The 144,179-nt window shown below is 43.8% G+C and overlaps 1 protein-coding gene across 1 annotated transcript; it reads left to right on the top strand.

The window, feature by feature from the left end:
- Nucleotides 1-83,010: 83,010 nt before the first annotated feature.
- TIPE3 (TNF alpha induced protein 8 like 3) lies at nucleotides 83,011-143,515 on the top strand. Its single transcript, XM_075897241.2, has 2 exons — nucleotides 83,011-83,187; nucleotides 139,056-143,515. Exons 1-2 carry the CDS (start codon nucleotides 83,136-83,138, stop codon nucleotides 139,616-139,618), a joined length of 615 nt encoding a protein of 204 aa, XP_075753356.1. The 5' UTR covers nucleotides 83,011-83,135; the 3' UTR covers nucleotides 139,619-143,515.
- The last annotated feature ends 664 nt before the right edge of the window (nucleotides 143,516-144,179 follow it).

The following is a 144,179-nucleotide window of genomic DNA, read 5'->3' as shown; positions in this document are numbered from 1 at the left end:
TGGGTCAAATTCTGTTAATTCCAATGGGATTTGATTAAGTGCAGAATTTGACCCAAAATTCTTATTCAGTTTTTGGCTTCTGATGATACTGCCAAAGAGGATGCTGCAATAACACTGGGGAAGAAAAAATATTCCAATTAGCTTGGTGGTTTCTGTGATATGGACATGTATCCAACAATAGCTGAAGCAAGCTCACTAGCCTTCTGATCAAGCATGAGATGGCCTTTCATCCACTACCACCACAGGCTGGATTTGAACTAGAGGTGAGAGGAACTAGAATCCCATTACTTGCCTCTCTAAGCAATTAAGCCCTTAGCAGTCTAAAGAAATATTTCTGATCCTACAAATTGTGGGCAAGTCCCATTTGGCCATCCCAACAGACAATAATGCCTGCATGAAACTTATTTACAGTCTATATTAGAAATTAATTCCACAATCTGTTAACTCAATTATCAGCCCAGGATACCTTATTTAATATCTAGCTAGCCTGTCCCCAATTGTTATTTGCTTTTCAAATTGAAAATCCTGAAATGTTAACAATGTGCACATTTGTCCCAATAATTACTGCTAGCTCTAGAGTGTCTGTGCACAGAGTACAAATAAAATGGAGCTAAAAAAAAAATCTTTGTAGCAATTATTTTACTCTAGTTTTTTAAAATTTTCAGTGTCCTGTCAGGGTGCAACAAGATGAACAAAGTGAGCAATACCAAAACAATAAGACATATCTATCAAGGCACAAACCCCTTTAAATTGCATGCAGAGACTAACACATTCCTAGTTTCAGGAAAGTCATGTTGAATGCCCTGTGAATGGCAGAAATTAAAAAAATCATTGGAATTAATGTACAGTCAAGAAAAATAAAACAAATCATAACAAACTAACAGATAACTTGAAGATTACAGCAGACATTTTATTGCTTTAGGGATGAGACCAATTTCCAATAGAATGTACTACCAGCTATGATTTTTTTTTTAAATTTAGATAAAGGTTCATGATTCACTGAAGGAAAGAAGTTATTAAATATTCTGAATTAAGTTAGTTTAAATTATTCAGTTATAAGGTGTGAGCTTAATATTAGTTAAACAGGAATAGTTAAGTATCAGAGGGGTAGCCGTGTTAGTCTGAATCTGAAAAAGCGGCGAGGACTCCTGTGGCACCTTATAGACTAACAGAAGTGTTGGAGCATAAGCTTTCATGGGCAAGAACCCACTTCATCAGTATGTCACAAATATTGCATACATTTATTTATGTACAATGAACTAGTGCTAAGCTGGGAGAAATTTTCAAACATTAGATATGTTCAGAACCAGATTTAAATCCAAATTCTGTTATTCTTAATTCTATTTTGGGCTACACTATAATCCCAGATCAGAACACCCTCAAACTTCAGGAAAGTTGCACTCAGATCCTTAAATGCCGGTTGGGCCCACTTCTTATATACAAAGTCCACTAGAATTTCCAGAGAACTTCAAACACTTGTATGCTGCAATCCTATCTGTGTCAATTATTTTCTCATTGGGATTTGTGAATTTGGGATTAGTGACACGTAAATCTCAAAAGGTCATAGAACATTCCAAAGCATGGAATTTTGGGAGGAAATACAAGGAAGAGGGTGCAACAGGAGAGGTCTCCTGCTTCATACTAAGAAAGTAGAACAATTGACTAGTTATCTTAGGCACCGTGTACATAAATGCAAGAAGACTGGGAAACAAACTTGAAGAATTTGAAGTCCTGACACAGTCAAGGAATAACAAAGACTTGGTGGGATAACTCACATGACTACAGCTCTCTCATGGATGGTTCTAAACTGTTCAGGGAGGACAGGCAGGGGAGAAAAGTCAGACAATGTAAGAGAGCAGTACGATAGTTCAGAGCTCCAGTATGAAACTGCAGAAAATCCTCTTGAGAGTCTGCTACAGACGACCAGACCAGGAGTATGAGGCTTACTTTGGACAACTAATAGAAGTCTCCAGATCACAGGCCTTGATTCTCAATCATCCTGACATCTGCAGGGAGAGCAATACAGCAGTGCACAGATAAACCAGGACGTTTTTAGAGAGGGTTGAGAACAATTTCCTGGTTCAAGAGCTGGAGGAACCAACTAAGGGCCATGCTCCTCTTGACCTGCTGCTCACAAATAGGGAAGAATTGTTAGGGGAAGTAGAAGTGAGCAATCTGGACAGTAGTGACCATGAGATGGGTAGTTCAGGTTCCAGACAAAAGGAAAGCAGCAGAACACAACCTGGATTTCAGAAAAGCAGACTTTGACTCCCTTAAGGCTAATGTGAGAAGGAAAGAATTTTAAAGAAGCTTTGAGGGCACAGGAACAAACCATCCCAATGTGCAGAAAGAATAGCAAATGTGGCAGACTACCAGTGTTCCGTGGAAGCTGAGAGCTTGGACAGACACCCAGGACAGATTCAAATGCCACCCAGCTGATAAGCAGAGAGCCCAAAACAGCAACATGTGGTGGTGCACATCCACACATACTTTGGTGTACAAAAATAATTATTCCTTACTGTGACGGCATGTCGGGGTTCCTCCCGATGCTACAGCCCCATAGCAGCAAGAACAGACTCTGCCAGCCAGTAGAATAGAGGGGGTTTATTACTCCTCCAGGATACAGCACAGCATAGATGTGATGTGGTTACAGGAGTCAGGGCCCGGATGCCTCAGATCCCTTGGGTTAAGGGGTCCATTGCCCCCCTCAGCACCCAGCTTAGTCTGTTACCTTCATGTTTTCTAGCCAGAAACTGCCTCGCTCCCAGACCCTGCCCCCCAGCCAGGTGTTTGTCTCCGTCTCCCTTCCTTTGTCTCTCCCCCTGGGAAGAGACTTGTTATCTGCTCAAGCTGGGACTAGGTGTCTTGGCCAATACATATGTGGGTGAGTCAGTGGAAATCACACATCACAGCTCAGGGGAACCCCTGCTTACAGAGCAGACAGCACCCCTACTATGTCTCACTTACACAGGTGGGAAGAATTGAGGGAATACTAAAGGCAACCAGCTTGGCTTAACATAAAAAAGAAAGCTTACAAGAAGTATAAACTTGGACAGATGACTAGGGAGGAGTGTAAAAATGCAGGGAGGTAATCAAGAAGGCCAAAGCACCATTTGAGTTGCAGGTTTATAAAGTGTAACAAGAAGAGTTTCTACAGGTATTTTAGCAACAAGAAACTGAAATTTTTATTTGTTTGTTTATTAATTTATTTATTGCTTTGGTCTTCACAGACAAGGTCAGTTCACAGACTGCTGCACAGGGCAGCACAGTAGGGGGACCAGGTGAGCAGTGTTGAAGGAAAAGGTTAAGAACTATTTAGAAAAGCACAAGTCCATGGGGCCAGATCTAATGCATCCGAGGGTGCTGAGAGAGTTCACTGGCAATTATCTTTGAAAACTTGTGGAGATGGGGGGAGGTTCTGGCCAATTAGAAAAAGGCAAATGTAGTGTTCATCTTTTTTAAAAAAGGGAAGAAGGAGAATCCAGTGAACTACAGACTGGTCAGCCTCACCTAATTCCTTGGAAAAATCATGAAGTAGGTGCTCAAGGAATCCATTTGAAAGGACTTGGAGGAGGAGAAGGCGGCGATCAGGAACTGTCAACATGGGCTCACCAAGGGCAAGGCACGTCTGACTTCCATGATGATTGCTTGATTGTTTTCCATGATGAGCTAACTGGCTCTGTGGATACGGGGAAAGTGGTGAAGATGATATGCCTTGACTTTAATTACAAGCAATTAGAAACACTATCACAGAGGACACCACTGCCAATCTGATAGCAGACCTATGTAATTTTGTTCTCACCCACAATTATTTCCAGTTTGAGAACAACTTATACCTCCAGATCAGCGGCACAGCCATGGGTACACACATGGATCCACAGTATGCTAACATCTTTATGGCTGACCTAGAACAACGGTTCCTCAACTCCCGTTCCCTTTTACCTCTTCTCTACTTACGCTACATCGATGACATCTTTATGATCTGGACACATGGCCAAGAAACACTGGAGACATTCCACAGAGATTTTAACAACCTATTCCCCACCATCAATCTCAGCCTGGACCATTCTACATGAGAGATCCATTTCCTGGACACGACAGTACAAATCAGCAATATAAAATTAGACACCACTCTCTACAGAAAACCCACTGACTCATATAGTTACTTACATGCTTCCAGCTCCCATCCAGAACACACCATATGATCCATCACCTATAGCCAAGCCCTTCGATACAACCGCATCTGCTCTAATCGCACTGACAGAGACCAGAAGCTTCAGGATCTCTACCAAGCATTTATAAACCTCAACTACCCACCCAGAGAAATAAAAAAGCAAATTGAAAGAGCCAGACGAATACCTAGAAACCAACTACTTCAAGACAGACCCAAGAAAAACAACAATAGAACACCACTTGTCATCACCTACAGCCCCCAACTTACACCTGTCCAACACATTATCAATAAACTACAGCCTATACTGGAACAGGATACCATACTCCAAGAGGCTCTGGGAGACAGACCCATAGTCTCCTATAGACAACCACCTAGCCTCAAGATGATTCTTACCAACAACCACAGGACATACCACACTAATACCAACCCTGGTACCTTCCCTTGCAACAAACCCCGTTGCCAGCTTTGTCCACATATTCACTCTGCTGATACCATTATTGGACCCAACCAAGCGAGTTATAAGATCAAGAACACATATTCCTGCGCATCCAGAAATATAATTTATGCAGTCATGTGCCGAAAGTGTCCGTCTGCTATGTACATTGGACAAACGTCTCAGACACTTTGCCAAAGGATCAATGCCCACAAAACAGATATTAGACAGGATCACAGAGAAAAAACAGTTTCTTGCCATTTCAACCAGAAGGGACATTGTCTCAACGACTTGATTACCTGCATCCTGCTTCAAAGACCTTTTCAGACTTCACTTCAAAGAAAATCCTCTGAACTGTCATTGATGCTTAAATTCAACACTTTACACTCAAGTTTGAATAAAAACGCTAATTATCTTACCCATTACAAAGATAGTTTCCCAATTATCACCTCTAATATCATTAGCTCACAGACATTTACCTCCCCTCCTCCCCCACTCCATCCCCCTTCTGTTCTGAAATTTGATTTGTCCTTTTCATGTGTGCTTTTTTTTTTTTTTATTTGTATCCTTTGGTATATATGGTTGAATTTTCTTCCACTATTTGATCTGAGGAAGCGGGTCTGGCCCATGAAAGCTCATCACCTATTAAACCATCTTGTTAGTCTTTAAAGTGCTACACAGTCCTGTTTTTTGTTTCAGCTGCACCAGACTAACACAGCTACATTTCTACCAGTATTCTTGCTGGTAGGGTAAAGAAGTATGGACTATTAGGTGGATAGGAAGCTAGCATGCTCAACGTGTCATGCTCAAAGTGTAGTGATCAATGGCTTGATGCCTAGTTGGCAGCCAGTATTAAGCCAAGGGGTCAGTCCTGGGGCCAGTTTTGTTCAACATCATCATTAATGACGCAGATGATGGAATGAATTGCACCCTCAGTACCTTTCTGGACGACACCAAAATGGGAGGGAGAAGTAGATATTCTGGAGGGCAGGGATAGGGTCCAGAGTGACCTAGACAAATTGGAAGTTTGGTCCAAAAGAAATCTGATGAGGTTTAAAAAGGACAAGTGCAGAGTCCAGCATTTAGGATGAATGAATCCCATGCACTGCTACAGGCTGGAGACATTCTGGAGAGTGGCAGTTCTGTAGAAAAACACAGGGGGTTACAGAGGATGAGAAGCTGGATATGAGTCAATAGTGTGCCCTTGCAGCTACAAAGGCTAATGGTATATTGGGCTGCATCAGTAGGAGCACTGCCAGCAGATCGAGGGAAGCAATTATTCCCCTGTATTTGCCATTTGTCAGGCCACATCTGGAATATTGTACATAGTTTTGTCCCTCCCCGTCCCCCCCATACACACTACAGAAAGGATGCAGATAACTTGCAGAGAGTACAGCTGAGAGCAACAATAATGATTGGGGGCTGGAGCACATGACTTATGAGGAGAGGCTGAGGGAAGAGTCTGCAGAAGAGAGGACGGAGGGAGGATTTGATAGCAACTTTCAACTATGGGAAGGGAAGTTCCAAAGAGAATGGGGCTAGGTGGCGCTTAGGGGTGGCAGATGATAGAGTAAGGAGCAGTGGTTTTAAGTGGCAGTGGGGGAGCTCTAGGTTTGATATTAGAAAACCCCCTTTTGCTAAGGCCTTAAAAAGAGCAACTCTAAGCAAGTATTTCGGAAACAGTTATATGGCCTTTCAAGTATACTCAGCCCCCATTGCAATGCCTTTTAGCTATGGCATGGCAGCAAATACAGAAATGAAAATGTATTAATTGTGTAGAGTACAAAGGGCATGATTCCCTGTCAACTTTAAGACCTGGCACCCATCCACAGCTGTATCTAAGCAGCACATCTGTAATGAAGAATTTCACAGTATTAAAGCCACAAGTTTTCCAACAGAACCCATATCCAGCTATTGATCTGGAGTTGAAGGATGTCCCAATGCATAATGAAAGTGGCTTGTGCAAGTGGGGATTATAAACCAAACACTACTCCAACCCATTTGATTGGATTTGGGATATCATCCCAGGAAAATTCAGTGGAAGAAAATAGTTGAGAAGAAAAGAATGGAAAATAGTTGAGAAGAAAAGAATGGAAAGAAGTCAATCCATGTACTGTATTATGCCTCCTGAGCTCAAATTCATTTAAGATTTTGAGAGAACCATTTTGTGACATATCTTCATTTATATAGAGATCCAGCAGGGGACTCTGGCTGGAACATTCAAGGGGACTAGTAAGTTAGGGAATCAACTACTTAAGTCCCAGCCTATTTAATTCAGTCTGTAAAGCTTATTTTGAATTAGAGAGACAATTTAAGAGAACAGACAAGTGGTTGCTAACTGTTCTCAGTTAATTCTTCTGTATTAATAGCTTATTTTTTAGCTTAGTAGGTGCAATACTCTGTGCTAAGAACAATGACTCATTTAAGATACAATAATTATTTTTAGGCAGACTGATTCTTGTATACAATTTATATAGCTGACAAGAAGCAGCACCATGGTTGCCAAAGACAACTCTGTTATCAAACCATGGTGTGCGGGTGTCTTTTTATTTTGGCATTTTTGTTTTTTAAGTCAAAAGTGAATTAACATATTCCTTAGGCATCCGTACTACACCCACTGAAGTTAATGACAAAATACCAATCAACTTCAGCAGGAGCAAGACTGAAAATTTATACTGAAAATATAAGTGACTAGAAAACATTGTGACAGCATATTTAAAATACTTAATTCCAGCTTTGGGCTGATTCTCAGCTGCTGAAAACTGGTGTAGCTTCAGTGACTTTATGGAAGGATCTAGCCCTATGTATCCTACAGGGATTTGTTCTATACAGTATATGCCAACTTACACCATTGAGGATCTGGCCCTATATGTCCTATAGACGCTATAGGGCTAGATCTCCAAAAGGTGTAAATTAGCACATCAGACATCTTTGGTTTAAAAAAATATTCATACTGAATAAAGAAATGTCTTTCTACCAAAGCTTTCCTCAGATCCGTCCATTGTCTGATAACCAGTAGCTTTAGTTTTCACTTATTTGAGAAAAAACTCCAGCCTCATAACTCAGACACCCACTTGAATAATTTAAAATAGAAACTGCTGCTCCATGTTGGAGGTGGTGAAAAACTGTCTCCGTGCAGTAGAATATGGTACGAATATTTATCTATTTGTTAAAAAGAAAATGTGCTGTTCACTAGTGCTACAAAGGGGTGTGAGACTAGTTCTCTCTTCTCCTGACTCCCTGACATGGGCAAGATCCAAGTCCCATCTAGTCTTGAACCATCAGTAGCATGATTTTATATTGTTACTGTCAGAATTATTTTTAAAAAAATCACTGCTCTGCCCCAAGCCCTTTTTAATGGGCTAATCCTTCTTGCTTCAGTTTTCCCTCAAGTACTACTACCACAGAAGTTAATGGGCTAAATCCTGAAGTATTTTATTGATTTTAATGGGACTTTCACCTGAGTAAGGACAGAAGAAACCCAAGTAAGGTCAGAAAAGCACCAAATTTCAAAATAATGCACTATTTCGAGCCATCCCTTAACCCTCGTGGAACAATTTACTGGGATGCCAAAATAGCTCACTCATTATTTTGAAAAATATTTCGAAATAATGGGCAGCTTGTGTAGACACGGGGTAGCAATTTCAGGATACCACCAGAATCCCAAAATAATTGTGCAGTGTAGATATACCCAAAGAGGTTTGGTTATTAGTTGTTTTTTTTTTAAATAAATGCAGCTGATATAGAAAAGCTTTATGCAAGACTGCACAGGTCAGCAGTATTATTACATAGATAACTGAGACAATTAGGAAAATTTAGGGTACGTCTACATGCAGCTAGGAGGAGTGATTCCCAGTATGGGTAGATAGAGCTGTCCTATCTTGAATTGTCCTCAAGCTAGCCTGCTAAATATAGCAGTGTGGCAGAAAGGGCAATAGCTGACAGAGTTTTGCCTACCCATCCCCTGGATCTGAAATTGGGCAGTTAGTGTGAGATACCACCAGCACCTCAACCTCCACCCAGCTCTTTTTAATATTCTAGCTCAGGCTGAGCTAGTGCAAGTCTGTCAACCTGTGCTAGAAATCATACCTCCCAGCTGCCATGTAGACATACCTTAGAAGAGGAATTCCAAGTGGATACACTACTCAATAAAAGCAAATGCAGCATTGCTATTATTGTAAGGAAAATGCTTAAAGATATGCAATTACCGCATGAAACTCCCTACGGTTAATCTTGACAGTAATGAAACTTGGTTCTTATTACAATCACTTTATCAGGGCCTTTGGTTCCTTTCCATGCCACAATGAGGAAACACACCAGTGATCCCTTTCCTTGACCAACAGCAGTCTGGAATTCAAGAGTTAAAGGTTTGTTTGGCAATTTGACAGTGTAAAGGGCCATGTAAGAGCTAAGTATAATCAGTCATCATTATTATTGTATTGTATTTGACTACAGCATTTCAGATATCAAGTTAATGAGTTTGTGGATTCAGTCAAGTACAAAAAAAGGCACGGATATTTCACGGGAAATACCCTGGAGCAAAACAAACTAGGTATGTAGTTACTGAAAAATAATCAGTCACATGATGGCTGACAAAAGCTACCACGCTTAGTAGTTTGGGATGAAACTAAACTAGTCAGATATTATTGAGAAACAACTAACTTTGTTGTTCTTCACTGATTAAGTTATTCAGTGATTCAGTTGTTGAGCTGTTTGGCCAGCTTCAGAGGTGAAAGTAAGGGGGTGCACCCAGGTGCACAGCTCTGGCAAGAGCCAGCAGAGAGCTATTTAAAGAGCTGGCAGGGACCCAGGTTGTGATAGTACAGTACCTGTAGGAAATGCAAGTTACTTTCACCCCATGCCAGGTCTCTTGTGTATGGTTGCTCTGTTATTTTACTCCTATTCCTAGGCCTCTTCTTTCCCTCCTTGAGATGCATCATTTCTTGCCCTCTCATTTGATTGTCTTGATCTCATGGTCTTCCAATCTTGTAACGTTTTCCAGCCCATCTCTCTGGAGGTGTGTCTACACGACAGCACTAATTTGAACTAACGCATCCAGACTAAAAAACTAGTTCTAATTATCGTTTTGCTAATTCGAACTAGCATGTCCACACAGAGTGGACCCTGAACCGGGGTTAAGGATGGCCGGAAGCAGTGCCGGCAGGGCATCAGATGAGGACTTAGAACGTGGAGCTGCTGTCTCAGGCTAGCCGAGGGCTGTGCTTAAAGGGACCCAACCCCCACCCCGGACAGACAATTCTCAGGGGTGCCCCGCTTGCAAAGCAGTCCTGGCTTGGATTTCCCAGAGTACCCACACTGGGCACATCACAGCACTCGGCCATCAGACCGGCTGCACTTGCTGCAGGCTGCCATCTGGGGAGAGGAGGCAATTGGGGGGGCTACAGGAGAGCTTCCACCCCCAGAAGCCCGCAGAGCCAGCCCAGTCCTCCCCATCGGGGGCTCGTACCCCATTCCTCCCTCACCTCCTTCCACTTACCCTTCCCTAGCCCCTCTTCCTCATGTACAAAATAAAGGACAATTATGTTCAAAAATAGAATCTCTCTTTATTGAACAAAACTGGGGAAGACTGGGAAAAGGAGGGGGGAGAGAGGAAGAGAGAGGGTGGGAGGGGGGAGGGCAACTACAATGATGAGGGGTTTGGAACAGGTCCCATATGAAGAGAGGCTAAAGAGACTGGGACTTTTCAGCTTAGAAAAGAGGAGATGGAGGGGGGATATGATAGAGGTCTATAAAAGCACGAGTGGGGTGGAGAGGGTGCATACAGAAAAGTTCTTCATTAGTTCCCATAATAGAAGGACTAGAGGACACCAAAGGAAAGGAACGGGTAGCAGGCTTCAAACTAGTAACAGAAAGTTGTTCTTCACTAAGCAAAGAGTCAACCTGTGGAACTCCTTGCTGCAGGAGGCTGTGAAGGCTACAACTAGAACAGAGTTTAAAGAGAAGTGAGATAAAGTGATGGAGGTTGGGTCCATGGAGTGGTATTAGCCAGGGGGTAGGAGTGGTGTCCCTGCCCAAAGTTTGTGGAAGGCTGGAGAGGGATGGCACAAGACAAATGGCTTGGTCACTGTCTTCGGTCCATCCCCTCCAGGGTCCCTAGGGTTGGCCGCTGTGGGCAGACAGGCTACTGGGATAGATGGACCTTTGGTCTGACCCAGGACGGCCATTGTAAGCTCAGGGCTCAGGGTCGGGGGTCTCAGTGGACCACCTTGATTTTCATGCACACCTGCTCCTGGGTGGTCAGGCTGGCAGCTCTCGTGTCCTAGACGGCCACTTTCCTGTGCCTAGTGCAGAGGTCGTGGACGAGGTCCACGATGTCCACACTAGACCAGGCGGGTGCCTGCTGTTTGCGGTCCCGGGCAAGCTCCCAGGAGCTGCCAGACTGGTCCCAGGAAGAGGGGGAGGGCTGGGTGGCAGCGGGTGGCTGGCTCGAGCCGTGCCAGGTGCAGGGTCTGCTGGCTGGGTGCTGGCAGGCTTGCACCTGGCACGGGCACTGTAGCCAGCCCGTGCCCCTTTAAGGGATCCGGGGCCGGGAGGGGGGCCGGGAGGGGGGGCATACGAGTTTCCCTGGTGTTGGCCAGAGTGGCCACCAGGGAAAGCTGGGGAGGGCTAGCCTCCCACTACTTCGACTTAAGGGGCTACACAACCCTTAATTCGAACTAGTAAGTTCGAACTAGGCTTAGTCCTCGTAGAATGAGGTTTACCTAGTTTGAACTAAGTGCTCTGCTAGTTCGAATTAAGTTCGAACTAGCGGGACGCTTGTGTAGCACCTATCAAAGTTAATTCGAACTAACGTCCGTTAGTTCGAATTAACATTGTAGTGTAGACATACCCTGTTTGTTTTCCCAACAGGAATTCAACTTCTCTCATTCCCTCCCAGTCCTTCTCTTGCAACTTCCATCTCCGCCTCTTTCCAATGTGCCCAGTTCTCTTTCTTTTCCTATTCATCCTCTCCTACTTTCCTGTAGCCTTTCTTTCCCCACCTCATCCTTTGGGGCATTCACACTCTGCCCTTCTCCCACAGTCTCTTCAGCTCTCACCTTGCAATGCTTTTTGGCCAGTACAACTTGAACTTTTCAAGGCTGTACAGCATGAGCAGAGCAGATTCTGCTGAGCTCAAGACTGCCTTTTGTGTCTGTGCTGTGGTCCAAAATGCAGCAGAAATGCCAAAGGTAGAATTTATGGCCAGGTGAACATGGAAGTGGAGGACAAGCACCAAAGCACTGCTAGGCTATGACCACGCTGGCAGATTCTTGCACAAGAATGGCCATTCTTGTGCAAGAACCCACAGTGTCCACACTTCCCGCCTGCTCTTGTGCAAGAAGATTTACAGTACGGCGTCAGAAGACAGGGCTTCTTGCACAAGAGCTATGCTCTTTTCTAGCAAGTGTAAGCACTCTTGCACAAGAGCTATGCTCTTTTCTAGCAAGTGTAAGCACTCTTGCACAAGAGCTTTTTGGCTTTGTTTTCCAGACCAGGCTCCTGTGAGGAGCCAACGTGAAGAGAAAGAAGCAAGAAGCAAAAGAAATTGCAAAGATAATTCTATGAGACAGGCTCAGAGATTGTTGTGACCTGTGTGTAAGGAGGCTGATTCAGCAAAAAGTGTTTGGCTTCTGCACTGTGGTTTGTGCTGAATGAAGTCCTGCATTTTATAAGTTAAATCTCTAGACCAGCTCATTTAAATTTTCAATTCAAACATGCATTATATATGGTCAGGGAGAAAGTGACAGTTCTCACCTGTGAAAATTAATTGAGCCATACATCAATAGAAGTGTTAAACTGAGAACAGGCCAAGTCTCAGTCTTTAATTAAGGCCCAGTGCTGCTACTTTTATAATCAATGCAAGTTCTACGTAGCCAGCTGGCAGAGCTGTCTTTACCCATGCACAGAATACGCAGTTACATAGGGCACCTGGAAATGTGTGGCACAACTAGGTCTTTATGTTCACCCATCTGCCTTTTCCTATCCCTGTTCTGTGGCTCAACTAGATCCCTTTGGGAGGAAGCAAACTTAAAAATGAAAAAGCCTGAGTATGTACAACCTGTGAAAGAGCATTCAACTGGTAATGAAGTCTTTAAGAGGCATTTGCCAACCCAAGGTATATACTGTCCGTTTTTTTTAATTTAACTGTTAGTCTACAGGACCTGAGTTTAAAATTTGCATTAAAAATAATTAGTGTGTTGCTAAAGGTGATAAAATCACAGCTCTAAAAAATTGCTGTCAGCCGTGGGCAGAGGTGCACCAGTTTAATAGTACTGTGTAGGGCCCCATAAACCTTAAGGACAGCCCTGCCTTCAGGATTAGCCTAATATTATTATTAACCTGTTCTGACACACATTAGCCAAGTGCCAGTCCTGTTAGATGTAAGACACTGGAAATAAGAGAAAGTAATCTCAAGGTAGAGATTAAGTTGTTACGTGTAGAGTGAAATTCACCCTGGCACAGAGTGCAAGCACTCAGTCTGTGCGCCACTTAAAATCTGAGCTCTTTAAATAAAACCACTTTAGCTCTTGGCACAGGGATGAATTTCATCTTAAAAGGATATAATGCATTGATACACCAGAGATACAGCAGAGTTTAGGTTAATGCTAGATTATGTAGATCAGCCTAAAAAACAGGTGCTGGAGGCCAGGCAAGAATAAACCACTTGGGCTAAAGTTAGTCTAATTTCATGTGTCAACTCTCTCCCTCCAACTTAAATCATTCCTCGCCAAAGATCAGTAAAATCCCCTGTTTATTAGCACATGCAGTGGATAGTTGTTTTCTATCCACTTTTCCCTTGGATATTTCTCTTCAGTCAGACAAATAAGACACACGTATAATTTTCCTGAAGTCCCAACAACAAGGGTTATTGGTGTTTCACAGACACCGGAGCACACGCTATCTTACAATGACCAGCAAAGTACATCAGAGAATAACAAACTTCAAATAATTTCAAGATTTCATAAAACAGACAAATTTGGCTTTCCTCAGCTTGCATATCTGTTTAACTGGGATCACCCAAAAATGCAAACCCACATATAGCATTTGCCAAGGCCTTAGAGCTCATGCTAAGAACATTTGTGGAAACACTCATCTGCTAAACCTCAAACTTTCTAATGAGCTTCTAACAGCTAACAAAGGACATTGGAAAGCTTTTCACCTGCTAAACACTCTTACAAAAATCTTGAGTGACATTCAGAATTAAGTATCAGAGGGGTAGCCGTGTTAGTCTGAATCTGCAAAAGCGACGAAGAGTCCTGTGGCACCTTATAGACTAACTGAAGTGTAGGAGCATAAGCTTTCGTGGGCAAAGACCCACTTCGTCAGATGCATTACATGCATCTGACGAAGTGGGTCTTTGCCCACGAAAGCTTATGCTCCTACACTTCATTCAGAATTAGTTGCATCTACATGCAAACAACATTTAAGAGGCAGCAACTGAGTTTGATTTGAATCTATGCTCTCTGTACATTTTTTCCTTTAACTAATTCAGCTAAAACAGCCTATTATTCACAATTAGCTGGTATAACCTCATTAGATTTGAGATCTGTTCCATTACTACAATCAATGGGCTTGGTCTCAGACTCTTAACAGAAGCAAGACTCTAGCTAAAGGGCTAGGCTCCACATAATTTCTTATTGTAGCTATACCTGTATCTTAGTGATCCCTATCTCATTTTAATGTTTTAACAGTTATTTTAATTTGATATTTTTCTGACAAAACTCCCCCTACCTTGAGCACTTTGCTAAGACTTTCAAATACAGAACATTTGCTTCATCTAAAGCTCTCAATGTCACAGCTGGTCTGTACAGCAGGTGTTGGAAATCAGCTATAATCAAAACTGAGTGGTCTGAATGGTTGATAAATATCCCTCTGATATCTTCAAAATATTACCACCTCCCAAAGTACTACTGGTATCTCAATACACCAGGGCTATGTCTACACTGGAGGCTTCTTGCACAAGAAAGCATCTAAACTGCCATGTGCTAACTAACAACATAAGAAAGTTTAGGCCACCGAAGAAAGGGTCTCCTTTAGGAGCTGCCAAAGCCAGAAACTGCATTAGTAATGAGTTCGTTACTCTCTTGCAGTTTTGTTGGATTATAACTATCAGCTTAGCCAATGAGTCTAATACGAGCCATCTTGCTTCCAACTATTCACAGAGAATTCAGAGGGTTGAATGGCCACATATTGCATGCATGTTAAATGCTCTGAAATTGTTGTTGTGTGTATCCAAGTGTGGTTTTTTTATCTCTATTTCATTTTCAGCCCATAATATTTAACCCTTGATCCAGATTCATTGTCCTTCTTATTCTATCCATGAGCCATCTTCTGGAAAACCATTTTGTAGTCTGCTGAAAGTAATCTGATAACCTACAGAGTCATCATCTTATACAGATGCATTGCACTAAATATATATTTCCTGGGGATTTACAGATGGAACTGCTGTACTCCACTAATTTAGTTCAATCCAGGGGTGTATACCCCAATGCCTGCTTTCATACATGTTCCTTTGGGAGTGAAAGTTAACTCGCTACCCTTTCAAAAATCACCTCTCATAATATCTTGCAACAAGCTCTTACAACAATATACTATTACTGCATATTATTAAACTCTAGGTCTTGACTCTCCACTTCTACTTGCTCATCTTTATGCCCGCCTGAAAAGTTACTCTTGCAGGACTGTAGGGCCTGATTCTACCCTCACAATTTTCACACACTTTTAATTCCATCGAGATCAGAATCAGACCCAAGTCTGTAAATACTTGGGTAATAATCTAAGGCAGTACACAGCAGCTGTTCTCAGAAGAAGATGTGCTCTGGAAATTGCCTGCTGCATTATCCTTTACACTTTTGTTATTTTTATAACAACTCAGTACTGGCATGTAAACAATGCCAGAAAATAATTTTCTTTATAAATATCTTTAATTGAAAACAGCTTTCCTAAACCAAAGCAAATTGTATGCAGAAGAGCTGGTTCAGGATCATTAACAAAGGTTTCTTCAGGCCTAAATAGAAATGTAGAAAATATGTTTCTTTGTTCTTTTTCCTGATTTCTTCAAATTCAACTGTTAACAGATACATGTCTTTCTATTAATCCAAAGCAAATAGACAGTGTCACCAACGTTCACAATTTTATCCTAATTTTCATAATATTGGGAGGGGGAAAAAGTCTTTAAGCCCCATAGGATCAAAAACCTGAAGGGAAATGAAACCATCCAAAATCCTTTTTTAAAATCTCATGGTTTTGTGGTCCTGATATGCAATTTTTGGATGTTCAGGTAGGTGATATTGACCTTAGTCTCTGAGGACTTGTCCAACAAGCAAATAAGTAAAGCACTTTGTGGAACTTTTAGTGCCCGGTGGCTGCTAGGGTGTTTTGACCTACTGCTGTTGGACAAAGCCCTTAGGGTGTGTCTAGACCACACAGTTTTTTTAAAAAAAGTTGCCTTTAAAAAAAAAAACTTCACCCGCGTATACACTGCCGCCGCGTTCTTTCGAAAGGAAATCAAAAGAACACGGCAGTTTTGTCAACAGCGGTAAACCTAGCTTTACGAGGAAGAATGCCTTTTCCGACAGATCTGTCGAAAAAAGGCGTGTGCGGACGCAGGGGGGGGTGGGAGGGGAGGGTTTGAAAAAACAGATCTCCAGGGAAAATCTCTGGTGGACACTCCATCTTCAGGAAAAACCTCCATTGTTCCGGTCTGAAGCCATGTCTTAAAGGCACAAGCACCCTGGGCAGCCATTGTGGCAGGAAGGTAGCCAGAGGAAGCCACTGACCACACGGCTCTCTGCCAAGGAAGCATGGCACAAGCCCAAGCCCCACGAGGTCCCCAAGGACTTTTCAGGGAGCCACCCCATGACCCATCCAGGGGGCCAAAGAGGCGAGCTCAAGCCTGGTCAGGACCTGAGGTCCTGACATTATTGGAACTTTGGGGAGAGGAGGAATCCCTGCAGGCTCTGCATTCCCAATGCCGCAATGCGGAAATTTACGGCTGCATGGCCAAGGGGCTCGCAAAAAAAGGCCATCACCCCTGAAACTTGGACCAAGTGCAGGCCAAGGTGAAAGAACTGAGGCAGGGCTATGCCAGGACCCATGAGCGCAGCCCCACCTCCAGTGAAGTGTCTCACCATTGCGCTTACTTCCAGGAGCCGGACAGAATCCTGGGTGGTGGGGAACCCCTCTCTGCACTGGATCTTGAACAGACTGGGTTGTTTCTCCATCAGGCCATTATACAGGCCCTGCAGTCTGGGGGTCTGTTTGGCTAGCGCTCCCCTTGCCTTGCCTTGCCTTGCCTTGCCTTGCCTTGCCTTGCCTCCCGAGCCCTGCTCTAGCTCCAGGGACCCTCCTGCTTCCCCAGGAGCCAGGCCCTCACTGACCTTCCTCCTGGGAGCCGCCGCCCAGGTTATTATATAGCCCCCAGCTGGGCCCTCATCCCCTAATACAGCCCCAGCTGGGGCTAAACTCCCCAGCCCTGCTTCAGGCTGGGGTTTGCCCTTAAAGGGCCAGTGCAGGGTGAACGCCCTGTCACACACCCTCCCCCTTAAGTATCTCTCACGGGGGGGGGGGGGGCGCCTTTAGTCACCGGTTGCAACTGCACCGTCAGTCTTTATAGGGGTTCTCCGAGGTGGAGGGGGACCTGGGCCCTCCCACTCTCCAGGTCCCAGCCCAGGACCCTAAGGGTAGGCGTCCTAGACGCACTGCCCGACCGGGGGGGCCACGGCCGCAACTCGTCGGTCCCCAGGTCTCCCTGACTCTGTCCTGGGCTGTCTTTGTCCATCTTCCCCCAGGGCGGGGAAGGGAGAAGGGGGAGCTCACCTCTCCTAGCCGGGTTGCTCCACTCCCCTGTCGGTGCCTCCGCTGCTCCGTCCGTCCTGGTCCCGGTCTCAGACGTCTCTGGCCGCGTTCAGTCCTCCGCGCCCCCGCCTCCAGCACGGGCCCTCTTTTAAAGCTGGTGCCCCTTCCCGGGGATGCCGGCGCCTGCACGCTGAGCCATCGGCTCCCCCGCCTCCGGGCAGCTTGCTCGGGGGCCGACTGCGCCTGCGCCAGCAGCCGCTGCCAAACAGGCGTGGCAGCGCCACTCAGTCTCTCCGGTGGCTGCGCTGCCTGGCACGTCTGTGCGGGGCACGGGGTAGCGTCCGCGGCCCCGGCTGCCCCGTCACACACACACACGCCCCCCCTTAGGTTTCTTGCCTTTTTCCCTTCTGTGATGCTTTCTGGCTCGTCCGATCTTGAAAAAAAGTCCACGTTGTTGTGTCTCCGTCTGGTGCGTCACCTCAAACCTGTAGGGTTGTAAGGCCAGATACCATCTTCTTATTCGGGGGTTTGTCTCTTTCATCCACTGCAGCCATTTTAGTGGGGCATGGTCCGTTATTAGCTTGAAAAGGTTTCCTAGTAAGTAATATCGGAGGACCTCGATCACCCATTTCACCGCCAGTGCCTCTTTTTCTATCGTGGCATATGCCTTTTCCCTGGGGAACAGTTTCCGACTCATGTATAAGATTGGGTGTTCCTCCCTGTCTATCTCCTGAGCTAAGACGGCCCCTAATCCTACCGCCGAGGCATCTGTCTGCACTATAAATTCCCTTAAGAAGTCCAGTTGCCTTAGCACCGGGGCTCGCATCAATGCCGTCTTTAACTCGTTAAAGGCCCGTTTGGCCTCCCCCGAGGGTGTCACCCTTTTTGGTTGTTCTGCTTTCGTCAGATCCATGAGGGGGGCTGCTATCGTTGCAAATTGCGGGATAAATCTTCTGTAATACCCCGCCAAGCCCAAGAATTGCCGCACCTGCTTCTTGGTCGTTGGAAACCTATACTCGGCTAGGGCTTTCACTTTGTCCATTAGCGGTCGCAGTCTCCCCCTCCCTACGGTGTATCCTAGATAGGTTACCTCCTGTTGGCCTATATGGCATTTGGTGGGGTTGGCCGTGAGACCTGCATCCCTTAACGTCCTCAACACTGCTCGCAGGTGTCGTGTATGGTCCTGCCAGTTTTGGCTATAGATGACTATGTCATCAATATAGGCTGCTGCGTAGTCCCGGTGGTCCTGCAAGACTTGGTCCATTAGCCTTTGGAATGTCGCGACTGCCCCACGTAGGCCGAACGGCATTGTTTTGGTCTGAAATAACCCGAACGGGGTTGAAAAGGCTGTTTTTTCTCTCGAGGCTGGGGTAAGCAGGATTTGCCAGTACACTTTCGTCAAGTCTAGGGTTGATATGTACCTGGCCTGCCCTAGTCTATCTAATAGTTCATCCACGTGGGGCATGGGGTGCACGTCGAATCAGGATATCGCATTCACCTTCCGGAAATCCACGCAGAATCGGAGCGTCCCGTCTGGCTTCGGTACGAGTATGATGGCACTCCTCCAGCCGCTCCGGGACTCTTCGATCACTCCTAGCTTTAGCATCTCCTGGACCTCTTTCTGTACAGGGTCCCACATTTTCCGGGGTAGGGGCCTTATCGCGTCACATACCCTTTTCCCCGGGGTCGTGGTGGTAAATCGCTGATGTTCTCCCGGGGGTTTTCGTGAGCGTGGTGGCGTACTCCTGTGCGATGGTTTCCACCTCTTGGCGTTGGGCTGTCGTGAGGTCCTCTCCCATAGCTGGGGCTGCATTGTCCATCATCTCCCTCGCCCAGGGGCCCACTTCCGGTTCCTCTAGCTCTGTTGTGATCAGGAGTGCTTCGCGGGATTTCCACTTCTTCAAAAGGTTGACATGATATATCTGTGATTTCGCCCGCTTCTCATCTAGCCGTACTTCATAATCCACCGGCCCGACTCTCCGTACCACCTCAAAGGGGCCCTGCCACCGGGCTAACAGTTTCGATTCTTTTATCGGCAACAGGAGGAGGACTCGATCTCAGGCCTCGAACTCCCTCATTTTAGTGTCCCGGTTGTACTCTAGCTCCTGGCGGTCTTGAGCCTGTCGCAAATTTCTTTGCGCGAACTCGCCGAGCCGCTTCAGCCTCTCTCTTAACTTTAGGACGAAGTTTACGGTCCCCTGGACTCTGGACTCCTGCTCTTCCCAGGTTTCCTTGACCAGGTCTAAGATGCCTCATGGCTGTTGTCCGTACAGCAGTTCGAACGGCGAAAACCCGGTCGAAGCGTGTGGCACCTCTCTGATGGCAAATAACAGGGCCGGCAGGGCTTTATCCCAGTCGCGGGGTTCCTCATCTAGAAATCGTCTTAGCATTTCTTTCAGGGTCCGGTTAAATCTCTCTACCACCCCGTCCATCTGGGTGTGGTAGACCAAAGTCCGCAACGTTTTTACTCGTAGTAACCTGCACAACTCTTGGATCAAGCGGGATGTCCCATTAGTCCCTTGATCCATTAGGATCTCTTTGGGAATTCCCACCCAGGCGAATATTTTGATTAGTTCCCCTGCTATCGTGGCTGTGGTGGTGTTCCTCAATGGCACGGCCTCTGGGTAACGGGTTGCATAGTCCACCAGGATCATGATATATTGGAACCCGGTCGAGGATTTTTCCACTGGTCCTACCAGGTCCAGGCCCACCCTATCGAAGGGGACGCCTACTACTGGGAGGGGCACCAGCGGGGCCTTTGGGCATAGCTGTAGGCGCGTGCGCTGGCAGGTGGGACACGAATCACAGAAGTCCCGAACGGCTCTGTATATCGCCGGCCAGAAAAACCGTTGCATGATCCTCTGTAGAGTCTTTTCCCGGCTGAGATGCCCAGACCAGGGGTTTGCATGGGCTAGCTCCAGTACCTTATTCTGGTAGTGGTGTGGTACTAACAACTGCCAGACCACTCCCAACACCTCGGTTTCTCAGGCTACGCGATACAGGCGATCCCCCCGTACCTTAAAGTATGTCTCTTGTTGATTCGGCACACCGCCTTCCTCCCCTCCTCGGGCTTGCTCCCAGGCTCGTACCAGTGTGGGGTCATTTCTTTGTTCGTCGAGGAAGTCGTGCTCGGTGACCCAGTCGGGCTCGGTTTCTGTTGCCTCCAGCCCCTCTCTCTGCGGGTCCGGGTCTGGTTGGTTCCATGCCTGTAAAACCCAGCGGAAGCCCAGCCAATCCCATCCCAGGACCACTGGGTAGGCGAGCTGGGGAGCCAGCGCTACCTGGCAGATGCCTTCTTCTCCCTCACACTGCAGCCCTACCCAAGCCGTGGTGTAGGGCCGTATATCCCCATGGATACACCTCACCCACACTGTGGTCCCAGCGGGCTCGGGGTTCAGGACCAAGCCCTCACGGACCATTGTCTGCCCGCAACCCGAGTCCACCAACGCCTGAACCAGGACCCCCTCCACCAGTACTTGGGTGGTTACTGTAGCTCCTCGAGTGGGGTGAGGGGACACCCCCAAGGATATCCCTTGCCCAAAGGAGCAGTCCATGAACGGGCACTCCTGCTGAAAGTGCCCCTCCTGTCCACACTCATAGCAGCGGTTATGGGTGGACCTCCCTTCAGCCACTCCCTCTCCGACTGTCTCGTCCCGGGTCCCTCCTATTCCGGGGTTCCCGGGAAGGCCTTCCTTTTCGGCTTCTGGCGGCCTCCTCGTCCATCCTCGCCCCAGGCCCCCACGGGCCTCGGTTCTTTTGCCTCCCCTTTCTGGCTTCCCTCTGCCTATTAAGGGTCGCTCCCCTCGGGCCTCTCTATCACCTCTCATCGGTCCTCCCGGGAGCTCAGCTGCCATATAATTTTCCATTACGGTGACCACATCGGCCAGCGTTTGGGGGCAGTGTCGGCGTACCCATTGCTGGGCCCTTGGGGGAGGATTTGCAGGAAATGTTCCAGGACCACAACATCCGCTATCTGGGGGCTATCCCGTTCGTCTGGTTCCAGCCATCGCCAGGCCAGTTCCCTTAGTTTCTGGGCCACGGCTCTCGGTCGCGCCCCGTGAGAATATCGTTAACTCCGGAATATCGTTCACTCACTAAGTCCTCACTGACCTTCCTCCTGGGAGCCGCTGCCCAGGTTCTTATATAGCCCCCAGCTGGGCCCTCATCCCCTAATACAGCCCCAGCTGGAGCTAAACTCCCCAGCCCTGCTTCAGGCTGGGGTTTGCCCTTAAAGGGCCAGTGCAGGGCGAACGCCCTGTCACAGGGACCAATGGACACAAACCCAGATTTTGAATCTGGGATAGATTTGCATAAGAGGGAAGTTGCTATAAAAGTGAGGTGTCTTGCAGAGGACCCCGGGTTTCGTCTTGTCACCATCGGAGCATCGATCCAGATCAGCAGAAGCCTGGCTCCACCCCTCTGCCGATAGGTTTCTGGAGTCACTCCTATCTGGTCTAGTATCGCTTCTTTGACTTTATAATATTTTAGGGCGTCCTTGGCTGCCAAGCTCCTATACGCGAGCTGCGCAGGCCCTGTAAGATAAGGCGCCAAGAGGGTGGCCCAATATTCCTCTGGCCAGCGTGCAGCTTGCGCTACCCTCTCGAAAGTGACCAGGTACGCTTCTGGGTCATCCAGGGGACCCATCTTTGTTAGCCGAATAGGCAACTGGGGGGGGCCGACCGGTCCCTCGCTTCCCTCCCCCAGCGGTCCAACACTCGTCCCTCGCCCTATTCCGTGCTGCACCCATCTTTATTGCTGCTGGGTTATCTCCCTAACCAGCTGTCTTTGCTGTTCCTGGCCTTGCGCGGCCAGCTTCTGCAACAACTGAACTTGGTGTTGTTGCTGCTGTTTTTGTTGCTCCATGAGCCAGTCAAATATCTGGGCGGGGTCCATGGTCCTGGCTCTCCTCCCCTTCACACCAGGGAGGCGCCCTCCGCCCTTCTTGGGGTTTACCGCCGTTTTGTGCAGATTTTTTTTTTGCGCACTCCCCTTTTTGTCTAGGGGTTCAGGGTTCTGCCCACATTCTCCACCATCTGTGAGGGGGTTCACGCACCACCGTAGCGGGGGTCTGCTGTCTGCCTCCGGAATCAGCTCCTTCTGCTGGCAGAGTACCTTCCTCTGGTGGGGTTTCCCCTCTCTCCTCCAGGCCACGTTGTCCTCTTCACCACACTGCCCTCCGGCAGTGCCCAAGTCAGTCTCTGAGCCCCCCTTCCGGGGGTAGTTGTTTCTCCATCAGGCCGTTATACAGGCCCTGCAGTCTGGGGGACTGTTTGGCTAGCGCTCCCCTAGCCCTGCCTTGCCTTGCCTCCCTAGCCCTGCTCTAGCTCCAGGGACCCTCCTGCTTCCCCAGCAGCCAGGTCCTCACTGACCTTTCTCCTGGGAGCCGCTGCCCAGGTTCTTATATAGCCCCCAGCTGGGCCCTCATCCCCTAATACAGCCCCAGCTGGAGCTAAACTCCCCAGCCCTGCTTCAGGCTGGGGTTTGCCCTTAAAGGGCCAGTGCAGGGTGAACGCCCTGTCACAGGGACCAATGGACACAAACCCAGATTTTGAATCTGGGATAGATTTGCATAAGAGGGAAGTTGCTATAAAAGTGAGGAGTCTTGCAGAGGACCCCGGGTTTCGTCTTGTCACCATCGGAGCATCGATCCAGATCAGCAGAAGCCCGGCTCCACCCCTCCCCCATCTAACTCACCTGGCCAGTGAAGTTAAGGAGAGCAACTAGTTGGTAACAACAGCAAGAGAGAGTGTGCTTGTGTGTGTGTGTGTGTGTGTGTGAGTGCATGAGTGACATATATATGTATGTATGTATGTATTGATTATTCTATGTATGTCCAATAAATGTGGCGTGTTGACTTATCCCTCTGAAAAAGATCCCGAGTACTTCTTTTAAGTACAACACTGAATCCAGACCTGGCATGAAAATCATGACGGTCTCATGCAGGTGCAGCAGAACTTGAAGCATTATGGTGTGGGGTCATCACCTGCCCAGGGGCAGCTCCGGCTCCATGGCAAAAAAAAAAAGATTGTAAAGCACAAATACCAATCAAAAACCAAACAGCTGTGGTGTCCTACAAAGCAGGGAACTCACAGCAAGCACTGCAGAAGCTTTGCTGTTCCTCTAGGAAGTAGGCAAGCCAGCTGCAGCAGCAGAGGAACAGCTGTCCATGAGGGGCCCCTTTAAGCACGCGTCTCTGCAAAGAACATGCTGCAGGACCCGGAAGTAAAGGCTGCCCCCATGCCCTGGCAGAAGTGGTTCCGGATGCCCTTTTTTCATCAGAGTGTCCACGCAGTCTGGATGATCTTTTTTGAAAAAGTGGATCACTTTTTCGATCCGCTTAGTGCAATCTACATGCTCTTTTTCAAAAGAGGCTTTTTTGAAAGTATCTTTTGAAAAAGCCTCTTTTGAAAAAGGTGTGTAGTCTAGACGTAGCCTTAGTGTGCAGCAGTCTAATGCACTGTACATCCACACCCTAAGTCTCCATGTGGACAGTTCCTAAGATTAGATTGCATATGTATATAAAACTAATAGAAGTCAACTCTTGGAATCAATAGTCCAACTACAATTCTGTTTCATTGAAGTCAATGGCAAAATTTCTCCCAGAACATCATTGCTCCCATGGAAAAAATACACTCACCTACAAAACCACCCTTTAGGTTGTTGTGGCACCTTTTCAAGCTGCTGATGATCTGATGTGAGTCTACTGCATTGTCCCATCTTCTCTTTGGCCCTCTCTGTCCTGTGTGCACCTCCCAGAAGTACCAGGAGTACAATGGTGCCTAGCCTTTCTGCAGAGAGGTTTAATGGAAGGCCACTGATTATCTATGCATTGATTTAGCTCCCTCTATGAAAGCAATAGAAAAAAAATCTATATAATGCTATGAGTTTGATCCATCACATCTTGATTGTTGTAAGTATTCCTGTCTAATATGAATAGTCCGCTTTTGAAAGTAGCAAAACTGCTTGGATGATTAATGTCTACCAGCAACATTTGCAGATTGGACCTTATGTTTTTTTGCCATTCTAGAATTAAAAGATTGATGCTTCTGAGAAATCAAATAAAACATTCAGGATTAATAAATGTGCATTACATTATTTAATGTTTCATGTGGGGCATAAATACATTTTGCATAGCAGGAAAGAAATGAAATAATTAAAAATATAAGTAGCATAGCCATTACAAAGGATTTTGAATCCAATAGAATGAATAAGATTACATGAAAGACAAGTTCATCATTAAAGTAATTGAAATTAACATTGTTTATTGTGTATGGAAAGCTTTTTGTGTAAAATGAGGCTAGTTGCAAGCTGTATTGACCAAACCTATAAGTGAACTATTTCATTACTCATTTGTACTGTTGGTCAGAATTAGAGTTAGAGCCAATTATGGTGTGATGTACCTTAAATGATTTTAGCAGCATGATTTGATGATGACCACCCTACTTATAAACAGCAACATTTTCTTTAGAAATTGTGTAGATAAGATAAAGCCAGAGAGCTCTTGGTTCTTAACTTACTAACAAGGACCAGGATATGTTGTGTGGGATGCTTGTGTGTTAGTTTCATTGAAGAGTTTTACACCTGCTATAGATCACCCTATCTTTGTGTGCCTCTTATTTTCTGCCTGTATCACCATGCTACAGACATTATGCAAATGGAAAAGAAAATAAGATACTTGATTGTTATTAGTTGGAGTTGGCCAGATGTGGAAATTTTATTTTCAACAATCCAGAGAGATCAGATGTGACAGAGCTTGAATTCCAAAAATAATGCACTAGTTGTATTCTCCAGTAAGGCAAGTTACTGCAGTACTAATGAATGATGAAAAAATACCTGCTACTAGACCTGACTGGAAAAATTGTAACAACAATTGTAATTGTAAAACATTCTGCTTTTGTTGGCATTTGCAGATTTATCAAGAGAAGAATGTTTCACAGAGCCAGGTCAATTTTAGCAAAATTCCACCAGGAACCAGAAAGGTTTTTGGTGGAGCCCTGCCAGGCTGGAAGCCCTGGGAGTTCCAAGCATCCAAACTTCCAGGCTTGCAGCACCTTGACAGCATAGGCTCACAGAATGTCAGGTTCTGGGTGACTCCATCATATGGACTGTCCTGAAGCAGGGGCTCCCAGCAGAGCCGGTAAAAGAGCTGTAATTCAGTTCCACAGATAATTTATAAATTTATGGTTTTCTTTTTGAATTAGAATTAAGCCAGACTTTGAAGTCTTAAAATCTGACATGAAATGGAGTTATCGCTCTACACTCATCTTTCCTTTGTGCCCAGTATTGCCCAATCTTGCAACTTTATTAACAATTTTGTAATATTTGGTGCTTGGGGGGACAGGGATCAGGAGTGGTTTCCTGGAGTAATATAATTATATGTGTCAGGGCTGTTCCCCACTCTGGCACTCTGAGTGCAGAAGGTGGGGGCCCACAGGAAACCTTAAAAAAATATACCTTGCCTCTATATGCTTTTGCTTAAAAGCTCCCCCAGGTCACAGATACCTTGGCCTTTGGAGGTAGCTGCCACCATCAAGTGATTTAATCCCTGAAAAACCAGGAAGAAACACTTGAATTTCTTCCGAAGGGGTCCCCCAAGCTCTTTTCCCACAAGAGAGCTTGAAAAAAGAAACAGCAAAAAAAAAAAAAAAACAACAACAAAAAACCCACAGGAAACAAATTACAATTCAGATAGCTGGCCCTTCAGTCTAGGCAGGCACCTACACAGACCTCCAGTTACATTCCAGGACACAAGAATCAAATCATCACCTTAAAAAAGGTGATTTTATTAATACAACAAAAAGATATGTTTGACAAAGCATACTTGGTTGATAGGTGTTACAGAGCAATTAAGAGCAAATCAAAACACAAAGAAACATCGTCTCTTTGGGCAGTAGCTTGCATACGATGAATGGCAGAAGGAAGACATGGATTTCACACAGAAAAGTTTAACCAAACACAAAAAAAAGAAAAATACCCTGATCACAACTAAATATACATTTTCCCCTTATTTACTCATGATCCCTTCACAGTCCAGTCCATTTCCATGCCCCAAATTCCTTGGAGGCATGGTAGTCCTACCTGGATTTAAAAAAATCATGTCCCCTCAGCCTCTGGTTCAAAAAACTCACACAAAGAGAAATGGCATCAGGTATATATTTACAATTTAAATTTCAGCACTGTATCCCATTGGTTCTTCTGGCCCCCGCCAACACCTTTAGCTACCTGAGTTTAACCCTTTACTTAAAGAAGGGACTGGCCAGCACTCCACCTATTCATCACAACATGAAACTCTCAGAAAGCAAGTTTATAATCCTCCTGATTGCAGAAAAAAATTGAAAATGTGACCTAACTGCAGGAAAATCAATGAATAAAAACAGCCCAAAATGTCTGAGTGGTTTTTTTTTTAAATCTCATGATTTTTAAGCCAACTTATGAGGGTTTTTTGAGGGAGGTTTTCATTTTTGACAGCTTGTGTTGGGCAAGACTGCATACATACATAATTCAGCTCAAGTTATTGATACGTCTCTAATTTAGCATTGGATAAAGAAAATGACAGCATGATGTTAAGAACTGTTTTCTGTTCTATTCCATGCAATAAAAGCCATCCTTGACTTACTGACAACACAAACTTTATACCTTTAAAACTGGTTTTATAAGTCAGAATTTTCACAGTTCATCCATGTATAAAGCAGGCTTTGACTATAAGGCTGACAGGAAATTTCGAGAAAGAATTAAGTCTTAGTTCTTGAATGCCTCAGCCTAAATGCCTCAATCTCAGAACACAAAAAGAAATATGGGATCCTTCTAGCCCCTACTCATGAAATCTTGGATGGACCTTTGAATGTCTTTAATATTCTGTATTGTCTAGGTAAGTTCATTTCATCTTAAATCTTAATTACTATTAGTTATCACAAAACAACTGCACAATTTATAATCTTTCCTCGTTCCCCTCTCTGTCCATCTTCATCTCTAAAACTTCTTGCTCTTTCAGTCATAGAATTTTCTTAAGCAACGTGCCTGAATCTAGCCAGTAATTGTTCTTCATTGTAATATGCAACATGTGTTTTAAAAGAGGAAATAAAGTCTCACCTAGCTAGGAAAGTAATAGCGATATAGCCGTGTTATATCATCCCTAATATCATTATCTCATATACAATAACCTTTCCCCCTCACCCTCCCTCTGTTCTAAAATCTGATTTGTCAATTTTATATGTGTTCACTTTTTTTGATAGTATCCCTTTGGTATATATGGTCATGCCAATTTTCTTCCACAATTTGATCTGAGGAAGTGGGTCTGGCCCACGAAAGCTCATCACCTAATAAACCATCTTGTTAGTCTTTAAAGTGCTGCATACAGAGCTGGCCCAAACTATGGGCTGACCGGGCTACTGCCCAGGGCACCTCATTGTAAGAGGCATCGCGCGGGGCTGCCGGACCGGGCAGGGGCGGGTCCGCGCATTTGCCAGGTGCCCAGGGGCAGGGCCGCGCATGTGCTGGGCACTCAGGGCGGAGCCACGCATGCGGCGGGTGCCCCGGGCCCGGGGGTACCGCGCGCCCAGGAGCAGGGCCATGCATGCACCATATCCTGGGGGAGGCGCTATGCTCCCAGGACCAGGGGCACACGAATGGCTCAGGCCGGCCCTGGCTGCATAGTCCTGTCATTTGTTTTAGCTAGGAAAGACATCCCTTTTCTCTGTGTGCCATCTTCTGTTTGAATACACACAGAAAATCAAACTACATATATTTAGTCATCTTCTCCTGCTCAAGCTAAGAACTGTATTGCTCACTCAGTATTAACTATTTTGTAAGAAAGACATCTCAGTGCTCTCATGACTTTTCTGCCAGATTAATCTCCGCTTCACCTTTGCAACTGTTATTATGTGAGAATAAACAGGGAACTAATTTCACATGAGGCATTCATTTCCAAGGAATGTCTAAGCCATCTGGAAGGGATGTGATAGAATTCTTGCCACTGTAAGAATTCTTGTCACTACCACAGCTTCAGCAAAATCCCATATGCTCCTTAATTCTTCCCTCCTTTTGCAAAACAGGGAAAGGGACAAAACACCACGACAAGATTTTCTGTATCAAAGCTCATTTCTACACGGCATACTGCGTTGTGTTATGGAGTTCATGACCTACTTTGTTTACTTCACTTTATCTTGTCATGTCACAATAGCATGAACAGGCTATTGTTATAACTGTAACTTATGCTGGCATTGCTTGCTTGATAAAACTGAAAACTTATGTTCTTATGTTCTCTTCTTCAAGGCTCCCAGACACATCCGAGGAACCTGGTATGAGTCACCTGAATATCTCTGTAGAGCACTACTCCAGGCCAGTAGGTCAGCCCTGTTTTCTTTTTAACACCTGATTCATAAGATGGTAGAAGTAATACCTAGTGATGCTGCAAATATGTTGCATATCATGATGTTGACAGTTGCTCACTTTCTGTTCAGGGATTGATTAAATTCAGAGGTGGAAAGTAACTAGGTAGAAATACTTCGTTACACAACTCAAGTATATTTTTTCGATATTTGTACTTAAGCAATTTATTTTTGTGATACTTCAACTTTTACTCAAGTAAAAAATAGTCATGCAGCACTTTAGAGATTAAAAAAAAATGTAGATGGTAACATGAGCTTTCATGGGCACAACCCACTTCTTCAAATGAATGGCGTTTAAGGGGTCAGTCCAGTTTTCAAATAAACACCACAGGAAGGGGATGGCGGGGAAGAGGAGGAAAAAGAAGAAAAAAAGGGGAAAGAAATTGTCAATTAGAGTGTCCACTTAGTACCCACTTTAAGTACCCTTTCTTTTTTTATGTCATTAGGATGTGGATTGTAGCGGGCCATCTACATTTTTTGTTAGTCTCTAAGATGCTGCAAGACTATTTGTTGATTTTTAAGTTTTTCCAGGTACAGACTAACATGGCTACCCCTCTGAAACTTTTACTCAAGTAGTTTTTTTAGAAAATATTGTACTTTTTACTCCACTACCATTTCTAGAAATGCTTAGTTACTCACTACTTTCATCGCCCACTGACAGTTGTGCAAGCCAGCATTCTTGTTTACTAAAGCATAGCTGCATGCGCAAAGCCTTTTAATCACCTAATCGTTTTTTAATAGCTGCATCCACACCTTTTCATTCAAAAACAGTATCTATGCAAGGATGTGGAGTCCTGAGCCTCATGGGCCAGATCCAGCGTGTGGGGGAGAAGAAACACAGAGTCACAGGCTGCCGCTTACCCTCCCTCGGACTCAGGGAATGCAGTGCTAGAAACCGCTTGCGAGGGTTGTGGGGTTCTTTAAGTTTTTTAGGGGCGGGGGGGTTGCCTCTCACTTGTGTGGCCCCCAACTGATTTTTCTGTAGATCAGTGGCTCCTGACGCAAAAAAGGTTCCCCACCCCTAAACTACAGTTTTCCTGAAGGAGCCTCTTCTTCATCAACAGCTGTTAAGATACTTAAGATAGAAGACAACAGTATGGTTCACCCCTGGCCATACCTTAAGAATCTTTTTTAACTGAAAGATGTTACAGGAGCTTCAGTATGCCTTCAATGTCCTTTTTCTTTACCAAAGACAGCGGAAGTACATCAACTCACTATCAAATTTAAAGCAGCATGTGGAGGTATGTAAAATTCTCTTTTCGTTAGCTGTCCAATTAGTTTATGACGATAGCTTTATGTGTATTGTATAATGTACTTTGTTAGATCGAGTTTATTTAACTATATGCGTAACACTTCTTAGTTGCGGTGTCTTAGACTGCTAACAGACTTCTTAAGTGCTTTTGTTTTGTTTTGTTTTAATTATTTATGTTTCATATTTAAGGAGCTGGTTACACAGTTTGGAAAACTTTTTTTTTCTTTACTAGAAATCTGGAACAAAAACAGGGCTAGTATCGCAGATTTAAAAAGCTACATCTTTTTGGATGCTCTTAGCATCATGCAGGTTTCCCACCCAGTTATTGTTGCTAAATTGTTGATCGCAGCTGCCATCTTGCTGCCAAAGTTTAAGACTGCTTGGACCAAGGATGATGATATGATTAGAAAATGTAAGAGACTGTGTTAAAGCAATACAGGCTCTCCCATGAAATATAACTGCAATAGACTGACAGAAAAAGTTTTCAGTTTGACTGGTTGTTTTTAGGTGAGAATATTTTTTACCTACTAGCTAATATTTATATGTTAAAAATAAAATGCATATGTTTAATTCATTTGTCACATATTTATTTCTACACTGAAATGTTATGAAGGAAAGCAAGTTTATCTTGGATTGATTTAAAAGAGCTAACTATATCTGATAGCTCATTAGTTGGCAGCACAATTTTTCTGAAATGTTTAATTTCATGATTAATCCCAGTTTTTATATTAGTTCTCATTAATTTATTTTCCAGTACAGGTCTTGATTACATCAGACAACAGATGGAGCCCCCAACTGGACCCACTTGAGCAACAGAATGGTTCTTCTGATGAAGAAGACTTCTTTGCTTCAGTGAAGTCCTCTTGCACAAATGAAACTACAAGGCAGCTTGATGGGTATTTAGGCTGCTAGGCAGACACCTGCGGTCCTTTCCTACATTCAGGGAGGTGTCCATCAGAGCCATCACACCTCTGCCTGCCTTAGCTGTCTGTGAGAGACTCTTCAGTGTTGCTGGATTCATATTTTGTCCTAGAAGAGCAAGGTTTGACTCTGATAATTTTGAAAATTAACTGCTTCTAAGGTTGAACAAACATTTTTGTAATTCATCATTACAATGATAAAATGCTAACCACACACACTTGTGAATGTGGACAAAATAAATATATTTCTGTAATTTGACTCCTATATTAAATCTAGTAACTCTTTCACTTTATAAATGAAGGCTGCAACTACATTTAAATTCCAGATTTGAAATATCTGGAATGTAGTGTATGGGTGCATGTAGTATATAAATAATGGTACCTTATGATAATTCAGGTGGTTAATCATAGATTTCCATAGGACAGCAACTTATTACTTCTGTATATTTGAGTATAATTAAGATGTGATACTTTTGTACTTTTACTCAAGTAGTTCTCCAGAAGGACGCTTTAACTTTTACTTAATTACATTTTTTTTCAAAATAGCAGTACTTTTACTCAAGTAACTTTTCTGGGTACTTTTTCCACCATGATTAAATTATTTGAATGTAAAGTCCCACTCCAAATCTCTGTCGAAAACTCAATTTATTTCAAAATTTATGTTTAACTTATTTTTTAAAAATATGTTATTTTAGTCTCTCTGCTTCTTCCTGGTTTTCAGCCCAGGTGGAATAGAATTACTTTGAAAAGCTGCAAGAAATTGGCTGTTTTCACTTCTTCCCCAGAATACCATGAATCCACAAGTAAGTCTGTTCTCTTAATATGGACAGTCTAATTTCCATAGCAAAGAGATTCACATAAGTATCCATTCCAAAGTGAGCTTCCACATCAAAGGAGTTCAAAAGCCATTAGAGTCTGAGAGACACTTTCGGGATCTTGAGAGGAGCTCACAGGTAGTGTTAGATGCCCTTTGATGCACAAAAGACACATTACTAGGATGGCAACCGGAGGCTGTTTTGCATGGTAGTATGTTGTGTCTGTGCTCTTTTGGATGTTTGCCAGAAGGAAAACACTTTTCCTCATGAATTTTACAAAAAAGCAAAATAGTGAGCACTTTTAGGATTTTTTTTCACCACTTGTACATAACTCTTCTGGAAACAAATGTTTCATCTCCACATCCACTTGAGCATGTGTCCCAGAAAAGTGACAGGAACACCAATTCTCTATTGTGGCTGATAACAAACAAAATGGCTATTTGAAAAATGTCCACTGAATGTATTAGAAATATTAGAAATGCAACTGTAATAATACATTTATTAGAAATACAACTGTACCAATCTATTTCTCCTGCATAAAAACAAATACAAAACCAAGCACTACTTAAGAATAAATCAACATTTCTCCCTTCCTAATGGGCTCTAATCATCTCAGCAGGTTGTGAGCCTAGCACCTAGCAATGTTTATCTGTGGCTGAGGTCTGTAAGCAGCATTTCCTATTCATTCACTTTTTTGGAATTCCTTTTCTACACTGTATTTTTAAAATTATAATGGAAAAATCAGTATCAGCTGTATGTGTTATCATGGTTTAAAGGGTATGATTTCCCTCTCCCTAGTAATACAGAACTCTCTATAATGTTGATAATATATATGTTGATTTATTCTTAGGTAGGGCTTATTTTTGTATTTGTTCTGGAGGTTTTTCAGGAGGAATGGGTTGGTACAGTTTTATTTGAACTTAAATTCCCTTATGCTGCAGTTAAGATAGATTTTTCTCTATCCCATAAAACACAGAATACTGCAGCTATATCTAAGGATATGTCTACACTACCCTCCTAGTTCGAGCTAGGAGAGTAATGTAGGCATACCGCACTTGCAAATGAAGCCCGGGATTTGAATTTCCCGGGCTTCATTTGCATAAGCCGGGTGCCGCCATTTTAAATCCCAGCTTGTTCAAACCCCGTGCCGCGCGGCTACACGCGGCACGGACTAGGTAGTTCGGACTAGGGTTCCTAGTCCGAACTACCGTTACTCCTCGAGGAAGCCTAGTCCGAACTACCTAGTCCATGCCGCGTGTAGCCGCGCGGCACGGGGTTCGAACGAGCTGGAATTTAAAAATGGCGGCGCCCGGCTTATGCAAATGAAGCCCGGGAAATTCAAATCCCGGGCTTCATTTGCAAGTGCGGTATGCCTACATTATCCTCCTAGTTCGAACTAGGAGGGTAGTGTAGACATACCCTAAGGGATTTAAGTATGTGGCGGTAATACCCTGAAGTGACTATACTGGTGAGGTAATATAGTAAGAAGGAGAGGGGCTTTCTCTTTAATTTTTTGCCCAACAGCATCACGCTCAAAGACTCTACTCATACAAAAGTAATGAACAAGCCACAAATTAGTTTTTCTTGGTTCCGTAACAAGAGGGGTAGCCATGGGTGTGTCTAGACTAAAAGGATTTGTCAACAAAAACTATACCTGCGTCTTCACTACCACCGAGTTCTGTCAACATAACGTCGAAAGAACTCGGCAGTTTTGTTGATGGCGGTAAACCTCATTCTATGAGGAATACCGCCTTTTGTCTACATCAGTGGTCCCCAACCTTTTGGGGCTGCCGGGTGCCCAGGGGTGGGGCCACGCATGCGCCACGCTCGCGGGGAAGGGGCCACGCCCGCGCCACACTCCCGGGGTAGGTGCCGTTCACGCGCCGCTTGCCCGGGGCTTGGCGTGCAAGAATAGCTTGGGCCGGTCCTGGTCACTCGGCAGGCACACATAAATGCCCCGGCAGGCGCCATGGTACCCGCGGGCACCGCTTTGGGGACCACTGGTCTAGACGCTCTTTGTCGACAGAAGCTTTGTCGACAGTATCTGTCAACAAAGCCACTGTCGACAAAAGCCTGTAGTCTACATGTAGCCCCTGTCTGTAACTTTAAAAACAAGTAGTCCTGCAGCACTTCAGAGACTAACAAAAATATATGGAATCATGAGCTTTTGTGGGTAAACTCACTTCACAATATGAATTGGAGTGGAATTAATATAAACCAAGATATATAATATGAAGCCCCCTGCTGGCTACACTCTCCAACTCCCCTGTCTCTGGCCACTACACACATCAACACCCCTTCCCCCCACAGCTTCTTTCGCTTGGCTGAAAGAGCCTTTTGACACTGATGTTGCTGATGACATGATGACGTCATTCTAGTGCACAGCGGGATCATTCTGTCTCCTGCCATATCAGCCCTGCCCTGCCTCTTCAGCCCTCCCTGCCACCCCTTGTTCCTTGCCCCCACCCCTCAGTCCTGTCTACACGGGCTCGGGAGGAGGTTGCCCAGCCAAAGGGGCATGGCAGGACTGCAGGCCAGGGAGCTCCATGGGGAAATCTGTAAAAACCCCATCCTATAGCCCTGCCGCCCTGACCTTGGCAGTAGGAGGGATTGACAGGAGCCTGCCCCTTCTCTTCTTCCCTGGGATGAGCTTCATTCCTCCCCTTGTGCAAAGAAAAACAAAACAAAAAAAGCCCGTGTCAAGTCTTCCATGTCTCCTGGCCCTGCAGGAGCAGTGGCCGTTCTTCATTCCTGGCATTCCAGATCTGTGACTCTGCATTCAGTGGCGGCTCCAGCCCCACACTGCACACACCGACTCCAGCATACTCTGGCTCCACAGCCACTGCACTCTTTTGGGACAACAATCCCCTCTCTCGCTCCTTTGCCCACCCCCGTGGGCTGCAATGGGAGCCCACTGCTCCCCTCCGTATTTGCGAGCTCCCCTCCCTTCTTGTATCTGCCTCCCCAACTCCTTCAAACTTTCTCTGCTGTAGCAGAGACAAGATTAGTTGGTGGGGGGGCGTGCCTGTTGACACAGATGACATGAAGACGTCATTCTGTCATCTGGCAGGAAAAATTTATATATTTATTTTTATAAAAATAAACAGCAGAAGAAGTATCTGTCAGTTGTAGGAGGCTTATTAAGTGGGCTGGATGTGACCCATTCATAGTTTTTTATGTGAAAATGAGGGTGTTAAAGGCAGGAGAAATTGGCTTTGTAATGTGCCAATCAACTAATGTCTTTATTCAAGACCAGGGTAACAGTAAGTGTCAGATTTGGAGATGAATTCCAGTCTGTAGACTCTCTCTGTAATTGATTGGTGAAATTCCTTTGTAGAAGAATGGCTGTGTTCAAATCCATGACTGAGTGACCAGGCAGGTTAAAATGTTCCTCTACAGTGTGTGTTACCATTTCTGATGTCTGATTTGTGTTCATTTATCCTTTGTCCAAGTTGGCCAATATACATGGCAGAGGGGATTGCTGGCACTTTATGGCATATATGTGCAGTTGTATGAGCCCCCATGATTCTGGTTTATGTGGTTAGGTCCTGTGATGGCGTTGCTTGTATAGATATGTATAGATATATGGACGGAGTTGGTACTTCATGAGCACATTAGAGTCAAGAGTAGCTGAAGAGTTGTTGGTCTGCTGAATGAGATAAAGCAAAGCAGCAAAGATGCCTTCAAGGGCAGGGAAACACCCTCCCAGAGCCTGTACCTAGAACCCCTCCTACATCCCAACTGCCTGTCCCAAGAGCACCACAGAGCCCCTCTCACACTCCAGATCCCTTAATCCAAAGCCAAAGCCTGCATCCCAACCCTCCACCTTAGCCTGATGAAAGTGAGTTAAGATGGGCAAGAGAGGGAGAATTGAGCGAGCAGGGGCAGGGCCTTGCAGAAGGGGTAGGAAGGAGGTGGGACAAGGGTATTTATATTTGAGGTAGATCTTGGATTGCACTTAAATTCAAAAAGTGATCTCGTGCTTAAAAAGGTTGGAGCCCCCTGTCCTAGGGATCGTGCAGAGAACCATGCCTACTACAGCTACCCAAAGGCTGTAGCAAAAGCAACTGACAATTCCATTGTCTCCTATTGCCACTGTGGCTATGTCTACACTGCAGGGAAAAGTTGGAAAATGATACACAAATTGCAAACCGCAATTTGCATATCTTTTTCTGCTTTTCTTCCGAAAGAGGCTTTTCTGACATATGGCCCGTCTATACAGGGCCAAATGTCGGAAAAAAACCCTCTTTCAGAACATCCCTTCTTCCTCATAAAACAAGGTTACAGAGATGCCCAAAAAATGCATCTACTTTTCCAAAAAAAATTTTGGAAAAGCAGATGTGTTCCTTGGATGCAGCAGAGCTTTTCCAGGATACCTGAGGTATCCCGGAAAAGCTCTGCACTATAGACATAGCATGTGATTCCCATGAGTAAATCCCTTTTAGCTAGGCTTTGTTCTCAGGATCAAGAGTGGGACCAAAATGAATAAATTTACAGCAGCCTAGTCAGTGTTTGTGTTAGGCGCCTGGTGGAGCTGGTCCTATGTCTTTACGCCATGCTCATCCTGGTGATAGCTGAATACAAGGCTGATAGTGCTAGATTACAGAAGGAACTTTTTTTTAAACAGGGAAAATAGGAAAACAGGGAAAGAAGGGAAAGGGGGCCATTTCCTGGTGAAAACGTTTCCTTGTTTTCACTGATGTTTGACATTCTAATCTGTTTTATAGTAGCGCTCTAGGATACCTTTTTTGACAGAGGAGCTTGAACATTACATTTGTTACAAACTGAACCACATGATCACTCTTTGATTGGTCTTTTACCATCAACAAAGGTTGTTTTCATAAATCATTGCAACTCACACTCTAACTGATACATAAATAATTGTAAGTCATACAGTGTCTTAAACTAACACGATAACACCAACCTTACCATTTCAAAGAAAGATTAAGCATGTGCTTTGGCTTCCAACTGACATTATCAACAGGTATAAATTATGAAGTAGTTTAAATGTAACCAAAATCTCTATACCTTAAATCCAGTGTACTGAATTTACAACATTTAAATATTGAATCTTTACATATTGCATAACCAAATAGAATTTATCTTTTGAAAAGGGAACAGATCAATTAGGTATGGATATACATCCTTGAAAATGACTGGAACCGAACACAATTTCCTTTTCCCAGTGTAAAATGTAAATGGATTTCCTTCAGAAATATTATATCAGAGAAAATATTATACTTTCTGCAAGGTGATTTGCATTAAACTGACATCAATCATAAATGTACTGTCATATGGGTTCTTAACATGCATCACCAGTAAATGGGTTTAAATATAGTAATGCGTGCATTTTAACTTTTGTGTCTTTCATATAATAAAGGGTAGTGTTGATAAAACATTGAAGCAACAAAAAATATAGCTTGTCAAAGCAAGAATGACGAAAACCATAACTTTAGAACTATGTTTTTGCAAGTTAGTTCTTTGGGTCAGGAACAGTGTTCACAGTAAGCTGAGCACTTGGGCGGTCACCCTGGAAAGATTCAAATGCCACCCGGCTGATTAACAGAGTGCCAACCACCAGCAGCATGTGTTTCTACTAGTGGTGCACATCTGCAAATCCTTTGATGAACATAGCAAAATTTATTTTGCACAGGGTTGGAGAAAATCAAAGGGAACACTGGTCAGGAACATGTTTGTTCTAGGTCGAACATACCATAGGCACTGGATAAATAATTATTATGGCTGGTAATTTCAAAGGGGCTGTAGGGAGTTAGTCATTCAAAAATCTCAGACTGTAAGAACATAAGAACATAAGAATGGTCATACTGGGTCAGACCAAAGGTCCATCTAGCCTAGTAGCCTGTCTGCCAATAGTGGCCAGTGCCAGATCATCTCCTGCCATCCTTCTCCAGCCTTTGACAAATAGAGGCAACAGGGGCACCATTCCTTACCCTCTGGCTAATAGCCTTTTATGGACCTAACCTCCACAATTTATCTAGCTCTTTTTTTAAACTGTTATAGTCCTAGCCTTCACAGCCTCCTCTGGCAAGTAGTTCCACAGGTTGACTATGCACTATGTGAAGAGGAACTTTCTTTTATTAGTTTTAAAGCTGCTACCCATTAATTTCATTTGGTGTCCTCTAGTTCTTATATTATAGGAACAAGTAAATAACTTTTCTTTATTTACCCGCTCCACACCACTCGTGATTTTGTATACCTCTATCTTATCCCCCCTCGGTCTCCTCTTTTCTAAACTGAAAAGTCCCAGTCTCTTTAGCCTTTCCTCATATGGGACCCGTTCCAAACCCCTAATAATTTTAGTTGCTCTTTTCTGAACCTTTTCTAATGCCAAAATATCTTTTTTGAGGTGAGGAGACCACATCTGGACATAGTATTCAAGATGTGGGCATACTATAGTTTTATATAGGGGCAGTAAGATATTCTTTGTCTTATTTTCTATCCCTTTTTTAATAATTCCTAGCATTCTATTTGCATTTTTGAATGCTGCTGCACACTGCGTGGACGTTTTCAGAGAACTATCCATGATAACTCTAAAATCTCTTTCCTGATTAGTTGTAGCTAAATTAGCTCCTGTCATATTGTATGTATAGTTGGGGTTATTTTTTCCAATGTGCATTACTTTACACTTATCCACATTACATTTAATTTGCCATTTTGTTGCCCAATCATTCAGTTTGGTGAGATCTTTTTGAAGTTCTTCACAGTCTGCTTTTGTCTTGACTATCTTGAACAGTTTAGTATCGTCTGCATACTTTGCCTGCTCAGGATACATCTACACTTGCTCCCTAGGGATGCAAATGTAGCCGACCAAAATTGCTATTGAAGCAGGAATTTAAATATCCCATGCTTCATTAGCATAATCTCACCCACGCACTATTCCGCTTACCAGCTGATTAGAATCAGGAAGTGCGCTCCGGGACGTGTTAGTTCAAACCATTGATTCGAACTAATGTTATGCCTCAAAAAATGAAGACAATGCCACCATAGATTTCTCCTGGATTTCACTCTCTTTCCTAGCAGCCTAAATTTGGCCTCCAGGACATCTCTTCTACCCTTCCCTACGTCATTGGTACCTACATGTACCACGACCACTGGCTCCTCCCCAGCACTACACATAAGTCTATCTAGACTTTGTAACCTTTGTTTATTCAGGATATTAGTTTTCCAGGATTGACATCTAGGGGGGGAAATTCCCCATTCATTGACTCCACTTTGTTACAGTGATATAATTTTTTTAACCGGGGAGAAAATAGGTTAGTATTTTGTATGAAGTAAATACTGTGTAAGAATCTGTTTTTGTCATCAATAGAGCATGATCTCATGGACAGGCCATTGGACAAGAAGTGAGAAATCCTACGCTGACACCCTTATCTTTCTGAAATTCAGTCTCAATTGAAGTTTTACCATTGACTTTGGTGGTGGCAGGATTTCATCCCTGGAGTTTACTTTCAGGTCTGTTATGGATATGTTGAGTGACTTTGGACACTTTTCCTTTATATGCCTCAATGTTCCCTCTTGCTCTTTCTGTTTAGATTGTAAACTCCTCAGAGTAGAAATGATCTTCTACTGTGAGTCCATACAGAGCCTATTACAATAGGATCCTGTCACACCGCGGGGTCCCCGAATGGAGCTCCAGCTCCCATCCTTGTCCCCTCCAAGTCTTAACCCACCACCGTATATGTGTATTGAGTCCAAGCTTCTTTTTATAAAGTTCCAAGAGCGCTGCTTCTTTGCCGCACCATTCTCATGTCACGCTCCCCGGATGCTAAGGAGTAGGGAGATTTGGGCCCTCCCACTCTCCGAGTCTCAGCCCTAAGGACGGAATACACATTTCTCCATCCTGGCCCATCCTGATGGGGGACTCCACCAAAACTAATCAGCCCGCGGGCATTTCACTGGCCCGGCCCTGGGCCACTTCCTCCCCCCTGCTCCAGTGCATGGGTGTCCCTGGAGCTTCAGTCGAGCCCCCTCCCCCAGGCCTCCCTGGGTCCGCGGGTCCTACCTCCTGGTTGCATGGTCCGCAGAGCTCTCCACCTACCTGGGTTCCCCCTCCCCCTCCCGCTGGGCTCCTTGCCCTTTCATACTGTCCGCGATGGCTGCTCCACCCCACATAAGTGTCTGGGTCAACGTCTCCCAACATCCATTCCTGACCCCTTCCCTTTCAGGGCTGCCCAGTGGGGTTGTGCCCATAGTGTGTTCCACTCCTGTGTCCCCGCCACTCGGCCAATGGGAGTGCGGCGCCAACCAGCCCCGTCACAGGCCCCATAAGTTGGAAGCTCTGAGCCAATGGTTCTCCAGCTTCTGTGTTGGGGAACCCTTTTCCCAGAACAAGTCTCTAAGTGTGAATCCCTTTATAAATTCAAAATACTTTTATATATATTTAACACCCTTATAAATGATGGCAGCAAAGTGGACTTTTGGGAGGAGGTTGACAGCTTGTGACTCCGCCATGTAGTAACCTTGCTGCAACCCTCTAAATGGTCCTGACCTTCCCCCTCCCTCAGTTGAGAACCCCTACTGTAAGTACTACTATAAAACAAATCATATTAATTAATACTGCAAAATACCCACTGAGGTCAAAACTTGATGCTAAGTGTTCTAGGAAAGAGAACCCAGAATGGGAGCCGACAGCCTCATGGAGCCCCTGGGCAAGGGGGTGGGGATGTTGGGTAGAAGGACTGGGGCTGGGGCAGCCAGCCCTCAGCACCACTTGAAGTGTACCATGCCACCTTCCCCGCAGGCAGCCCTTAGTGCTGCCCAGAGGGCATGGCACGGCCCTCCAGCTGCAATTTAAGAGCTCCGGGTGTTTTGTATGGCCGGGCCCTGGGACAACTACTCCTTTGTGCCCCCCACCCTGGTCAGTGGGCCTGGAACCCAGTGAAACACAGTAGAATTACAGGATTTATTGGAACACCACAAGTAACACGTCCTGCACACGCAGGTAGGAGCTGACTTCCTAGCAATGCCCTTCCTCCTTCCCAATCAGATGCAAGAATATAATAACCGAGAAGACAACAACTCAGCACTAAGAATATAATAACAGAGAAGCCAACAACTCAGATAAAGTTATAGCACCATCTATCAGTGGAGGTGTTACCTGCACTGATCATTACAATCTGTATACAAATTTTGCCAAATGTTAGTGATATTTTCAGAGGTGTTGGTTGAACTCTGTTGAAAAGAGAAGGAAGTACTGAATCAAGGAAAAGACAGGGGACAAGTAAGACTAGCTAATTAGAAGGGGCTATGTAAGACAGGATTGATGACTGAGGGAAAAATAAAGCTGTGAAGTGAGGGGGGCAAGGAAAAATGACGGTGACAGGGAGGTGATTGTGGTTGCTTTAGGAAGCAAGGTAATAATAAATGGACTTCTTAACTCACACCTCTTTCATTCTCAACTGTCACGCATCTCTCTCTGTCACCTTGATCGTATTTACAGATATGCAGATGACACTGCATGTTTCTGTGTCAATGATAGTAATCCTAGATGTCCTAGCTTCAAATGCTGCAGTCCAGGCTATCGAATCCCTGACAAAGAATCCAACTCAGAATGAGCAGATTTGGGCCAAATGAACCATATCAGAATCTATCTGTGAGGGAAATTCACTCTAGCCCACAGGGATTGTGTGATGTCCTATGCACCACAGAAGCCTGGAGATCGGCCTTGGGCATGATCGTGAATTTCACCCCTAATCCCCTCATTGTCATGATCACTAAAATGTATTCACGTTATTTTTAATTCACTGAGGGAAAAGACCAGGGCACTATTTTGGGTGGGAAGAGGTGGTACTAAAGCCACATATATCTGGATATTGCTTGCTCTTCTTCCCCTTTTCTGGATTATCAGAGAGTGAGAGGAAAGTACACAGCATACATATCTTCTTCTCACTCCTGATTGGGGAGGGGAGGGGACAAAAGACTAAGTGATGCAAACTGTGTGATTTTCCTTTGCTTCCTGATAGTGAGAGGGAAGCAGAAGAAGAGCAAGAAATAACCCAATACGCACAGCTGGAACCTTATCTTCCCAACATGGCACCTTTGGGAAAAGACTCTTGAAAGTGCTCATTATATTGTAAAGTAGAACGATGACACACTTTTGGAGAACCAATGTAGGTAAGATTATGAATCAACTGTGGCAGTAAGATGGCAGTAAAACAGCAATTGTGTAAATAATACATTATCATAAAAGTTGTTGCCGTGGAGAGAATCATATGACACGGTGGGACCTTAAAAGGGCATTTAGTCCAATCCTCTGCACTCATGGCAGAACTAAATATCATAATCCTGATTATGCTGTTTAAAGTGACTTTTTTCACAGTTGTGTCTCAGCATGAATCCAATATACTGACAGAATGTTATAATGTGAAAGAAACCCCCCAAGTTCCCAACAGGTTCAAATTAATTGAATTGGATTGATATTCATGAGTTGTGGCTTTACTTTAACTGCTATTGCTGAACCTCCAACACTAGCTGGTGGAAAGAAGCCTGAATCACCTTGATTCTAAAATGAAACCTGCTCTCTCGTGCTTAGTTCAAAGAGATGTGAAAGCCCTGTGGGCAACTGTCATTCCCAATTTTGAGACAGACAAGGCTTACAATGGAGGGACAAAATGAGAAGTGAAAAGGAAATTTCTTTCTGAGGGGAAAGTGTCATCAGATGAAGGCTATCTTCTTAATGCATTAAACAAGAACATACATGACAGTAGTATATAAATCTTAAGTGTTTATTTTTTAGTTCACTTTGTGTGATTTGATGTATGTATTTTACTAGCTGCAGGGGTCAAAAGGTTTGAGATTTGAGAGTATATTTAAAAAATAACTATTAAAAACAGATAAGGTTGGTCAGGTAACATCTTTTATTGGACCAACTTCTCTAAGTGAGCTTTTCTTCAGGTTAACCATCTGATCTCTTTAGTATCCTAGGACCAACTATAGCAACACTCTATACCTGTGAAATACAGATCTTTTTGTTTAGTGCTAGAGCATCAGTGATCCCGCATAAGGATCCTGAAATCATCCATTACATAGGGGATTAGGGTTCAACTGCATACTCTGGAACGATCAAGCAAAGCAGTTAAGCACATACTTACTCATGAGTCTGAATCAGTCTAAATTATTTCACTGGGATTAGCCACATACTTAAACATGTACTTTGCAGGAATGGGGCCAGAGTGCTTAGCACCATGTGAAGTCCTTGAGTTTAATAAGCAAGTAAGGGCTGCAGTACTTGGCTCAATGTGCACGCAGAGAAAAACATCAGCTCCGCCATCAGTCTCTTCCTTGAAACCTGTATTTTCACCATTAAAGTAAATTGAAGCTTTGGCACCGACAACAGAGAGCACAGGATCAAGCCCTTAATAAAGTCTTTCAAAATTCAGGTTCCTTAAACGTATGTCTTTAAGCCAAAAGCTGCTAATTGCAATCAGGGACTCATTAAACACACTCCAATCAACATGCTAAACTGCTTACCAGATTTCTTATTAAAACCTACTGCTTAAAGGATAAGTGGGACATATATATTGAAATCTATCTTATTTCCTTTCTAACTGGATGGAAGCATACATTCCAGTCTTGAAAGACTTCTTCCTCAAATCAGTCTTGTCTCTCCTTGGAGAAGTTGAGAAGTTAAAATTTCATAATTTTCATGTAGATCTCAAGTGATATAATTTATAAATTGTTTGTATTTTATTTCTGTGCTCTCACTCATATTTTTTCCCCTTTTGTGCACTGCTATGCTAACACAATCATCCTGTACTATAATTCTTTACAAAGATCACACCAAAGACTATATATAAACAGACTGACTTCTAGAAATGTCTGTCTGTAAATAAACTGTCAAGACTCACAGTTTTTGAGAAATACAATTTCTATTTTCTTGGGGCTTCTTATTGTGGGACAGATTGTCAGCTGGTATAGATCAATAAACAATTCAGTATCAGTCTGGAGACTCTCTGAAATGTAAACTGTCCCCTAAAACAGTGCAGATATGCAGCTCTGGGGTAGCTAAATCACATGGCAAGTTCAGCAGAAAGCTAACTGCCTGTGAAAACAGAAATCAGGAGCATAATTCAGTGGTGGCCAAAAGTGCTGTTTCTCTTTTTTTTCTTGAGAATCCAACTATCTATGGGTATGTCTACACTACCCCGCTAGTTCGAACTAGCGGGGTAATGTATGCATACCGCACTTGCTAATGAAGCCCGGGATTTGAATTTCCCGGGCTTCATTAGCATAAGCGGGGAGCCGCCATTTTTAAATCCCCGCTGCTTCGAACCCCGTGTAGCGCGGCTACACGGGGCTCGAACTAGGTAGTTCGGACTAGGGTCCTATTCCGAACTACCGGTACTCCTTGTGAAACGAGGTGTACCGGTAGTTCGGAATAGGCACCCTAGTCCGAACTACCTAGTTCGAGCCCCGTGTAGCCGCGCTACACGGGGTTCGAAGCAGCGGGGATTTAAAAATGGCGGCTCCCCGCTTATGCTAATGAAGCCCGGGAAATTCAAATCCCGGGCTTCATTAGCAAGTGCGGTATGCATACATTACCCCGCTAGTTCGAACTAGCGTAGTGTAGACATACCCTATGTTAGATATTTATAGATATACAGATACATAATATATCTGGAGAGAGAGAGAGATAAATGGATCAGGTCTGAAGTACTTACTGAGATAAAGTTCATACTGAAATTCTAACTAGGGATTGCAAGATATAACTTAAGTTCACATAATTAGGAGATATGTTTCCATTTAATAACGGGAATTTCCTAGAAAAATAATAACCCTCCCTGACCTCAGGTTGTATGTAACCAATATTATCTGCCCCAATGAGTGGTTCATAGCTTGGCTAACCATAAAGAACTCCACCCTCACCATTGCCCCAGCTGAATACATGTGCTTGAAATATGTCTGGATCCTTACGTCTGCCCCTACTGAACACCATTTGATCTCCATGCAATGACCTTAGAAAGGGACTAGTCAGCATTCTTAGTTTAGGCCTATCTTTTTCTTGCACTTTTCTAAAATTGAAGGCCTCAAACAGATGTTTCCAACTCCTCTTTTGCTGGACAAATTAAAACTAGATAATCCAAGACATTGTGCCCAGCAAATAATACTTCCTAACCATTATGGTTTTTGAGGCTAAAGCTCTAAGCTGTACAATTTTTATAACCTGGAAACGTGAAATGACTACAACATGTACAAATATGTTAATGTGACTGTAGCATCTCTGTCTGAATATAAGGAATAATCAAATTGAATGAAAGTAGACCAAAGAACACTGAAGTCTCCAACATGATTATAACTAGGAGAAAGCAGTCTAAAGAGGAGTAGGTGGTGTCATCTTCCCATGCTTTAAAAAGGAGCCTTAAACTGTGTTCCTGAAAAACCAGCTAACTGTGTTTCTTAACTGACTGAACAGGATGGAACACTTACCTTTGGTGTTCTCCTGAGTACTGAGAATTACAGAAAGGCCAGTAATTCTTCTGGCATATCATTGGACAATCCATTAAGTACAGATTAAGTTATTAGAATAGTGCTTGTTCCAGTCTTTTTTGTTTTTGTTTTTTTTTTTTTTGGCAATACATCACCTCTTCTCTCTCCTGCGAGATCTGAAGAAAATAATCCTGCGATTCAGATATATTATCAGTCCTGCCAGTAGTACTACCCTTCAAAGTTCTCAGCCTCCTTGTGACGGGGTGTTTGCCCTGCACTGGCCCTTTAAGGGCAAAACCCCAGCCCTAGGTGAGGGCTGAGAGTGAAGCCCCAGTTGAGGCAGTTCTTGCTAATGAGGGCCCAGCTAGGGGCTACATAAAGAAGGATTCCTGGAGGGAGGAGAACTGACTGCAGCTCTGGAGAAAGAGCAGTAGAGACCTGACTGTCAGGGAAGCAGGAGGCTTCCTGGAGGTAGAGCAGTGCTGGGGAAGGAAGGCACGGCTGGGGAAGCTCTGGCCAAGCAAGCTCCCAGGCTGCAGGGCTGGAAGCAGCCAGGTTAGGCAAAAGCAGCAGGTCCACACCCCTTGCCAGTGATGAGTGGCCATTACAGACTGCAGTTTGCTCCTGAGGCAGGAGCTAGATGAAGACTGGCAGCTGGTCCCTGAGCCAAGGTGGTCCAGGGGAACTGGGTGTTCCCTGGGAGGAGAACAGGGTGCCCCTTGGGAGGGGTGGACCCTGGAGTGCAAACAGGATAAACACTAACCCCCGGAAGGGGGGCTCAGACACTGGAGTGGCCCTGCCGGAGGGCAGTCTCCTGAAGAGAATGCTGAGGTCCATGAATGACATGTGTCTGGACTAGAGAGAGCATCAAGAACATGGGGAGCACCAGCTAGAGGGAGGAGTCCGGCAAGTCAACCAGCTAATTCCCAAAGCAACCAGCTGGAGGCGCCCTGGTGCTGAGTCTGCCCTGTGACACTCCTCTAGACAACACATGGGTTACTCAGTCTTCAGAAAACTGGCAATGCAGAAATTCTATTCTTCTATTACTCACAACAGGATTCCCCACTCTCCATCCCACTGTGGCTTTTCCAAACAATCTAACATTCTGGGCAGCTGATTTGTCACGTTCTTTATTTGCTCTTTGAAACCCATCATTAAGTCAACTAGAAGAGGTAAGGATGCAGCCAAAGAACCACCTGCACAAAGGTATCCCAAGAAACCAGGACCTAATGTTTCAAAAGAGACTACTGATTCCAGTTGCCTCAATTTGTGGGCACTCAACTTTAGATTTCCCACAGGGGCCTGATAGAAAGTGCTCAGTGTTCATCCTCTAACAATCATCCCCTTTAAAATGATCTCCAGTTGAGCGCCATATATAACTAGTCACTTCTGAAAATATAGGTCTCAGAATACAGGTGGGTCCTCCAGTGGTCTAGGGGATAGGGCATTAGCCTCCATAGCACAGAGTGCATGCATGGACCAGATCTTAGCCTAGAGTCTCATTTCAATTAGGGTATGTCTACACTGCACTCCTATTTTGAAATAAGCTATTCCGGAATTTTTTTTCTGAAATAGTTTATTTCAGAATAGCATGTCTATACTACAGGGAAGCCTCAAAATTAATCTGAGGCAGGCTTCCCAAATGTGGATGCACTCTCTCAATTTAGGGCCCCAGGAGGCACTAGGGAGGAATTACTTTGACTGGCCCTGAGGAGGTGCTATTTCGAAATAGCAGCAGTGGAGCCGTCCACACTACTGCTATTCTGAAATAGCAATTTTGGAATAGGCATTATTCCTCATGGAATGAGGTTTACGGAAGTTGGGATAAGCTGTCCATTATTTCAAATTTATTTTGAAATAACAGAATTGCTGTGTAGATGCTCGCATTGTTATTTCAGAATAACGGCTGTTAACTCTGAAATAATGCTGATGTGTAGATGCACCCCTTAGGGTACGTCTGCACTACATGCTTATTCTGAAATAAGCTATTCCAGAATAATTATTCCAAAATAGCTTATTTTGAAATAGCAGAAGACTCAATATTAGTCCAAGGTAGGTTTCCCTAATGTAAACTTGCTATCTCGATTTAGAGACCCAGGAGGCACTGGGGAGGAATAACTTAGAATGTCCCCGGTGAAGTGCTATTTTGAAATAGTAGCAGTGGAGCATCTATACACGCCTTATTTCGAAATAGCTATTTTGGAATAGGCATTATTCCTTGTAGAATGAGGTTTTCAGATTTTGGAATAAACTGCCTATTATTTCAAAATTATTTCAAAATAATGGAATGGCTGTGTAGATGCTCACATTACTATTTCAAAATAACACTTGTTACCACAAAATAATGGTGCAGTGTAGATGCACCCTTACAGAATAGATGGCAAAATCCCATTATCTTCGATAGAACCTGAATTCAAACACTGAAAATCAATATACAACTACTGCCTGATTTTTAAAAATTCCTCAATCTGGTCTCCAGCTTTGCAGACAGGCAGGTAACTAATTGTTAGCATTTGTACCCACAATTAACTGTGGATACAAAATTGTGCCTGCAATAATAGTAGCCATTTTTCAAAAAAAGGTCATTAGCCAATAATAATAGAGATGTAGCCATGTTAGTCTGGTCTTGCTGAAACAAAAGACAGGACTATGCAGCACTTTAAAGACTAACAAGATGGTTTATTAGGCGATGAGCTTTCGTGGGCCAGACCAGCTTCCTCAGATCAAATTGTGGAAGAAAACTGGCATGACCATATATACCAAACGGATACAATATTTTATATGTGTTCACTTTTTTTGATTGTATCCCTTTGGTATATATGGTCATGCCAATTTTCTTCCACAATTTGATCTGAGGAAGCAGGTCTGGCCCACGAAAGCTCATCGCCTAATAAACCATCTTGTTAGTCTTTAAAGTGCTACATAGTCCTGTCTTTTGTATTAGCCAATAAGCAGTTGATATGTTAAGGTGCTAGTCTGAATACAAATGGATAAGCAGAAGACATATAAAATGCACCCTCACCTCTGAGTGGTCATCTGGCTGAGTGTCCCTGTTAAATAAAACAAATAAGATTAAAAAAAGTTATGACATTCTCAAAAATCCTATTTCACAAGGAGAGAAACGTGAGTATTATATCTTGTGGTTTTCAAAGATTCTTCTCTTCAAACACTGGTGTCATTCCAATGACTTAAATTGAGTTAGTCCTGAATTGTACTTGTGTAAGTGGAAGGCAAGTTAAGCCCTGGATATGTACTTAACTTTGAGTATTGACAAGATGGAAATGTATCATAAATTTATGGAACTACTAAATGTAACACATGTTCCCAGACTTGCATGGATTGGACATGTGGGACTTGAATCCAAGTCAGTCATGGTTTTCTCCCATCTCTATTTCAAACAGACGGGCCAAACCTGGAATCATTTATTCAGATACTTTATCTACCCAAATTTATGTGCATCCATATATTTCATGGACATATAATGGTTTAATGAGTGAGATAATGGCTCAGTAACAGGTCACAGTTACAATGATCTGGAATTGGCAGTAGGGTCATGTTACATGCTTTTAAGCATTGCATTTATGCAATTAACAGTTGTGCTTCGGAGATGAAAGGTGAGATTGGTTCATGGACAATTATGTGAAGAACATGGGTCATCAAATAAAGCTCCACTCCAGGATAAAAATGAACAAATGGAATCACATCAGTTTCTATTTTTATTGTGTTCTGATATTTTTCTTTGTTTAATAATGAGGGGGAGGAAAAATAAGCATCCAAGCAGGATCCACCATTTGCAGTTCAATGTTTCCTTTGCTGTGCATTAGAAAACATGATGACTGTTAATTCCTTCCAGTCTTATTTAAACTTTGCCACCGGACATCTGTTCTTGTGCACATCAAGCTGTGTTATATTATTAACACTTTCTATGCAGTCCCTACTAGAATATGGACAATCATTTTGAGAGAATATTCCTAATGTAATTAAGACATTGTATATTGTGCTTTTTAAAATATAAAATACCAGTACATCCTTCTCCTTTCATTATGGTGACAATTGAATTCCCATAGCTAAAAAGACTACAGGGAGAAGAAACCAGTTTTAGTACAATATGGATGACACTGACAAACTAGATACTGTGTCTTGTGTCAGAGATGGGACAAAACTGGAGTTGTTTCTGACCCCCACCACCCAGATTTGGAGGGTAAATGGAACCAGGGTTATTCAGTTTAGTCCTGGGTTTAGTTTGCAAGACTAAAACCTGACTACAGAGGTTCTATTACATCTAAATCAGCCCTAGATGTTGTCCATCTTTTCATGAAATAGAGATTAGCCAAAACTGGAACTACTTATACAGACTCCTTTTTGCAATCAAATGTGGGTGAGTTTATACAACTGAGATTGAAATCAGCTTTGGTGTCTAGATTACAAATTCACAAGATGTTTGGCATGGTTATGCAGAACCAAAAATACCTTCTAGTGTCAACCATTGCTAGTTTGTATCTGTCAGCACATTTGATCACACACCATTATGTCTATGTAATCTGATGTATTGACTATATTATACGATATACAATGTGTTCTTTTCTACTGTAATCATACCTTACTCATTTTCCAATGTGTATATTTCTTTTTCAAAAACTCATTTTTGTCAATACAGAGAACTCTACTGAAGTCACTGGAGTTATACTAAGGATAAATGTTATTGGTCTCTTACATTTTATATATGGTAGATTCTTCTTTTTTCTATTTAAATGGATTGTGAGTCAATAAAGCATCAGATTTAAATCCTATACTATTCATCCAGAGCTATATTTTCAAAAGACCCTCATCCACATGCTCCATCTGTATACATGTGAATTTGCAGTGCAATTTATGCATGCAGAAGATAGACTTTATCTATGGAAAAACAATTTGTCCAGAATTGCAAAGCATATTTTGAATATTAGCCCTGATATATGTTTTGTTTCGTGATTTGAACAAATGTACTGAAAACAAGATCTCTGTGTTTGCAGATTATACTAAAACTGAAGGCAAAGCAAATAATTAGGAATAATACAACCAGATTCCAAAAGACTTGGATCATTTAATGACTGGGCCACGAGATTGTAAACGCAATTCACTGAAGACAAATGTAAAACAATTTGACTAGGAGCCAGGAACCAAGATTTTTGCAAAATAAAACAGACATCCAAAACACTGATCAGGAAAAATATATGGGATTTATTGTAGAAACATCATTGAAGCCATAAAGTCAGTGCATAGCAGCAGAAAAAGGCCAATGCCCTAAATCTATTTTTGCTCATATGCCATATTTCCAGTGTTGATTTGCAAATGAAAATTACTCATGAAAAGTCAGCATGAAGAAAAAATGTGTGCAAAGCTGTGCATGGACCAGACATTTCACCATTATGAAAATTAGGCCCAAGATTATATCCACTGTAGGAGAAAGTACAAAATGAAGACTATACCATTATATTACAAAGCAACTTATTAAACTCCTTTAATAAACGGAGTGCCTAAATGACCATCATTCCCAAGCATTAGACTGTGATTTCCTTGGTAAAGGGGTCAGATCTTATTGTGTTTTGCATAGTACGAACCATGCTGTCAAATCCTCCACATAAAATAGTAAAGGAAGATTATTGCCTTGCCTATGATATAAAATATGGCAACAAAGAAGATAGCAAGTCTGAAGAATCTGAGTTATCAAGGAAATTAAATTTGGGATTGTTCTCATAGCATTAAAGGAAATTCTGAGCTCCTTTTGTAATATTATTAAAGAACACTTGGCAATACTATGAAAGAGAATAGTAAAGCTCATACAAATAAACAATCCACATGCTGATGAAAGCCTCAGAAAAAGGCATGTATACTAAAAATAAGGAAACAGGGTAAATAGGGAATCCTGGGGGCGGGGCGGAGGAAACATTATGGAATAACAAACAAACAAAGTTAAGAAGGAAAGTATCCAGCTTTTCTGGATCTGACCCCCAGGTTCAGGGCTTTCTCCCAGCATTGGGGAGTCGATGCTGATGCTCCAGCCCCCCTCTCCTCCGCCCCACACACACACACATTATGCCCCCATGGGGCTGGAGCACACAAAATCTTTTAGTCTGGGCCCCCCTAGAATCTGGTGTGTGAAAGGAAAGGAATGTGGGGAGTCTCTTTCTCCTTTTCAGATGGGGATCATGTCAGTGAGGGTTTGGTTTACTTTTTTGCTTCTCACTTTTGTGCAGCCCCCAACTGACTTTTCTGTGAATCAGTGGCCCTCGACCCAAAAAAGGTTCCCCACCCAGGTGTATAGTATAGAGATATATTAGTCAGGAGGGGGATCCAGAATCAGAGTGAAGAATCCAATTCCAATCCATGGCAAATCAGTGGGTAGGAGAGGATACAGCAAGTCTACCCAGATTTGAGGGTTTATATGTATTATACTTTGTGGAAGGAGAGTGTGGTCCTCCTTCTGTCTATCCGGGACTGAAATAACTTGAAGCTCATACAATGGGAGAAAAATGAGGATCTGTGGAGAACTGCTCAATGCGTGTGCATGAGCTTCTCACTCTTCCATACCCGTGAGCTACCTGGGGCTTTGTATGCACTGAATGAATGCAAATCTCTGGGCTAGTCAATCCAATGTGGTAAGGATATGGGCAAGGTTAGGAGCTCTCTCAGATCTGTAACATGAACCCAGATTTGGTCCATATTCCCACAGAAGTGTCTATTAAGCTATGTCTGGCAGAACATCCAATGCTTGCTGAAAAATACCTTTCACTACATTTTTAAGAGTACATCTAAACTACATCCCTCTTTTGAAAGAGGGATGTAAATTAGATATATTGAAATTGCAAATGAAGCCGGGATTTGAATTTCCCACACTTCATTTGCATAATCGCACCATGGTGGGTTTTTTTTCGAAAAACGCTATTTCAAAAGTGAAACCATGGTCTAGATGTGGTTCTTTAAAAAAGAAAAGCCTTTTTCGAAAGATCCTGTAAACCTCAAAAAAATCCCGGCTTCATTTGCAATTTCAATATGTCTAATTTACATCCCTCTTTCGAAAGAGGGATGTAGTCTAGACATAGCCTTAGATTCTTAGTTAGGGTTGTCCACTTTCTGACTGAACAAAACTGAACACCCTTGCCCCTCCCCTTTTCTGAGGCCCCGCCACACTTACTCCATCCCTCTCTCTCCCACACCCTCACTCGCTCATTTTCACCAGGCTGGAGAGTATCCGTTTTCAACCGGTGTTGATTAGAAAACTGAACCCCTGGTCACCCTAATTCTAGTCCATTTAGTCTGATTTAATGGCTGCCTTACTCCTATTTAAACTCAGCTTAGATTTTCAGGGAGTGATTTCTTATACTCTTCTATAGAAAAGGATCTTTATTTTATTGAAGCCTGCTCTATAGTGAAGACTCTTAAGAATTAGGAGATGGACTTTGATGTTCTTAATGGCTGCTCCACATTATGGGCTCCTAGAATAAAGATCTAAAAGGCCCACTAGATCATGTGGCCCCTTGCAAGGTTTTTGGGAAAAAATACAACAGAACCCCCTGTACACCAAAAACTGACCAAACCTGAATACAGGACAAAGGCACAATATGAAGGGTTAACATTTCCATTATAATGCCTTCATCTAGACCAGAAACAAACAAATCACACCCTAGGCTGTCAAGCAATCCAGCTGTGTTACCACCATAGACACAATGGACCGGGACTGACATCTCCATCACAATAAACAGCTAAAATAGAGACAATTTCATTGTCAACCAAAATGAACATTTTGTCAGATGCTAATATAATACCATACTGCTGAAAATAGTGTTCCACAAATAAGAATAAATGTTCATTGGGTCTTCGTTATAAAGCTATGAAAACAGGACTCAAACTGAGATAATATTGTTGGCATAGCTTTATTCTAGGCTTCATTTGCATAAACATGGCTGCCGCTTTTTTCCGGCTTGGAGCTTTGCCGGAAAAAAGTGCCAGTCTAGACGCGGATCTTTCGGAAAATAAAGCCTTTTCCGAAAGGTCCCTTATTCCTTATTTTAAGAGGAATAAGGGATCTTTCAGAAAAGGCTTTATTTTCCGAAAGATCCGCGTCTAGACTGGCGCGTTTTTCTGGCAAAGCTCCGAGACGGAAAAAAGCGGCAGCCATTTTTATGCAAATGAAGCGGGGGGGATTTAAATCCTTGCTTCATTTGCAATTGCGATGTATCTAATTTGCATCCCTTTTACGGAAAAGGGATGCAGTCTAGACACAGCCACTATGTTTAGTCTTGAGAAAAGAAGACTGAGCGAGGACTGAAACATGGTCTTCTGATATGTTAAAGGCTATACTAAACAAAACCATAGGTGTGCGCAGCACATTTCATTAGGGTGTGCACCCAGAGAATTTTATTTTTTATTTTTTTTAAAGGTGAAGATTTATTGAATACTCAATCATAAAGGACATGCTGTGAGTGAATGCGGGCTTTCTATACATTCCTACAACATCTATAGTATGCAGTTCGGCACTTATTGCATAATACAACCATCCATACTTTAAAACTAAAAGAGCGTATCATGCGATTAAATTAAAATGCAAAGCCACTTTTTTTTGAGACATTAGGGTGTGCCTGGGCACACCCGGCACACCCCCTGTGCATGCCTATGAACAAAACTGTGATCACCTGTTCACCATGATTACCAAAGGTAGAACATGAAATAGTGGGCTTAATCTGAACAAGGAAGATTCAAGTAATAGGAAATACTTTTGAACTATAATAATAGTTAAGTTCTGGAATAGGATTCCAAAAGAAGTTGTAGCATTCCCATCATTGGAGGCTTTTAAGAATACGTTGGACAAACAGCTGTTAGGGTATTCTAGGTTTACTTGGTCCCATCTTGACCTTCTTGAGGACCCCTCCAGCCCTATGAGTCTATAGAATCATATCTGCAATCAACAGGTATAAGGTTTAGCCTTCAGTATGGGAGAACAGACTGGATTAAGAAACGGGTTTGAGGGGCTGAAGCACAGGGCCTCAGGCTAAAGGGGGCCTCACAAAGAGATCTCCAAGCCGCCAAAAGTGCAGATCTATTTGCAGGACCCCATTTAGACCAGAGTCTTGGGCTGCAGCCACTGAAGCCCCTTCGTTCTGGCCTTGCCTGATGAGATGGGAGGTGCATCCCCATGTGCTGCAGTCCCTCCCACCTGGGCTGGAGCTGCAAGTTCTGGGAAGCTACATCTGCACACTTCTCTGCTCCGCCCTGCAGCTCCCATTGGCTGGGAATTGTGGCCCATGGGAGCTTCATGGGGCAGTGCCTATAGGCCAGTGTAGGGCAGCGCGCAGAGCCGTTTGCTCCCTCCCCTCCTGGGGACCCGCATCACCAAAGGGGAGCTGCCCCAGGTAAGCACCCTGTATCCCAATCCCCTAGTCCAGCCTTGAGCCCCCTCCCACTCTCTACATCCCATGCAGACCCCTCAGCCCCACTTCCTGCCCTGAGCCACCTTCTGCACTCCAAACCCCTGGGTCCCAGCCTGGAGCCCTTTCTTGCACAACAAACCCATCATCCCAAATCCCATCCCAAAGCCTGCACCACCAGCCGGAGGCCTCAACCCACTCACACTCCAACCTTCTGTCCCAGCCTGGACCCCTTCCACATTCTGAACCTCTTGTTTGGCCTCATCCCAGTGCCAGGGGGGAGCCCACACAATGCAATAGCCCTAGATCCCCAGAAGAGTTCATTTGACCCTGCATGCTTTGACACTCCACTGTTACATATTCTTGTGGTGTGATTGGTCCCACAAAAATAAAAGAGCTATGCTACATAGTCCTGAACAATGTTTACTGACACTTTATTTATGAACTATTTGAACATACATAGACACTGACCACTCATGTGAGAATGATGAACTCAAAGCTGGGCAGAAAATATGTAGGCTCTTACTCTGAGTTGATCTAATCTAACACAACTAAAATTGCTTTTAGACAGTTGACATTGTGTCTGCAATAGGGTGTCCAATGACAAGCATGAACTTAAGCAACTGCTATAGTCCACCATCCGGTGGCTATACTTGGTATTTGCGGCTTATGTGTTACTAAGTCCAAGATTCAACTGGGAATTCTCATATTCCAAACACTGCCCCTGTTGTCAATAATTCAGAAGTTAATCAAAATTACAATCTTTAAAAAAGTGATACAGTTACCAGTATGGAAATATCTAAAATTGATCAACAGACAAATGGATAATCACACTCACATTAAAAATCAGAGCCTAAGACACTGTTTGAAGGCCTTGATTCTCCTCTCAATATTTTATAAATGGAAATTGGGTGGTTTATACTTTAAAGGGTCTTTGGCTTATGGTATAGGCTGATAACCTGAGAAAATGGGATCTAGAGGTGAAATTGAGTACAAGTGAAAGGTGTCTGTATCTGAGGAGCCCTGCATGGATACAAAATTTGTATCCACATCTGCATCCTCAAAAATGATCACATCTACAGAGGTGAATACCTGAGCATATAAAGTGGGTATCCACAAATTTGCAGGGTTCTAAGTATCTGTACAGGCATTTTACAGCAGCAGGTAAAATTTGACTGAAAACAGAGTAGGCACTGCATCCCCTGAAAAGCCACTAGTATTGATTTAAGAGTATTGTCAACAAAGGACTGTGAAAATAGAATAAAAATCTCCCTCTAATCATCTGTGAAAGGAGGTTGAATTTCCACCAAACATCTGAGACATATGAAATATCAGGGGGAAAGGGAAAACAGATGTATTACATTTTTCACTAAAGAAGTGGAATTACACCAATCTAACAGTACAGGGAAGGAAAGCATTTCCTCATAAATCAAATATGTGAGCTCACTGAATACAGGTTGATTCATCACAATCTAAAACTGTAGTTGCCACCTACACCTCTTACACATGCACATACACACACACACAAAATGAACAAAATTGTTCATGAACACTGGCACATCATAATACCAGATGAGTCATTGTGTAAGGGTTTTCAAGATTCTCTTTATCATAACATTTGTAGAGGGATGCAGTTAAAACACTGTTTAGTTCTATTACATTTAGGCTCAGTAAACCAATCCATATACATTTTGTCCTGTGTGATGCTGATTCTGTCTCTTTTCCAGGCATTAGCTACCTTTGATCTCAAGAGGCTCTCACATCAGCCAACTTTTATGATTAGCCAGATGATTGCTTGTTAAACTGATCCTCATATGCCAAAATTACTTTTGATAAGTTTTCAGAACAAATAGTATTCTCTCAACAGCTAGGACTTTTGTAATGCTTCTGTTTCATAAATTCCTTTCTGTTTACACCTCCCATACCACACCCATCCCTAGCCTTGAAAAAGTAATAAAAGTGGCATGATCTATTATTTTAGGATTCCCTTTCCTGGTGGCTCTAGTGACTCACATTAAAATGGAAGCATTTATTTTCTTGTAATGCTGTGCTTATTGTGAATGCTTTGGTAGTTTCCATGCCTAGCATGAGCTGTTATGATGACAGTTATGCCACAAAGGAAATGTTTTTTTATAGTGTCACACACTGCTTACACAGAGGGTTTTTTTACCCAAAGATTCTAATAATTATAAAAATGAAAGCATAATTCAATCTGGGGGACTGTGCTGACTGATTAACTGTAATAATTCAGATTTGGGGTTTCATAGAAACAAACTGCACAGTGCATGTGAAAATAAAGCTAAAACATGTGATCTGTTTCCCCTGACTTTAAACCCACTATTGATTTGAGTGCATCACTTGAGACACACAACATGCACGCATATATCTGGTTTTTTTAGATGATAGATACTCTGTAAAAATCCTCAACTGGCCTAATGGTGAGCAAGTAAGATATGCCCCAAATGTAACATGCATACCTGCAGGGTGACATCTTCGATGGACTAGTTTACTGGTATCCCGTAAACAACAGCACCTTGCTATCTGCTGAGCCTGCATGGAGCTCCACTGAAATCTGTGAGTCTTTGCACAAGCTCAGCAGTCTGCCCATATACTCTCAGTGGTAGAGTTGGGGCCTTTGTCTATCACAGGTCACTGTGTTATGTGGCTTCTTACAGCTCATTGTCTCTTAAAATGGCAGCAAACGCGCCTCTTTTATTATAGCTCATTAGCTAGAAACCTTCCACAGAGCCCATCTGCGGCTTCCCAGCTCATGCACTGTGGGATGTCTGCTCATCATCCTACTCATTTTTATGTAACACCTTCTGGAGGCCCTGGTCACCTCATCCTTTAGGCTAGCGACATCTAAAGTGAATCTCTGTAGTGACTCAGCTCATTATTCATCGTGGCTGTCAATACAAAGCTCATAAAGTGTTAGGTAACCATCAGGTGGATACTGCCTGCAGTCTGCTGCTCCATTCTTGATAACAAGCTATTATGTTTCATAGTTTTAGGAAGATAAAAGGGGCTTGGTTCCTATCACATGCTGAAACAGAATTTGCCTTGCTCTGGAATGTCTTCAAGTTGTGCTCCACAGGTTACCTATCAATAAGTTGCATGGTAGTATCCATAATGTCAGCAATCCACTTCCCCTTCTAGGCTGTAGTCCCTGTGGGGTGCTAAGTGGTTCCAGGAAGATGCTAAGCTGCCTCAACTTCTGCCGGTTTTTATAAGGTGGTGACTATTTCTAGCTCTCACCTAAGGTACTCATCGCCTCCAGCAATTGGGCACTTACTTGACAGGCATCTCAGATTCCCCAAAGACTGTCATTTTAATTTGACAGGATGCTAAGTAGAAACGGCTGTTATAGTAATGGCTGGTTTGTCTTTCTTTGGATGGTGCTTTATTGTTATTCTTTAACTCAAATGATACCTTATAGAGAGTGGATCAGGTTCTCTTGCCCAACACTGTGCAAACTCAATGTAAAAAGGTACTGTCTTATTTCTTGCACATCTGTACAAGGTGGAAAGCAGAGGGAAAACAGCCCATTGGCAGGAAAAGTTTGGTATTTTCTGTCTTTAGTACAGCACTGTAAGTATCACAGCCCACATGGTTACAAGGCTCAAACCCATCTGAATGTAATTTTACACAAGCCTTTTGGGGGATATATTGCATTGTTCTTTCCACTCCTCTCTCCCTGCAGATCTGTTTAAGTAGTAAAATTTCTATTAGGGTCTTAGGAATACCATGACATAGGGTCCCTCATGGCTTCACTGCTGCAACCCAACCTTGTGTTGTGTCCAGGCCCTCCACTGAAGGTCTTAGAGCTTTGGCTCCATTCTAAGCCTGGATCTCTACCCTGCAATTAAACAGCCCCTTAGTGAGAGCCAAAGTCAGCTGATAGGAGCCAGCCAAGGGTGTTTAATTGCAGTGTACACATACCTTCAATGGCATCAATGGAGCCAGGACTTCATTCCTGGAATAGTACAAAGTGGATGTAAGCAGGACCAAGGATCTTCCCCTTTAAGTCAAGACAAAATTATTTGTTCTAACTCAGTCCATGTTATGGCACAGACTTGAAATCTGTCATTTACACAGTGCCTTCTATACTTTTAGATTTCAGTTATGTGGGAGCATGGACCAACTATGATTTATCCCAATGGTCTAAACAGTATTTAGTCAAGCTATATTATATTTATTCAGAGTTGAAAAAAAAACAATCAAACTAGCAAGTTTTTAAAAATCTTGTTTGACTAAACTAGATACTTGTTCCTTTATTTACAGGCTCTACCTGTCATGAGTCATTCCTTCTCCAGTGATGCTTCCCTTATTCTCGATACGCAAAAAAGAGATACAGAGACAGCTGAGTCAGTGCATGTCCTGGATCTTTTGACCCTCTCTTTTTCTAGCTAGCCTTCTCTCAATACACCTGCCATTTAACGTTACCTCTGTCTCACTATCAAAGTATATTTCAATTTCTTCTTGTTACACTTATAATTTCTGGTCTCTTTTTATATGTTTTTAAAAACGAACTGCTCCATAGTCAAAATGGGTCGGGGTGAGAAATGGGTCACACTGAGCCATAAAACTGATACCCTGTGCCAGGAGAGCCATTGTTTCATTACCATAGGAGGAAGGGCACCATTAAGTGTTCCTGTTAATTTTCTTTGACAATCCTGAGAAATCTGCATTTCCAGCAATAGAAACACACACAGAGCTCTCCCCTCCCTACCCAAATACAGGTATCTCACTGTCAGAGAGCAACAGCAGCAAGGTGCTTTACCAGTTTGTAACCCTGCTAGGTGCTTTTGACTAAAGCGCTGCATAAAAGCCTTTTTTCGTGTGCAGACAATATCAGCTGTCGGGAGCAACAAGAAAAGGGCCTCAGGCATCAGTTCAACTACCTGCAGCATTTCTGTACCTTCTCAAAATGTCTCTTCCACGACATGCTGATAAGAACAGGTATTGTACCCATGGGAAAGCCAATTAGTCTGAGTTTGGGGCTGTGCAGTCAGCTGGGATTCCACAATGACAGCCTCGGGGTGTTCAGAGTGGAATAGACTTGGTCCTGGTTATCAAGTTAACAATTGGTTTTGTTTGATCCTAAAGCAATCATAAACCCTAGACCCAATCTTGCAACCCTTTTATGTACAGAGACTCAAAGGTACTGCAGTACTTGCATGAGGAAGGACACCTGAAGAAAGCTTTGCAGAGCTGGGCCCCAATATTGTGGTCAGTGATCAAAACAAAATTCCATTTCACAAAAAAAATGAGGTTTTGAAAGTTGTTTTCTGTCTGATACGGAATGAAAATGAGACACCTCTCATTTTTTTCATGAATAAATACAAGACTGACCCACTGCAAAAGAACCAATAACTCAGTCTGAACCTGCAGTTCCCCACATTCCACGCGAGTGCTCTAACCACTGGGCTACAGAGTCAGTGTCTTGCTCAGTCTCTATGACTCAACAAATATTTAATTATTCATTCACAATGGAGCAACTCTTACAGGAGATCTGGGATGTAGGAATTAGGCAGAGCAGGGACTTGAACCTGAGTCTTACCTCCCAAAGTACCTTCATCCCTGGGATGGGTCTCTGATGCTGCTTCCCTGAATCGCAGAGATCTTCTGGATGAACTGGCATTTCCTCACTGGAAAACTAATTGTTTTACCAGCTCTAATGATCAGCTCTGTGATTGTGCAACTGCAGGAGGCTGTCCTACAGTGAAGAAAGACTGGTGAGAGACTCCTCAGAGGTTTCCCGCACATTATTCTGTCAGGGGGAAGGGGAAATTGCCCCTTAATAAAATGATCAAATGGTTCTTTCATAGATCCCCAGAGATCTATAAAAATCATAGAAGACTGGTAGGTGATGGGACTCATTTATGCTCCAGTGCTGGGGGTCTCCTGCTCTCATCTGGTCCAAGGCAATACCCTGACAAGGTTCCTCAGCTAGCGTCTGTACTTGGAAGTTGGCACATTACAGTGTGGGGCCTGTGGAAAAGGTAACCCAACTCTCCAGCTAAATTTGCTTTTTATATTTAATGTCTGTCAAGTTCACAAGGGACCACACCTGAGCTGGTGCTGCCTATTGCTCAGCTGGAGATCCCTGGTTCTCAGAAGGTTTAGCAGCTATGCCCTCGAAGTTGTCATACAAAAGCGAAGTGAATGTACATTTACGGGATCCAGTTCTGCCCTCGGATACATGAGAGCAACTCCCACTGAAGTCAGCACATTCATATCCATGTGGCTGAAGGCAGACTAGGGCCCCTAGTGTGTGTACAATACAAATAATTCACCTGACAGTCATCTGGACAGCAAGTTTCTATGTAATTTCATTCTCTGTACCGGGAAGGTTGTAGGACTACATGTAATCTAATTGTCTAGGTTGCATGTTCCTAAGACTACACATAAAACAGAATTGTCTGTCTGGGATGATGGCATTTCGTTATTAATAGAAGGGAGGCATGCAGAGTGCATTTGGGACTATTTCTCATAGAGTTATAGTTCAATACCAGGAAACATTATTCTCTATTTGCAAATATATTCAGTCAACGTTATCCATTCCTTTCTAGGATGTCTTTCACCTCCCCCATTGAACTCACTTCCTGAGAGATCCTGTGCTCAGCTCCTCTGTGTGTTGAGGGGTCTCAATGCCAAAACTTTGCTGTTTGGCTAATAGTAGGCACAGTGCCAGTCTATCTCTAGGGCTCTGCCAGCTGGATTGTGTGTGGGTGGGAGTGCTCGAAAGAGCGAGATACAGATCGGTGCTATAAATGCTTTCCTACACAATTTTGACAATGAATACAAAAAAGTGACCACCCTCCTACTCCAGCCCTTGGCTTGTTTTAAGCAGAAATTGCCTGCCATACTGAGCTGTCTGAATAATTTCTGATGCAAACAAACAGTCACTCTACCTTCACAGGATGTATAACTTTCTTTGGTCATACAAATATATAAATCAAGAACTAATCTGTTGGACTACAACTCTATGTTCATCTGACTTTGCTTCATGTGTCTAACATGCCTCAAAGGCTATTTTTGATGAGGTATTGCTTCAGGTGTATTTTGTCATGGACTTCCAAAATGGTCTTGGGTAACATACTCATTCTCAGATGGAGAAAGGGTTTTCACATGATCCTCACCCATCAACCTCTACAAAGACTACAAACAAGTCCACGCACATTCTGCAGAAAACTGGCCGTAATAAATTGTTCAGCTGTACTCCATAACGTCCCCACTATTTGCCTCCTAGAGACTATGGTTGCTTAAGTCAGAGTAGACACCATTTCAATGGGTTGTTGTTATGTATTCTAGAAGCTCCATTGATAAAATTGCGATCCTCTTTAAAAACTAAATACACAAAGCTTCCACCAAAAGAAATGGAGCCACTGAAATTCTACATGCCCCAGGGAGATATTGGGGTTTGGCAAAATTAAATTAAGGAGTTTTGAAATTACAGCATTTCAACAATTTCCTATTCACTTTCCCAAACATCCCATAGCCTGCATGTTATCCATCACATTTCTTATTTATGTCTCATCTGTGGGTTGGTTGTTGTTGCTGTTATGACCCTGTTGAGAAGAGATGCTTTTTAGTATTTTGAGAGAAGTTAGTAGTGGGAACAACAACAAGGGTCAGAACCACTGGCTTGATCAAGTATTCAGCACAAGATACATGGAGACAGGACCAAAGGTAACATATTTCACAAGCCCGGGTCCTTGCTGGCACAAATTACAGCCACCTAAAATATGCCCTAATTTATGGCTGCTCTTCCTGATCAACAAGAGCCTGTTCTGGCCAAGGCATAAGGACACTTCAGCAACATCATCTGGCCTTACTCCCATTGGGTGCTCAAAAAAGAGGTGGCTTTTCGCAACCTGAGCATCCCCAGTGCAAGGAGAAAACTCAACAGACATTTAAGGAAGCTTTAAGGCATCTTTGTACTGCCAGAGGAGAATAAAGTTCTTATTCAAAACATACAAACTTTTGGAAGGATAACTATGCAGTTAAGTGACTAGAGTAGGACTCATGAGATCTGGATTCATATTCTGCCTCTTTTACAGACTTCGTCTGTGACCTTGAACAAGTCACTTAATCTCTCTACGCTTCAGCTTTTTTATCTATAAAATGGGGACAATACAATTTCTTTTTTGAGTCCTTCGTCTTGTCGCTGACTATATGCTATGCCTACCATGGTGCAGCCCTGAACTCGAACTTTTAGACATTATTGTAACATAAATAAAGTTAGCAGTCATAAATACAGTATAATCTAAACTGATCTCTTGCTGACTAATAGAAAAAACAGCATGTAGTTAATAGTTAAATTCATACTTTGCAGTATGTGGCAATGGGAGAGTATATGGATGTTTTTCATGAAAAACAGCATGAGACAGATTGGTGGAATCACTGATGACAGCTAACAAACTATTCTGAAAAGAAAGTAAGGTACAGCACCTCCACAGTTTCCTAGCAACCACATTTTCTCTGTTTCTGAGGGTAACAAGAAGTTGTGGAATCCTCCTCCTACACACAATCTGAAATCAATGATGAAAACAAGGATGACCCACAATCAGACTATATGCAGCAAAATGTTTTAATGCATGATGATTATACCCTCACTGACAAGCAGCATCTCGTTGGTTCAACTGTATTTTACTTATATGGTTAATCCCTGGAAAGTCTCCAAAGCATAATGACTGCAGAGGTAATATCCTGATCATGGAGTGACAAGACTCAGCAAAAGTATTGGGAGAAAAGGAATATGGAGTTTCAGTGTAATTTTAAATGACAGCCATTAGAATTAAAATCACGTCTCTCCCATTACTGATCCTGGGAAATTGCTTGTAACTGGCAGCTTCCATGACAACACTCTGCTAACATTCTACATCTGGCCCCCAACCGAAGAGTGGATTGAGACAATAAAGGAATTTCTGTTGTTCCATGTGTCTTCCAGTGCTCTCCACCTTAGAAAACTAAAGTTTCTAGAAGAAAGTTTTGCTCAGTATTTTTAAGCTATTTTTCTGACTGTGGGAAGAAGTTGGTAAGGAAAAATCAGCTTTGTGCTAATAACTCTGATACCTATTGTACTGCTATGCACCACCTGCATGAGAATGAAAAGTTGCAAATGATACCACAAATAATAAAAACAAGCCTGATCATTAAACACAGCAAGGTAGAATTTGACTGATAGCAAGCACATACCTTTTCAGTTTGGAAAAGCATTTCTAAATCCTGAAATAACTACAGGCAGTCCCCGGGTTACGTACAAGATAGGGACTGTAGATTTGTTCTTAAGTTGAATCTGTATGTAAGTCGGAACTGGCGTCCAGATTCAGCCGCTGCTGAAACTGATCAGTTTCAACAGCGGCTGAATCTGGATGCCAGTTCTGACTTACATACAGATTCAACTTAAGAACCCCAGGCATCCCCAAGTCAGCTGCTGCTGAAACTGATCAGCGGCTGATTCCAGGAAGCCCGGGGCAGGGGCTTCCTGTAGTCAGCCACTGGTCAGTTTCAGCAGCAGCTGACTTGGGGACGCCTGGGGCAGAGCAGCTGGGCTGCTGCTGGGTTGGTCCAGTAGCACCGCCGCTCCTCGGCGCTACTGGACCAACCCAGCAGCACCCCAGCTGCTCTGCCCCAGGCATCCTGATTCAGCCGCTGCTGAATCTGACCAGCAGTGGCTGAATCAGGACACCTGGGGCAGAACAGCTGGGGTGCTGCCCGGTTGGTCCAGTAGCGCCCAGAGCGGTGCTACGGGACCAACTGGCAGCGCCCCAGCTGCTGTACCACAGGTGTCTGGAGCAAAGCCACGGAGCACGGGGGCAGCGGGACAGCCCAGACGCGCCGTGGCTGTCCGCTGCCTGCGTGCTCCACGGCTTTGCTCTGCTTTGCCCCCCCCCCCCCCGTCCTCCTGGTCTGCAGACCAGGGGGATGGGGAGGGGGCAAAGCAGAGCCAAGCCGCGGAGCGCCCGGCCAGCTGACAGCCCAGATGCGTCTGGGCTGTCAGCTGATCGCGCGCTCCGCGGCTTGGCTCTGCTTGGCTCTGCTTTGCCCCCCCCCCCCCGTCCCCCTGGTCTGCAGACCAGGAGGATGGGGGGGGCAAAGCAGAGCCAAGCCGCGGAGCGCGCGATCAGCTGACAGCACAGACGCTCTGGGCTGTCAGCTGGCCGGGCGCTCCGCGGCTTGGCTCTGCTTTGCCCCCCCCCCTGGTCTGCAGACCAGGGGGACGGGGGAGGGGCAAAGCAGAGCCAAGCCTCGGAGCGCGTGGGCAGCGGACAGCCCTGTCCGCTGCCCACGTGTTCCGCCGATTTGCTTCCTCTCCCTGGTCTGCTGAAGACCAGGGAGAGGAACCCCGTTCGTAACTGCGGATCCGACATAATTCGGATCTGCGTAACTCGGGGACTGCCTGTATTTCAAATTAGCGTGTCCACATTACAGGGAAGTCTTGAAATTAGTCCAAATCAGGCTCCATTAATGTGGATACGCTTCCTCGACTTAGAGCCCCAGGAAGCACCGGGGAGTAATTACTCTGAATGACTCTGGGGAGTAGTTATTTTCAAAGAGCAGCAGTGGAGCATCCACACTACCACTGTTTCGAAATAACTATTTTGAAATAAGCATTATTCCTGATGGAAAGCAGGAGTTATTATTTCAAAATAACCAGCCTCTTATTCGAAATAACGGGGTGGTAGTGCAGACACTCTGTGAGAGAGGTCCTGTTGGACTTGTACCCTGGAAGGGGTTTATTGTTATTTTGCACACAGACTATGTGTGACTTGGAAGGAGGACTGACTCCCCCAAGAGGATCCAAACGCAAAGAGAGAATGCAGGCACAGACACTTGTCCAGGAGGTGCACATGAGAGGTGATGGCAATCCCGTTACAGTTCAACACAATCAAATGTGCCAAATCCATAGAGTAGAGGGAAATGTATACTACTGAACACATTTTAAAAGTAAGGTAAAGTAGTAGTAGTAATGGCTAGCTGATCAAAAACAGTCAATTATTTCTCCACAGTTCCTAAGGGTACGTCTACACTACAGTGCTAATTCAAACTAACTTAGTTTGAATTAGTTAATTCGAACTAAGCTAATTCGAACTAACGCATCTAGAACTAAAAACTAGTTCGAATTAGCGTCTTGCTAATTCGAACTAGCGCGTCCACACTGATTGGACGCAGGGGCGTATTTAAGGGTGGCTGAAACCGGTTCTGGCAGGGCATCAGGTCAGTAGTTGCTTTGTGTTGCTGCTGTCTGAGGCTATCTGAGGCTCATGCTTAAAGGGACCCCCCCTGGACAGCCGGTTCTCAGCTTTTCCTGCTTGCTTGCCAACCTCGCCGAGGGACAGCAAAGCGTTGATCTCTGTGCCCGTCTGTGTCGGTGCTTCCCTTCGGGGCCGCCGCCGCAGGTGGCAACATGGAGCCAGAGCTCGCCCTGCACCTTCTGGTGCACTTTCTGGACTTGCTGCTGCAAGCCTGCCAGCAATGGCTCGAGGCTGCCTGGCACCTCCTGGTGCACGTCAGCCCCCTGCCTCTCCACCTGGCAGCCCTGGGGGCCGTAGAGGAGCCGCGGCAGCGCCCCGGCACTGGCATGCCCCGCCGCATCTGGCGTCTGGACACCAGCAGCGACTGGTGGGACTGCATCGTCCTGGAGCGCTGGGAAGACCGACAGTGGACCCAGAACTTCAGGATGAGGAGGGACACCTTCCTGGAGCTCTGCGAGTGGCTCGCCCCTGCTCTGCGCAGAAGGGACACTCGCATGAGACCCGCCATCCCCCTCCAGAAGCGGGTGGCCATTGCCCTATGGAAGATCTCCACACCGGACAGCTACCGATCCGTCGGGAACCAGTTCGGCGTGGGGAGATCCACCGTCGGAGCGGTGCTCATGCAGGTATGGCACTCGTCGGCCACTGCGCCGGAGGGGAGGGGGGCTGCAAGGAGGGGATGGGCCACCCCAGGGACAAAGGGGGGGAGGGAGGAGGCAAAAGCGCCCCGCACCAGAGGGGTCAGTCTGTCCCGACCGTACTACACACCGCCAGGGGGGTTGCTTCCAGGAGTGGGGCGCGGGGCACTGCCAGGGCACGAATGCTCCCAGCCACCCGGGCGCCCCACTGATTGGCGCTTTGCTGTGTCTCTCTCCGCAGGTGGTCAAGGCCATCAACCGGGTGCTGCTCCGCAGGGTGGTCCACCTCGCCGACCCAGATGCCATCATCCAGGGATTCGGCACCCTCGGATTTCCCAACTGCGGGGGGACCATCGACGGGACGCACATCCCTATCCGTGCCCCGGAACACCAGGCCTCCCGGTACGTCAACCGCAAGGGGTACTTCTCCGTGATCCTGCAGGCCGTGTGTGACCACCGGGGACAGTTCACGGACATTAATGTGGGCTGGTCCAGCAAAGCACACGACGCCCGGGTGTACCGCAACTCCTCCGTGTGCCAGCTGCTGCAGGACGGGACCTTCTTCCCCGACCGCCACATCAGGGTCGGGGACGTGGACATGCCCATGTGCCTGGTGGGGGATGCCGCCTACCCACTGCAGCCGTGGCTGATGAAGCCCTACACGGGGCACCTCAATCCCTCCTGCCAGGCCTTCAATGCCAGGCTGACCAGGGCCCGCATCGTGGTGGAGGGGGCCTTCGGGCGACTGAAAGCCCACTTTCGATGCCTCCTCACCCGTCTCGACCTGGCAGAACACAACATCCCTCCTGTGGTGGCAGCATGTTGTGTGCTCCACAATTTATGTGAGAGAAAGGGGAAGGCTTTTCCTGCCAGCCTGGATGGCTGAGGCTGACTGCATGGCTGGCCACTACGGTCAGCCCCGCACCGCCGCCGTCCGGGAAGCCCAGCGGAGGGCCGTCCGGATCCAGGAAGCCCTGCGGGAGAGCTTCCTGGTGGAGGAGGAGGACTGACCTCTCCCTGCATGCCCCACTGGGGCCTTCTTCCACCCTACCCCCTTCCACTTTCCCCTCCCTACCTACTGTCAAATAAAGACACCTGTTTTTCAAACAAAAACATCTTTTTATTTAACATAACTGGGGTGGGGGGAGGAAGGAAGGAGGATGGGAGAGGGGAGGGGGCAACCTGGGACGAGGGAGCTGGAAGGGGAGGGAAGGGAGGAAGGGAAAGGAAAGCTCAGGGGTGGTGGTCCGGCTGCCTCTCCTGTCTCGCAACACTGCGGGTCTGGGGGCATTGGTGGGGAATGGTTGTGGAGGGACGGGGGGTGTGGGACGGGGCGTCTGTTAGTTCGAACTAACTTTATAGTGTAGACATAGCCTAAGTGAAAAAATGCTGCTTCAAAAATAGATTCCAAAGTCCGGAAGCTGTGTCAGAACACAGAACTTGGTCTTTACTCAGGGACAACTCCCATTCATTCAAGGGAATGAAATTAGACATGGAATTGACTTAGACCTCAATCCTGCTCTCTGTTCAGTGTAGGCATAGGAGCCCAGCCATAAGGAACAGCGTCCAGAACCAAGGCCCTGTTCAGTAGTTTTGCTAACCACCTTACAAGGGCACTCCCATTCGTTCGCTATGCAGTGGATCTCAACCATTTCTGTACTGCAGACTGGCAAACCCATTCACAAACTTCTGGCGGACTGGCAACATTTTATTTGCATATTCATTATTTGTATTATAAATGTGCAAATAGTCTGTGTTTGTATATTCATTGTTGCATATTGTTTTCATATTCATTTTGCAAATAATGAATACGCAAATAAAATGTTTCATGTACACAAAAAGCCCCTGCCCCAGTGCCGGCCGTCACCCCTAGAGTGCCCCAACCCTCCACTACCCACCAGTGCCAGCCACTGACCCCAGAATCCCATGCACCCAACTCTCCCAGTGCCAGCCTCCCGCCCTCAGTGTCCCCAGTGCCAGCCCCTGTACCATAGATCCCACCACCACCAGAGATCGGAAGATCTCTTCCGAAAAAAGGTTCTTCTGAAAGAAGCCTGCAGTCTAGACATAGCCTTTAGTATCTGCCAGTTCATGCCTAGGTAATGAGCAAAATCCTAACAAGCACAAAGCTATCGACAACTAACATTGATTTCAGGGCAGGATTTTATAAATATACTAAAAGACTTACCATGTGCTACCAGAGTCATTCAGGGCAGAGGGCTGATGATGGGGAGGGGACAGGCATCAGTGAAGGGCTTTGGGGATGTGGAGAGCTTAGGGTAGGAGACCAGGGGCAGGGAAGGGTGCAAGATTGAGGGTGGGGTAATGAAGAGGGGCTCTGCACAAGGAGTTGGGGGTGCAGGAGTTCAGGGAAGGGGGTGGAGGTAGCCACTGGCTATTCCCTGCAGACAACCCAGGGCAGCGGGGACTGCACACCCCACTCACTGGCTTGTCCCCAGAAGCCAGCAGGGGCTATCGCCATCCTCAGCCTGGCCCAAGAGGGCCTCCTTCCCATTCAGCCCCTCCTGGGGTGGAGGGGCCTCTCTCCCTTCTCCATGTCCATTCCCTGACTCCTCCCAGGGCGGGGGGGTCTCTCTGTCTCCTCCATCTGTTGCCTCCTGGGGTGTGGTGGGGTGGGGCTCTTTCCTGCCCCTATGGCCATTCCCTGACTATGGGGGCAACAGGGACTGTCTCCGGGGCAGGGGGGCCCCACTTACCTTTTCTGGTAGCAGGCAAAATGGCGGCGCCCCAACCCTGCTGGTCACTCCCTTGGCAATATGGCTTCCCCCAGTGGATACGCTGCAGAATAGCTCTCCCTCCAGTCTCACTGTACCCACGGCCACTTTCATATTGCATCCCTTATAGCAGCATCCCCTCCCTCTTGCATGTTATAGAAAACTGTCCTTTTCCTGGGGCTTTCAGTTCTCCTGGCACAATCAAACCATGACCTTGCTTTAAGATAGAAGAATAGGAAAGTGCATATTAAATGTGGTGGTCCTAGCTCTAATGGCTTAGGAAGAGTTCTTGAATAAATGGACTTGCAGACAGATGCATTGTAAAATATATAGAGCGATTTATAGCATTGGGTTATGTTTCCTGTTTTGGAAAGTAGGCCTTTTATTTTGAGTCGATATCTTTGTTGCTAAATAAATCTCATTTCTCCTGTTGTTTGGAACATGAGACTTTGCCTCTGCACAACAATATGCATGGACCACTTCCAAGATGGACTTTCTTATAACCACAAGACAAATCAACATCTCTGACTCACTAGAATATACAAGTTTCCATTTCTTTACAAAACAAAAACCAAACAAAGAATAAAAAAACAACCCTTTGTCACACATTTCTAAAATAGCATAAAGATTAGTAAGTGCATAGGCAGTTTGAATGACTGTCTGAAATGGAAAATGTTACCTTATGAGCAAAATCCTATTCCCAAACAGGAAACAGCAAGGAGAAAGTGAAGTACAGAGAAACAATGGAAGCAACATGGGAGGGACATAAAGCATCCTACTTGGATAGGTCAGGATGGCTCAAGTGAGGAGGACACTCTCTGATCCCTCTTGCTCAGTTAGTGCTGTCATCATGCAGCACAAAGCAGAATTAGCTTTTTCTACTATTAAAGTTCTGCTACACCTCCCCCTCCCCCTGTCCCATGCCAGGCTATGTTAAAAAATAAGGGGGAAAGTCAACCTCTATTGAAATCTGACAAAATACAGCAATGGAGAGATCCAGTGTTTACTGTCATCATCTCTCTGTTAATACTGGCTGTGTAAATGTAAGGGCCTATATTTACATCTTCTGAGAAATAACAAAATTCAGGGTATTGAAAAGCTGACAAGATAGTTGAGCTTGCAAATGGAAGCCCAAATCTCATCTGTGTCACATCAACGCTGCCAAACCTTTGTCCTAAACTTGATTCTCAGTAGAACTGAACTCCAAAGCCTACCTTGGGTCTAATAAAAGCTTGCCTACTGCAACCATTGCCTCCACAGTTCTTTATGTTAACATCAACTCAATAGATACTCAGGTGGTATTCAGTCCAGTAAATTTACTGATTAACAAAACACTGATGGGATACTAGGAATTCTGAACTGATACTATAGGGTGCCTCATGCTACCTAAGTAAATGCAGGCAGAAAACACTTCTGCACATTTATATATGCAGAATTTGTCAGATATATTCTGCCTAGATCAGAAGCCAAAAAAAAAATTTTTTTGAAAGCATATTGGCATATGAGAAGTGTTTAAACAATGCAGGTGACTATGCAGAGAATTCTAAGTAAGTAGAACATTCCTTTCTTCTTTTACTATAAAGTTACATGTGCGGCAATATAAGTTAAATGTACTAAAGAATTTTTAAAGGCTAATTAGTATCTGGATATCAGTAAGAAGCTGGTAGTTTGACAATTAATGGTATGGCAAAGCTGTTGATAGAATAATGACTAAAGCTTAATGTCAGTCACTGAGTCTGCCAGCGTGCATGCTCATCTTTCCTGAAATACACCCATTTACACTGACATTCAAAATAGACTGCACAATGGCTTTATGGCAAAAAAATTAAAGGAAATCCAAAAGTGGTTAAAAGAAGCTACCATTCTCAGGAAATATGTTTTAGATGGCAGTTAAATATGTGGTGGGTAACAATGGCATTTGGAAGTAACAAGACAAAATTTCACAAAATGAAGACAAAGTATAAACAGCATCAGAAGCAGCCCATTATGGGGAGGCTCCTAATTAAATAATGTTTATTTATCATGATCATTTTCATAACAAATAAATGTAGGCCCTTACATTTACACAGCCAGTATTAACAGAGAATTGCATTCATGCCCCAAAGATTTTACAATCTAAATCAGACAAATTAAACAAAAGTGCCACACCACAGGGGAGGCAGAGAGATTTCCTAGAGAGGGGAATTCACGGATGAATGTTAAGGAAGGGAGAGAAAGCTGGAGACTGGCACAGACATAGAGGCAGCATGACAGAATGTATGAATCTGAGAGTAGGAAAATGGGATAAAAGGGTGAAATTAGGAGGGAGGATTGGGAAGAGTGGAATGGGAGAGAATAAGCATACAGAGAAATGAGAGCAAGGATGTAAGAGAGGGCTGGATTGGTAGGACCTGGAAGAAGTGGAGAATTAGCTTGAATCTGACATATGAAGAGCCAGGATACCAGTGGAAAAAGGTGAAGTAGTGACATATCTTAGCAAGACCCTTATATGAGCAAAAAGGAAAAAGTCCAATATTACACAGAAAATATGGGCCTAGGATGGAAGGAAATTATTAAGAGTATAAGAGTTGTGAATGGAGAAAAAGAAAAGAGGCAAAGGAAATTGGTGTAATTGCCTCAGTAATTTGTGGACAGGTTATCAGTGACTCTCTACCAAATTTCTCTTTGACCAACTCCCATCTAGTTTTTGCTCCAGTGACACCATGGAAAGTGCCCTAACCAAAGTCACCACAACTTCCTAGTGAAGCCTCAAGCTCTCTCATTTATAGGTTACGTCTACACTAGCTCATTAGTTTGAGCTAGGTAGGGTAATTTGGGCAGAGTTGGGCAAGCAGAGTTGCAAAGGAACCCCCCTTAGTCTGAACTCCGTGCCCGTGGCTACACGCGGCATGGAGTAGGTAGTTCGAATTAAATATCCTGAGGAGTAACGGTAGTTTGAATTAGGATCTTTAATTCGAACTACCTACTCCGTGCCACGGGTAGTCACAGCCACGGAGTTCGGACTAAGGGGGATTTAAAAATGGCGGCGCCCGGGAACATGCAAATGAAGCCTGGGATATTTAAATCCCGGGCTTCATTTGCAACTCTGCTTGCCCTAATTACCCTACCTAGCTCGAACTAATGAGCTAGTGTAGACGTACCCATATTCTTCTTGATTTATTTGTCACATCTTTGACACATCAGTCATTCCTGTCACCCAGACCTCTGAGACTCTGCCCAAGACTTCAAAAGCTTTGGGCTACAGTGGTTCTTTTCCTCCCTTTCTGGCCATTCCTTACCTGACGTCCCCGCCTACTCTCCATTGCAGGTGTTGTTCTCTCTTTGCAACTGTCCCGGGAGACCACAGCTTCAACTATGACCTGTATATTAACAACTCACAGATCTTCCACCACTTCTCCATTTTCCTTATCATGTGTCTCTGATTGTCCATTCATTGGCACACTCCATTTTGAGCTCCAAAAGCAAGACTTTTCCAGTGATTAGGATGTTAGTGTGGGATGCAGAAGATCCAGGTTCAATCGCATGCTCTACCAGAGACTTCCTGTCTGATTTTGGACAAATTACTTGGTTTCCCATGTGTAAAATAGGGATGCTAGTACTCTCCTTCCTCACAGAGGTGCCATAAAGACAAAAGTAGGCAATGACTTCTGCTCTAGCTGGGATAGGAGTGCTTGATTCCACCCCAGTCCCCACCTTGTGCACCTCCCCCCAAGTGTGCTGTATCCTCACTCCTCCCCCTCCTTTCTGCAGCCTCTGATTGCCATGAAATAGCTGTTTTGCAGTGGCAGGAAGTTCTGGAAGAGAGAGGGAGGAGTAGATCAGCGGGGCTGCCAGGAGGTGGGAAGCAAAATGCAGGACAATGTAGCACTTTAAAGACTAACAAGATGGTTTATTAGATGATGAGCTTTCATGGACCAGACCCACTTCCTCAGATCAAATAGTGGAAGAAAATAGTCACAACCATATATACCAAAGGATACAATTAAAAAAAATGAACACATATGAAAAGGACAAATCACATTTCAGAACAGGAGGGGGATGCGGGGGGGGGGGGAAGTAAGGAAGGTAAGTGTCTGTCAATTGATGATATTAGAGGTGGGGAGTGTGGGATGTCTGTGAGCTAATGGTATTAGAGGTGATAATTGGGGAAGCTATCTTGGTAATGGGTAAGATAGTTTGAGTGTTTGTTCATTCCTTCTCAGAGAGTGTCAAATTTTAACATGAATGACAGTTAAGAGGATTCCCTTACAAGTGCAGATGTAAAAGGTCTTTGAAGCAGGATGCAGGTAATCAAGTCGTTGAGACAATGTCCTTTCTGGTTAAAATGGCAAGAAACTGTTTTTTCTTTGTGATCTTGTCTGATATCTGTTTTGTGGGCATTAATCCTTTGGCGAAGTGTCTGAGATGTTTGTCCAATGTACATAGCAGACGGACACTTTCGGCACATGATAGCATAAATTATATTTCTGGATGCGCAGGAATATGTGTTCTTGATCTTATAACTCACTTGGGGTACGTCTACACTACAGCGCTAGTTCGAACTAACTTAGTTCGAATTAGTTAATTCGAACTAAGCTAATTCGAACTAACGCGTCTAGAACTAAAAACTAGTTCGAATTAGCGTTTTGCTAATTCGAACTAGCAAGTCCACATTGAGTGGACTCTGAACAGGGCTTAAGGATGGCCAGAAGCAGTGCCGGCAGGGCATCAGAGGAGGACGTAGAGCGTGGAGATGCTGTCTCAGGCTAGCCGAGGGCTGCGCTTAAAGGGTCCCGACCCCAACCCTGGACAGACAGTTCTCAGGGGTTCCCCGCTTACAAACCAGTCCTGGCTTGGAGTGCCCGAAGTACGCACACTGGGCACATCACAGCACTCGGCCATCAGACCGGCTGCACTTGCCGCAGGCTGCCATCTGGGGAGAGGGGGCAATCGGGGGGCTGCAGGAGAGCTTCCACCCCCAGAAGCCCACAGAGCCAGCCCAGTCCTCCCCATCGGGGGCTCGTGCCCCATTCCTCCCTCACCTCCTTCCACTTACCCTTCCCTAGCCCCCCTTCTTATTGATGTACAAAATAAAGGACACGTGTGTTCAAAAATAGAAACTCTGTTTATTTAACAAAACTCGGGGAAACTGGGAAAAGGAGGTGGGAGAGGGGAACAGAGAGGCTGGGAGAGGGGAGGGGGAAAACTGGGAGGAGGGAGCTGAAAGGGGGAAGCAAGGGAAAGGAGGGGGTGGGGAAACTGAAGGATCAGGGGTGGGGGTCTCACCGGGCCGACCGCCTCCCAGTACGGCGAGGGAGGGGGCCTCGGCGTCCCCGGGGGGATGGGGTGGAGGGTGCGGAGGTTGAGGTGGGGGGTGTGGACATTGAGGAAGAGGTTGTGGGGGTTGAGGAGGGAGAGGTGGGAAGGGGAGCAGGAGTGGGAGGAGGGACAGCAGTTGGGGGGACAGCTGGTGCAGGATCAGCACGGGGCACCATGCTCTGCAGCAGGAGCTGCAGGTTGGTGCTCAGCCCTCAGAGCTCAGACAGCAGCTCGTGGCGGACCTGCAGGTCTTCCCGCATCCACGACCGTAGTGTGCGGTGCACGGCTTGCAGGGCCCCAAGGTGCTGGTCCCAGTATTCCTGCTCCGTGCTGGCGGTCCGGAGCAGGCTGCGGGTGCGGTAGCATGTCCCGGGCGGGGTGGTGCGCCCTGCACAAGCAGCTGGTGCAGCTGTAGAGAAAGAAGAGAAGGGGTCAGTTCTCCCTGGGGACGCAGAGGATGATGCCCAGCCCCCTCCCCAACTCCGCAACGTGAGGGTGACCATGTCCTGCACCGTCACAGCCGCTGTGCTTGTACAGAGGCCATGGTCAGGATGTCTGGCTCTCCCCGGGACTGGGAGCTGCCCCAAGACCGCACCCATGTCCCTGTGCCATGTATAGTGTGGCCGGGGCGGCGGGGGGGAAGGGGAGATATCCCCTGCCTCCGTGTAGAGGGGACATGTGAAGGGAAATCATCCTGCTGGGTCCTGCCCCGGGGTCGGGAGCATGTCACGTCTCTTTGCACAAGCATGTGACTATTGGGCAATGGCCCCTGGGTGTCACGCAGCTGGAGCCACCTGCCCAAGGGTGGCATGGCACGTGCTCGCACGTGCACAGGTGTCTGCGTGATCCGTGGAAGACATGGCCCACGCGCGCGGTCTCTGGTCTCCCTCCCACCTCCCCCCCCCCCCCCGAACTACTTAATTCAAACTACTTACCTGGTACGGTCTCCCTGGACGACGCTGCTGGCGGTGACCCTTCTGGTGTGCCCAGCTCAGGGCCCTCTGGTCCCGGCTCGATGTCCCCCGGGCTGGCACGGACCGCCCTGCCCCCCAAGACTTGGTGGAGGGCAGTGAAGTAGGGGCAGGTGGCAGCCCCTGCAGTGGCGCCGCCTCTTGTGGCCCTGGCGTACGCCTGGCGCAGCTTTTTAATTTTAATGCGCACCTGCTCCTGGGTGCGCCTGTGTCCCCTGGTGGCCATGGCGGCCGCTATGCGCCCATAGACGGCCGCATTCCTCCTCCTAGTGCGGAGATCATGGACGTTGGGGGCCTGCCCCCAAACCTCAATGAGGTCCATGACCTCCGCACTAGTCCAGGAGGCCGCGCGCCGTCTACAGCCCCTGGCTGGCCCCTGGGTGCTGGGGGACTGGGCAGGGGACGTGTCACTCGCACTGGCCGCCTGGCTCATGGTGGGGCCACTGGTTCGGGGCAGAGACTCCTGGCAGGGCTGGCTGACTCTAGTGCCGTCTGGCCAGAGTCTACCCCTTTAAGGGCCCGGGGCTGGGGGAGAGGAGAAGAGTTTTCCTGGTTGTGCCCAGAGAGGCCACCAGGGGGAACCTGGGAAGGGCTAGCCTCCCACTAGTTCGAACTAAAGGGCTACACAGCCCTTAGTTCGAACTAGCTAGTTCGAACTAGGCGTTAGTCCTCGTAAAATGAGGTTTACCTAGTTCGAACTAAGCGCTCCGTTAGTTCGAATTAAGTTCGAACTAACAGAGCGCTAGTGTAGCGCCTAGGAAAGTTAGTTCGAACTAACGTCCGTTAGTTCGAACTAACTTTGTAGTGTAGACATACCCTAGGTTAGGTCCAATAATGGTATCAACAGAATGAATATGTGGACAAAGCTGGCAACGGGGTTTGTTGCAAGGGAAGGTACCAGGGTTGGTATTAGTGTGGTATGTCCTGTGGTTGTTGGTAAGAATCATCTTGAGGTTAGGTGGTTGTCTATAGGAGACTCTGGGTCTGTCTCTTAGGGTACGTCTACACTACAGCGCTAGTTCGAACTAACTTAGTTCGAATTAGTTAATTCGAACTAAGCTAGTTCGAACTAACGCATCTAGAACTAAAAACTAGTTCGAACTAGCGTTTTGCTAGTTCGAACTAGTAAGTCCACATTGAGTGGACTCTGAACAGGGCTTAATGATGGCCGGAAGCAGTGCCGGCAGGGCATAAAAGGAGGACTTAGAGCATGGAGATACTGTCTCAGGCTAGCCGAGGGCTGCGCTTAAAGGGTCCCGACCCCCACCCCGGACACACAGTTCTAAGGGGTGCCCCGCTTGCAAAGAAGTTCTGGCTTGGAGTGCCCTGAGTGCCCACACTGGGCACATCACACCACTCGGCCATCAGCCCGGCTGCACTTGCCGCAGGCTGCCATCTGGGGAGAGGGAGTAATTGGGGGGCTGCAGGAGAGCTTCCACCCCCAGAAGCCCGCAGAGCCAGCCCAGTCCTCCCCATCGGGGGCTCGTACCCCATTCCTCCCTCACCTCCTTCCACTTGCCCTTCCCTAGCCCCCCTTCTTATTGATGTACAAAATAAAGATAACGTTTCTTCCAACATTGACTCTGTCTTTATTGAACAAAACTGGGGGAGACTGGGAAAAGGAGGTGGGAGAGGGGAAGAGAAAGGCTGGGAGAGGGGAGGGCAACTAACATGATCAGGGGTTGGGAACAGGTCCCAGATGAAGAGAGGCTACAGAGACTGGGACTGTTCAGCTTAGAAAAGAGGAGACGGAGGGGGGACAGGATAGAGGTCTCTAAAAGCAGGGGTTGGGTGGAGAGGGTGCATTCAGAAAAGTTCTTCCTGAGTTCCCATAAAGAAGGACTAGAGGACACCAAAGGAAAGGACTGGGTAGCAGGCTTGAAACTAGTAAGAGAAAGTTGTTGTTGTTGACAAAGCAAATAGTTAACCTGTGGAACTCCTTGCTGCAGGAGGCTGTGAAGGCTACAACTAGAACAGAGTTGAAAGGGAAGTGAGATCAAGTCATGGAGGTTGGGTCCATGGAGTCCTATTAGCCAGAGGGTAGGAGTGGTGTCCCTGCCCAAAGTTTGTGGAAGGCTGGAGAGGGATGGCACGAGACAAATGGCTTGGTCATTGTCTTCGGTCCATCCCCTCCAGGGTCCCTAGGGTTGGCCGCTGTCGGCAGACAGGCTACTGGGCTAGATGGACCTTTGGTCTGACCCAGGACGGCCATTGTAAGCTCAGGGCTCAGTGTCGGGGGTCTCAGTGGACCCCCTTGATTTTCATGCACACCTGGTCCTGGGTGGCCAGGCTGGCAGCTCTCCTGCCCTAGCCGGCCACTTTCCTGTGCCTAGTGCGGAGATCGTGGACGAGGTCCACGATGTCCGCACTAGCCCAGGAAGGTGCCCGCCTCTTGCGGTCCAGGGCAAGCTCCCGGGAGCCGCCAGCCTGGTCCCGGCAAGAGGGGGTGGGCTGGGGGGCATCGGGTGGGTGGCTCTGTGCCGTGCCAGGTGCAGGGTCTGCTGGCTGGGTGCTGGCAGGCTTGCACCTGGCACGGGCACCGTAGCCAGCCCGTGCCCCTTTAAGGGGTCCGGGGCCGGGAGGGGGGCATAGAGTTTCCCTGGTGTTGGCCAGAGTGGCCACCAGGGAAACCTGGGGAGGGCTAGCCTCCCACTAGTTCGAACTAAAGGGCTACACAGCCCTTAGTTCGAACTAGCTAGTTCGAACTAGGCGTTAGTCCTCGTAAAATGAGGTTTACCTAGTTCGAACTAAGCGCTCCGCTAGTTCGATTCAAATTCGAACTAGCGAAGCGCTAGTGTAGCGCATAGGAAAGTTAGTTCGAACTAACGTCCGTTAGTTCGAACTAACTTTCTAGTGTAGACATACCCTTAGAGTCTCTTGGAGTATGGTATCCTGTTCCAGTATAGGCTGTAGTTTATTGATAATGTGTTGGACAGGTTTAAGTTGGGGGTTGTAGGTGATGACAAGTGGTGTTCTATTGTTGTTTTTCTTGGGTCTGTCTTGAAGTAGATGGTTTCTAGGTATTCGTCTGGCTCTTTCAATTTGCTTTTTTATTTCTCCGGGTGGGTAGTTGAGGTTTATAAATGCTTGGTAGAGATCCTGAAGTTTCTGGTCTCTGTCAGTGGGATTAGAGCAGATGCGGTTGTATCGAAGGGCTTGGCTATAGACGATGGATCGTGTGGTGTGTTCTGGATGGGAGCTGGAAGCATGTAGGTAACTGTATGAGTCGGTGGGTTTTCTGTAGAGAGTGGTGTCTAATTTTCCATTGTTGATTTGTACTGTGGTGTCCAGGAAGTGGATCTCTCGTGTAGAATGGTCCAGGCTGAGGCTGATGGTGGGGTGTAGGTTGTTGAAATCTCTGTGGAATATCTCCAGTGTTTCTTGGCCATGAGTACAGATCATAAAGATGTCATCAATGTACCGTAGGTAGAGAAGGAGTGAAAGGGGACGGAAGTTGAGGAACCATTGTTCTAGGTCAGCCATAAAGATGTGAGCATACTGTGGGGCCATGCGTGTACCCATGGCTGTGCCGCTGATCTGGAGGTAAAAGTTGTTCTCAAACTGGAAATAACTGTGGGTGAGAACAAAGTTACATAGGTCTGCTATCAGGTTGGCAGTAGTGTCCTCTGGGATAGTGTTTCTAATTTCTTGTAATCTGTCTTCATGTGGGATGTTGGTATATAGAGCTTCTACATCCATGGTGGCAAGGATGGTGTTATTGGGGAGGTTATCGATGTTTTGTAGTTTCCTTAGGAAGTCAGTAGTGTCTCAGAGATAGCTGGGGGTGTTGGTTGCGAAGGGTTTGAGAAGAGAGTCTACATAACTGGATAGACCAGTAGTGAGCATGCCAATACCAGAGATGATGGGACATCCGGGGTGCCCAGGTTTATGGATCTTGGGAAGCAGATAGAACAATCCTGGTCGGGGGTCAGAAGGTGTTTCGGTGTGGATTTGTTCCCAAGTAGCTGTGGGGAGGTGGGAAGTACTACTTGAGAGGGCAGAGGGGGAGCTTGGTTGCTTGTAGGTGCTGAGCACTGGTTAATTTTCCCCCATGGGTGCTCTAGCTCCAGAGCACCCATGGACTCAGCACCTATGAATACAAACACATTAAAGATTATGATACACTCACATACAAATAAGTACTTAAGATAGCAATTGTTGCACTGTAACTGGCCTTATTTACTCTTACCCGGAGATCGGCACTGTGGGGATTGATTTAGCAGGTCTAGTAAACACCTGCTAAATTGACCGCTGATCACATTTCCATCAATTCTGGTACTCCACTGGATTAAGAAGCTTAAGGAGTCGACAGGAGAAATTCTCCCATTGACCTCCTGCAGTGGAGACGTCGCAGTAACTGAATCTAAGGTATGTCGACTTCAGCAACTCTATTCAACTAGCTCGAGTTGCGTACCTTAGTTCGACATTGCCCCCTGGTGTAGACCTGGCCCAAGTGTGCTCACGCATGAGTGTAACTTGCATAGTGGCTGAACACTGATTATGTGATAATGAAATGTAGATCTCCAGAGCTCTCCCACAAACAGATCTCCAGCACTCAGGTACAATAAGTAGACAGTAAAGGATTCCAACTGAGAATCACATGAATAGGAGAGTCATATGAAGATGTGGAAATCTATCTGTGGATTTGGGCCTTTAAAAGTATTGTGCCAGTATCTGGTACAGCCATTATGCAACCTCAGAACCATGCATGTATTGTAATATAGGAAATGCATGTTATGGTACTGAGATCAAAACAGTGAACTATGTAGCTGAATAAAGAACAATGTATAGTACATGTAATAAATCAAAAGAAAATCAAACAGAAGCTGTTTTCGCTATGTTGAGTATTATTTAAGTTACATAGATATGGCACAGATTGTTATTAATTGGCTTTGGTTTGTCTATGCACACTGTTGTAATGAGTGGAAACTATGAAGTTCTGAGCTCTAAGCATATGGAATTTTCCAGGTCACATGTTAAGACAAGTGCTGGACTCTGTTGGCTAACAAACATTTAAAGGAAAAAATGAATTTTAACCATATGTTTTGAAATGAAACAATATGCTCATTCTATTTCAGCTGAAAACTTCAGTGACTGCTGTATAGTTAGCAGCAATAAAGTAGGAAAATGATCCTGGAAGAGAATTTACTGTGGAATGGAAAATAATTACACTACAGCAATGAGACTACACAGTGTATATTTCTCACCTCTGACACAACAGAATATTGATTAAGTTATTTCATTTCCACTGAATTATCTATTGGTCTGGTCATTCAAGGATAAAAAGGCAGACAAGAATTAAAATGAGTCGGGTTCAGTTTTTAGTTTTACTATCCCAAGCCAAGTCTTCTTCCTCTTTAAAGGATCGTGAAAAAGAATGTTGTCTATTGGCAACTGAACATCTAATATAAAAGACTTCTGAATTTGTAGCATTTATGGGTACTGGCTGAACACTGACTATGTGATAATGGAATGTGGATCTCCAAAGCTCTCCCACAAGCAGATGTGAATATAGTATAGCTCCTTCCTAAAGAAAAACCCAACCTGAAAAAACAAAAGCATTTATTTTTTTTCTGGAAGGGGAATATGCTGCACCTAAGATGTTGGTGGTTGGAATATGATTGCAATGGGCTGAATATTAAACTTTTGGTACACCCTGCCTAGTACAGTGGTTGCCGTTGAAAAGTCAAGATTTGTCTACAGTGTAATAACATTTGTATACTAGGGATTAAACCCTTTTCAAAAGTTGATACATGTGACGTAAAGACTGAGAATATAGATTAAACTCAAATCCACATCTAGTGGACAGCCACACTCCTTTGGCCTCTGGAATTAGATTGCTCTTTTAGTGGAACAATCATTTTTATACTCATTGGGATTGTACTGGTTAAAAAAGATAGGGAGTTGGGACCTTGGAGCTCTCAGATTTGTTTTGAATGTGATGTCTGCCATTACCTGCAGCAATTCTCTGATTCTATTCTGGGGACTTTTTATTGCCAGGAGGCTTTTTCCATAACACCGTGTGCACTGCCTCTCCCACCTGTGCTCTCTACTCTGTGTAATATGTCTGAATTGTCCCTTTACAATAGACTATCAATACTATAGTGAGAGACAGCAGATTCCTACTTTAAATTTAGGGGGTTTCTTAGATATAGATACATATCATTCAAATCTCAGAGTTTTCACAGTATTGTTTGTAGTAATCATTACAGACTTAAAAGCAAACAATTGCATGTTAAAGTCTGGCTTTGTTATCATTATCATGGAATTGACAGGGCAATCTGTGAAATCTCACAAAGGTCTTCTTAAGGTAAGGCTGTAGGTCCAAACTTTATCCACTAAAGATCATTTGGACAACTTCTCAACTTAAATTGTTCCTGATACACAAAATATAAATGGCACCACTTACAGTCACCCTCATCTTTCATACAGAGGTGTGTCCTGTCCAGAAACTAGGCTCCCATCTGCTTGGGCCAGGCTCCCACAATTTGAAGTCTGTGTCAGGGTTGTACTCTGGCCACACCTGATATGAAGCAAGAGGGGCCAGTGGGCCTTTCTATGGATAATGGGGCAAATTCTAACTCCACTTTGAGCTGCTGTGGTTCTGCTGCACAGGGCAGATTGTCAGAAGCTGGGAATGGGTAACAGGAGAAGGATCACTTGATTACCTGTTCTGTTCATTCCCTCTGGGGTATCTGGCATTGGCCACTGTCAGAAGACAGGATAGTAGGCTAGATGGACCTTTGGTCTGGCCCACTATGGAAGTTCTTATGTTCATGCCACTTCGGACAACTTTGCATGCTGTGTTCTTCACAGCACTACTCTGGGGTCTCTCTCTGCAAACGCATGAAGGGGGATGGCACAAGGGGAGTGAATTCTCCTCTTCCCTTATTGCTCTCTTTCTCATGTCAGCTCAGATGCCCAATGATACATATGCCAGCATTAACTCTTTTAACTCTTTCATTGCGAAGTTTGTGAGTAGCTAGTACAGGCAGAGCTTGTGAACTGGCCACTGACACAGGGTAGGGAATTCAAAGGGGAGACACAAATACCCGTCAAGGGGGAGAAAGGGTGCTGGGAAAGGGAGAGAAACCAAAAGGCGAAAATCAGCGTCACATTTCCCCCATTGACAGGGTCCTGACCAGACGATACAGAATGGCCCGAGAGCAGCTCTAGGGGGCACCTGCAGTGGTTTGCTTTGTGTTTGTACAGCGCCGAGCACGACACTGTCCGGGGGGGTGAACGGGGCTCCAGGCACTAGGAAGAGCCATCGCTGAAGGGGCAGCTCGTGGAGCCAGGCTCTGAGCGCCCCTTGGGCAGAGCCCCCTGAGCCCTGCACCGCCGCCCAGCAAAAGGCACCGAGCCGGGGCGCCGCGGCGGGTGATTAGATCAACCCCTGTAACAAGTTTAGGGCGAGCGCGGAGCCTCCCCCGCCCGCCCCGCGCCTGCCTGGCAGCCAATGGCGCGGAGCGAGGCGGCTGCCTGTGGCGGCGCTGATCCAGCCCGGGCGGGGAGGAGACAGGAGCGGAGCCGCCCGCGCGCCTGGCTCACTGCGCTCTGCCCAGCTGCCGGCTGCACTTCTCCGCGCGGCGGCGGCGGCACCATGGACTCGGACTCGGGCGAGCTGAGCGAAGGGGAGCTGCTGGCGCCGGCAGGTAGGGCGGGCGGGACCCGCTGCGCTGCTGGGACCGGCCTCGGCCCCAGCCCCAGGCTCGGGCGGGCGGGGGCGGATCCTGTCACTTCACACGGTTGTTTTACAGCGACTTCCAGAGCGGCGGGGGCCGTGGAGCAGGGAGAGCTGGCGCGGGGGTTACAGGGCTCTGTGTGCTCTGGGAGCTGGGGAGGGTCCTGGAGCAATCGCCTTCCCTGGGCAACAAGCCGGCCCCTGCCCCTTGCTGCAGGCGGGGACATTCCACATGCAGCAAGAAGTTGCTGGCTCCCCACATGGATTTGATGAGCCAGGGGATGATGGAATCCTAGACAGGTCCGGCTGGAGGAGCCCAAAGATCATCAAGCCCCTCACCCTACCCTCGCAGGAAAACTAAACTCAGACCCTCCCTGACAGGTGTTTGTCCAACCTGCTCTTATAAACCTCCCAGGCTGGGGATGCCTCTGCCTCCGCCTCCCCTGGAAACCTGTTCCAGGGTGTGTCTACCCTGAGCGTTAGAAAGTTTCCCCCAACATCTCACCTAAATCGTCTCTGCTGCAGATTAAGATTCTCCTGTCCTCAGCAGAGAACAACTGGTTACTTTTCTCTTCATAAGTCTTCAAACATGTTAAGGATCCTCATTGGGTTCCTCCTCAGACTTTTTCTCTCTCTCAAGACTAAACATGCCCAGGTTTTTGTTGTGTTTGTTTGTTTGTTTGTTTGTTTGTTTGTTTGTTTTCTAACCTTTCCTCTTAGTTTTCTAAAACTCCTGTCAGTGCTGAGGCTGGCTTCTGGACTCCATCCAGTTTACCCACTTCTTTCCTAAATGGAATTGGACACAGTATTCTAACAGAGGCTTGAGTGCTTCACGTGTACGACCGATAAAGTTCCTGTTAATACAGTCCTTTTTCACAGGTGCCTCCCATTGACAATTCATATTCACTTTGTGATCTGTCACCCACCAGGTCCTTTTCAACCATACTAGTCACCATCTTTTCAACCATCTGTCACCCACCAGGTCCTTTTCAACCATTTCAACCATTCCTAGCCATTCTCCAGTTTGTAGTTGCACATTTCCCTAAGTGAAATACTTTGCATTTGTCTTTGTCCCTAAAGCCCCAACCAGGGCAGCAGCAGCGGGTTAGCAGGCTCCAACAGGTGATGTACTAGGTCAGACAGAGAAGTCACCAGAGATGCCCTTTACAGCTTTCTGTCCACTACCACTTCAGAGACAGCAAAAGCAAATACTCACCTTTAGTTGCCTGAAGAGCTAAGACACTAACTAGAACAGAAGGCAGTCAGCCAAATTCTGTTCCCTGTTACACTTATTCAGTTGAAGTCAAGCTGGTTTTGATATAATAGTGTAATTTGGCCTAGTGGGTAAAATTCATCCATGGTGAGACACCATTGAATTTAGCAGAACTTGCCTGGGGACAAATCTGGTCCATTGTGCTTTTCATCCAGGGGCCACATTTTTTTCTTTTCAAGTATTTGACCAAGTATTTGGTGGGGATGTTAGCGTGTCGTCATTTACATGATTAATCAGTAAGCCTGGACTCATGAGTTAATCCTAATGACTACATGTGCACACCCCCTTGCTGCCTCTGTATCAGAGGCAGCAAGATGGGGGAGCCAGCTCCCCACACATGTTTCTCCCCCCCTTCCTTTCCCCCCCGCTGCCTCCCATAGAGAGAGAAACAGCCGCAGGGCTGAGGGGGGCAGGCAGAAGCCGGTACATGTGGGAAGCCAGCTTTCAAGCCAGCTCCCTATGCATACCGGTTCTCACAGAGCCACCAACACTCCCTCCCCCCGTGTGGCTGCCTCTGTATGAAAGGTAGCAGGGTGGGCAGGCAGGAGCCAGTGCTCTGGGGGAGCTGGCTTTGGACAGTGTGTGTGGCTGAGGGGTGCAGGCAGGGGACTGTACATACAGGAAGCCGGCTTTCAAGCCAGCTCCCTGCACATACCAGATCCCATAGATCTGCCTGCCCCCTCTGCTGTGCTGCTGCCTCTGTATCAGAGGCAGCCGGGGCAGGAGATGGGGGAAGCCAGTGCTCCCGCCTGCCCTCCTGCATGTAAATCTATAACCGCTGAAAAATTCACATTTATAAAAATAAGCGTTTGCTAACATCCCAAGTATCTGGAAAGGAAGACTTCCCCCCTCAAGCTCAGACATGCAAAATCCTTAGACTTTTATTTTTAGAGTGTCTTTACTTGTAACTGTCACAAAAACATAAAACAGCTGCTTTCTGGTGGCTGATCTTACATAGTTGTTAGGTAAGACTGAAAACCACTGATGGAAAAACATTTTCTTCTGTCATCCCCAACCGACCCACATCCCTAAGCAGCGGGAAAAATAAATGAGTAATTGTTAACATGTCCAGTAACTGAAGGATGTCCAGCACAGGAAGTGAATAAAGACTGTAGTGCTGGATTTTACATTATTTTGCAGTGGAATCTACCTACTAACATATTGTCTTCCAATTTCACTCTAAAGGGAAGAATAGTAGAATAGAAAGGTCCCTCGCCCCCAGACATATATTCAGGTTTTAACTTCATACAGTTTCTAGTTGGCAATCCTAACATCAATAAAGCTATCTGCTGCAGCATCTCACAATGAAAAGCCTCTCACATATGAAAGCAGATATATGCTTTCTGATTCTAGTCATTGGAAGGGCCCGATTCGTCTGACTTACACTGGTGTAAATCAGGAGTGGCTCCATTCAGTCAGTGTAGTTACACTAGCAAAACTATGTAAGTGAGATCAAATTCATGCCTATAATGTTTGTTGCTGTCTGGCTTATTTTGTGATTAGAGTAATCAGAGATGAAAAAGATCTATTAGGAAACATTGCAAAGCCTTCTCCTTTGGGAATGTCTTTCTACAGTAATTGACACTTCACAGCCCTAACACCCTGTTTATTACCAAGCCCTTTCCAATAACCATCTCTCCTCCAAAAATAACCTAGCCCATGCTGAGTTACAATTCCTGTAACAGGAAAAGTGCCAGAGACTCCATGAAGTCCCTTAGCCCTTATTTCAAAATAACAAGTGGAGCGTCCACACTACCAAGCCCGTTATTTTGAAATAAGGGGTTGGTTATTTCAAAATAATAAAACCCTGCTTTCCATGAGGAATAACGCTTATTTCAAAATAGCAGTTATGTGGATGCTCCACTACTGCTATTTCAAAATAACTATTTCCCAGAGTCAAAGTAATTACTTCCTGGGACTTTAAGTCGAGGTAGCATGTCCACATTAATGGAGCCTGACTCAGACTAATCTCAAGGCTTCCCTGTAGTGTGAACATGCTATTTCAAAATAGTTATTTCAGGAGTTATTATTTTGAAATAAGTTATTTTAAAATAATTTCCTAGTGTAGGCATGTGCTTAGAGACTTTGCTATTGATTTTACATGGAAGACATTCCAATACTATAGTGATGTGTGACAGTATGGAACTCTACTATAAAGAGGTCCCAGCTGATGAAGTTCCTAAGGGTATGTCTACACTACCCCGCTAGTTCGAACTAGCGGGGTAATGTATGCATACCGAACGTGCAAATGAAGCCCGGGATTTGAATTTCCCGGGCTTTATTTGCATAAGCTGGCCGGCGCCATTTTTAAATGCCGGCTTGTTCGAACCCCATGCCGCGCGGCTACACGCGGCACGGGCTAGCTAGTTAGTTCGGAATGGCTAGCTAGTTCGAACTAGCTAGCCCGTGCCGCGTGTAGCCGCGTGGCACGGGGTTCGAACAAGCCGGCATTTAGAAATGGCGCCGGCCGGCTTATGCAAATAAAGCCTGGGAAATTCAAATCCCGGGCTTCATTTGCTCGTTCGGTATGCATACATTACCCCGCTAGTTCGAACTAGCGGGGTAGTGTAGACATACCCTAACAGTATAGGCTTGTTTCTTATAGATTATTTTTTTACTTTTGTCCAGTGTAGTTTTACGACAAGTTAGGTCTGCAAGTGATGTCTTGTTGCATATTTTATCATTTATTTAGTATCTTCACAAGTTAATAGACAAAAATCAGGCTTTACAGCTGCCCAAGCCTCATGCATTATGGTAGTGCCCTCCCATGTGTTTTAAGTGCAAGATCATGTGCTACTAAAATATATAATTTCTTCTAAATGATCATATCTTATTCATTGTTTTGCGTTACAAAGGCAAGTCAGCACTACAGACAAGCTGCTTTAAGAAAGCTCCTACCAACAATTTGTGGATATTAAGAGTTTACTTTTAAAAAAAAGAGGTTATAGATTGCCCTAAACCCTCTTCCTCTTACAGCCTCATTTTCAGCAGTTGATACTAAGTACTGTAGTAAACCTTCGTTTCACCAGTGCTGTCTTTCCTGCTTGTACAAAAAAAAATAAAAATCTAGTATCCCTGGTCATGCAGGGCTGCAGAATTAAACAAGTAGGCTACGTCTACACTGGCCCCTTCTTCGGAAGGGGCATGTTAATTTCAGAGATCGCAATAGGGAAATCCACGGGGGATTTAAATATCCCCCGCGGCATTTAAATAAAAATGTCCGCCGCTTTTTTCTGGCTTTTAGAAAAGCCGGAAAAGAGCGTCTACACTGGCCCCGATCCTCTGGAAAAGCGCCCTTTTCCGGAGGATCTTATTCCTATTTCAAAGGAATAAGATCCTCCGGAAAAGGGCGCTTTTTCCGGAGGATCGGGGCCAGTGTAGACGCTCTTTTCCGGCTTTTCTAAAAGCCGGAAAAAAGCGGCGGACATTTTTATTTAAATGCCGCGGGGGATATTTAAATCCCCCGCGGATTTCCCTATTGCGATCGCTGAAATTAACATGCCCCTTCCGGAAAAGGGGCCAGTGTAGACGTAGCCGTAGTGTGTAATTCTTCAAAAGAAAAGCACTATAATGCTCCCCCCAAACCTTCTGTCTAAAGGAATTCTTTTACTAGTTGTTCCTTATTTGTTTGGATCCACATATGCTTCTCTGAGAAAGCACTGTGTTGTTGGATTTTTTGGCCTTTTTCGCCTACTATTCCATATGTACACTTCAGTATATATGTGTATGTGGGTGTTTGATAGTTATATTGTCAGTCACTACGGCAGGCACAGAAATCTAGAGTTTGCTTATTTCACCACCCGAGAAAAGGGGGACGTGGGAGGAATTTGTCAGCACAGCACTCCATGGCACTGACCAATGGCATTCTGCCTGCCCTACAGAGTGTGGTGGCAGAATGCCTCCAGGATAGCCAGGAGATGCACATTCAGGATGACATCCTAGCTCTATTGAAGCCAATGGGAGTTTTGTCATTGACTTCAGTGGAACTAGAATTTTACTCTCAGAAGTTGCATGTACACTGCTTAGATGTTCAGCATGCACTCCCTTCAGCATCAGTCTTAGCTGGTGTATAGGGCAGCAGCACCCAGGCTTCTGTCAGACACTTAGATTGTAATCATTTTGGGCAAGGACTGTTTTTTTATTGGTAGAAATGTAGCCATGTTAGTCTGGTGCAGCTGAAACAAAAAACAGGACTGTGTAGCACTTTAAAGACTAACAAGATGGTTTAATAGGTGATGAGCTTTCATGGGCCAGACCCACTTCCTCAGATCAAATATAATATTTGATCTGAGGAAGTGGGTCTGGCCCACGAAAGCTCATCACCTATTAAACCATCTTGTTAGTCTTTAAAGTGCTACACAGTCCTGTCTTTTTATTGTATTTGTACAGTGCCTAGCACAGGAGGGTCCTGGTCTGTTACTAGAATTCCCAGCACCTTCTGCAATGTAAATACAAACCAGCACCCATGTAAATTGAAATAACTCCAGCAGTGCTAGTTTGCCCCTCACCTTACATTCAGAGAGTGCAACCTCTGTATTATAACAGCCCCTTGCCCAGATGCTTAAGAGACAGAAAAGTCTCTTGGTGCACCTGGCCAACTGGAGTCTAATCTCTATATTCCAAGAGTCTCGTTTCCTTCAATAGCCAATTAAAGCTGAGTGTACAGGAGGAGCAGAAGTCCTTTTTCCATGTTTATAAACATACTGTGTCATGATGGTAACTTCCTATTTGGATGTCATCTGCCAAAAGCTCCTTGTGTGCTATAATGTAGGATAAATGACCGTTGTACTTGAAAAGTCATCATCTCCATGCTAGAATATCCAGCCATCCGAGACTTGGCGTCAACCACATTCTCTGTCTCATCCATCCCTGCTTTGTACTCAGCCTATTTTAAGATAAATATATTTAACTTTAGTGTCTGGAGAGACTTGTCTCCACGTTAGAAGTACTAGGCATGTCTTTATTCTTTTCAACAGGCACACTGTATAACCTAGTTTATTAAGGGGGAGAAGTTATACATCTTGATTACATCCCAAATTTAAAAGCAATACAAACCCTGTCCAACTTCATGATTTTGACTATAGCCTAATCATTTTTACTCCATAAAATATGATCATCCTATGGAACCTTCCTTCCCACCCCCCCAAATTTTAGCAAATAATTCTTAGAATACAACACAGCCACAGTATGAAAGAGACAGTCATCATGGGTGCATCTATACAGCAGGGCTTAATTCGAAATAAGCTACGCAAATTGAGCTATATCAATTGCACAGCTTATTCAAAATTGGGAGCATCTACCACAGCTTCGCGTCTCCCTGGTCTGCTGGGGGGAAGCAGCTAGTGCGGGGTTGCCTCACCCCGTTTGTAAGTAGGGATCCGATGCAAGTCGGATCCATGTAACCTGGGGACTGCCTGTATATATGGAGAACAAAATGCTTGGACCAGTTGAAGTAAGTGCGAGTTCTGTAATTGACTTCAATTAATTAGGATTTTCCCCTATCACTTCGGGCACAAAGAGCTTAACGTATTAAAAATTGATAAATGTATATAAACTCTACTCTGGGAAAGAAATATGTACTTAGTAAACAGTATCAGCTTTTACAAGGATTCATTATTATAAATAGGACTCTAATGGCATGCATAATTTATTTGGAGCTGTCCAGTTGTATTATTTAATTTGGATTGCTTATCAAATCATTGTCTGCAAATAATTTATCACATTATATGATCTGCATATACATTTGTGTGTGAGCATTATATCTATTTTGTATTTTTATCTTCATGAAAATTTGAGTTAAAAGCCATTCTAACCAAGTTACTTTTGTAAACTGATTTATTTAGAAACAGAAAAGTAGTGCTACAAATAATAATGTTAAAATATCTAAGGGAAAAGTTCTTCAAGACAAGAATTATGGAGCTTATGCAGCATTGAAACTGTAGATGCAATGTTAACAACTGCTTTTTGAAATGACACAGTGATCATTTGTGGAATTGATGTGGACATAAAACCTGCACTTCATCTGGGTGAATACCTGGATGGTGGGTTGGTTGGTTGTTTTGTTTTGTTTTTTTAATTATCAAGCTTTTTTTGCCTCTCTGTAAGAAATCTAAATCAGCAAACTGGGACTGGTCATAGTGCCTGGTCAGGAAGAGTCTGGCAAGATATTTACAAAAACAAACAAACAGTTTTCATAAACACTGAGAAAAGCAGTTGACCTATTGCATAAAGCTACTCCTCATTGCTTCAGTGCTGCACTCACTAAACAGTGTTCCCCACTACTTGGATTATGGTAAAAGGCTTTGTTCACCCCTCTGCTGGAAAGCACAGAAGGGTTTAGCAAAGTGTAATGAAAAGTTACAGAGATAGGGAGTAAAGTGTAGTCAATGCAACATAGTTCTGCTTTTCCCTGGAAGCCTGTGGAAGCTGCTCTGTGACCTAGAGTTGAAGGCACAGTGTAAGCAGGGGGAAAACCAGGGGGCAGGTGTTTCTCCTGAGGTGCATCTATTGGATCACAGGTGAAAAATGCCAGGAAACTACAATGTTGAATAGTAATAGAGAGGTAGCCATGTTAGTTTTTCCTTTTGTTTCAGCAAGATCAGACTATGTAGCACTTATTAAACTATCTTGTTAGTCTTTAAAGTGATGAGCTTTCATGGGCCAGACCCACAAAAGTTCATCACCTGTTAAACCATCTTGTTAGTCTTTAAAGTGCTACATAGTTTTTCCTTTTGTTTAAGGAAACTACAAAGGTTTCATTTTAAGGAAGTGAGCAATCTCCATGAAGTCAGTGGGCCTAGTTTAGTCTTTATAGATTTTTAAAGTCACAGTGATTATCTAGTTCATTCTTCTGCATAACACAAGCCATAGAATTTCAGCTAGTGTAACCGCCAGGCAGATTTGAACCTGGGATGTAACCCACATACCTAGTGTGGCTCACTCTAGTACAGAGGTGACGGCCCTTCCTGGACATAAATTGGGATCTACAAGATGATGTTCTACTTACCCCTTTAATCCTGGGAATTTACAGTGTTTGCAGGCCACAACTTTTTCCCCATCCAAGTGCTCACTGCTCTCTATCCAGTGGGAACTTCACATTCTAAGTTATGGAGTTTGGTTGGTTTCCCTGAGTTAGTTAGACCTCAAATATGCTTCTCACACAATCTAGCTTCAGCCTCATTCTGCCTTGGTCTCCCATGTTATTCATGCACAGTTACTATGCAACATAGATAATGTGTGATCAGCAATACTGCCTCTCATAACTGATAAAGTCCTTCCACACAGTACAGTCATTCTTCCTTCCTTTGCATCAAGAAGATATGGGGAGCTGATTTCAATCACTTGGTGTCTGCTACACTTAGTTTCAATGATGTTTCATATAACAACATAAAATACGCTATAGTTCCGAGCTGATGCAGTTTTCTCCACCTCTTTCATGTGTTGCATTGCAGCAAGCTGTCAAGTACCCAGAGCTGGATTAAGACATGCTGAGGCCCTAAGCTATGCCAAGTTTAAGAGGTCCAAAGCATTACCAAAAATGTGTATTAGTCTAACAGAAAGGACAATGAAAATAGAAATAATAACATTTTATTGTTGTATTTCTACCAGTACATAGGCAGGATGCAACTAAAAATTCTAGTTTTTAGTGTATATAGAGGCACCTCAAATTCTGAGGCCCTAAACTGTAGCTTACATAGCTTGTGCACTGTACCTACCATTGTGTTACACTTCAGAGGTGAATGTTTATTCCACGCAGGGTTGTGTGAAACTTAGTTATTGTGTGTAGAACACTGAGCTTCTCTGTTGGAAGTTCCAGTAGAAATGAAATTCAAAGGGCTTCTGTTTTCCAGGGTTTATTAACTTCATTTGTCAGGATTTAGTTTTAGCCATTTGAATTTTATGTAGATGTCCAAAAACTCATAGTTTTTTCTTTGTATATAGTATGATTTATATGTATTCATTACTCATTTCAGCAGTATATCCTGTAATGAGTAATTTCTTTGTAATGTTCCCTAGTGTGCTTTAATGTAATACTGTTTAACAGCACTATATTTAAATGCACAAGGCAACCTTTATTGCACACCAGCAGGTCTACACAGACCAATTAATGCACAATACTGTAGTGTGCTTTAGAAGTCACACCCCTGTTGTCCAAATTGCTACTCTGTGTAGACAAGCTGTTAGATACAAGTAACTATTTCTGGGGTTTTCCAGAGCTTGTTGGATAAACACGAATGTAATTTGGTTTGAATTGGGGGTATTTTATAGGTTAAATCTAAAGTAATTTCTCTCTCATTTCTCCTCCTCCCAATCCCAGAGAACAGCAGAAGGTACATTGATCTGAAGGATAATAAACACCAGCAGATCAACAACTGACTGCTGGAGCTACTCTCAACCCTCAGACACCTAACTTACTCCAAAATGTAATGGTAAAATCCTGGAACTTTGGTGGATATTGCTAACCACCAAGTCCTTCTTAAAAGGATGATACCTGAAATTAATGACTGACATATCAATATATTATTAAATAACAAGGGGAGAAAATCACATGTAGGTGAGTTGCAGCTGTTGCCTTGTCCTCATCCAAGCGTTCTTTCCCCCTCCTTCAGATGCCATCTCAAACCTACTTCTTCAGGAAATCCCTCTTCCTTCCTTCTTCTCCCCCCTTTACAATGCTGTCATGTCATTCGGTGTGACCTAAATGAGATAAATTTGGATTCACAGAACATATAGAATGCACGTTCCCTGAAGTTCCGTGTAAATTTATATCACTTTATATAGTAAATATTTCATGACTGTTGCTCTTACATGGAGTTCAGTTCATTTGCTCACCTAGGCACAAATTCCCTTAGCACAGTCCTAGAGGGCTACACGTGATTTGTAGCAGGTGGACTTCTGTTGATTCCATAATTTCATTTCCTTATTTTAATCAGAAATAAATGGAATTAGATTTTCTTGCAGTTACCAGAAATCAGCAGTGAGGAGGTAGAAAGGCGCAAACACACATACCTCAGCCATCTGCACACTGAAATACAGAAGCAACACTTGACCTGCAGAATAACCTCATGAGGCAGCCACAACCGGACAAGGTTTATTGACTATACCACAGCATATGCTGGGGTCTGAGACAGAATTTCTATAAATATGGTTTCATTTTTCTGTAGCCACATTTGAAGAAAACCCATATAAGGTATGTGCCATCATAGTAAATGTAATTGCGAAAGTTTATTTTTCATATTTGAGAGAGAGAGGGAAGAGGTGACTGTGCTTCTTACTGGTGAATATAATGTAGGACAACCTATTGCTAGGCTTATTTGTATCATCCTGGCAACAATGCAAGCAAATTCTCTGTTGTACTGACCATATGGTTATGAAAAAAAGATTAAAAATTTGTTTGAGAATTAAATTCTTAACCACAAAACTAGCTTTTCTAGCAATATTTTGTGAAGTTAATCAGGTGTTGAATGTTACAGGCTTGCAGGCTAAAGCATAGTGAATATTTTTAAAATGTTAAAGTTTATAAGCATAGACCTTCCCAGAACAGAGTTTATTTTAAAAGAGTACATCTAACCACATAACTGTTCACATAAAGTGACAACAGTTTACAGAATATGAGCAGTTATCTTTTCAGTGCAGGTATGCAATTCCATTAACAGCTGGTTCTCATTACCTTTAATGGTAGGCACATCTACACACCAACAGAACAAATCTTTAAAATCATTTTACACATTTCAAACATCTGGGACAAAGAGGAAAGGGGCCAAACCATCTTTGTGCCATTTGGATTCTGGGCTGCTGTCAGGGCCAGAACAGCCCCTGACATAAGTTTGAGCAATTCCCCATCCTGCCTCTCCCCAACTGCCTGTGGTCAGCATCACAGCCCAGAAACTCTGCAGTCCAAGGGCAGAATAGGTTACATATATCGGCCCTATGCTGATGCTATGGGAATTTCCCCTAATTCTTTGCAGCTCCTTTCCAGGATTTGAAGCAGCATATATTGACTGGGGTGGGAATCAAAATGGCCTGCCTTTATTAACATGTTTTCAATATTTATAAGTTAATGTGATAGTCACTTAGAGTACATCTACACTGCACAGCTATTTCGAAATAAGCAATTCTGGAATAGTTCTTCCAAAATAGCTTATTTCAAAATAGTATGTCTACACTGCAGGGAAGCCTCAAAATTAGTCCAAGGCAGTCTTCCCTAATGTAGATTTGCTATCTCGATTTAGAGCCCCAGGAGGTAGTGGGGAGGAATAACTTAGAATGGTCCTACAGAGAGGCTAGTTCGAAATAGCAGCAGTGGAGTATCTACACACACCTTATTTCGAAATAGCAATTTCGGAATAGGCAGTATTCGTCATAGAATGCGGTTTACAGATTTTGGAATGAGCCATCTGTTATTTCGAAATAATTTCAAAATAATGGAATGTCTGTGTAGACGCTCACATTGTTATTTCGAAATAACGCTGGTTATCTCGAAATAATGGTTCAATGTAGACGTACCCTTAGACACATACAGGTGCACACACATCTGTTCCATGCGAAAAAACAGCCAGTATTGGTGCAGCTTTCACTTTGAAATCCAAATCTCAAAAGGTACAAAGCAAGATTTTTTTTGCAATGTTAAAACTGAGAAGTCATGCACCAAAAAATCAAGCATTCTACACCTGAGTCTGAAAGTTTCTTCCACATACCTCCTTCTGCTTATGTCGTAATGTATGGAACTAAAAGGAATCACATGATGGGAGGAGATTCTCCTACACACAAAAGTGAGTTAAACACCATGCGCTACATTGGCTATAAGACTCATCTAAGCAGTTCAGGGAGGACCACTCCAAGAAATGATGATCTGACTCTGTAGTGCTCCAGATCGTACACTACTGAACCCATCCTCCTGCCACTGTAGCAGGGGAAAAGATGAGCGCTACAGAAAAGGGGCATAGCTATATGTTTCTATGATATGCTGGGACAACATAAGAGAGAGCAGCCTCAGTCTCCTCTAGTGGAGCAGAAAACCAACACCAACACCCATGCACAGTGCAGGACCAAGATCAAAGCAGAGAAAGGTCCATCTGAAAACTTCCCACTTACTTCAGCACACTAAGGCTGTGTCCAGACTCAGGGGTTTTTTCGGGAAAAGTAGCCTTTTTCCGAAAAAACTTCACCTGCGTCTAGACTGCAGCCACGTTCTTTCGAAATTAAATCGAAAGAACGCGGCTTTTCTTTCGACGGCGGTAAACCTCATTTCACGAGGAAGAACGCCTTCTTTCGAAAGTGCTTCTTTCGAAAGAAGGCGTTCTTGAATGTAAATAGGGCTTCTTCGAAAGAGAGCATCCAGACTCACTGGGTGATTTCTTTCGAAAAAGCGGCTTGCTCTTTCGAAAGTTCCACGTGCAGTCTAGACGCTCTCTTTCGAAAGAGGCTCTTTCGAAAGTATCTTTCGAAAGAGCCTCTTTCGAAAGAGGCTTGCAGTCTAGACATAGCCCAAGAAACAGAGGGCAATGATAACTTTTTCGATCAATATTTGTATTGGAATTTTATTCCCATTCTGTATTTTTTTAACACACACAGTGAACCTCTGTCACCTTCTCTTGTAATAGACCCGAATCTCTGGCTGAGTTACTGAAATCTTCAATTTATAATTTAAAGACTTCAAGTTATAGAGAATCCACCGTTTACACAAGTTTAAACTTGCAAGTGAATTGTGTCCCATGCAGCAGAGGAAGGTGAAAAACCCCAGAATCTCTGCCAATCTGACCCAAGGGAAAATTCCTTCCTAACCCAAATAGGATAATCAGTCAGAACCTGAGCATATGGGCAAGACCCACTAGCCAGTCATCTGGGAAAATAGGAACTCAGAGTCTTCCCTGTCTAATGACCTATCATCAGCCATTGGAGATATTTGCTACTAGCAGTTGCAAATTGGTAACCTACCATTGTAGGCAGTCTCATCAGTCCACTGCTTTGTCCACTAGATAATGCCTTTCCTATGAGCCCTTATAAAAATAAATGAAAGCTCTGCACACTATGCTGTATACCAGGTTAATGGTCAGGCTCAGAGTTTAAAGGTATAGGAGATAACAATCCATTTTAGCCTTATACGGGATGTCTCTACTGCAGCTGGGAGCAAGCTGCCTGGTCCACACAGTCAGGCTTACTTCAGTCATTTGCAGGTAGGACGTGGTGGTCACTCTGCACCAGGAATATTAAATAGCAGCCTTCAGGTGAGGAGATTAAGAGTAACTCCTCTAATGAAACTAGAGGGAGTTTTTAGGAGTTAGCACATAGTCATCTGTGGGACATCATCCCTAAATTAACATCCCTGATTTGGTAAAAAAGCATCATGCAATCTTTTAATGACTAAGTGTTTAGTGCCTCCTTTTGAAATAGAATACCTCTAGGAAACAGTGATTCTGTCTCCATGCTGGGTCACTGGCATTCACAGAGAAGAGGGCCACCGTTTCAATCCCCACCGACTTCTGAAGGCTGCCTTGGCAGTTTGCCATTCACAAAAGGAAATAAAGTCTTTGTTAATATACCTCAGATGCAAACACGAAAACCACTTTTTGCATCTAAAAGAGTTTTCATAAGCGCTATAGTCCTCCTGAAGGTTCAACGTGAGCATGTGGGAAGGTGGGGTTTAACCCCTTTAAAAATATACCACTAAACAGAAACTTCTGATTTCTCCAGTAATTTGCAGCTTCTAGGGAGAACAAAAAGAGGAATTAAAGGATCAGCATGCAGATTTACTGGGCAACAGATTTAGCAAACCTGAAAATGCCGTTTTCTACTTTGAACATGTTTCACTGATTTTCTTCAACAATGAAAATAATGCCATATGTGGTAGGAATAAAATCTTACAAAAAAGTAGGACTGTTCCTAACATGACTCGAACTAGACTAAACATTCTCTCTCAAGAATCTGGACTGGCTTTCACTGACTTGTAACACGAAAGCGAACATTGGAACCTATAAGCTTCACGGAATATTACTGACCTTTCATAAGGTTATGGCTTTCCCCGGATTACTTTTCTAAGCAGATTGAAATTCCTTGGCGAATAGGAAAGGGAAGACTCCTGGGGGAAGAATGAGTAAGAGAAGTTCTTTGATGGTGCTTCAGTGACCTAAGGGAAGGGGAAATTGAGCTTGTAACCAGACAGGCCCACTACCGGGATTGAGGGTAAGCAAAGGGGGCAACTGCCTCAGCGCTCGGCTATTCAAAAGAGCCTGGGACTACTTCGGCAGTGGCAGCAGCCAGAGCCCTGGGTCCTTTAAATTGCCACTAGAGCCCTGTGCAGTGTGCTCTGAGTGGCTCTGAGGGCTGGCTAAGGAGAAGGGGGGCACAATCCAGGTGGCACTGAAGGTTGGCTGTGCCCAGCCCCATTCCTTTTGCCCAAGACCCCACCGCTTCTAAGACCATAGAACCGGGTCTCCCCACACATACACTTTGCCCAAGGACCCAGCAAGTTGGTCGGCCCCCTCTATAACCAGGCATACCAAAGGACTGTCCAAGGAGCTTCAGCAGGTCAAAGATCCAATTACTTATGTCAGATTTTAGCATTCAGAGATCATAGGTAATTAGAGGAGAGAGAATTTGCAGGCACGGAGAGGGAATGATTGCTATTGTACCTATCAGGCAACCTTGTATAGGTTCAAAAGAGAACAGGTTCATTTAACATGTGCATGGTTGGCTAGGCTGGGGAGCACACAATATTTATATTGAGTTCTTTGAGTTAGAGACATCAGAAGGGATGGGGGCTGCCTGTTGAGAAAGATTAGGCCAGAACCAAGGGTATGTACCTTTCATTTACCTGCAAATCAGCCACTGAAGGTGGTGAGTTGAGCAGTTCCAACACCAAGGTACAGTTTATCAGGTTAATGAGTGTGTTTCATAGCTGTCATGTGAACATCAATGAGAATTCATCCTGCTCGAGGAAGTAAGGACAAGGCCACAGGTTAGACCAAGATCACTAGGAAAAACAATGTGAGTTAAACCCTTGTATCATGAAGAAAAACTAGTGCACAAAATGATTGGCAGTGATGTTTACATATCCCATTGCTAGGTATGGGCCATCCAGGCCCTGATGAAATTCAGTTGTAGGTGTTAAAGGAGATAAAGTGTTCATAAAAGCTCTGCAAACAAACAAATGAAAAGGGGCTTGAACGTCTCAGCAGAAAGCAATATGAATTCATCATACATCTCCCAGAAGAATTCAAGCATCATTGCTAATGAAAACTCATTCCTATTAACTCCACTTCTCTATTCCATGTAAGTTTGCTTATCCTGGTCAGCTCTATTAGCTTCCTCTGTTGATTTCCTTCATGTTACTGAACTATGTTCTTTGCTAGAAACAAAAGAACCTCCCTGTGATTTCAGCAATAAGGTCAGTGGGAGTTTTGGGTGCTCAAAAACACCCGCTGGATGGTTCCAAGTTTCCAACCCAAGATTCCCAGAGCTCTGCATTCAGTTACAAGGAACAAGAGCTACATGTGTAGAAGTTGCTACATTCATACATTTTGCTTTGTGATTCCGCAGTCTATGCTTGTAAATGAAGAGCAGGCTGGAATTGTTGTCTTAACTAATTCCATTTATTTTTAACCTTTGCTATGCCAGTATGTAATGGAGAGGAGAGGAAAGGAAAGGAACAGTCCCTTGCCACGCCTGTCCTCCACCCACCACTTTTACGACCACTTTGACAGGATTCAGAAATTCAATAGCTAAGTAAAATTCTCTTGTTATTAAGTAGATTTGGGTTAGTTTTCTGAAACTGTTAGTGAATTTGTGACCATATAAAAGGTGAGATTTAAAGGAATATTTCAGATTGCTAATAGCAGTTTCTGCTCTGTAAGAAGCCTGGAGCAAAACAAAAATCTAATCACATTTAATATTCCATTCAGATGTTTTAATCAGTTTCACAGATTTTATATATTTATACTGACTCTCTTTCCTGTCTCACTGGATATTATAAAATTCTCTTGGGAGTTGTTGAACTATAGATGGGCAGGTCTTTGAATTGGTCAAAGAATGGAGGAATTTGCCCCGCCCCTCCCCCCCCCAATACTGATGGGCAAGGGCCTTTGACTTTGATATATCAGAGTTTGAGTTTTTCTTCAGATTTAAAAGTTCCCAGCATAGCTAAGAAGGCTCCCACCCTAGGCTTCCCCCTTTCAAAAAACAATTTAAAGAAAATGTGGTAGAGACCTTTCCCTCTTTGCTCCAAATAAAAACAAAATCCAGAATTCTAGGTACATGATATTACATGTGAATAGCAATTGCATAGTGAGGTGCAAAATGATTTTGTGAGCTTTGCAGGATTTTGTTGAAATTTTGGTTGTATGGGATTGTCAATTTCCTTGAAAATTGACTGTTTTGGGACTCCAGTGACAGAGCCCTGGCCTATACTAGGGAGTTATTTCAAAATAACTGCCCTTAGTTTGAAAAAACAAGCAGAACATCAACACTACCAAGCCTGGTATTTTGAAATAAGGGGCTGGTTATTTCGAAATAACTCCTGCTTTCCTTGGGGAATAAGTTTATTTCGAAATAGTTATTTCGGGAGTTATTATTTCAAAATAAGCTGTCACCTCTAATACCATATTAAAATATTGTAATTAACTATAAGCATCTTCAAATGACAAAGAACTTCAAGAGCTCAAAAAGCAATAAGAGAGAGTCCACTAAATTAGCCAAAGGAGTTTTTTAAAAATTATGCTTAAACTTTACACTTTAGATTTAAAGACGTGTCAGTAGCTCTTTGCAGCCTTCACACTGAAACAACTGCAGCTTTTATTCAGGCAAGCTTCTTGGTAAAAATCCTGGCCCTGGGAGATTGGGAGCTGGAGCCAGGACTGAGTCCTTCCAACATTTAGAGGGAGATTTTCAAATCAACAATTGGCACTTGGGTGCCTAATCAATTCTGCGGGAATTAAGTGCCTAACTGCCATTTGTGGCTTTGAAAAATTTCTTAAATCTTTCAGTTGTAAAGATGTACCCTTGAAATGGGCAAGTAGAAAAAACCTGAAAATAATGAACTAGCTAAACCTAAGGGTATGATTCCCTTCAGTATCTGGAAATACTGTTATTCGGGTTTCTCTTTCATAGTCTCCAATTTACCTCTCATGGTTGCTAGGAAACCACAGCATTATAGTTCTGTAATCATTTTCAGTCCATTCTGAGATGTAGTTAATTAGCTCATGTGTGAAGTTTGGTTCATAAGAGAACAAATAGAATAAAGTTCATGTTTAACTGTCTTGTGTGTCATGTTTTTAGAACCCGGGAATTTATGCAAGGTCAGTCTGGTGACTAGGGAGCTTTCTGAAAAAATCATTTGTGTTTGCATGTACTGTGTAATACCAGGGTAGGCACCACAGGAGAATCAGGGATTGCTGAGTAGTTCTGCCCCTAATTGTGACATTTCATCCTGCTGCAAAACACTAACCAAGTGCTCAGCTTGAGTCTGACTGCCACAATGAGAGAAATCAATGCAATCAAGGGAAAATAATTAGTACTATTTTAGGGGGAACAGTCCTGCTTTCCGACTCCATTTCCTCACAATCTCCTTTGGCACATTGGATTACCACTCTGCCAAAAAAAGGTTCTGTCTTTGAGTGGATGGACTACAAATCAGTGAATCGGTTTTGTGAAGAGGGGATGACAGCAGGGTTACAGATCGGAGACAGCAGAAGGAAAGAAGAGAAGATGAAAAAGAAAGTATGCTGCTGCTTTGTGTGTGTGTGTGTGTGAATTATCCCTTCCCCCGCAAAAAAAAGAAAAAAAACAAGAATCCACTAAAACAGATTTGTGAATAAAAAAGATATAGGGTATATAAATATGCAGTAGAACCTCAAAATTATGAACTGACTGGTCAACATCATGCCCCATTTGGAACCGGAAGTACACAATCAGGCAGGAGCAGAGACAAAAAAGTAAAGACAGCACAGTACTGTGTTAAATGCAAACTACTAAATAATAAAGAGAACGATTTAAAAAGAATTGACATGTTAAAGAAAGGGTGTTTGATTCATTTAAATTAAGATGCAGCATTTTTCTTTTACATAGTACACGTTCGAAGCTGAATTAATTGATTGTTCATAGTTATGAACAACCTCCATTCCCAAGATGTTTGTATTTCTGAGATTCTACTGTAATGATATATTAACAGTCACTTGCTCTCCCTCCTTGTATGCACCCCTTATTTACCTTTCCTTTCATGGAAATAAACCCTGGGCTTATTTTTTGGGATGATCTCTAATTAGGGCATCTTTGATGTGGCTTAGAGGAAAAAGTTCTGTATTGAATTCCAAATATGCTTGACAATCTAGTACAGGTTGCACCTCTATAATCCAGAACTTTCTGGTCTAGCAACATCTGTGTTCCAGGATCAGAGAGTCCTGGCATGTTGTTGGGGGTGGGGGAGCCTGGAAGCTCAACATGATCCGGGGTAGGGGAACGCTATGTGGCCCAGCTGGGCTGGGGGCAGTGAGAGTCAGGAAATCCAGCATGTGGCTTAGGTGGGCTGCAAGGAGGGCCAGGAAACCTGGGGGAGGGGGACCAGGTTGGGGAGGAGGGGCTGGCATCAGTGGGGTCAGAAATTACTTTCCCTGGTCCGGCAAAATCCCTCATCTGGACCAGTCAGATCCCAAGGGTGCCAGACCAGGAAGGTCCAACCTGGAAGGAAATTTTGAGTCAGCTCCAAATACAACTGTATGGTATATGAAACTCATAACAGGTCTGTCAATACCTTTCTAGTGTTGTAGGAGTATTGGTCTCTGGGTAGGAGAGAGAAAGGTGGATGAGGTAGTCTCTTGTGTTGGATCTATTTCTTTCAGTGAAAGAGACTAGCTTTTGGTTTTAAATACTATGTAGACATTCCCTCAGAGTGCACACAAGTTACAGTTTGAGTATTCTGTAAGCAAGATTTTTTATTCTGATTTTCAGTATAATATTCGTCAAAGTTTAGAAACTTCCTACACCACCTGGGTGAGATCCTGTGAGATAAGGAATAGCTGCAACTCCTGTTGAAATATTACAGTAGCAATGGGGGGGGAGGGGTAACTGAGATCAGGAACCACACTGTGCTAGGCATTATGCAAACAGCAAGGCACTCCTTGCTCCCACAGTGCTTACACAGCTAATTAGACAAGAAAAAGCAGAAAAGAAAGGAAATATTATCCTTATTTTACAGATGGAAAATTTAGGCACAAAGGAAGTAAGGGATTTATCCAGGATCATGCAGGAAGGTTATCGCATAGGCAGTAGCTGAATCCAGGGCCCCCTTTTTTAAACAAGGTACAAGCTGGAAATGTTTTATTTGCTGATAAACCAGACATCAGTTTATGTGGGACTGAGTCTATTCCAATAAAGATAAATGGTAAACTTAATGGGATCCATCATGAGGTTTTTGTCACCACCAATGTCTTTAAAACTTCTGTTTCACTTTAATTTTATCATAATTTTGGAACATCTGTAAGCAGCATTAGCATGCTTTCATTTGCACTGCGACGGAATTTGCATGTTTTGCTATAGTGGAAGGAGCGCCATATGTCATACTAAACAAGGTAAGTAGAAACTGGTATGTGAACAGAGGGGGAACTTGCAACAGAAATAAGTCAGAAAGCCTGCGTCAGTATGTTAGTTTAGCGTTATTAGTTGCACAGCAGCCAGTAGTTCTTATTTTGCTTCCAAATACTGGTCTGTATGTTTTTCTCCACACACACACACACACACACACACACACACACACACACACACACACACACACACACACACACACACACTTACTTATCTTACATAATTTCACACATTTACTCATGAACAAATCACATTTCATTTAGGGTACATCTACACAGCAGGACTAAAGTTGAATTAAGCTACACAACTTCAGCTATGTCAGTTGCATAGCTTAAGTCAAAAATAGCTTAATTTGGCTTTTGGAGCGGTCTACACAGCAGGAAGTCGAAGGAAGAACACTCTTCCTTTGACTTTCCTTACTCCTCATGAAATGAGGGTTATCATGAGTGGGAGTAAGAAGTCCTCCAGCTCGACATTATTTCAAAATAATGGCTTGTAGCATAGACGCGCACTATGTTATTTTGGAATAATGTCAGCTCATCCAAAATAACACTGCTGTGTAGATGTACCTTTAGTAATGCTCTTCCTCTCCCATCCCCGTAGTCTGTAAATTTGCATGAGGAGCTTTGTATCTTCCTATTCTTGTTTTTTTTGCCTCATAACAATCTACTACATTGAGGTTCTTTGTAATTCCTCCTTTCCCAAAAGATGTTGGTTTCTCTTATTTTCAGACTAAAGTCCTCATATCCATCCTGCTTGCCATTTGCTGTAACTCCATTTTGGTGATAAACTGCACAGTCTTGGCGACATCCTCGCAGTGTTTCCTTAGTGTATTAAAGTTGATTTCCTTGTAGCTTTGCATTCAAGACTTCTGAACACAGCAAGGGAGCTATTTAGACAGCAGGGGTAGTTAGACAAAGCTGGTGGTGTTGCAATGAGGGCTTTGGATGTATTTTGGTGGAAATCTGAAGAGAACTCTTGACTTTTCCCATGAGTGCTCTGCTCCAAGCAGCACCATTTAGACCCCCATGGGGATCAAAGTGAAGGGTAGGAGTTGCAGCATGCAGAAGGACATGACCACCACCTGCTGTTCACAAAAAAGTATCAGAAGGTGGGTTAGAGTGAAAAACAATAAGCACCCTTTGCACAAGAATCAGTATATGAATTAGGGATGTTAAATATCGGTTAATTGAATAGTTGAGTAACCTCATGAGTTCTTATCGGTTACTCGACTATTCTATAGTCTCCAGGGGTGGGGCCAGCAGCGAGTGTGCTCCAGCCCTACTCCTGAGGAGCCCCCTGCCACTCCATTCTGCTGTATCAGAGGCGGCTGCGCAGGGTGTCAGGTGGGAGCTGTTCTGCAAGGGGAGCCAATTTAAAATCCTGCTCCCCTCGTGGACCATCTGCCTGTCTCTCTGATACAGCAACAGCAGCAGTCGCCACTGTCCAGAGGTCGGGGGAGGGGGGAGGTGAGTGCTGGGACCCAGCCTACCCACCTGGCTCCTCATACACTGCAGCAGGAATAGGTACCGGACTCAGCGCAAGCCAGGATTGAGCCAGGCTGCTAACCAGTCTGCTGAAAAATTTACTGGCCAGTGGGGGAGGGGGGGTGAAGGGGGCAGGAAAGGAGAATGCATGTAGCCTATAGAATTATCCTGTAAGTTTTTGCTTATTGGTTAATCAACTACACTATTGCATCTCTAATATGAATGAACCTGTCACATTTTTAAAGGTTTCCATGGACAATTCTGGCCACACCAATTTCCAGAACTCCTATGGTGCTGAAGGTGAAATAGGAAAAGTAATGCAGTCCCAGGCCATAGTATGTTTTGTTGGACTTCTGGGTGTGGCTAGGTGGGGAAGAGAGGGGTAATGTATGTGTTCGCCTTCCCTCTCCCAACTCAGATTTAGGGACTTGAAAGTGTTAAGACTTGAAGGAATGGTTTTAATTAGGACATCAATTTCCAATTGTTTTAAAAAGAGAAATCTGTAAAAGGTCAAGTAGTTCTTATCCTAAGTAGTTCATGGGCTGAGAAACCCTACCTTGTTCAAGTTATTTGAAACCCAACTCTTTTCTAATAGTTCAGGGTGATTTTTGAGATCTGCTGTGGAAACCATTGCTATAGCTCCATTTTATTTTTATTTTCCAAATAAGGAATCACAACAGAAGGTTATGATCCACATATCACTGATCTACTAAGAAGCTTCCTTATGCACTACATGAGACAGTCAGCGGCATCTTCTGGAAATGACTGACACTCAATACTAATAGCGCTGTGTGGGTTAGATCTATACTTGGTTAGCTGGTCTTATTTCCCTGGCAGTGGTTATTAACTTATGCATTGCCATCATCTTGGGTTATGATGGTTTATAAAGATGGATATTTTCTACAATCAAAAACTTCCATATATTTGTGTACAACATAGTCTAAAAGCTTTTTAAGGTTTGCTAACATTTTCTAAGTATTTATAATGACCAATTCTTAGAAATCTGTGTGTGTGTGTATAGCTTTTTTCATTGACATAATATGAGATACTCAAACGTTATGACTCATTATCTTGCAGCTCTCTACTTTTCCTCCTCTTTGCAACGATGTAAAGACTGATCTATCTTCTGAGAAATCAATGACTATTTCATTTTACTCTTGATTGGGATGTCAAAAAGCTTTTAGATGTGGCGTAAACAAACAAATCGAGATAGGCCACCAGATTGGCTGCAACCCAGAAGGGAAAACGTTACTGCAACTTAGGAACAGATAAGGGCTCTTCTGGTAACAAGACTGAGAAGTCAGCAGTTATGAAGGGGATGGAGAAGGTTAAAGCATAAGATTGGATGCTGCTGTATGAAGAAGGTAAAATTCGGACCAATGCCAGGGCCTTGGATAAGATCCTCTTCTTAGTAAGAGCCTGAAAAAAGATCAAATTGATTTCATTGGGCTTTGGAGGGGCTTTATACTGAATTCACGTGAGGCATAACGCTGTGTTTGGAATCTCAGCATTAAAGTGAATTTCATACATAGGAAATGAAGATATGAATGTTAGATATTATGGGATGAAAAACCATCCCTATGCAAGGAGATCCAGAAAGGCCTGCTGCACAACTGAAGCGCCAAAAACTAGGCTTCCGAGGGACGTAAGCAGTATGAAGGGCTTCACATGACTCCTCTGCCCAGTGGTGAGCGTCACTCATAATGAATAATTTTGCCTAAATCATAAAGATCTTAAATTCTGTCTTTGAATGACTATTCCCCATTGTTCTCAGTTGGTACAGAGAGGTCTTTGAAAGCTTCCTGGCCCCTTGCATTGATGAGAGAGTTGTAGGAAGGGTGGTACTGAATCAGTTTTGCAATCAAGAAGGTTTGATTTTTTTTTTTAAATGATGAATGCTTCATGAATACAAAAAGATGGGTTTCAGTGTGCTGTTGCCCTCTGACCTGTCCCGTGAGTGCAGTGAGGAATTGTAGCATCCTGTGAGCCTCCTGGGCTCCTACTGCTAATCCTCAAATAGGATGCTGCATTTCAACATGAGGATTTAATTCCCTCTAGTACATTTTGAGTTTGTGGTTTTGAGGACTGATGTTGGAGGTAGTGAGCAACCTAAGTGAAGCCAGACTACGTGGCTCACCAATGTCTTTCATTAGATTAACTCTCAGCCTTATTCAGGGATCAGGATCATTAGACTATAGCACTGACACCCTCACCCCTTCTCCTCTTTATTAGAGGACATCTCTCACTGTACCATGGCTTCGCTCAGCTGCTGCAAGCATGTAATCTGTCCTCCCACACTCACTAGGAATAGCCACTGCTTCTATCTATACACATGGGCTACGTCTAGACTGGCATGATTTTCTGCAAATGCTTTTAACGGAAAAGTTTTCCGTTAAAAGCATTTTTGGAACAGAGCATCTAGATTGGCACGGATGCTTTTCCACAAAAGCACCTTTTACGGAAAAGTGCCCATGGCCCATCTAGACGCGCTTTTGCACAAAAAAGCCCCGATTGCCATTTTCGTGATCGGGGCTTTTTTGCACAAAACAAATCTCAGCTGTCTACACTGACCCTTTTGCGTAAAAGTTTTGCGCAAAAGGGACTTTTGCCCGAACGGGAGCAGCATAGTATTTCTGCAAAAAGCACTGGTTTCTTACAGTAGTGCTTTTGCGGAAATTCAAGCGGCCAGTGTAGACAGCTGGCAAGTTTTTCCGGAAAAGCGGCTGATTTTCCGGAAAAACTGGCCAGTCTAGACACAGCCAGACGGTATAGGGGAATTTTAGACGTGCTCTCTAATCTACTACTCTGAGCATTTCCCATCTTCATGATATCAAAGGTACATCATTCTCAGCCTTCAATTTCATCCATTCCCTGCAGTATCCACCATCCAGTATTTCCTACACAATCATAAAAGGGTCTGGACCTGCAAGCCCATTGACCCATATGCGATTTCTATGCCCGCAGTGCTTCCAGTACTAAACCTTACGTAAAGCAAGCTGCATAAAACCCAGCACAGGGTTTTGATCTCTAAATATCAAACCCTGAATATGTACTCTGTTGAAGAAGGTCCTAACCCAGTACAAGGATGCAGTTCCCCTCGGTAGCTAGTGAATGACAAATCTATGCAGGACAATTGCATGCTCCGGGCAGCGAGGAGCAGGGTTTCATGGATGCACCTAGTAGAGATTTGGGGGAGATGGGGAAACATGACTAATGGGTTTGACTACCAGATTTCCTACCAGTACCAAACTCCCCCATGGCGAGAGAGCAGTGACAGCAACTTCTACAGCTTACGGGCCATGACAGCAGGGGTGGAGGGGCTCTAGGTAACAGAGGAGGATTTCAGTCCCAATGGAATTTCCCTACAGAGCTCTAGTCTCTTTTAAGAGATGTAATACAGGTTGAACCTCTCTAGTCTGGCACTCTGTGGTCTGGCAACATCCGTGGTCTGGCATGATGTTAGTTAACCGGATGTCCATTTATCATGGATGTGGCCAAGTTTCCTGCAGTTGCATAAAGTTTGTTTACAGCCACCAGTCCTGACTTTCAGTGTTCTGTGCCGTTATTTAGCTCTAATTTACCCCTAAAGATCTTCTAGAGCCCAGTAAGCAGCAGAATGATTGGTAAAGCTGCTAGACAATATTAACCTCCCCTGGTTCGGCAAAGTCTGTGGTTCAGCACTAGTCAGGTCATGAGGGTTCTGGGCTAGAGGGGTTCAACCTATATTTAAGCTTTCCAGAAGAACTTGAGGGACAGCCCCAAAGGCTATGCACCCAAAGTGTACCCCTTCCAGCAGGAAAGGAAACTCTGCAGCTCAACACTGAGTTGAACAAGATTTCTCTTTGGAACTCACAGAAAGCAACCCAAGAAAGGAGTCAGCAACATGCACAGTACAAAACAGGCTCCTATTTCAGCTGGCAGCTATGGAGGGTGCTTGTGCTGTTCTATTTCTGTACTCCTTGGACCAGAATAATTTCCATCTTTGTAAATCATTTTTCCAAGTAACACAATCTGGTTTCAGTTTGCTAGTCTTGACGCATGAGAAACCTCTACTTAAGCCTTGTAAGTGTTCCTCAGTAACCAGATGAACACTAGTAATGAAGCCAATAAATAATCCAGACATAGGCCAAATGAGCCTATTAAGTGTCTGCTCTGGAGTGCCAGAAAGCAGTGGTTCGTCCTGTGGCAACCCTTTTAAAATGACTGACTCCTGCAATAGAGGGAGCTTGTCTACCCTGGATAAGGGAAATTGCCTTTCCTTGTCACAAGAAGATTGTGTGTGTGTGGAAGAAGAGAACAAAGGGAACTCCGCAGTAACAGTGAGCAGTTTACTGTGCCAGATGAGAAGAGGGCAATACCTGGAGAGATACACAACTCCTCAGCCAACATTCTTCCTACTTTTCTTTTTTAAAGCCTCACTTTTCTCCCCCACAGCCAGCCAGACACTGGGCAAAATTCTCCTCTGTCATGTCAGGGCATATCTAAAGTAAATCCATTTACTACTTTGGTGTTACTCCACAGAAATAACACATGCCCCTGTATACTCCAAGACTGGTACTTTTTAAACCTTATCCAATATTTCCCTAATGTTATACCTAGAAGAACAGCTGTTGTGAAGGAATGCAATTCATCTGCATGCACAGGGCCAGCTCAGGTCTTTGTATCATACAAGCAGGGTGCATAGGTGCTGTGTTGGGGGTCTGTATAGGTCTGAATTTCACCCAATGTACACAAAAAAAATATGGAATTTGGTGAAAATTTTGGTTAAACTATTGCAGGTCAGACCTCCCTTGTCCAGCACCCTCGGCACCCAAACAATGGAGTTTGCCAGACGAGGGGAGGTCAGGGTTTCCTACCCAGCTGTAGGCTCTGCTCCCAGCTGGAGCTGCGCTCCCTGCCACCTGCCCCACACTGTGCCAGGTCTGGCTGGGGCTGCGTCACCCACCACACCAGCTGCCTCCAGCACATCCCACCCCCAGCGCTGGCCCAGGCAATTCACCCAGCTGACTCCAGCCCCAGCCGGGACTGCACTCCTGCACCACATCAGTCCTGACTGAGGCCGTGCTTCCCACTGCACTAGCCCCTGCCAGGGCTGTGCTGCCCATTGCACCAGCCCCAGCTGAGGCTGTACTCTGGGCCCCGGCCACGCTACATGCATCCCTGGCTGGGGCTGCGCTCTCCACCACTCTGGCCCTGCTGGGGCTGGCCTCTCCACCACCAGCCCAGCTTGGGCTGTGCTGCTGAACCTGTGAAGCAGGGGCTCTTTGGTACAATAATATACATGATCCTGCCAGACCACAGGTGTTGCTGGACCAGAGAGTTCCAGATTTTAGAGGTTCAAACTGTATTACCACCATCAGCTATTTATATTTTTCCACCCATGTGCAGAATAAATTGTATGTGCACAATGCATGGGCAGATGTGCACCACCCTTAGCAAGACATGGTGCTGGCTGTGGGAACTCTGCTAATCAGCTGGGCAGCATTTCACTCAGTCCAGGGTGGCCACCCAAGCACACTGCTTCCAGGGAACACTGATCGCCAGGAGCTTATCTCCTTTCAGACTTTTCCAAGAAGATTGAGGTAGCATTTAAAGATAAGTTTCCATTACCTTTTCATTATCAAACAGACAAAAAGCGTAAGTGAGGTGAGCAACTTTGAATCCTAAATTGTACAGATCAATACAAAGTAAAAAGAAAGCGGGAACCACTTCACAAGCTGAATAGCTACATGGAGACTCTTATTAACTCCGGTAACATGAAATGAAACTGCCAGGCTTTTGTTGGAAAATTTTTTAATAAACTATCCACTTCAGTCACAGAGCCCTTATGAAAGACATACAGAATGCAGCAATACAGAAAAGTTACAAGTAATGCCAGCCTGTAATCTCAATGAAAATTATCACTTGGCTAGCTTCTTCAGTAATTGCCTGAAGTTATCCTAGATCTTTGTATATTTAGCATGGCTCTTGTTCAATACATAAATTTCCTCAAAAACAGACATTTCTTCCCATGTAAAATATTCCTGCTGAGTTCATGGCAAGTAGCGTTTCCTCCACAGAGCAGGCTAGACTTAGCCCACAGTATCCTGACAGTAATGTAATGTACTCCTTTAGTGACGTAGAAACATTCTGCATTCCACTAAAGTTGTATAACAAAAATAAGTTTTGGAGATTACAACCCGGAAGCAACAGTGATCATAAAGTCATATGATGCCATTAATTTTAGACAGAGCTCGCACTTGAAATCAGTGGGGAGATCTGCATAAAAATGGTGGCAAGCCATAGCCATAGATCATAAATTACCATCTCCCAAGACTGAATCTGAAGACATGACCATGATATATGCGCAATAGTACAAGCAAGTACTTTATATCTGCACGATCAATATCTGCTCGCCTTGAATGTTAAAAAGAAATTGCATGATTATATTTGGTTCCCAGCATGGAACAGATCCTCTTTTGGTGTAAAGTGGCATGCAGCTCCACAGATTTACACCATAGAAAGATCTGGTCCTGTATTTCCAAAGGATTTTTTAGAAAATCTATTAATGTGGATCAGAATTGTGGGGCAAAGAAGATGGAAAGATTGTAACTTTGGACTGGGGCTATGGTTTCATGAGGCTGGCACGGTGCCTAGTATAAAGGTGCTCTGACTAGGTGCTACTGCAATATAAATATGGTATGGTAGGTTTGCGTGGAAATAACAGTTGCCTTAATTCAGACAAAGACTTAGGACAAATATTGGAAGATGTATGGGGAAAAAAATGCCTGGAATTCTTTTTGTTTATGTTCTGACCAAATCCTGCTCATTTTACTCACATCACGTGAGGGTATCCACGTGAGTAATCTGAGCAAGATTTGGCTCTGATGCCCTTAGTTATTAAAGAAGTGAATTTTGATTAGGAGTCAGAGGCAGCTAAATGTAAATAGGAAACAAACAAACAAATGCTGCTGAAAATGAGCCAGAGACCAGAGCTGTCAACTCTAATTCTGCACAGCCACCAGCCATTCTAATCAGGGTACAACTGAAAACAGTGTTGAGAGCTTAATCTCTGGCAATGGAGAAGGAAATGGCTGTTCATTCATTCTCTCTCTAATTCAGTCGGTTTGGACAGGAGTAACAGAGAAGAATAGGTTCCCACTGACAACAAATGGAATTTTTTTTAAAATGCGAGTGTTGTCATCTTTGTTACTAACTCTAGCACTTTCAAAGCACATTCAAGACACTAATACTTAATTATAACCACAACTTGCACCGTGAGTTCACTTTTACCACATCTCTCAGTCAGACAACAGACTAGTTCATTTCACTTTCCGTATTAGCACAATGCTGCAATGTTGCAAATTCTGCAAAGATATATTTGAACTGGTTCCATAAATGTTCTTGTGATTCCACACAAATATTTCTAGACCCATAAAGTTTTGCTAAGCATTTCCCTTACCCTGATCAAAGTTAAACATTAAGCCTAAACTATTCAACAGGGACCAATTTACACGGTAGCTTAAAAAAAATACAGTAACAGTGATTCATGATTATAGATGCTTTGAGGAATGCCTGTGATTACAAAACAGCTTTCTTGATAGTCACCACACTGCATTGCTTGCATGTCACATGAGAATGATGTGATTGTGATGGGCAGTAGCAACAGTTCTGTATTCTCGTCTGACATCCTTGTCATCCCCAGGGTGAATGTTGCATCTCTAAATCTGCTATATACCACTGTATGAGTTATGTATTGAGAACTTATTAAAATAAATGGCATGTTATGCCGTGTTAACTCTTGAGGTACCAGAGTGAAAGAAGGGACCAGAGATCCCATTAATTGTATTTGTACAGTTGCTGTATTCTGTCTGAAGGAAGCAGAGGCATGGCAGTTAGCAGGAACCAGGTCTTTTCTCCTCTTTTTGGTGAATTCAGTGCTCATGAAAGATGCCTTATTGACAATTTGGCTTTGCCCCATGCTTTTCCACAAAACAGGTTCACAGTAGTAGAATTAACACTGCCCTTGATGTCTAGGTGTGAGAGAGTAGCCCACTCAATCCTGTGCCAAGAAGAGTTCCAGCTGTAGAGGTGCGGCTTGTCTATGAGCGATGGGACTAAGATTTTAACACTGTGCCACATAGACAGGCAGAACCAAACCTCAGAAGCTTAATGCACGACCCTCTGCCTCTTGAGCTAAAAGCCAGCTGGCTCCCAGCTAAGACTGTAGAGCAACCTCATTCTCTCTCTCTCTCTCTCTCTCTCTCTCTCTGGAAATGGTCTAAGTGCCACTACGTGGGAGAGAGTGAACCACTCCCAGTAGGTGTGTGAGTTACAACTGCATCATTGCTGTCGGTGCCCTGAGAGGGAAAAGAGAAGCAGCAGTTGCTGAACCACTGCAAGTAGAAGTACTTGTATGACCATGTGATGAGAGATAGGAAGAGAATTACAAGGGTTATTTTTGCAGGGGGACTACAGGGAGTGTTCTGCCTTGGTTTTTTTGCAGCTTTGTAGCTGGAGGAAATTATTAAATTTGTTCATTCCCTTTGCCGAGCACTCAAAACAGGAAATACCTCTGCTGTTGGAATGCCAACTGCCTGTAAAACAGCAAAGGAACAAGTCAATAGAGGCCATGTCAATCACTGCCTACTGGCTATCATTTCCTATTCCCATACAGTAGAGCCCTATTTCAGATGTGGGTTTTCCAGTGATAGGGAGGAATGACAATGTGGTCAGACTACTACAATCGCCCAGGAGAATAAATGTAGGTAAATTTCACCATTGGCTAGAAAATGAACAACAGGGAGTCTTTGTTTAAACATTCTTGCTTTTCCAAGAATAGGGATAATGCAATTTGTTTTACTGAAGCACTGTGCAGAGAAATACAATATACAATTCTATAGCCAACTGCTCGTACCATACAGAAACTGAACTGTAAGAAAAGAATGATAACCAAGGCTGTGTCTAGACTACATGCCTCTGTCAGAGGCATGTAGATTAGACACATAGGCAAAGTCAAATGAAGCCGCGATTTAAATGATCGCGGCTTCATTTAAATTTACATGGCTGCCGCGCTGTGCCGACAAACAGCTGATCAGCTGTTTGTCCACTCAGCGCGCTAGTCTGGACGCTCCCCTGCCGACATCAAAGCCCTTTGTCGGCAGCCCCGTTATTCCTTGTGGGATGAGGTTTACCAGGGCTGCCGACAAAGGGTTTTGATGTCGACAGGGGAGCATCAAACAGCTGATCAGCTGTTTGTCGGCTCAGCGCGGCAGCCATGTAAATGTAAATGAAGCCGCGATCATTTAAATCACGGCTTCATTTGCCTTTGCCAAAACAACAAATCTACATGCCTCTGACGACAGAGGCATGTAGTTTAGACGTACCCCAAGCAACTACACAGAATCTATAGTTTCTAAACTCTTCATAAATCATTAGAGAATACCTGAGGCCAGGTCTACACTAGACCTGGAAGATTAGGTTAAGGTACACAACTCCAGCTATGTAAAATATGTAGCTGAAGTCGCCTTTCCTTAAACGAAGCTTGGCACCACCTTCACAAAGGGAGGCTGATGGGAGCAAATGCTTCCATTGGCTTCCCTTACTCCTCACAACCGTGATGAGTACCAATGCCAACCAGAGCCACCCTCAGCATTCGATGTAGCAGGTCTTAACTAGACTTACTAAACTGAACTCCAGAATAGCGATTTCTGGTGTGGCAAGTGAAGAGGTGGCCTCAGTAGAATGAGCTAATGCTATTGAAGAATTATTTGACTCTTTTAGCACAACTGTTTGGAGACATCTAAATCTCTCGAGCCTCACTTTGTGTTACTTACAGACCTGGTCTTGTGTTTACTATTTTGGAGGTCTAGTGCTTCTGTCCATTCACTTTTAAAATTAAGCCACAGTATTGCTTTCTTTAAGAAGTCAGTCAGAATATGCACATTCTGACGTTAGTCATTAACATTCCATTACTCCAAACAATTCATATAATCTCATGATGGAAACGAGGAGGAGGAAGGAGGCAAGAGTAGACACAATAAGTCTTCACTATAACAACTTGTAAGCACATCTGAAGGGCAGTTAATAGAATCAGTCCCCATTTGCACTTGCTGATCCAGTGTCTAGCCTTGAAGATTAGAGTCTGAATACCACTGAGACATCTTTCCTGAATTCAAGCCATTACTTCAGGCAGTGTCCCCAGACTGTGCATGCTTATCCTCTAGTAGCTTGTGAGAAATTGAAAAAATAATGGCAAACATCATACTCAATGACCATTTTCTCTCAATGTCTGAGAGGAGAATGATACTCAGTGTAGTGTGTAAACATAAAGTAGATTACACTCAGGGTGACACTCCCCTTTAAATAACAATCCATCTAATAGAATTATGGGAGAGCAGCTGGTAGATGTTAATTCAGTCTCATTTCAGAAACTCTTGGGATCAAACCTAAAGGAAGGGTAGAAAGCAAGGGAAGCCTTTAAATCTGGAGAAGCACCCTCCTTGTCATCCTACATAACATCAAAATTGTATAAGACCAGATTCTGCTGCCTTTACTAACACTGAGAAATATGTCCCTCTGTCAAGAACTGAAGGAAAGAAAGAGTCTCCCATTAACTTCCGTTGAAGTTGGATCATGTCCTAAATCCCTTTGACCCTACTTAACATTAGACTGCTTTACTACTTTAGATGCCATTTCGCTGGCAGGAAAGGCGGTTCTACGAGATACAATGGACCTCGTAAAGAAAATAGAAGAGAAGACCTTTGTCCTTCAGAATTTGATCCTTTAGTTTTTCTAAGTAATTTTCTAAGAGCTTGTAAACTGACTTTATGAGAATGAGGGGGGTTTAGGAGGCAAAGATAAGAATGCTTTCAATGTTTATATTTAGTCATTCTTTTATTTTTGCACAGATTAAAAAAGCAAGTAATACAATTAAGATCATTCCTAGGTAAATATAAAAAAAGTACATGGTAAAATACCATTAGATAAAAGATACAAATGCATCAGTGTTTCCCAGGACACATTTGGAGGCATACATTTTTTTAATAGAAATAGATAGTGAATGATGAATAGACACTGAATGGTGAAGTGTGGCATATTGTCTTCCCAGGGTTAATTCTGACCTCAGGAACTAGCACTGAGCAACTTCAGAATTTCCTAGTCCAAATCCACTGTACAGGTAATCAGATTTCCCAGCTCATCTTTGACTAAAGTATAACCAAATTCACAATTATTGCAGCTGCCTGCATTAGGAAAGGGAAAAAGTTCAGCATTGCCCTGTATAAATTCCTGCATTCAGCTCTCTGAATTGCTGTTTACAAATTTGTGTTCCTAGCATTAATGTTGCCAGTTATAGAAAGAGCTAGCAGATGATCTTGAGAGATTAATTGAAAATTGATTTAGAGTCTGTATAACTTACTGGGGCCCTGAGTTTAGAAGTGAGGGGAAGCCACTGCAAAGCAATTTTAGCATAATCTTCCCCAGGCATGGATGTTGGAACAAAGCCTTGGGAAGGCAAACTCACTAATTATCTTTTTGACCTCAGTGGCCATTTGTTAAGCTTTGAGTTTTTTTAGAATGAAAATGACAAGCCCTAAAGTGCTGCTTCTATTACCAGGCATCTTCTTGACATAGCAACGGAAAAAAGGTTTTTGGCCTTCTCTGATCTCATGTCCTGCTGTGATGTGGCCTTGTAACAGTGTGTGCCATCGCTCCTGTCTTCCTCACAAAAACTGAGCCAACTCCACTAGCTGCGCATTAACAGCACCCTTTTATTTTTTAAGTTTCCTCTACCACTATCACAACAATCTATTTACATGATCTACAGTGCTTTTGGCCCACTCCTCAGGGCCGGAGGGAACAGAGGGCTCCCTTCTCTGAGACCTCCATGTGACCGTGCTCTGCCACCCCTGTTCCCCTCCCTATTTCCTCCCCCTAGCAATTTTTACTTTGCCTCTTTGTCAGACCTTCTCCCAGCCAGCCAGCTTTCTCTGGGGAACTAACTGGCACCTAAGCTCTACATTAGAAGTGCTACCTCAATGCCACTGTAGCGCATCTGGTGAAGACGTATTGTGCCAATAGGAGAGCAATCTTCCATCGGCAGAACGCCATGTGGACATCGCTTAGGTCACTGTAATTTGCGTTGCTCAGGGCATGTCTTTTCTACACCCGAGAGATGTAAATTAGGTCGACGTAAGCAATAGTGTATATCTGCCCTAAGTGACCTGAGGGCCGAGTCGCTTGTTAGCCAGATCTACACTAGAAACTTACAGTCGGTATAACTAAAAGTCACCCAGGAACGTGAAAGCATAAGCGATGCTGGGATAGTGACCTAACCCGGGTGCAGACAGTGTGATGTCGACAGGAGAACTCCTCCCTCAGCTACTGCCTGTTGCAGAGGTGAATCGACAGGTGTAACAACATCCACGGGCCAGGTCTATACTAAACGGGAAGGTCGAATCAAGATACACAACTCCAGCTACATTAATTACATAGCTGGAGTCGATGTATCTTGTTTCAAGTTTCTCTGCCATCCCCATAGCAGAAGTCCAACAAGAGCAAACCCTCCCATCAGCTTTCCTTACTTCTCACAGAAGGAGGAGTACTGGCCTCCACGGAAAGCACGCTCCGAGTTTGATATAGTGAGTCTAGTTAAGACAGCAGCAGCGGCGAACTTTTGTTTAGTGAAGACATGGCCTCACTGACATGCTACAGCTGCACCAGGAAAGCCTCAATGCCACTGCAGCCTCTTAGGGGTGGCGTGAAGCTTCTGTAGGAGACAGATCCATGTGCTGTGAGAAATGGGTTTATCATTAGTATCTCTCACAGAAGAAGTGTGTCTGTTAAGTATGCTGGAAGGGTCAAGCAGCTTGGAAAGCTCGGGCATTTGTTTTCACAGCAAACACAACAGTATTTAAAGCATGGGGAAAGGGCACTGAAAAGCAGCTAATAGTAAATTGTCTGGCTTTGTGCTCAAAAAGCATTCAGACAGGCGGTTGGGAAGATGCTGGCAGTGTTATTTCTAAAACAAACTTTAAAAGAGAGACAGACAAGCAACCACAGAGGACTCTGGGCGGCAAGATGCTGCAGATGTGCTGGGAACTCTGAGCTTACACCAATGAAAATGGCAGCTTGGAACAGCCAGCACCTCCAAGGAGGCCCTCAGCACTTTGCAGTTTTAGGCCCAGAGGAAGGGGAACAGATCACTTCAAAAGAAACTATCTGAATAGACGTGGGAGGGAAAATAAAGCTGGCTGGTATTTGAACTTGGCAACAAGTAAAACGCCATTAAGATCAGGCCAACATGGTTTTAAGTTCTTCCCATCACTTCATCAAGCGAAGCTTCAAATGCAGCATAGTATAGGACTCAATAGCGGAAAATTAGCAACTCAAATTAGCAATAAATAAAACCAGAAAGAAGAATAAACAGAGGCCTCTTTTTCCTGATGTGAATATGAGCCATTAACCTTTCTAGTTAAATATTTTAAGTTGCCCTGTGTCACTGTAAGCAGTCCACCAATTTTGTCATTGTCTAAATAGTATCAACAAGTTTCCTTCAATGAATAACAATCATTAGCGAAAATGAAATAATTTAGTGAGACATTTAAGAACATTCAGGTAGTTTATTAGCTAGTAGAGTTTATTTAAACATGACTGTAACGGCTTAGACCTTATATAGCCATGAAACACATGCACTGATCTTAATCTGTGGCCTAAACATTAGGCCATTATTTTCCAAGTCTCCTGCAAATCCTCAGGAAGTACTTAAGATCATTTCTGGTATGTGGATGAGCACTAACTCGTGACAGATGTAATTATTCCTTTCTAAGCTTACCGTAACAGAACCTACTTAGACTGTAAACTCTCTGAGAGCAGGGCCATATTTCTGTTCTGTGTTTAGACAGCATCTTGCATAGTGGTGTTCTTGTCCATGCAAGGAGTCTTAGTTACCATGATGAGAATACAAATATATTTAAGTTTCAACTTTTCAATTGACAAACCCCTTTCCACTGTTCATAACACATGGGACGATAATAGCTTCAGTTCTCTTGACAAAGGGATGGAGCTGCAAGTTGAGAGGAGACACCAACAGACTGCCAGAATTGAAACCAAATTGACCTGGCCTAGGGATGTGAACAGGTAATTGCTTAACTGGTACCTGGGAGCAGCCCCCTTTCCTGTGGCCCACCACAAGCTGAGGGCTGCTCCAGAACTGCCAAACACCCCGCAGGGCTGCTGGCTCCCAACCTGCGAGGGACTGGGAGCTGTTCTTCCAGCCTGTGTGGGTTAGGAGCCAGCAGCCATGCACAGGGCCAAAAGCAGCTGAGCTGGAACAGCCCATGCTTATGGAAGGGGGGCTGCTCTCGCCCAGCCCTCTTGTTCTCCCCCATTTAATCAGTTGACCCATTAAACTTGACGTTTAGCCAGTTAACTAATTAAATGGGATTTGACCCTTGATTTTCAAAGTCATCTGTGAAGGGGTGCGTGCGATGTCTGGCAAGGCAATGGTTAAAGCCCCCTCTGACACCCACCCTCTGCAGGGAACCCTAAAAGAGAGGCAGAGAGCTGGACTAAGCTGGCACTTTTTCTGTGCCCTATTAGGAAGGAGAATGCTGAATAAGAAGATCCTGCCACCCTCCCTTGGGTAGAACTTAACCACCTCCATGGGAGCTTTGTCCAAGTAAGGATGGCAGAACTAAGCTGCTGAGCAGGAAGGCTTTCTTCCTTAGATGCAATGAGAGGGGGGTACACTTTGTGCAAGTAGCTACTAGAATGTCAAAACAAGTTCCCATAACAATTCATTCTAACGAAAGCCCAAGCACCATGAAGAGGTCAAATGGACTTCAGCCTCCTTTGGCAACATTCCTGCTTCACCTTGAGCTTTCCACATCTATACTGCCCTGGAAGGAGAGTAGAACAGGCCCTAAATACTCTCTGGTCCACATGCAGCAGAGTCTCTCTCCAGAATCCATGCTGGAGATTCGGAAACAGCAAACTGGAGCAAGACAGAGAATGCCAAGTGAGCATCTGCACTAGTGTGGGTCTTGTCAGGTTGGAGAGTTACTGTTATAAAAGGTGAGGATTCTTAGCGCTTCTTTTGTCCTATTGTCTATGTACAATAATTTTGGTGGCATCTGAAACAGCAGACTTACTGCTACACTTCTCAGTTTAGAGCCTGATTCAACTCCCATTGAAGTCAATGAAAAGCTCCTCTCCCCATGACCTTTATTGACTAAAGGCCCTGATTCAAACCTGGTCTACACTAGGGAGTTATTTTGAAATCACTCTCATTATTTCAAAATAACAAGCAGAGCGTCCATACTACCAAGCCTGTTATTTCAAAATAAGGGGCAAGCTATTTTGAAATAATAACTCCTGTTTTTCTTGGGGAATAAGCATATTTTGAAATAATGTATTTTGAAATAATAAATCCCAAAATAACTATTTCAGAATAATTTCCTAGTGTAGACTTGCTTTCAGTGAGATACTTAAGCACATGCAATAACTTTAAACATAGGAGTAGTCCTAGTACACGTGTTCATGTACTTTGCTCAATTGAGCCTTGATGGGGAGAACTTCTTTAGACCTTGCTCAGCTATAGCTTGAGACTTGTTTCAGTCTATTAGGGTATATCTAGATTGCGGCACTATTTCAGGATACCGTCTTTTGAACCAGCCTGTTATTTCAAAATGACAGGCTCACTATTCTGACATCCCTGTAACCCTCATTCTGCAAGGATTAAGGGACATTTTGGAACAGTGGTTTATTTCAAGATTTGGCACTGTCTAGACGGTGCCAAATTTTAAAATAAGCTATTTCAAAATTTGATCAAAATAAGCTATGCAATTTGCATAGCGTATTTTGACCTATGAGTGCAGTATAGATGAACCCTTACAAAGTTCGACAGGAGGGGTTTTTCAGCCAAGACATAGCCAACCATTTGTAGATTTTTCCCCTTTGTAAAATACAATCCTGAGCCAATGAAAATATAATGGGGATGTATTGAAAGGTTCACTGGTGTAACTGAAATGCCGCAGGCCCATGAGAACATCCATTGTCTTGCAACAGTGATGAAATGTACGTGAGACAAATTATTTTAGCTGTTCTGTGGTTTTTCAAGATCATTTTCATATCATCTTCCTGTAATACACCCCCTTGCAATGAGAGTGAATTTCACACCACCAGCACTTCTAATTGTTAATAGGAGCTTGTCAATGACCAACATAATCTCCATTAAGATGTTCCTCTTTTCGTGACCTGTTTTGTAATATATTCAATGAGTAAGTATAAAAATGAGATTCTCCTCATTAACTGCCACTCTCTAAAGACTTTGACTATAATGTTATTTATGGAACTTCATTGTATTCTAAGTATTCATATTATGCTCAACACCTTTAATCTAACTTCTCCTAGCAAAAATATATCACTGCAAGTGCAATCTATTTTCCTCCCGTTCTTCCAATGCATCCAAAGATTTTTCTTTTATTACTATTAAACAAATAATGCTTATGTTACATGGTGAACACTGTTACTTTAAGGCAGACATTATTATTCATATAGGTCTTGTAACTACGATGAAGTAGAATCTACATGAGAATCTGCCTTAGTACCTTTCCAGTAGGAATAATCCTCTTGGATTTATTAGGATTCAGCTTGACATTTCATTAGTGTACATTAGTGTTTTTAATGTTTTAAACAAACTCCGCTTTATATTTAAAATATTTATTTAAAATTCCAGAGATCTTCTTGTAACATTACTTCATGGCTGGTGGTCTGTTGAATTAAGGCATATGTAAGACATACAGTTGTTCTCTTCCATAGACATTGAAGCCCTCAGATACCCTATTCTTAACTTTGAATCCTCTTTATAGGACATCCTGATAGAGAACAGACATGAAATAGTATAAGGTGAAGATTACAAGACTTCACTAGGCTCCAATCTGATAGACTGTGATAGTTTAGAGAAAGACTGGGATTGTACATCACGGTTTTGCTAGGGTGAGGAAAGTTCCCCTTCTATTAATGAATCCCCTGTCATATGAGCTACCTGTTCCAAGTATGGATAGTTTGATGAATCCAAGCTGCTTTCATCCAGAATCAGAAATGATTACTGCAAGTGGGAGTTTTCCCATTTTGAGGACTAAGAGACAGCATTTGACAGGGCTGGCTATCTCCATTGTAACTGATCTTTGTCAGAACACGATTTATGTACAGCTGCACACACTAATTGATTAAATTTTTTAAAATTCAGGGAAGCCGGTAGAACATCCTTTTAAACCACATGTACTCCATTTTAATACCTTTTAAAGTAATGTGTTTTGCTCTTTTGCTGGGAGGCCCACAAGCAGTATCAATCTATTTACTACTTCTCTTTGCGCACACTCTTGCCTGCTACATTTTCTGTTTCTAGTACTCCTAGTTTGAAAACAAGGGATTGATTGAGGTTTGGATTGCCATGGCATTGCACAATACTGACAGAGTTTAGCTTTCTTATTGAGCACAACAGAGGCATGCAAACACTTAAACGGAGTCTACAGAGATTTTGTACTAATGAGACCATTTTCGGACTGTGATTTTTTTTAAACTATACACCTCCTAGCGTAGCCACAGTTATACTGTTGTAAGTATAAGATACTGGTTATAGCTTGTTTTCTTTCCCACACAAAAATAAAGTATACTGCATAAGCACTTTTATAGCTGTATCCACACTAGAGGGGAGTACCACTTTCACTATACCAGCATAATTAAAGCTATATAATTCTTGTGTTTAGACAAGGTTGTTGTGAAGTTGTCCACAGTATGGGTACATCTAACCAGCAAGGCAAAAGTTGACTTAAGATTCGCAATTTCAGCTAAGTCAATTGCGTAGCTGAAGTCCAAATAGTTTAATTCGGCTTTTGGCGCTGTCTACACAGCAGGAATTCAAAGGAAGAACACTCTTCCTTCAACTTCCCTTACTCCTTGTAAAATGAGGGTTACAGGAACTGGAGTAAGAAGTCCTCCAGCTCAACATTATTTCAGAATAATGGTTTGCTGCATAGACATGCATTTTGTTTTTTCAAAATAACATCAGTTATTCCAAAATAACTCTGCTGTATAGACGTGCCCTAAGATAGTTCAAAGTTTCTGTTGGAATAATGCCTTTTTCAGTTAGCACACAAAGCTAGCAATGGTCAATGCTGATATCATCAATAGTCTCATTGGATCAAAGAGGGACGAGATCTTCAAAACTGCTAGGTTCCTATCCAGAGATCTTTAGATCTGGTTCATAATCTCCATTATACATTAGGAACAGCAGCTAATCAGAGTCCAGAGAAATACAACTTTCTGCTTTAAATGACAATGAAAATCTCACCACTATGTATGTCCAGTCCCAAGACCAGAATCTGGACAAATATCCCCAAATCATGCTAGGTCCATTTACCATATGTTGTAAGTGAAACAAAACAGTTTGTATAGAATTTAAGGACTTGTCTACATGGGGACATACAGGAAAATTAATCTGGATTAATGGAAGTTACAAAAGTGGACATAATTTCATTCAGTCAGAAGGGCGGGCCAGTCGAAGGGCATGCTTTTGCTATGAGACAGCTGCTGCTCGTTTGGTGAGAGGTGCGTGGTTTGGGGAGACCCGTGGCTGGTGTCCCCTGAAAAAGTATATCAGCTGCTAATTCCTGCCGACTCTTCCCGTGCTTTAGCACTCTTGTAGCTACTCCATGAGGCATTGTGCTTGAGGAACTCCTTGCTATCTCTGACCTTAGAGCTATGGCTCTCCACATACACACTTTATGGTGCTCACTTCACATTTGGACTGGAAAGTCTGTCACTGAGAAATTAACAGTTTGCCTCAGATAAAATAACCTAAAGCTGTCACCTTGTCTCTAGTCCTCTGCCAGATCTACAATTGTGATGCAGCAGGACAGAGAGAGTGGCAAGTTCCTGCCCTGTGAACCTCTCAGATGAGAAGAGGCTTACAAACATCAGTCCCAGAACAAAACCAGCAGGGGCAGCAGAGGGAGAACGCAACATGTACATGTCCACACGATGCCAACATTGAGGTTAGCCCGCTTTAGGAGCAAAGATTTTAATACACTTAACTCTTATATTGGGAGAATTTAAAAATCCATCATTATGGGACATTCTTTACTTCACACTATACAATATTATTTTATGGTATGGGTTTGGGGTCAATAAACCTTGAGAGTGTGCCTTTAAGAAATGATTCATTGAAAGAAACATTTTCTCTCTCTTACATTCCTTGAACAAGGAGCAACAGTGTCCATTAATAGGAGGTAGGAGAAAAAAAGTTTTGGTACTACAGGTCAGAGTAGATTTCACTCATGTTACTTCAGTCTGTTGGTTAGCTACAGGGTCTCTGCCTAGATTTTAAGGGCCAGTTTTTTGAGAGCTCAGCACCCACTCTATGTAGCTCTTTGGAAAGTCTGGTCATGAATATCAATCAGTACTAGCAGTAAATACCAAGGCAACTTATTTACTGTTTATGCAAATAATTATTTAGAAAGAAGACGTACTATAATGAATAATATGTTTTATCTGAAAAAGCAGTGTTAGTCACAAGATTTTAAAAGATTTATCATTGCTTAACGTTCTCAGTGGAAAATTACATTTTGGCAGGAAGATCATTTCTACTCCTGATAATTATTACTTCTGGGGGAAGATTGTAGGGAAGATGATTAAATACTCTTCTTTTGGAAAGATGCATGAGAGATTTCCTTCATCATGACAGTTAGCCTGGTGTACGTTGCATCCCTAAGGTTTCCACAGAGCTCAAGACATGTCTTTATTGAGGAATAAATATTTCTGTCATGACTATCAGGAGTTTGTTAATGTCTAGTCATCTAATTTTCACAACAGGACACTATAACAAGTGTAATTTTTTCTTGAAAGTGGATAATTATCCTTATAATTAGGTGTCTGTTACGTGGCACAATCACGTCTTTCTAAGTCCACATTACATCAGAAGATAAATGTGTTTCTTGAAAGAAAGCAGGTGTCTAAAAATGTCCTGATGTGAGGACATAAAAACAAAATATTTTCAACAGATTCAATTGAAGCATTCATGGCTTAATGCCCAGAATTTGCTATGCTAAATAGTATTAGTAATATAGTAGAGCATAGCTTGAAAAGTTACTGTCAGTTATTTGGAGGCCTACTCAATTCAGGGTGTCCACTAGAAGCTCTATGCAGTGTTGTAATTGTGTTGGTATCCAGGGGGTTAACAGACAACATGAGACCTTATCTTGTTTAAAGATCTACACAGTGATCACGCATCTGCATCAGACAATGTGATATACTACTTAACACTTTTCACCACAGTGGTCACCTCAGTATTTACTACAAGTTACAGAAATATCATAAGCATTCCCTATCTCAAAGTATGGAGAAATGATATAATATCTCAAAAAGTCTCAGGAGGAGTAACTGTGTTAGTTTGTAACTTTAAAAACTAGACGTAGGCCTGTGACACTTTAGAGACTAACAAAAATATATTGGGACATGAGCTTTCATGGGTAAGACCCACTTCACTAGATGAGTACGGCTACATGAGTACTTCTACTACATCTGGTGAAGTGGGTCTTACCTATGAAAGCTCATGACCCTATATAGTTATTAATCTCCAAGGTGCCATAGGACTACTCGTCGTATAATATCTCAGACAACACTGTTATAATTGCCACTCCAGCAATTCTATCAGCAATGCGTGGGAACCATCTGGGTGCTGGGAGTACATTGTATAGCCATCTGTTCAACACCAGGAGCTAAATCTCATGCACACTGTCCTGTCTGTGTGCATAGAAGGGAAGATGTGTCCTGGGGCTCACCATTAGTGGCCCTTCCTCAGGAGATTAGCTGTTTCCAGGTGCTGCCCCTTCCTTTTGCAGTCTCTTCACCACCCTGGCTCATCCTGCAGCCTCTCTCACTTCAGGAGCTGCAGTTTCCTCTTCATTGGTTGTCCCTGCAGTCAGGTCACTGTAGTCCTTCTCTTCCAAGTATCAAAGTGTTCCCAGGAAAACTGTCTCAGCTAGGCCACTTCCCCAGTGGCTGGTAGAGAAACCCAAGACTGACCTCTCCTCTGGGTTTCAGCTCTGGGCCCTCAGCAGCAGCCATGGTCTGCCTTATTCTACCCTTTAGTACTTTTCCCATGAGCCTTTCCTACTTTCCAGTTCTCTCCATTCCTTGGGCTAGCCAGCTTAAACTTTCTCCTCCCAGGGAGTAACTCTAGATACGTAGCTCCAAGCTGAGACTTCTCTCCAACAGTTCCCTTCTCTTCAAGGGTGACTGCAGCCTACTTCCCTGAACCCCTTTCTGTTCAGTTCCTGGGCCTTGTACCGGCCTCTCCTCTTGCTGTTCTGTATCATTTCATCAATCGCTGTTCCCTGCCTCCTGCTCCAAGCACAGCCTGGGCAGTTAACTGGCCCATCTGGCCACCATAACTCCAAGTCTTATCGTGGGGGTGGACACCCCTTCACAGGGTGCCAGACCTGCCTACTGCCATGCTACTGGCCTCCTTCCTGGGTTAGAGAATTCCAAGCAAATGAATTGCACATAGGTGCGCTCGAATCTGGGGACCTCTATTTGAACAGCCACAATCTGTCCTGAGGGATACACTAATGTTTTGGTTGATCTTTATTGTGGCTCTGCTGCAGCAGTAGCCAAAATTTACTGCAAAGTGACTCCTTTCTTGCTTGGTGCTGTGACATATTGGGGGAAAACTAAGGTGGAGAGTTCAGGGAAGTTAGGCTTTGGCAAGCATGTGTTGTTTAGTCTATTACTGACTTATTGCAGAGTCCTCTCTGTTCTAATTCTTGCCTTTGATGTGCAAGTTCATACACTTAGTGTATTTACTCTTCTTAAAATGATTGTACTCTGATTATTAGGAGCATTTTTCTTTTTGACATTTGTTTGAATATAGTATCAAAATAACCCTTGCAGTAACACTGAAAGTATTTAAATATTTGTATACAGTGCAGGATTCAGTATATCAAGAAGCGTTTTTTTAAAAAGTTTATAGTAAACAATAGATGAACCATTGTAATTTATTTCCAGTTGCATACACTCCTTGTTACAATTACTGGACTTTTCCAATTAAGGGAAAAAAGCATGGCTTGGATTTTATGTCTGCTTATCTTGGTGCGCTGTTTATCCAAACTCTTCCTTGTTCTTAGTTATCAACTGCCAAACATTCACCATTAGGTGTTTGCTTCTTTAGCTGATACAGAGAACAGCCTGCCTTTCCTTATGTCATAACACCGAAGGCCACAAAATCAAAATAGGGATGAACTGAAAGTCAGGTTTCAAAGAGGCTATTTCCTACTTTCCTACTCTGTTTTAGTTTTTAATGCATGAAGGTTCTTACCATACAAGATTTTTCAGCTTTCATTAATAACGTCTTTGTTTTTGCTTGTACAGGCCACATTTACTTACCCATCATTATCCTTAACTCAAGTAAGTTTGTGCATGTCCCCTTCATCACTATTAGGGAGCAAGGGAAAACAGACAGCAACATCCCCATGCAAATCTGGATGGCGGAGCTTCAGCTTCCCCCATTCTGTGCTCTCTAAAGGGCACCTGGGGAGTGGGAAGCTCAAGGTTGGGGCAGTCCCAGACAGGGGGGGGGGGGGCCCAACTCTAGCCAGGCCCTTTCACCTACTTGCTGCTTCTGGGTCTTTTCTTTAGGATTTTATAAGATGAGATCCCATTCCAGGCACATCCCATTTTCCTGGTGCAACCAAACCTTTACTTTGGTTTAAGTTATAAGAGGAAGCTGCATACTGAATTTGGTGGTTTTAGCTCTTACAGTTTAAGAGGAGTTCTTGTACAAACCGACACTCTCTCGAAAATATATAGTAGATTTGATATTTCATACTTCAATTTCTGGTACAAGGAAGTTGAGCTAATGGAGTATGATGACAGGCCTCTCGGTTAAACTTTCCTTTGAATTATTTCCTAGCTCAAGTCCTGCACATAAGATACTTGCCTGTAATGTCAAATAACAGTTGTACATAATTGCCACATTGTGTCAGTTTAAGTAGATACAATTCCGTAGATTCTTGTGAAGCTCTCAAACTGAAGGTCATTTTCATCTTTGTTAGACCTCCATTTACACCAATGGAGCTCTACTAGAGTTGAATTTGGCGCAATCATTTTAAAATGATCTATGGGGCTGAGCTTTTCAAAGCCATTTACCCTGGTCTAAACTACATGGAAAGGTCAAAGTAAGATACTCAACTCCAAATACATAGATTACGTAGCTGGAGTTAATGTATCTTACATTGCGTTACCGCTCCGTCCACACAGAGGGAGACCAATGGGAGCAAATACTCCCATTGGCTTCCCTTATTCCTCCTGAAGAGCAGGAGTACTGGGCCAATAGGGGCGCCCTTTGAGTTTGATCTACTGGGTCTATACTAGACCTGTGAAATCAAACTCCGAAAGATTGACTGCGGCAGTGTCAATCTTCCAAGTAGTATAGACATGCCCTACGGGATTTGGACAGCCAATTCCCACTCAAACTAAATAGCATGTAGAGTCCTTGAATATCGTAACTGCTGAAGCGTGCACACACAGCATGACAAGATAGGTAAGATAAAATCTTTTATTGGTCCGACTTGTGTTGGTGAGAGAGCCAAGCTTTTGAGCTTACTCAAAGTTCTTCTTCCTCTGGAAAGAAGAGGTCTATGTGGCTCATATTACCTCACCTACCTTGTTTCTTTACTGTCCTCGGTTAGACACAGTATACGCACACAGAATGGACAAATCTGTTCCCCCACTGTGTTTCCTCTATTTATTCAAGAATTGATTATGGGCTTGTGAAGGAGAAGAACTGTCTAGAGCAAGGTGCAGTACAAATTTTCTCATATGGCTTTATCAAATTGTCTCATTCCTGACTCTCTTCTCCCATCACCTTTAGTAATGGGTCTTGGGCCTCTCTTGAAGAGATGACACCACAGAATGAGCTGTTTTTGTGACATTACAAAGTACTGGAAGAAACCACCTCATTCATTTCTACGTGTAGGTTAAGTTTGAATTTCAACTCCTATCTTGAGACATAAGTTCTTCCCCTAATCCACTAAACTAGCTAAGCTCATTCACTAATTTGCCAGGAAGTGCTTGTTTAAAGTGATGGTTGCTATTAGAAAGAAATGAAGGGCAAGAAGCCAATTTTTAATTCTGCCATTTCCCCACTTAAGATAGTGCTGCTACTTTCCAAACACCCCAATTGGTTTATACATGAAATTAATGATGCTAGTGTTCCTATTTTTGGATACTGCTAAGCTCCCTCTGGTAAGTTATGTATCACAGTTGTTATGAAAGCTGACTTCCTTTTTACACATGGGCACGTATCCCTAATAGCAATTTCAAAGCTTTAGAAGTTTGAGCATGGGCCCCTACACTCTTGCACATTTTTAAACTGGCCTTCTTTAAAAATTGCTGATAAATTCCATCTGGTCTGCAGGATTTGTTGGTTTGAAGTTGTCAGACACACTGAATAGTTCTGCTGTGTAGATCCTGTAGTTACTCTGCAGTAACATGCACACTAAAAGCAAGTAGGCTGTTTGTCATGTTGTCCTACAATCACATTCTCAATTCAACTGCTCCTTTTTCTACCCTTCAACACTCAACCATCAGACCCTCCGTCCTACTGCTCATTTCTACAACTTTACTAAGATAAAGATCACACACAACTTTATTGGGGAGCATATGAATTAATTTGCAGCACTCTTAACACCACCCACCTTGCCTATAACTCCTAGAAATAAAGTCACAGAAGTTACCTGTTAGCCAGGATGGGTAGGAATGGTGTCCCTAGCTTCTGTTTCTCCGGAGGTGGGTGACAGGGGAGGGAATCACATAAGGATTATGTGATCGCTCCCTCTGGGGCATCTGGTATTGGCCACTGCTGGCAGACAGGATACTGGGCTAGATGGACCTTTGGTCTGACCTAGTATGGCTGTTCTTATGTTCTTATCTACATAGCTTCTTCTTTCTAAATCCATGCTAGCTATTTCTTATCATTCTACAGTCATGGTTCTAATTGGCAGCTCAATACAATTTCTAGCTCACACTTAATATTGATTCCATTCAATACAACAGTTTACAAATGTGATGACTAGATGCTATAGATAGGTATGAGCCATGGCTACAAATAGGCTTGGAAGAATTAGATTTTTATTGGTATCCCATAAATGATAAGTTCAGCATACACATACAAGCCACTAAAAATATTTCAATCAATAATAAAGATTTATAGATAGATGATGTAAGAAAAATGATGCTGGAGAATGTTAGTTTTAAAGATATTTAATTTTGTATATTTTGACATGGCATGTTGATAATTTGAGTTAATGGTTTAATGTACCCTTAAAGTGTGACCTGTTTCTTTTCCATTATATTTCAATCAGCAAATGTACCTAGCATTTATTATAATCAAATCCCCTTTGGGCAGGCCTTGAATTACTGCTGGAAACTGGAAGGAATGTCCACATTTTCACTTGCTCCACTAACTATTGTTAGTTCCAGTCTGTTTCTTACCTATTAAAATGTTTTTTAAATGGCGAAGAAGCCTTTACATAGTCAGGAATACCTTTTTTAAAGAAACAGTTTAGGTAGCAAAGAGTTTTCAATGAGACACCATGGTTCAGATACAGTATTTGCAGTTCCCACCCATTAAAATCACTGTCACCAAAATACCTTTACAAATCTGGGCCTTGGTAATTACCGCTAGCTAATTTCTCATTGACTCTCTTTGCCTTTAGCCTGAGGTCAACTGAGAATTGAAGACCTGTGTGTGTTACACTACAGGCACAAACACAGTGGCAGTCCAGGCTTCCCCTTTGTAACTAGCACCAGGCTGGGAGATGGGGGAGGTGGGGGAGTGGATCGGGTCACCACCAGATAGTCTCATGACATGCAAAACAGTGAATGGTCTTGCAGAGTGTATGAGATCAAACCACACTTTATCCGTGGTCAGACCCCAAGCTACAGCCTTGAATTTTTACTGGTCTATAATGTTTGGAAATGCAATGTATAATGTCCACGCTGGGAGACATCTTTGTTGCAAAAAGCGTGTCTTATGATGGTTAGATTGACTATATAGATGGGAACTAACACACCCACAACTCCTGTTGTGATCACCTAGAGCAGGGCTACTCAACTTTGGAAGCCCCGGGGGGCCACAGTGATACTCACAGCATGTGCCCAGGGCCGCAACTTAAGTGTGATTGCATATACATGCAAATATGTAAGCCAATAGATTCTTTCACACTGATGGGCATGAATACAAAGATTAAGGCAAGACTACACAACACGCAGGCCCCATTTAAGTCAGTTCTACTGATATTAATAAAATGCAATATTTACCCAATTTCCACACATATGACAGCCCTTTTAATGATCAATGACAGCCCAGAAATGTAACTGCAAAAAATCATATCAACAGAAGACCATTGTATTGACTACTTTTTTGTTTTGGCCCCCTACTCATGGGCCACAAACCCAAACCTCACCACGGGCCACAAACAAACAGGCCGTGGGCTGCATGTGGCCCATGGGCCGCATGTTGAATAGCCCTGACCTAGAGGGAAGAAGGGCGTTTGGAGCTAATGATTGTTGATTAAGTAACCTAAATTGCATATTTCAGTGCTCTCATGGTCAGACATGCAAAAGGCCTCAACCTAGGGGTACTGGATCAACTGTAAGACAAAGCAAGAAAATTCTTTTATATCCAGTCTCATAACAGGAGTCTGCATCACACTTTGGCTATGTTTAGAGTACATGGCTCAGTTGACGGAGCCATGTAAAATAGTTTATTCGGCATAGTCAAAGAAGCGGGGATTTAAATAATCCCCACTTCATTAAAATAAAAATGGCCTCCGCACTGTGCCGACAATCAGCTGATCTGGCACAGCGTGTCAGTCTAGATGTGGCAGGGTCAACAAGGGAAGCCTTTGTCGACCGCTCCGGTATGCCTTGTGAAACGAGGTTTACCAGAGCGATCAACAAAGGCTTCCCTTGTCTACCGTGCTGCGTCTAGATTGCCGTGCTGTGCTGGATCAGCTGATCGTCAGCACAGCGCAGTGGCCATTTTTATTTTAATGAAGCGGGGATTATTTAAATCCTTGCTTCTTTGACTATGGCGAATAACCTATTTTACATGGCTCCATCGACGGAGCCATGTAGTCTAGACATAGCCTTTCAACAAGCCCAGACAGGAGTGACTCCATGGCCACGTCCATGCTTGGGTAAATAGGAGACCTGCTAGCATAAGACTCCCTGTCAACATGGAGAGGGATTTGTGTTTGCACATTGTATTAGATTTACCCTTGCCCCTCATCAACATGGTCTTAATAGCTTCTCAAGGAAGAAAAAAATCCATCCAGACTTATCGGTTGTGCTTGAACACAATTGTTGGTAAAATGGTGTAATATTTCACATGGACTGGACTGGAGTCTATTTCCATTAATAGACATGCAGGATCTGCCTTGTGCATTATGTTTCTGGAAGTGCGCACTGTTTCTAGTATTCCATGCACTGTGTACATAATGACTAAATGCATATTTACATGCAAATAGTATAGCTGAACACTCCGTCCTAGACACCTTGTACTCTATCCAGCCATCTGGAATCAAAATATTTTGAGAATAATGCAGATGGTCTTTCTTTTACTTTCAAAATCTCTTAAAACAGATAAAGATTCTTTATAGCCTGTTTTGCCTCTGCAAGTGCCAAACCTTTCCAGTATTTCTCCTACATGCTTTTGGATCCATTGGGCTGGATTTGCCTTAGTAGATAGGAGGTGTTTACGTGCTGTTTTCATCACCAAGAGCCAACAGATGGGCAGTCTCTCCTAGAAGGAACAGGAGGCTTTTCTGGTGCTACTCTAGCCTGAGGATTTTTTTCAACTCTAAATTTCGGTTGGCGCTCTTGAGGAGGCTATTCCAGCTTCTGTGTGATTCAGTCAGTCATTCTCTTCCCTTTCCACTCCATTTCCTATTTATAAATGTAATCAATTCTTAATCACTATCTGTATCTTAACACTAACCTCACTATCTGTACCTTAACACCAACCTCCTTCTATGCAGAGCAGATTTCCTGTCAACAGCCTCTATAGATATAACAAACAGTGTGGTTTAGGTCCACAAAAAATGATAAATGGCCAAAATGGATGTTGGTAAATGATTTCTCCAATATCTGTATGGCCAACAAATGGCAACCAATTGTCCTCTCCTAGCTGTGTTATGATCACGAAAATGCCTGTAGCCAAACAAGTGAATGTCTGTTATATTTTTATATATTCCATTGTTCTTCATCAATGGGTGTTGAGACAAGGAGTGAAGGAAATTATCCATCTATTGGACCAGTTGCTCTGCTAATGTAAATGCACACACCACCACTGACTTCAGTTGAGTTTTGCCCATTTACACCAACAGAAAATGTAGCTGGTTATATCCGTCAGATGGAAAAACACATATGTAGGTAAATATAATTCATTAATTGACTGGTAGAGCAAAATCTGTCTGGGCAAGTTCAGATCCACTCAGCCCCCCACATTTTGTCTTTGGAGAGCTGATTTCTAGGGGAAATACAAGCTAGACAGCTTTTTATTGGCTGCTGATACAAGGATGCCAAAGGACGTTTATTGTTCCCCAGTTCCTGTGAAAGTCAGCTGTTATTTATACCTAATAAATTGAGTTCTACTAAATCGACCACTGATCACACCCCTACTGACCTCAATACTCCACTGGGTCACGAGAAGCAAGGGAAGTTGACGGGAGAGTGAGTTCACCGTAACCCTAAGGTACATCGACTCTAGCTACACTATTCAGGTAGCTGGAGTTGTGTATCTTAGGGTATGTCTACACTACAAAGTTAGTTCGAACTAACGGACGTTAGTTCGAACTAACTTTAACAGGCGCTACACTAGCGCTCCGCTAGTTCGAATTTGAATCGAACTAGCGGAGCGGTTAGTTCGAACTAGGTAAACCTCATTTTACGAGGATTAAGCCTAGTTCGAACTAGCTAGTTCGAATTAAGGGATGTGTAGCCCCTTAATTCGAACTAGTGGGAGGCTAGCCCTCCCCAGGTTTCCCTGGTGGCCACTCTGGCCAACACCAGGGAAACTCTATGCCCCCTTCCCGGCCCCGGACCCCTTAAAGGGGCACGGGCTGGCTACGGTGCCCGTGCCAGGTGCAAGCCTGCCAGCACCCAGCCAGCAGACCCTGCACCTGGCACGGCTCGAGCCACCCACCCGATGTCCCCCAGCCCACCCCCTCTTCCCGGGACCAGGCTGGCGGCTCCCGGGAGCTTGCCCTGGACTGCAAGAGGCATGCACCTGCCTGGGCTAGTGCGGACATCGTGGACCTCGTCCACGATCTCCGCACTAGGCACAGGAAAGTGGCCGTCTAGGGCAGGAGAGCTGCCAGCCTGGCCACCCAGGAGCAGGTGTGCATGAAAATCAAGGGGGTCCACTGAGACCCCCGACCCTGAGCCCTGAGCTTACAATGGCCTTCCTGGGTCAGACCAAAGGTCCATCTAGCCCAGTAGCCTGTCTGCCGACAGCGGCCAACCCTAGGGACCCTGGAGGGGATGGACCGAAGACAGTGACCAAGCCATTTGTCTCGTGCCATCCCTCTCCAGCCTTCCACAAACTTTGGGCAGGGACACCACTCCTACCCCCTGGCTAAGACTACTCCATGGACCCAACCTCCATGACTTGATCTCACTTCCCTTTAAACTCTGTTCTAGTTGTAGCCTTCACAGCCTCCTGCAGCAAGGAGTTCCGCAGATTAACTATTTGCTTTGTGAAGAACAACTTTCTCTTACTAGTTTGAAGCCTGCTACCCATTCCTTTCCTTTGGTGTCCTCTAGTCCTTCTTTATGGGAACTCAGGAGGAACTTTTCTGAATGCACCCTCTCCACCCAACCCCTGCTTTTAGAGACCTCTATTCTGTCCCCGCTCCATCTCCTCTTTTCTAAGCTGAACAGTCCCAGTCTCTGTAGCCTCTCTTCATCTGGGACCTGTTCCCAACTCCTGATCATGTTAGTTGCCCTCCCCTCTCCCAGCCTTTCTCTTCCCCTCTCCCACCTCCTTTTCCCAGTCTCCCCCAGTTTTGTTCAATAAAGACAGAGTCAATGTTGGAAGAAACGTTATCTTTATTTTGTACATCAATAAGAAGAGGGACTAGGGAAGGGTAAGTGGAAGGAGGTGAGGGAGGAATGGGGTACGAGCCCCCGATGGGGAGGACTGGGCTGGCTCTGCGGGCTTCTGGGGGTGGAGGCTCTCCTGCAGCCCCCCAATTGCTCCCTCTCCCCAGATGGCAGCCTGCGGCAAGTGCAGCCGGGCTGATGGCCGAGTGGTGTGATGTGCCCAGTGTGGGTAGTCCGGGCACTCCAAGCCAGAACTTCTTTGCAAGCGGGGCACCCCTTAGAACTGTGTGTCCGGGGTGGGGGTCGGGACCCTTTAAGCGTAGCCCTCTGCTAGCCTGAGACTGCATCTCCCATGCTCTAAGTCCTCCTCTTATGCCCTGCCCACACTGCTTCCGGCCATCCTTAAGCCCTGTTCAGAGTCCACTCAATGTGGACTTGCTAGTTCGAATTAGCAAAACGCTAATTCGAACTAGTTTTTAGTTCTAGACGCGTTAGTTCGAATTAGCTTAGTTCGAATTAACTAATTCGAACTAAGTTAGTTCGAACTAGCGCTGTAGTGTAGACATATCCTTAGTTTGTCTTTGTCTCCCTAATGTAGACCTGGCCTATGTGGCAAGCAAAGGAGTTATATTTTTGAAGAAGAGCTCAGAAAAGGCAGAAAGATACAACTTTCAAGAGTAAAACTTTGTACCATGGACCTCATTCATATCTTAAATCTGATCAGTGCAACTCTGGCTATGGTTACACTGCCTTTTTTTTGAGGAAGAGGATATGCAAATCATGCTCACATTTGCATATCTTCTTCCGATTCTTTTTGCAGAACAGGTTTTTCTGATAAAAAGCCCCGTGTAGATGGGGCCATTTGTTGGGGGGGGGGGGGGGACTTGTTTTGCAAGACCCTGTAAGCTTCTATTTTGCATATCCTCTTCTGCAATAAAAGGGCAGTGTAACCATAGCCTGTCATTGTCTGATCTTTGAAAGGCAATCAGCTTGGTATCTGAGCACTGATTAATACTTGGAAGCAGGAGTCCAAAACAAATAGCCCTTTCTCTCTCTCTGTTCTCCCAGAGTAGGTTTTAAAGGTTTGTATGTTCAAAGATTGTAAAGACCCGCGTGTGGCTCTTTGTCCCCAACTAGTGGCTAGATGGTATTGTGGGGTTTATGAGTCTGCTACTGCCTCTTACTTAACATACCCAGTCCTTTAGTTCTACCAGTAGAAGCTCAGGCTTTTACATCCAGCATTCTGGGGTTTGCACTCTGCCTATGACTGGTTCAGGAGTGATGTTACTTACAGCATCATTCCTGATTGTTTCCTCCCTTAAGAAATGGGCTTTACACACTGATCTGAACAAAGGGGCTCAGTCTGATTTGTTCACACAAGAGGTTCTACTGCTGGAAGCCTACCATTGCAAATATTGTGGCCCTAGCGCACATAGAGTGAATCTAGTTGGATCTAGCAGCACCAGCCCTATGTAGCTGAACTTATCTAGCTGATGTTTTTATATAGCACCTATGCCCAGAGGGTATGTCTAGACTACATACATACCAGTCGACGGAGCCATGTAGATGAGTTTACTAGACATAAGAAAATGAAGCGGCGATTTAAATAATTGCTGCTTCATTTACATCAAAATGGCCGCCGCACTGTGCCGATCAGCTGTTTGGCGGCACAGCGTGGTAGTCTGGATGCTCTGTGGTCAATAATGGAGCGGTCAGCAACACCATTTGGCCCAGCTGGCCCTCTCTATGGACAGATGGGTGGCTAGGCCAAATTTGAGCAGTAGCAACACTGTGCACTAGGTCACAATGCCACTCACTGAAGCTTGGCTGAGCTGTCATTCCAACCAAATGGAGAGGTGGCCAAGTCAGTGATGTTTGACCACGCAGCCAATGGGATGATCTGGACCACTCCAGCAGCAGCCATCGTACTGACTTAGGGTATGTCTACACTACCCTGCAAGTTCGAACTAGCGGGGTAATGTAGGCATACCGCACTTGCAAATGAAGCCCGGGATTTGAATTTCCCGGGCTTCATTTGCATAAGCCGGCTGGCGCCATTTTTAAATGCCGGCTTGTTCGAACCCCGTGCCACGCAGCTACACCCGGCACGGGCTAGATAGTTCGGAATGGCTTGCTAGTTCGAACTATCTAGCCCGTGCCGCATGTAGCCGCGCGGCACGGGGTTCGAACAAGCCGGCATTTAAAAATGGCGCCGGCCGGCTTATGCAAATGAAGCCCGGGAAATTCAAATCCCGGGCTTCATTTGCAAGTGCGGTATGCCTACATTACCCCGCTAGTTCGAACTAGGGTGGTAGTGTAGACATACCCTCAGTGTGGGGCCACTGTTCAAAAGCCAAAGTCCCCCAGCTCCACAGCCTATGGGAGTTAGAGCAAGTTCAGCCCCAGTCAGCCAGCCCTCCTTAGTTGGCACCACTCACAGAAACTCCTTTACCAGCTTCTTTGGCTGGGGTTATGCTGGGAACTATTGTCTGCCTTCAGACCCATTATTACCGAAATTCTAAGGCTTGTGCCTCTCCTTTGGGCCTTTCTGCAATACTGGAATAGGCCTTCAGGGGCTAGCGTGGCCTCCCTAGAGGGCAGCAGCCTCTGCGAATCTGCTCCTGCTTCTGTGAAGAGAAAGGGAAGCAAACAGGAGCATTTGCCCCTGTCAGCCTCCTGCAGTTGGGAGGCCACAGAAATTCAAAACAAAATATGTCAACTCAAGCTAGATAAGTAGCGTAGCTGGAGTTGTGCATCTTGATTTGACCTTTTAGTGTAGGCCTGGCCTGCTTGTTAGTGCAATGCCTAGCTGAATGGGACTCTCCTCCACTGAGGCTTCTACAAGCTACTGTAATTCAAACAAATAACTAGGTAATAATACAGTTGCTAAATTGTCTTTTATTTTTTCCCTGTAAACTAAATCCTGACTGGATTACCGTAATGCACTTTGTGGGGCTGCCTCTAAAGAGCCTTCGGAAACTTCAACTGGTCCAGAATGCGGCTGCTCAAATTTTAACTATCACTAGTTATACGGAGCACATTATGCCAATGCTTCGGCAGCTGCACTGGCTTCCAGTATGTTTCCGGGCACAATTTAAGGTTTTAGTTATGACCTATAAAGCCTTAAATGAGTTGGGTCCAGGGTATCTGAAGGACCGTCTTCTCCCATATGAACCTGCCCGGGGATTGAGGTCAGCTGGGGAGGCTTTGCTTTGTGTTCCCCATCTTGCGGAGTTAAGATTAACATCTACACAGAACAGGGCATTCTCAGCTTTTGATCCCAGTTTGAGGAATTCTTTTCCTCAGGATATTCGCATGGTGCCAACGCTAGTGTTGTTTCGGTGTCAGGCTAAAGCCACCCTTTTTACTCATGCTTTTATTAATGTTTGAGTCTGTATGTGTGTGTTTCTCTTCTCTATATGTTTTTAGCTGGTTATGTCCCTCCGGGGTCTCATATTTTAAATTTTAATATATATTTGTATTTTTTTTGTTTGTTTTTGTAAGCCGCCTCAAATATTTTAAGTAGAAAGGCAGGGTAAAAATATTTAAATAAATACATACAATAAAAATAAAAATAAAATAAACTACTCCTCTAGCTCCCCAACTCTCTACAAAAACCCAGCTCTAATTCAACAAGGTATTACATTGGGACTATGCATGCTTAAAGTTAAGCACAGGCTTAAGTAACTTGCTGAGTGAAAGTCTTAGCTTGTGTAAATGAACATAGCCATGTGGATGTAAAATGCCAGATACATAGGTATATGACGACTGTTATATATAAAAATTTGCTCAGATATTTTTGTTCTGCAGGAGAAGCTCTTACAAAAGCTCCAATACAAATTACTTCGTGAAAAATCAATTTCTCAAATTAGGCACATTGACAATGCAAGCCAAAAAGGCACCATTGTTATAGGTTAAAGACATATAAATGTATGTTTATGGATCTGTGCAGTCAGCTGTTTTAAAGGTGCTTCCTAATCATTTCAAGCATGGAGCAATAGTGACACCCAGTGATTGTACCTATAATTCTTCATGGATCTTGTATTTCTCAACCACATTTAATCTTATCGAGTCTGACAGGTAATTTACATTTCTGTGCACATTTTCTCAACAAAAGCTTTCAGCTGAGGAAGCTTTCGTTTTAAAGCTTTGTCTATTTTAAAACCAAGAGTCTGCATGGAGTTTTAATAGGTGCTTTCTTTTGCAAACATCTCTAATGTTCACTGAACGGATCAACCATAGACACATTATAAATTGTGGCTAGTGAACATATAAAACTGGCTATTGTTAATTTACCACTACAGGAAAATTATTTCCAAAGTGCAATTAACTTTCTTTTTTTCCTCTCCTGTGCAATAGGTACTGATTGCTTCAGTTCAAAGAACCTTGCACTGCAAGCACAGAAAAAGATCCTGAGTAAAATGGCTACCAAAACTATGGCTAACATGCTCATCGATGACACAAGCAGTGAAATTTTTGATGAGTTATATAAAGTAACTAAAGAACATACAAGGAACAAGAAGGAAGCTCACAAAATTATGAAGGACTTGATTAAAGTAGCAATAAAAATTGGGATCCTCTACCGAAACAATCAGTTCAACCAAGAAGAGCTGGAAATTGTAGACAAATTCAGAAAGAAGCTGAATCAGACAGCCATGACAATTGTCAGTTTTTATGAAGTAGAATACACCTTTGATAGAAATGTTCTCTCAGAACTTCTGAATGAATGTAAAGACCTGGTGCACGAACTTGTAGAGCGACACCTGACACCCAGGTCCCATGGGCGTATCAACCATGTCTTCGACCATTTTGCAGATGTGGAATTCCTCACTGCCCTGTATAGCCTTGATGGGGATTGCAGACCATACCTCAAAAAAATTTGTGGTGGGATCAACAAACTACTGGATGAAAAAATCCTTTGAAACTTTGCCTTTTATGAAACAAAAACTCACTCCTAGAGCTGCACCAAACTTGCCAAACTTGGTGAGTTGTGGCAAAGCTTGTGAGCTTCCTTCCTACCATCCTTCTACTACACAGACTTCATCAGAAATCAGCACGTGCTCACTTGGCTTATTATGAAGAAAAAAAACCCTTAAAATCAGAAAGCTACTAATGGCAATTCTAAGTCCACAGGGCTTTCAGCCTTTTCAAAGGAAGGGATCAATGGGGATGCTGATGCTTATTATGCGGAACAAAGATCACAGCACATCATGACCTCAGTATCCTGTTGTGTGAAAATAAACCTAACTTCAAGACACATGAATGTGTCAAAAATAGAAGGGGAAAGGCAGAAAGAGTGTTGCGGAATTGACCCCCAAACTGTCTGTCTGTTTTTATTATTCCCCAAAAAGAGCTCAGAGGCTTAGATGGAAGGTGGGTTCCTAGTGGGCACAAAGTTCTTTCAATAGCGGCAGGAAACTTAAGAGCATGCCTTCGCTTTTGTCAGTGACCATAGTGGAGAGCTGCATTTTACAGGAGAAGTGAGAAGAGAGTAGAGAAGCTCCCATTGGAGATTTTTACTTTGCATCTGAGAATAGAAGTGAAAAACTTGTGATTTTGATTCTGAAAAACAGCTCAGTGACCCTAAAATCAAACGTATAATGAAGAAACTAATGACATACCACACTGACTTCAATAATAACATTGGTTCCCACAGGCTCATGCTCTGCCTACTGTGACATCAAACTGGTTTAGATTAGAGGGCCATGCTACTTCCTCAGCAGTTGCTGTTTTCATTTCCTGCTGATGAACACCATGATACCAGAGCTGAACACCTGAGAGGAACTGTGATATTACTGGATCAGTGAAGCCATCATCTGTCCCTCCTTTCTCCATTGAAACACCATTTCCACCTGTGAATAGCAAAAGCTCTCAAGACAATATTCAGTGTATGGTACAATTTTTCAGCCTTGGCCTAGAGTATGTCCATTGTAATTAGTTGTGTGTACAGTCAAATCATGAAATATGGTAAGCGGTGGGGGGGGGGGGGGGACTCAAGCTGGTATTTTAACAAGTGCCATCTAAGTATAGAACATCCACAGCTCTGTAATTAGGGCTTGTTCACATGAGAAACTTAGGAGCAACACCAAGGACCTGCTGCATTTTATCCTGATGCACATTTTTTTTTAAAACCTGAACAGACCAATACCTGTTATAGAACAAGGATAAACTAAAGAACTTGCAGAAACGTTACGATGATTGGAACAGCACAGGTGACAGTCCAGATCAGTGTTTCTTAAACTTTTTAAGACTGAGGAACACCAAACAATATTTTTTTTAATGAGGAACACCAAGGATTTTTGTTGTTGAGCAAATTAAATAAATAAATAAAAAGGGTCGGAGGGGGAGTTATTGAGCCAAAAAAAGTTGCCTGCCTCTTTAAGGGCAACCATTTTGAACTCTGTTGTTCTCCAAAGCATACCTCCGATTGCCCCAGTGTGCCGCAGAACACAGTTTAAGAAACACTGGTCCAGTTTTTATAATCACAAAACAAAGCAGCATGGCCTAGGGCTTAAAATTAAGCTCTGTGTCTGACTTCTGTAATCCTTGACAAGTCACTTAGCTTCTTTGTCTCAATCTGTAAAATTTCCCCTTTGTAAATTACTCTGAAATTATTGGTTATCACACTTTAGGTAAGAGTTTAGCATTGCTCTTGAAAAAAGACTGAGGAAACATTGGTACCAAAGGGAATGCTGGCAGAGAATTATATTGCTCATTATTGAATGTAGGTAATTCCTCTCTTTTGAGCCAAAGGGAAATGTGTAACAGATTCATCTGAAAGCCAACTTCATTGTGATAAAATCCTCCAAAAGTCAAATTGTTGGTGAGTTTCAACTTCTACATTGCACCCATTAATTTATGTGCTCTCTCTGCAATAGAGCAGAGTACTGCAGAAAGTGTAGGATGTGATAGGACAGTTTCATACTTCAAGGCCTAGAAACAAGACTGCTTCTGAAATATGCAAAAAGTGGTCAGTCTAAGACCAGGTCTACTCAACATATATGGGAGAGAAACAGTCTTCTTGTCCTGCATATATTTGAGAGTTCAAAATATTTTCCTCTCTCAAACCAGGGCAAAAAGTCACATTTCAAAAACATCCAGTAACTGGGAGGAGGCAGAAGAACAGACTTTTGTTTTATTTTGAGTCAATCCAAATGTTTCGTTTCAATATTTTTCACTTTTTTAAAATAAAAGCTTTTTTCAGGCTCATTAACTTAAATTTCAATCCAAAAAGTCATTTTAAACTAGGGGGGGGGGGGAATCAGAATTTTTCTCTTCAATATTTTTCTTGGAATTTTTTGAAGATGGGAAATTCATTGAAACCAGCCCTATTTTTGTGAAATCTTTGTTTTGGTAAATCAGCATTTTCAAGCACTTTAGCTCCTTATAGCTAATGGACATTAACCTCTATCACTAAATCTGTACTGACATATCCTCCAACAGCATAGATATACAGCTAGCTTAAATATCCATTAAGTAACACAGGGCTAGATGATGGAGGTGCCAGTTAAAGCTGGACTTACTTCTCCATCTGTGCTGCCTTGGTGGCATGACCTCGTATGTTGGAGTCAAGGGGTGGAGCCACAGGAGTTTTTGTCACATGCCTCGTAATATGAATAATTTGTGCAGAGGAGTAAAAGGGCCCCTTCTATTCCCTGAGACAGAACCTCCTTTTAGATGACGCACTAGTGACAGGTAACCTTGCAGACAAAGATGTCAAATACTGTAGTAAATGGTGCGACAATAATTAGATGCACATTTTTAAATTCATGAAACATTATGTATTTGAAAGAGTAAATCACTGATCTCATCAATAATACAGGGGAATTGTTTTCACATTCTTCAAACTCTGTAGTAACACAGACTTTAGAACATTTTCTCATACTTCTGTCCTCTCTCTCCCACCCCCAAACAAATCTGTTGTGTGCATTGCAGTAATGATCCCATGGTTCTTTTATATAGTGTAATTGGCCTTAGATAGCTGGATGCCCAAGTACCTAAAGTGTATGCTGAAGAGGCACAGTAGCACTGTACAATTGTTTGTCCTTTTGCTCAAATGTTATCCCTGTATTATGCCACAGAAGGGTACTCCACATAAGTTGCTCCATGGACTAAAAGGAAATGTATTGGAGTGATTTTGCACCCAAGTAGCCTATGGTCCTGCCATTTTAAATGCATTGTTTTCCCATGCTATTGGAATACTCTTAAAAGATCAGATAAAATAGCTTTCAAATACATAATGTTTCAAGATTTGCCTTATAAGGTAAAAATACAGGCATTCACCAGAACTATATTTAATAATCAACTTTTAAATGCACTATTGGCCAAATTCTGCCCCAGCATACAACTTATCAATCTGATGCTTTTTTCAGAGTATATAATACATCCAACACATGAATGCTAGTACACAGAGTATCAAATCTTATGGGGGAAGGGTATTTGGTTTTGAGCAAGCTACGTGAATGTAAGATTTTTTTTAAAGTCAGAATAAAGCCACCATTCAAAAAAGGGGACAGTTGAAAGAAAAATGATAATCTGTGTATGTGGTTTCTTTTGTGTGTGTTGCATATATCAGTATTCAGACTCTGGTATGTTAGAAAACAGCCAAACGTCTGTCATTTTATTTATAAATTTTAGTAGCCTTAAAGTAGAGGAAACAAATGGTTTCAAATATTTCTCATACATGTATATCCTGTATATTCATTGTTTACTTTTATACTGGTGGCTTGGTATGTAAGAACATTGGATATGTTCAAGTCACCCATAAAATCTATGATGCATTACCATATTTGTGGATTAAATGATTTGTGATTACTGTATTTGTGTTGACTTTTCGTTTTCATTTTACAACCTTATGACCAGGTGCGCTACTCACCACTAAGATGGCACCTCCTCCTGACCACTCTGGAGAGTAGCTTCACAAGGTCAATGTTTCTTCCCTCAGTTGCACACCATCTCTCTCCGTCCTTCTCTCTTGCTCCAGGAGTGTGACTCAGCCTTCTGGCCTGGTCACTATACACATTTTTCCCTTTTGGGAAATCAAAGTCTCTCTGCACGCTAGCAGTCTCAGACAATCTTCCCCTTCACTATGCCCTGGGGCCACTCCCTCAGGGCTGGCAGGGGAACACAGACCTGCCCTCTACTCCAGGTTGTGGCTCTAGGACCCTCTAATCAGCAGCCATCTGTTCCCTCCTGGACCTTTCTGCCTTTTCCTGAACCCTATAACACTCCCCCATCCTCCTTGTCAACCTCTCAACTCCCTCCTCCCACCGTGGGAGTAATTAACTGTGAGCTGCCTGTCTCTGCAGCTTCCAAACATTGCTGCCTTCATCCAGGGAGTGACTGCAGACTTTCTCTCTGCTTCCAATTTCCTGTCCTTACAAAATTAGCCAAGCTCATTCCTCAGCAGCTGGGCTTCTCATTCAGTCCAAGGATTACTTAGCCACCTGATTCCTCTCAGCAATGGTGTGTCACGTTAATTAG

The sequence above is a fragment of the Pelodiscus sinensis genome, chromosome 14, assembly GCF_052426305.1.
Source record: "Pelodiscus sinensis isolate ZL-2025 chromosome 14, ASM5242630v1, whole genome shotgun sequence".
In the NCBI taxonomy this organism is placed as follows: domain Eukaryota; kingdom Metazoa; phylum Chordata; order Testudines; family Trionychidae; genus Pelodiscus; species Pelodiscus sinensis.
Note: the sequence above shows the minus strand (reverse complement) of the source record. Positions and strands in the feature narration are given on the sequence as shown.

Excerpts from the sequence above, each read along its gene's own strand:
- TIPE3 (XM_075897241.2), top strand. The coding sequence starts at position 83,136 with ATGGACTCGGACTCGGGCGAGCTGAGCGAAGGGGAGCTGCTGGCGCCG. Across the intron at positions 83,188-139,055 it reads GGAGCTGCTGGCGCCGGCAG|GTACTGATTGCTTCAGTTCA; the intron begins GTAGGGCGGGCG and ends CCTGTGCAATAG.